The 126,089-nt window shown below is 49.9% G+C and overlaps 3 protein-coding genes across 6 annotated transcripts; all 3 read left to right on the top strand.

Annotated features, from left to right (window-relative positions):
• The first annotated feature begins 9,498 nt into the window (after positions 1–9,498).
• On the top strand, positions 9,499–44,213 carry PRX (periaxin). 2 transcript variants are annotated; one of them, XM_081200119.1, is made up of 6 exons: positions 9,499–9,603; positions 31,605–31,660; positions 32,793–32,885; positions 33,832–34,138; positions 35,104–35,297; positions 37,213–44,213. In XM_081200119.1, the coding sequence occupies exons 4-6, from the start codon at positions 33,952–33,954 to the stop codon at positions 42,193–42,195; spliced, it is 5,364 nt and encodes a 1,787-aa protein (XP_081056245.1). In that variant the 5' UTR covers positions 9,499–9,603; positions 31,605–31,660; positions 32,793–32,885; positions 33,832–33,951; the 3' UTR covers positions 42,196–44,213. The 2 variants fall into 2 exon arrangements, with proteins under 2 accessions (XP_081056245.1, XP_081056244.1); XM_081200118.1 differs by lacking the exon at positions 9,499–9,603 and adding an exon at positions 30,509–30,752.
• A 963-nt stretch (positions 44,214–45,176) lies between these two features.
• LOC308590086 (uncharacterized protein) lies at positions 45,177–91,538 on the top strand (the record flags this gene model as incomplete). Its single annotated transcript, XM_081199744.1, has 7 exons — positions 45,177–45,185; positions 45,583–46,092; positions 49,489–49,983; positions 50,869–50,950; positions 51,556–51,638; positions 51,954–52,080; positions 90,236–91,538. 7 exons carry the CDS (start codon positions 45,177–45,179, stop codon positions 91,384–91,386), a joined length of 2,457 nt encoding a protein of 818 aa, XP_081055870.1. The 3' UTR covers positions 91,387–91,538.
• An 8,213-nt stretch (positions 91,539–99,751) lies between these two features.
• LOC308591570 (GPI mannosyltransferase 4-like) lies at positions 99,752–116,770 on the top strand. 3 transcript variants are annotated; one of them, XM_081202332.1, is made up of 6 exons: positions 99,905–100,152; positions 112,888–112,992; positions 114,413–114,563; positions 114,793–115,049; positions 115,393–115,568; positions 116,593–116,770. In XM_081202332.1, the coding sequence occupies exons 1-6, from the start codon at positions 100,032–100,034 to the stop codon at positions 116,740–116,742; spliced, it is 960 nt and encodes a 319-aa protein (XP_081058458.1). In that variant the 5' UTR covers positions 99,905–100,031; the 3' UTR covers positions 116,743–116,770. The 3 variants fall into 3 exon arrangements, with proteins under 3 accessions (XP_081058456.1, XP_081058458.1, XP_081058457.1); XM_081202330.1 differs by lacking the exons at positions 112,888–112,992; positions 114,413–114,563; positions 114,793–115,049; positions 115,393–115,568; positions 116,593–116,770 and adding an exon at positions 100,805–102,773 and having other exon boundaries at positions 99,752–100,152; XM_081202331.1 differs by lacking the exons at positions 112,888–112,992; positions 114,413–114,563; positions 114,793–115,049; positions 115,393–115,568; positions 116,593–116,770 and adding an exon at positions 101,022–102,773 and having other exon boundaries at positions 100,053–100,152.
• Positions 116,771–126,089: the final 9,319 nt, after the last annotated feature.

The raw sequence follows: 126,089 nt of genomic DNA, 5'->3' as shown, positions 1-126,089 counted from the left end.
CAGTGCAGGAATTGCAGCTTGCTGTCTCCTTCATGGCTCAGGGGCAGAGGTGCTCTATCTGAGCAGTGAAGATCCGAAAGCGTTGCCTTCCTTCGTGGTCTGGCAAGAAAACTGGGAGGGTGTGTGTTCCTTGTTGGATATCATTTGAGGAGGGGGGATGGAACAGCTGATTGGAAGTTTGCTCCAGAATCACTTGCTCCAGAATTGCTTGACTATCGTGTGATTCTCGTAAGTTCCCAGAAAGGGATCTTTCAGACTGGATCATAGAATCATAGAATCCTAGAGCTGGAAGAGACCACAAGGGCCATCGAGTCCAACCCCCTGCCAAGCAGGAAACACCATCAGAGCACTCCTGACATATGGTTGTCAAGCCTCTGCTTAAAGACCTCCAAAGAAGGAGACTCCACCACACTCCTTGGCAGCTCCTTTTAGGATCTATTGCCTAAAAGCCACTGGTTGAAGGGGAGGGGTGCAACCAGCAGACGGGAAACCACAGTGGCAGGGTGCAGCTAGGTGGCATATTTCAAACCACATTGACACTGATTTAAATTTAATAATGTCAGAAAATCCCTGCTGGGTCAGACCAAGCTCAGTGCCACCCCCCCCCAATATGTCTTTTGCACCATTGCCAGCCAGCTGCCGCCAGGAAGCCCCCACTCAACCAAGGCTACAAACGCAGCATTTGCCCACAACGCCTGGCACTTGCAGGTATATCACCCCTGTATGTGGAGGCTCTGTTCAGTTGGCATGGGGGGTGAGGCAAAAGTTCGGTAAAGAAAACTTTAGCTCCTCCTCCCATCATACTAAATGTCTTTTTCCAAAAGAGCCCTGAGCGGTTTTGGGGAAGGGGCCCCTCAAAGGCTGGGCACACGCCTGGCCCATTTGTAGGCAAGACACACAACACCGTTGATTTGCATCTGTGGTCACAACAGAAAGTGCCTTGCAAGCAGAGAGAGACCACGTTGAGCACAGAAGTCCTGGTTTGTTAGACAACCACCGCAGAGGGGGAAATGCGTGATTCAGCCCAGAAAAGCCCCCTCCTTGCGCTCTCTGCTTCCAGGGAATCTCCTTATGGGGCCAAACGCAAGGCTGCTGGCCGCTCTTCACTTTGGCCTGGGCTGGTGTAATGCAGGCGGCTGGAATTCACAGTCAGCATTTTATGTTTTGTGTATCATTGTGTCTGTTGCATTTCTATCCCACTTTTTTCTCCAAGGGACTTAAGGGGGGACACATGGCTTTCCCCCTCCTCATTTAACCCCCAGAACAGCCCTGGGAGGGAGGTTTGGCTGAGACACAGCGCCTGGCCCAAGGTCACCCAGTGCGATTCAAACCCTTGTCTCCCAGGTTCTGCTACTCTGACACAATGACCATTACGCCACCCTCTTTCTTTCATCATTCCTATCCTGCATTCAAAATTGCATCCCCCCCCCCCCGTGGCTTTCATGAGCCACCAGTCTCGCATCCTGTTCTCGGCGGCTCAATACTAGTAAGAATCCAGATAGACTGTCTCTGGGCCTGGAGGTTCCATAAGAAAACATCTGAAGGCAGCCCTGTTTAGAGAAGTGTTTTAATGTTTGACGTTTTATTCTGTTTTTATTCTGTTAGGAACTGCCCAAAGTAGCTGGGGAAACCCAGCCAGATGGGTGGGGGGGTATCAGGTCAGTGGTCCACCTTGTCCAGCGTCCTGTTTTCACAGTGGCCGACCAGACTCCCATGATGGGAAACCTGCAATCAGGATTCGAACACTGGAGCAGCTCTCCTGACTCTAGCCACTGGGGTTCAGAAGTGCTGCCTCTGACCAAGGAGGCAGCGCATGGCCATGTAACCACTGATAGTGCTCTCCTCCATGAGAGCTCCTCCTTCGATAGCTGGAAATAATACCACAGCAATTAAGAACCATTATCATCAGCTATCAAAAGCCAGGGGATAAGGGAGTTTCTGAAGTCCTCCAATGGGTTTGGTGGAGGGAATCCTGTGGGGTGCAAAGAAAGGGAAAGTCTCTTTCCGCCCCAGACTTTGCTTTCTAACCATGCACTTATCCTCTGCGCCTCTGGGGGGCTCTCCCAATATATGGGGCTTCAGCTGAAGGTGGTCTCACTTTCGCATCCCGCTGGCGCTGGGAGATGGAGACCAGGGAACGAGGAAGCCTCTTTGCCCTTCCAGGGTCGGGTCCCAATTCTGTGGACTGAAAGAGGACGTGGTGGGGGTTGGGGGGGCCCATAACTGCTGTGCTGAGCAAGGGGTTTTAGCAGGGAGTCAGGTGAGCCCTGGCGTGTGGGGGGCGGACGGGGAGTGTCCACTTCTCAAGGGGTAATAATACTAATAATTTATTATTTATACCCCGGCCACTCTGGGCGGCTTCCAACAGAATATGAAATACAATAATTTATCAAATTTTAAAAGCTTCCCTAAACAGGGCTGCCTGTTTGTGAAGCTGAGGCTCAAGATTGTCTGGCAGGTGGAGACTTCAGCACTGAACGGCAAGGAGCCGTACCTGGGCCAGGTGTTTTGAAGTCTGGGGCTGGGCAGGAAGCGGAGGGAGGAAATGATGTGTCGGCTCTGCTGGCCTGACTCATGTCCCTTGGCACCTGCCCCCCCCACCCCATGGGTCCTGCCCCATTGCCCTAGATTCCGCCTGCCTTAATCGCCCGCTGGTTTGGGGGCAGGCAGGCAGGCAGAGCGTCGGGATGGAGGCGGGACCTGGAAACAAGGAAAAGGAAGGCGCCTTCATACGCCTGGCAGAGCGGGCTCAGCGGCTGCCCAACTTTTCAGACCCCCTTTCCAGTGCCCCCGCTGCTCCATCCCGCCCCCTCCTTGGGGCACCTGAAAGATGAATGTGCTCTAGGAGGCGTTCTCAAAGTGAGTGGTAGTGGCTCGGGGGGTCTTGGGGGGCGGTGGGATTCCCTGGGGGGATGCTAAGAGGCAAGGGGGGGCAGAGGGGGAGCTGGAGGTGTACATTCATTCATCATTCATCATTTTATTTGTGCACCGCCTTTTCCTAGTTAAAAGAATTCTCAAGGCGGCTTACAACCTGCCAAGATTTACATAATTACCAACATAACAAAAGTCATAAACAAGAAATAAAACACACCAAAAAGTACACAACCAAATGGAAAACAAATTCCACATAAATTATAAAATCTAAAACTCAGAATACAGCATTCATATCAATCACAATTTTAAATGACATACATAAAAAATAAAAGCAATTTGAAAACAAAAACGGAGCCCTCTCTGCCCAGCCTCTCATACTTTGCAAAGATGGCATCACCAGATCAAGACAATTCGTTTGGTGGAATTAATTAAAGTGAATAGGTTTAACTGGATTTTGAATAAATCAGTTTGTTTCGAGTATTATTCCGATGGTCTTCTTTCGTGGGTCGTGCAAACGCTTTCCTAGGGCAGTGCTATGGACCTGTTAAAAGCTCAGAGCCTCTTCCAGCAGCAAGAGGGGCCCCTGTTTCTTCCAGAGCTCCTCGGGAGTAGAGGACTGGAGGAGTAATAACAGAAGGGCAGCCAGAGAGAGACCGGAGGGATGGGATGCCAAGCTCCGGAACGGCCACGAGAGGGCAGTACTGGGTCAGGGCTGAGCCCTCCCCGGCCGCCTGCGCTCGAGATGGACTAGAAGGAGAAGGGCTTTTTTCTAAAAAAAATAAAATCTTTAGGGGTACTCTCATTTTGACTAAAAAAACACCACGCCGCCATTTGATAGTTCAAATCGGGAAACATAAATACTTTGGACAAAAATACAACGATTCACAAAATGTTTAGGGGGTTAGGGGAAAAAAGCCCTGAGAAGGAGCATCACTTCCTTCACATCTTCAGGGCGCATAAAAGAAAGTCCTTCTTCCTGCGGTGCAGAGTTAAACCCCGGAACTCACGCCACAGGAGTCGGAGGCAGCCCTGCTTCCCAGACCAGCTGCTTGGGATTGCAGCAGCTGAGAGCTGGTCCAGCTCGCTGGTTTCCCAGGGAGGTACCTGATTGGCCCCCGTGAGAGCAGGAGGCGGGACTAGCTGGGCCAGGGGCCCGATCCTGCAGGCTCTTCTTAGCTCTTCAAAGGGCGCTGCAAGTGAGCAAGGGGACATGACCCATCTCTCTCGAACACACGTCACAGTGGTGCAGAGGCCAAGTCAGATGCACAGAGTTGCTGAGCTGGAAGGGACCACGAGGCTCCCCTGGCCGAGCTCCTGCGGGCAGGAATCTGAAGGCAGCCCCCCCTTGAGGGAAGCTTGAATGTTGGATGTTCTGCTGTGTTTTCAGTGGTCTGTTGGAAGCTGCCCAGAGTGGCTGGGGAGGCCCAGCCAGATGGATGGGTATAAGTAATAAATTATTTATTATTATTATTATTATTATTATTATTAGTAGTAGTAGTAGTAGTAGTAGTATCAGTATTATTAGTATTATTAGTATTATTAGTATTATTAGTATTATTATTATCCAACATGGGGCTTGAAGTATATTAATAGTGACAGTGATATTTTAGGGGGCAGACAAGCAGGCGGGGCCCATGACTTACATCATAGGCACCTACACAACACAAAACACTCTTGCTGGATGTAGGTTTTATTTTATTTGTTTTTTATCGTATATTTTGGAAATGTACATCCAGGTTTTTTTCCTTATTTTTTGGGGGGACCCCAAGAGAGTGGGGCCCTAAGCTATAGCTTGTTTAGCTTATACATAAATCCAGCACTGCTAATAACCACCCATTGTGGGAGACGGTCATGCTTTTCCTAGATATAGGTAGGTAGCCGTGTCTGGTCTGCCGTAGTCAAAACAAAATAAAAAAATTCCTTCCAGTAGCACCTTCGAGACCAACTAAGTTTGTTATTGGTATGAGCTTTGGTGTGCATGCGCACTTCTAACAGAAAGAACCAAATGCCTCTTGGGTTTCTGAAACTGTGAAGGAGAGGCCATCGCAAGCAGAGTAAATGGATCAAAACTTCCACCCATGTGCCTGGGGGTTGTTGCCAGGATGAGGCAGGCAGGATTTGGGCCTTTTGGGACCAGAAGAGAGGAGGTTGCAAGACAGTTACTCTTTTCTGCTGCGACATGTTGGGAGAGTCTAAGTTACCCCACAAAGCCATGACTGCTGCTGCTTCCCAGCACTGAGAGCGCCTGGGATGCCCTCGCAAATGGAAATCCACGAATGCCTGAGGAGGCTGTGGTGAATGGCTTTAAAAGAGGATGGAACAAATTCATGGAGGAGGAGGAGGAGAGGGCCACTGAGAGCTTTATGTTGAATAGAAGAAGAAGAGTTTGGATTTGATATCCCGCCTTTCACTGCCCTTCAGGAGTCTCAAAGCGGCTCACATTCTCCTTTCCCTTCCTCTCCCACAACAAACACTCTGTGGGGTGAGTGGGGCTGAGAGACTTCACAGAAGTGTGACTGGCCCAAGGTCACCCAGCAGCTGCAGGTGGAGGAGCTGGGAATCGAACCCGGTTCCCCAGATTATGTGACTACCGCTCTTAACCACTACACCACACTGGCTCTCTGACACCTATTTATCTAGGAAAAAAGCACTGGCTCTGTCCTGCTTCTGCATCCTAGTGGCTGGCTCTTGCGCCCGGATCCTGCTTGCTGCAGGTCGGCCCCTGGGAGAAGAGGAGGCTGGACTGGAAGGGCCATTGGCCTGATCCAGCAGGATCCTCTTGCCTTCTCCTGCGGGGCGGGTGGGCGTGGCCCCTGGCTCTCCCCATCACCTCAAGGAAGTCCCCTCTCTGATGAGGACGTCCGGTGTTTATTCTGGATCCTCCTGGTGCCTGACCTGCTGCCATGAAAGGGGGTCAGGCGGATGCAAGGAGCGCCGGAGTCTGATTCCAAACAGGGCTCAAATATAGCTCTGGCTCCCTGTGCTATCTTGGGAACAGGCTTGCTTTTCACCCTTGGCCCGGAGAGTCCGGGGGCCTCTTCCTGCGCTCTGCTCCCAACTGCAGACACGGACTCAGCCCCCTCCAAGTCCTGGAGCTGTCCAGGGGGTGCCTTGTGCTGGAGAAATCACTGCTGTGGGGAGGCCAGGCCCAGCCCGTGGGGTGCAAGGTGGCCTGCATTCCACAGAACGTCCAACCCCTCCTTCCAGCTTACATCTTTTTCTGTGGTTGCTGCCAGTTTCCAGAATTCCCTTGCTGACTAGCTGCGATTCCTGCATTGCAAGGCCTAGATGACCCTGGGGGTCGCAGAGATTCTGTGACTAGCGTACAGTGGCCACCCCTTTCCAAATAATCCAATCTTGCACTGTGGCTAGTCCATAGTTCTACCAATGTCCATTTCTGGCAATTGAGATGGGCTGTAAAATGCTACACAAGAACAGAAACAGAGGCTGCTGGATCAGGCCGGAGGCCCCTGGAGTCCACCATCCTCTTCTCACAGCAGCCCACCAGATGCCCCAGTGGGAAGAAGCCCACAAGCAGAATCCTGCCCACCTGGGATTGCCAGCAACTGGTAGTGGAACATCACTGCAGCCTTCTCCTCCATGAGTGAATGAATGAAATGTTGCATTTATATCCCACTTTTCCTTCAAGGACAGCATACATTATTTCCCCCTCCCCATTTTATCCTCACAACACCCCTGCGAGGTAGGTCAGGCTAAGAGTGAGCGACTGGCCCAAGGTCACCCAGTGAGCTTCATGGCTGAGTGGGGATTTGAACCCAGGTCTCCCAGGACCTCATCTGACATACTCTTCTTCTTCTTCTTCTTCTTCTTCTTCTTCTTCTTCTTCTTCTTCTTCTTCTTCTTCAGTGATCCCTCACAGACGAGTAAGATTGTCTTCCATAAACACGGTTTTAACAATGAGTCCGTAAGTGACTGAGGAGGCCAGTTCTGGATCCACACGTCCTTCCACAGTGGGGACATTGGTTTCCAGATGGGAGTTGATCACGGTGTGATTTGCCTAGCGTGCCTTCCTCTTAGCACGTTTCTTCCTTGCGTCCTGAGTTCGAGTGTCTTCAAAGCCCAGGACACTTTGGGTCAAGGCTATTCTTCAACTGGAGCGCTCGCAGGCCAGTGTTTCCCAATTGTTGCTGTTTATACTACATTTTTTAAACACCACACTGACTCTCTCCTTTACTGAATACCAAAAGTTCAGTTTCTGATGCATGTTTGTGATCTCTGAATTTTTAAAGTATTAGAAGCTAATTTGCTTTTGGACAAATTCATGGAGTAATCAGGTCGTGTATCCGCAGCAGTGACCAGAGGAGGAGTGACGCTGGGAGGAGCGCAGAGAGAAGACAGGTCCTGGCGCATCTGCAGCAGCACAACCGGACGCCTTCCTCTGCCCCGGCTGCAACAAAACCCCTCTCCCCTATCGGTCTCTACAGTCACAGCAAGCGCCACAATCTCCAGTGGTTTGACTTCACCCCCAAAGGCACACTCCTCCACTGGGGGTCTCTGGTTGGCCACTGGGAGAACAGGGTGCTGAGAACACTGGCCTGGTCCACAGAATCATGGAATAGTAGAACTGGAAGGCGTCCCAAGGGTCATCTAGTCCAGGCCCCTGCAATGCAGGGATGGCCGCTCAAGCATCCCAGATCTGCTCCAGAACCTCCAAGGAAGGAGAGCCCATCACCCAGCCGGCTCTCCTGATGTTCTTGTCTCTTCGCAAAGCTCTTTGGGGTTTCTTCTTAAAGTCAAGCGATGTATACATTTCTAAATCAAATAAATAACTTGCCCAAACCTCTGGGGCTGGACTGTTGTTCCACTGGGTGGCCCAGGAGTCTGGGTCTCAGGGACTTTGCAGGGGACAAAGAGGCAGGCGCTCGGACGGCTTCCTCTGGCTCACTGCCCTCCCATCCGAGCGGCCCGTCCAGGGGCAGACGGGACATGGGGGGGCCTCCCTTTTGTCTGTGCCGGGTGTCCACTGAGTCCAACAATGCGGGGATGCTTTTCAGAGGCTGCCCAAACTGCTGATGGTGGCCTTGCACTAATCCTGCTGGCTGGCTCCCTTTTCATGCCTCGGTGTGTGTTGGGGGGCTGGGCTGGGGGGCTGGGCGGCATCTCGCTCTGCTTGGCAGCTCGGCACGGCATTGCCCCCCGCCCCAGAGCTGTGGGTGCTTCCCTGTGGGACGAAGCTTGGGGATCTGGAGAGCAGGGCAGAGATGTGCGAGTGCTTTGCCCGGGTGTTTGGGGTCTCCTGGTCCCCAGCAGCCAGTTATGGTAAGGTGGAATTGCGGGGGGGGGGGGAGGTAGCAGACTTGGAAGAAGGGAAAGTGGGGGTTGCTCCCCTGGAGTTGCCCCTGCCCGCTGCCCCCGAATGCCTCCTTCAGGCTGGGCTCAGAGGCAACAACTGGCCTGAAAGGAAGGTGAGGGGCGCTTTGTGTGTGTTGGGTGGGGCGGATTTTGGTGTCTCCTATATAACAACAACAACAACAGTTTATTATTTATACTCCACCCATCTGGCTGGGTTTCCCCAGCCACTCCTATTCAACTTATAGGAAGGATGTGTCTTGACCCACAAAGGAGCTGGGAGTTTTTTGGAGCCTGCAAAGTGGCTGTTGTAGGAAATGTATATGGGGGTGGGGCTGAAATAATAATAATTTATTACATTTATTACCAGCCCTTCACCAGTAGCTCTCAGGGTGGGTTCCAGCAATTAAAAGCAGTTAAAACAGGTTATGCTGCATAAACTATTTCCAGCTCAGCTGGTTCTAATAAGAACTGTAACTTTCAAGACTTTCCATTTTTCCTTCTCCCTCCCTGTCCCTCTTTTCTTATCTGCTATAACAACTCTTCTGTGTCGATCACAGCTTTAGCTTCCTTGTCAGGTGGGGGTGGGGGGAGGAAAATCTGCTGGAAACAGCCCTCCTTCCTGGTCTCAGGAAAGGGTGATCCCGAGGGCAGGGCGCCTGCCTGCCTCCTAGGAGGTCCCGAGTTCAGTTTCCGAAGGGCAGCGCGCAGGTGGGGCCGGCTGGAGAGATCAGTCCGTGATGGGTGTTCTCTGGCAGGGCATTAGGCACCTCCAGTCGCCAAGCCAAATGGGGGCGCAACCCCCTGCTGCTCCCAGGGCTTGAGGAGGGAGTTTGGGGCATCCTGAAGGGCAAGGGGATGGGCTCCTGCTGAAGGGCTGTTGGAAGGGGACTGGCATCAAGCCCAGGGGCCCCCGCCGTGGCGCGGGCTCTCTGCACATGCTCAGGCACCCCTCGGCCGCACGTGGAGACGGGCAAATGAGAGGGCGAAGCGGGGGAACCTTCCACGCTGAGAAGCAGCCCACTCGGGGGGAGGGGCGCCCCCTTCATAGTTCTCCACGGTGGGTGGGGGCAAAGCGCCTTCAAAGAGCAACCGGGACCCGGCCCGACGTTCCGTTTGCAGCGGCGCCCGTCCTCTGAGCGCGTGCAGAGCGCCGCGACGGCCCCTACGCCTGGCCGCGCTCTCGGGGCGGCTTCCTGCGCGGCGGCGGCCCCTCCCCGGGCGGGGCCGGGACTGCCTGGACCCTCCTCCCGCCCGACCCGGCCCAGCTGGGCGCCCACGGGCTGGAGGGCCGGCCGGAGCCGCCCCCTTCCTGCTGCCCGGCAGCGCCCCGGCCCCGCGCCCGCCCAGACCGCGCCCGCCCAGACAGGCGAGCGCAGCGCCGGAGCGGGAGCGGGAGCCGGAGCGGAGCCGGAGCGGGTAAGCAGCCGCTCTCTTGGGGAAGCCTCTCCGCCAAGCGGGCGCCCCGGAGCCCCCGCTTCCTCCAGGCTCAGCCCCGGCGCAGGATTCGAACCGGCAGCCCCAGGAGCCTGGCTGGCCGTCCGGGGAGGCCGGGGTGGGGCTGCGATGGCGGGGCTGCTGTTCCTACCATCCCACCCCTCGGAAGCCCCTCTCTTGGTGGGGGTATCCTGGGTGTCGCGCCTGCTCTGCCCCTTTCTAGCCCCCTCTTATTCCGCTCCCGCCTCTCTAAATCATCCCAAGCTGCAGGGACAGGGACACTTTTCGGTCCCCCCCCCCCCCGGCCGGGACTTAGTACCCTCTGAGCAGGAGGTCTGTCACCTCTTGGGGCGCAGTGCTCCGTGACCTGTCCCCCCCCCCCACACGCTGGTCTTGGACAGGATTGGTTTCAGGCAGTGCCTTTCTGTATGCCCAGCGGTCGGGGGGGGGGAGAGGGAGGGTCTCCTCCAAAGCAGCAGTTGCTCTCCTGGGGCAAGAGGCCAGAGCCCCTCCAAGCCCCCCAGCAAGGGCCGGTCAGAGACAGGGGCGCCGGCTTGGCCTGCCCGACCAGGAGGTGGTTTGGCTGGCTGGCTAGTACAGCCCAAAGAGGGTCCGGCGTGGGGAGCTTGTCCTGTGATGGGGCAGGGAGTTGCTTGGCCTGGTCTGACCCCCCCCCCCCGAAAGGATGGAGAGGGGTTTGGGTGTGCTTTCACCTCCATTTGAAGCCTGGCTCTTAGATTCCTATTGAAGCTCATTTAGTGTTGTTTTTTAAATAAAAACTCCTAGAAAGAAATCAGAGCAATTTACAACCATTGTACAGAAAACAATATAAACATGTTATAATCAGAGATCAGCTAGCTATTGTGGAAAACTGTGTTCCTGTTTGCCTGGTGAGATAGAACTGTTTTCAGTAGCATTACTAAATCCAAACGAAGGTGCCTTCTGAATCTCTAGTGGCGGAGTGTTCCACAGGATTGGGCTGAAAGGCCCAGTTTTTCATTGTTGTCAAATGCTCCTCACCAACTCAGGGAATAACCAATGGCGCTCCTGCAGATGATCTCAGTGATGGAGCCAGGATTGGTCCCTGAGCAATTTAGGCCTAAATTGTTCAGGGCATTATAACTTAATAGGAGGACTTTGAACTTGGTTCAGTAGGAGATGGGGAGCCAGTGCAGCTGTTTTAACAATGTCCTTGCCCAGAGGCTCACGTCAGCAATCTGGCTGCAGCATTCTGCACCGGGAGCTTCTGAACCAGTCCCCAGAGAATTGGCGATTCCTTGTAGCTGAGTAAGATTGTCTTCCATAAACACAGTTTTAACAATGAGTCCTTAAGTGACTGTGGAGGCCAGTTCTGGATCCCCACGTCCTTCCACAGTGGGGACATTGGTTTCTGGGCGAGAGTTGATCATGGTGAGGATTTGCCAAGCGTGCCTTCCTCTTAGCACGTTTCTCCCTTGCTTCCTAAGTTTGAGTGTCTTCAAAGTCCGTGACACCTTTGGTCAAGGCTGTTCTCCAACTGGAGTGCTTGCAGGCCAGTGTTTCCCAATTGTTCGTGTTTATACTACATTTTTAAAGATTTACCTTGAGACAGTCAATAATAATAATAATAATAATAATTAATAATAATAATAATAATTTATCTATATCCCGCCCTCTCCAGCCGAAGCCGGGCTCAGAGCGGCTAACCACAATAAAAGTAACACAACCGCTTTTGTTGACCACCAGCATTATGCTTTCCCTTTTTAAGTTTGGAATAGAGTAGTTGCTTTGGAAGACGCTCATCAGGCATCCGAACAACATGACCAGTCCAACGAAGTTGATGCTGAAGAATCATTGCTTTGACACTGGTGATCTTTCATACAGTAAAATTGGTAGTACAATAGCTTTGTAAACAAGCATTTTGGTTTCCCTGCAAATGTCCTGGTGCTCTATCACTCTGCACTTCAATTGGGAGAAAACTGCACTCGCAGCGCTCAGGTGATGCTGGATTTCAGAGAGGAGAGTACCCCCACGACACAGGTGCCAGGGGGCCAAGGACCCCTCACTCAGTGCTACTCTCTGGCTACGACCCTGGGGAGACAGACAGAAGTGCTGCCATATGGCCCCTCCACTGAGCTGGTCTCCCTCTCCCTGCCCCTTTCGCAACACAGGTCCTCCATCAGGGTGACCGAAGCTGTTTCAGCACGGACCCATGGTTGTGGGTCCAGATGCCCTGGTCTCAAATGCAAACAGTCTGTTGGGGTGTGGAGGCTGTGTGAATTTGTGGCTATTTGAGGTTGCTGCTTCCCGCAGCCGTCCGGGTGATTCTTTCCCAGGGAAATTTTGGAAGGAAAGGAGAGCAGGCAGCCCTTGCTCTAGTTTGGGGACTTATCCTGAGCCAGACAGCTGCTCCATGCGACTCAGTATTGGCTACTCTGACTGGCAGCTGTTCCCTGAGATTTCAGGCAGGGAAGGTTACCAGCCTTACTCCACGGCTGAGCTACGACCCTTGCTGGGTGGGGTGGACTGGATGACCCTTTCAGTCACTTCCAACACCACCATTCTAAGATTCCCAGCGCATGCCTGTGCACCCTGGGAGACTGGGCTGGGTTTGGGCGGCTGCACGCTCAGCCCCTCGGGGTTCAGCTAAGCCTTCCCTCTCAGCTTGTGGGGAAGCAGTCTTCCTTCTGGCTTGGCAGGCCTCCTGGGCCAAGGGGGGGGGGGCAGTGAGTGGGACTGGCTGCCCAGAGATCTCTCCTCCTGCACGTTGCAGTGCCTGTGCCAACCCACAAATAAAGGGGTTGGGAAATGCCAGGATGGTCCCGGGCAGGGCAGGCCCATGTCCCCATGTGGAGGCCTTGCAGAAGAGGCCTGTGTTGGGGGGGGGGGGTTGCATGTGGAGCAGGGAGTGCAGCCTCCTTGGGGGTCACAGGAGTGGGGACTTCTCTGGCGGAGTCTGGCTTGGCTCACCTTTTCTTTTTTGGTAAACTTTTTAAAAAATCATTTTATGATGTGGATAAAAACAGAGAGAGCAGATGAAAATTAAAAGATGGAGAGTGAAGCTCATTAGAAGGAGCCTTGGTCCATTTAGCCCACTGTTATCTACACTGGCTGGCAGCAACGTGCCAGGGTTTCAAACTCAGGTCCGACCTGGGGGTGGGGGTGGGGGGTGGAGCGCCTTCTGCGTGGAAAGCAGGCCCCCCCCCAGCTCTGTGGCCCTTCCCCAAATCGCTGCTGTTTTCTGCTCTGCTTTGCTTCACCTGGAGTTCTGTGGGAGAGGAGAGTTCCTCCTCTCTGTCTTTCTAAGTCTGTGCTTTGGGATTTTCTTGGAAACCAGGAGCTGCAGAGCATTTCCCCTGCATACAGCACGGAAGGAGAGCTCCCCTCCCAGCCCCGGTCTCCTCCTTCCCCGCCCCCCCCCAGCATTAAATTTAGCATCCTGGCAGTGAGTTGATGGGACAGCAAAGGAGAAGGAGCTCCGTGTCTGTGCCCTTGTCTGACCTCAGCGCAGAGTTAACTGTGGAACTCCCTCCTGCAGGAGGCTGGGGGGGCCACCAACCTGGATGGCTTTAAAAGAGGACGGGACAAATTCATGATGGAGGAGGAGGAGGAGGAGGAGGAGAGGGCTGTTGCCTAGCCAGGAAGGCCATGCTGTCCCTCCACAGTGGGAGACAGCAATGCTTCTGAAGACCATGCGCTGGAAACCACAGAGGGGAGAGTTGCTTTTGGGCTCAGGTCCTGCCTGCCGATTTCCCATGATGGGCAACTGGTCAGGCTCTGTGAGAAGAAGATGCTGGGCTAGATGGGCTCCCTTGGGCCTGATCCAGCAGCCAGGCTTTTCCTCTGTACTTAGGGAGCCTGCAGCTCCAGAAGCAGCCTAGCTAGATTCCTGGGTTCTTGGGGGTATTTGGCTGTTGTGTGAACAAGATGCCGGACTAGATGAGCTCCCTTGGGCCTGGTCTTTCTTACGTTCTTTGTATGCAAAGCAGAGAGAAAAATGGCAGAAAAGCCTAAGGAAAGGCTGGCAGGCGGGACCCCCCCCCCTTCCTCTTCTCCTTGTCCCTGGGCCAGACCAGTCAAGGGAGCCAGCAAGGCCACATGAGGGAGAGACGACTAAGGCCTTCAGGTGACCAAGGCCTCTCCTAAGACACAACAATTCATAGAATCATGGAAGTTCAGAGTTGGAAGGGACCCCAAGGGTCATTTAGTCCAGCCCCTTGCAGTGCAGGAATCTCAGCTGAAGCATCCTTGGCAGAGGGCCACTGAGAGGCCTTTGCTTCTTGTGTGTTGTGGCCAAGGTGAGGGAGGCTTTCTCTTTCAGTCTTTTAGCTCTTCTTGCCAGTAAAGTCTGCCTTCCACGCACATCCCGGGCATCACAGCCCCCCCCCACCTGCTCCCTGTGTGTGGTTGGGGCAGTGTGTAAGGTGGTGGGAAGACAAGGGCCCTACGGAGCTCTGACCCCTGGAAGGCAATGGACGGGACAGGAAAGTCTGACCTCACCCACAAAGGTGCACTCCATTATCTCCCGAGACAGACAGATGCCAACCAAACTTCTTCACATAATGCATGGCTGACCTGCGGAACTGCCTGCAGCAAGAGCCACAGGAGGGTTTTTGTTTTTAAAAAGGTGTTAGGCAAAGCCGCATAGGAGGAGAGGTCCGTCAGTGGCTCCTGGTCATGATGGCCACGTGGAACCTCCAGTTCCAAAGGCAGCCTACCCTCGAATGCCAGCTGCAGTGAATGGATGGGGCTTTGGCACTCCTAGCTGGCCAACTTTTCTGAAAGCATGTCTGGCCTGGGTGGATCCACCTGGCCAGTAGCTTTCCATTTTCTGAGGTCTTTCTGAGGCACAATTCCTCCGAAGCCAGCTTCCTGTTTCTGATGGAAGCAAACTCTCCCTGCCAACGGGACGTTTGGGTTTGAGCAGGATTTCCTGGGGTGTGAGCTGCTGTTTCCCCCTCTCCCCAAATTGCCTTGGAGGGGGGCAGAGGACGGGGAGTGTCCTCCTCTTCCTGCCCTCTGCCCAGACCTGGGTTCAACCTCACTGACCGGCACAGTTCTCTCTCCTCCACACTGGAACAGCGGAGCACAGCTTCTCCTCCAAGTCAAGTCTGCTGCTGCCACGGTGGGGAGGCCTTTGCTAGACTGCCTTTGGGCCTGGAGGCTCCACAAGAGCATAAGAAGCTCCTCCTAGATCAGGCCAGCATCCTGTTCTCACAGTGAGAGGCCTGTTATGAGGAGATCACAAGCAGGATCTGAGCCAAGAGCAATTCTCCCTTCCTGTGGTTTCCAGCAGCTGCTATGCGGAAGCCTTGCTGCTCCGGACTGTGGCTCATTGCCACCCCAGCCCTCTCCTCCACTCCACCTGGTGAGCCAGGCTGCCAAAAGTAATGTCACCCCTGCTACTGCTTTATTAAGCTACTTTTCTCCTTTTAAACCCCACATTCCTCCAGTGCGCTCAAGGGAGCCTATGGGGTCCTCCCAGCCAACCCCATTCCTATCCTCACAACAGCCCTGTGAGGTTCCATTTGTAGCCTAAAGCAGCAGGAGGGTTAGAAGGTGGATCTGATAGATCTCTGGGTGGCTTGCAGGAGGAGCTCTGTCTCTTCACTGTGGAACAGCAGCAGCAACAAAATGAGACACACACACACACAGAGATGAAGGTTTTTGGGTTAGCTGGGATTTTTGCGTGCCAGGACTGTAGGCTCCCGGACTCAGAATTCTAAAGGTGCACCTTTTGTACCAGGTTAGTGGATCCCCAAAGCCCAAATTGTGCCCACTGCCCAGTCTGAAGAGCCTGAAGGTGGACCACCCTCGAGCCTGGCCCCCAGGGCGGCTGGGTGGGTGCTGCTGAGGCATTCGACACTGTAAATCGTAATGCCCTGTGGACTGTCCTTCTGAAAACTGGTGGCCCAGATAAATTTGTGAACATCCTTCAGCTCCTCCGTGATAATATGACAGCAAAAATTGCAGATAACAATGGCTCTCAAAGTGAACCATTCACTGTGGGATCAGGTGTGAAACAGGGATGTATTATTGGCCCAAGCCTATTTATTATTTTCATTGCCATGATCCTACACATTGTTGAAGGGAAACTCCCCACCGGGGTAGAAATCGTATATTGAACAGATGGAAAGCTCTTCAGTCTGAGCAGGCTGAAAGCAAAGAGTAAGGTTACCAGAACTTCCATCATAGAGCTTCAGTATGCTGATGACAACGTAGTGTGCGCACGCTCAGAGGATGACCTCCAAACCATCCTAAATATCTTTGCAGAAGCTTAGGAAAAGCTTGACCTATCACTCAACTGTCAACATCCAAAAAACCAAAGTTGGCTGCACCAACAAGTACAAAATATCCCCTCTGCAGCGCCACAAATCCAACTCAATGGTGTAACGCTGGAAAATGTCAATCACTTCTCCTAGCTGGGCAGTTGTCTTTCCACAAGGGCCAACATTGATGCCAAAATCCAGCATCACCTGAGCTCTGTGAGTTTGGCTTTCTCCTGTTTGAAGTGCAGAGTGTTTGAGGACCGGGACATTCACAGGGAAATAAAAATGCTTGTTTACAAAGCTATTGTACTACCAACCTCACTGTATGCTTGTGAAACACGGACCACTTATAAACGCCATCCCCAACTCCTCAAAAGATTCCATCAACAGGGTCTCCAAAAAATTCTACACATCACTTGGGAAGACAGGTGAACTAATACCAGTATACTGGAAGAAGCAAAGATCACCAGTGTCAAAGCAATGATTCTTCAACATTTAGAATCATAGAATCATAGAGTTGGAAGAGACCACAAGGGCCATCGAGTCCAACCCCCTGCCAAGCAGGAAACACCATCAGAGCACTCCTGACATATGGTTGTCAAGCCTCTGCTTAAAGACCTCCAAAGAAGGAGACTCCACCACACTCCTTGGCAGCAAATTCCACTGTCGAACAGCTCTTACTGTCAGGAAGTTCTTCCTAATGTTTAGGTGGAATCTTCTTTCTTGTAGTTTGGATCCATTGCTCCGTGTCCGCTTCTCTGGAGCAGCAGAGTCCAACATTTGTTGGACTGGTCATATGGTTCAGATGCCTGATTATCGTATTCCAAAGCAACTACTCTATTCCAAACTTTAAAATGGAAAGCGTAATGCTGGTGGTCAACAAAAGAGGTTTAAAGACTCTCTCAAGGCAAATCTAAAAAAAATAAGTATAAACACCAACAACTGAGAAACACTGGTGCCTGCGAGCGCTCCAGTTGTAGAACAGCCTTGACCAAAGGTGCCATGGGTTTTGAAGACACTCGAACTCAGGACGCAAGGGAGAAATGCGCAAAGAGGAAGGCATGCTTGGCAAATCACACCATGATCAACTCCTGCCTGGAAACCAGTGTCCCACCATGGAAGGACATGTGGATACAGAATTGGCCTCCACAGTCATGGCCTCACTGTTAAGGCCGTGTTCATGGAAGACAATCTTACTCGACTACGAGGGATTGCCAAAGAAGAAGAGGCTTCTGGCTGGGGTCAGGCGGGCCGAGGTGGGATGCTGCCTGCACGAGTGCCACCTTCTTTTTGTTTCTGACTTCCTGCGTTCCTGGCAAGACCTCAGCAGAGCCCTGACTCAAAGGAAACCCAGTTCATTTCCTCAGCTAGCAGGACAGGAAGCCTGGAGCAACGCCCCCCCCCCCCTTGGCTGTCAGACCTTCTCAGTGCCCCTGTGTGCCTTGGGGGGCACCTGGCTGTGCCCAGGGGGAGGGGAAGTGAGGACTTTGGCCCTAATGGTTAGAGTGGTGGGCTCTGGCTGGCAAGATCAGAGTTCAAATCTTTCCTCAGCCATTCACCTCACCCTTCAGGCCCATTTCTCTCCCTTTCTCCTTAGCCTACCTCATTGGGGGTTGTGAGGATAAAGTGGGGGTAATTGGCATCCAGGTCAGCTGCCCTGAGCTCATGAGGAACACCTGGATGAGGCCAGGGGTTCATCCAGTCCATCCTCCTGTTCTCACGGTGGCCAAGCACTAAGAACCGGGGAATCTAAATAGACTGCCTCTGGAGCTGGAGGTTCCATAGGAGCACAAGAAGAGCCCGGCGGCTGGATCAGGCGCAAGGGGGGGGGGCAAAATTAGCCCAGCACCGTTCTCCCAGTGGCTAAGCGGATCCCCCAAGGAGAAGCCCACATTCAGCCTTCTCCCTCTGCCATGGTGGTCCAGCAACGGGTGAGGCTGCAGGGCAGATGAAAAGCCAGCCGTTCCTCCGACTGCCCTTCAGCCAAGAGCTCTGGCTCAGAGGCTGCCCGTGTTGCTGCTGCAGCAGCAGCAAACTCCCCCTGGCAGGGAGATGTCTGATTGTATGCTTAGGGCACATTGCCTGTGACTCCAGATCTCCTTTCTGGGGCGTGGCATCAAACAGCTGCATCACATCTGCTAAAAAGAGAGGTTTGGGGGCTCCGCCCTTCCTGAAAGCCATGGCCAACCTGGGATGTGGGTGTCCTTTTGGCTGGCAGTGGGACTGGGGGGAAGGCGCTCTGCGCACATGCTCAGAGGCACACTTGACATTGCATTTGCTCTGGGGTATCTGTGTCACAGCCGTGAGGGTGGCCCCAAAGGAGGCTACCCGGCCCCCTGAGAGGGAGAGCTGCTAGAGCCAGAGGAGGGACAGTCCCCGGTCTTGGCTGTTTCAGCCCCCCCCCCCAACCTGGGGGCTGAGGAGAGAGCAAGAGCGCTGGCCATCCTTTTCCTTCCCTGCGTTGTTGGCCAGAGACCATTGCGGGCTGGGACAGGCCGTCTGTCTGTCTAGCAGCCATGGTGATGATGATGATAGCTTTCTCTCACCAGCGCTCCTTCCTGCCCCTGAACTCAGCAGGATGCGGCCCACGTGGGCCAGGGGCCGGCCTCGTTCCAAGCAGAGCTGCTCCCAATTAAAGGCTGCTACCAGAAGAGCAAGCGGCTCTTTCCTGCCTTAATTGGATCAGGAGCTCTGGAGCCAAAGGGACGGCGACTGGGGCGGCCTTGTTTTCCCCCTTGCTGACTCTCCTGGCCTCGTTTGGGCAACCGCTGAGTTCTGGGCGGGAGCTGCAGAGAGGCGTTGCTTCCTGTCAGGGGAGCCGCTTGTTTCTCTGGGAGGTCCACACGGACCCCCAAGCACCCCGAGGTCCATAAGAACAGAAGAAGTCACAGTGGACCTTGGAGTCTCAAATTTCAGCAGCATCCTGTGCAGCAACAAAATTTGGTCTCCCTGCCCACCTTTTGGTCTCCATCCTAAATAATAGTTGCAGTACCCCCATGACTCTGCCTCTATAAGAAAAGCCTGGCTGCTGGATCAGGCCCTGCGGGGAACCTGCAAGCAGGACCCAAGTGCAGGCAGGATCCAAGCATGCTCTTCTGATCTTATTGGGGGGGGGGCAGATCCAGCAAGCTGTCCTTCTCATGAGAGCCGCATCCTGGGCTGCAGGATTAAGAGAAGAGGGCTATTGATGACTCCTAGCAATGCTTCTGGATCTCACCTGCTGGAAACCTCTTTTGTTGGAAACCCTTTGAGGCATCTGGTTGGCGCTTGGCCTGATCCTGCAGTTTCTTCTGATGGCTGGCCCCTGTGAGAACAGGATGCTTGGCCTGATCCAGCTGGTTCTTCTGATCTTCTTTTGTAACCTTGGAAGAGATCCCAAAGGATCGGGGAGCCCAGAGGCAGCTGAAGGAGCAGCAGCAGCAGCAGCAGCAGAAATGGGGATCACCCAGCAGGGCAGGTGGAGGAGACGAGGGAAGGGCTTGAGAAGAGGGGTGCTGAGACAAGAAGGGGCCCCTTCTCCTTCGCCAGGACCTGAGGGCTGGGTGGGAGGCTCAGGGGAGCGTCTGCTGATTTTGTCACTTGCCATCTTCTTTGGCAATGTGCATGTTGCAGTAGCACGGCTGTTACTGGCTTGACTGGGAAACCTGAAAGAAAAACTGCAATTTCGAAAGGGGTATTCTCTCTCTCTCTCTCTCTCTCTCTCTCTCTCTCTCTCTCTCTCACACACACACACACACACACACACACACACCCTTCGAGCCCGCCTTCTTGGCCCTTGGCCTGATCCAGGAGGCTGTTCTTATTTCCTTATGTTCCTGAACTCTTTAGATCATACTTTTCAGGCACAAATAACTCCTAGGCAGAAACACTCTCTTGCTTTGGCCTTGGAAGCGGCCTTGAACTTTCATGGCTTGGCCTGCAGAGTCCTGGGAATTGTAGTTTCCGTGAGGGTGGGGCTGCTGAGTAGTTCAGCCCCCCACCCCCCTTTGTGGCGTTTGCAGGGTGCCTGGTTGAGGTGCGGCTGCTGAAGCAGGATTTGCTGCAGGAAATCCTTTGGTGGAGATGTTATCTGCCTGACCCACAGGAGGGGCTTCAGAGGGGCTTTCCAGGAATACAGCCTTGGAATGGCGCCTGAAAGTACGTCACTTGCAGCCAAGGAGCAAAACTACGTTTTGCCTCTGTCAGGGGTTTAGGAGCAGAGGCACGGGCAAGGGAGGAGACAGAGAGCGAAGGGGAGGAGGCAGAAGAAAAGATGAGTGATGACGACGACCCGAGATCTCCCAGTCTTTCCAGTGAATCAGAGGATTCACAGAAAGGAGCGCCAGTGGCCAGGGCAAGGGGGGAGTCTAGGGGGGCACCCCAGGAAGATAGAGCCAGAGGGGACTCAGGGGGGAGCAGCTGGAAATCGGGACCAGCGTCACCGCCAGGAAGCAGGGAAGAGAAAGGGAGCCAGGGGGGAAGCGCTGGCAGCTCACCACAGGAGGGAGGGCATGAGTCAGGAGTGGCCACGCCTCCATCGGGGAGCGAAGAAACGGTCAAGAGGAAAGTGGAAGGTTGGGCGCGCGCGCCAAGTTCAAATGCAGAGGAAGGCGGCGCAGTAAGCAGCCCCGAAAGGGAACCAGGTCCTAAAGCCCGGCGCAAGGAGGCAGGAGGGTCCGGGTCAGCGTCAGAAGAATCCCGGAAGGAAGAAGCCCCGGGGGTAGAGTGTCCCCAGAGGCCCCACAAGCTCACTGCAGCCTCGGCAATGGTGACTGCAGCAACGCAGCAAGCAGGACCACAGCAGGGAAACGACGCAGTCTGGCTGGAGGAAGAGGCACTGGGGCCCAGCCAGACGTGTTAGTGACGCAGTCCCCAGAGATTTTACAGCCCGTGAACCCCCTCCCGCCCAAACCAGTAGTGAGGCTCACAGCATCTCTCCAGCTGCCCAATGGAATCACCATAGACGTGCCAATCACCATCGACTCAGGCAGCAATGCGGACTTTATAGGACAGGACTTTGTCGACAGGCACGCTGTGCAGTTGCTGCCGGCCACACTGCCCCTGCAGGTTGTCACGGTGGATGGCAGGGAGCTGCTCGGGGGGCAAGTGGTGAAGCAGACGCCACCAATGGTGATGCGACTTGGGAATCACAGAGAAATCATCAGCTTCAACGTCACTCAACTATCTGACACGCCCGTTGTATTGGGCATGAGTTGGCTGGACAAGCACAGCCCAACGATGGCTTGGTACCAGAGGCAGCTGACCTTCGGCTCTTCCTTTTGTGCTGAACACTGCATAGTGCCCAGGCAGGAAGGAGAGGAAGAGGAGTCACAGCTGCTGCTAGGCACGCTGCAAGCGATTCCCCACAAGTACGCTGAATTTTTGGAAGTTTTCTGCGAGAAGGAGGCAGACAGGCTACCCCCTCACAGACCATATGACTGCAAAATTGACCTGCTGCCGGGGGCGGCGCTGCCTAAAGGGAAACTGTATTCCATGTCAGAGGACGAACTGCCAGAACTCAAGGAGTTCATTGATCATAATTTGCAGCGCGGCTTCATCCGGGAGTCCAAGGCAGTGGGGGGCAGTCCCGTATTCTTTGTTAAGAAGCGGGACACGCCCCAAAAGAGACTCGTAGTGGATTACAGGATTTTGAACAGTGTGACTAGGCCATCGGACTTCCCCATGCCCCGAATTGACGACCTCCTCGCGAAGGTACGGAAGGGCAGAGTGTTCACCAAGTTGGACCTGCGGGGGGCGTACAACCTCATTCGCATGCGGGAGGGTGATGAGTGGAAGACAGCCATGTTCACGCCCCTGGGGACCTACGAATATAGAGTTATGCCTTTTGGATTGCAAAATGGCTCCCACGTTTTTCAAGCATTTATGCATCACGTGTTGGCGGGACTGCTCTACAAGACGTGCGTCTGTTTCTTAGATGACATCCTGATCTTTTCGGAGTCGCAGCAGGAGCATGACAAGCACGTCAAGGAAGTGCTGAGCAGGCTAAAGCAACATAGGCTCTACGCCAAGCTGGAGAAGTGCCAATTTGACGTGACGGAGGTGGATTTTCTGGGCTACAAGCTGTCTGACAAGGGGCTCGCCATGGACAGCGCCAAGGTTCGAGCGGTGTTGGATTGGAAGAGCCCGCGCAACCGGAAGGAGGTCCAACGGTTTGTCGGCTTTGCGAACTTCTATCGCAAGTTTATCAAGGGCTTCGCGATGCAGACGGCGGCCATCACTGACACGCTTAGCTCCAAGAAAAAGAAGTTCATTTGGACAGAGCAGGCGGAGCAGTCCTTTCAGGCACTCAAGCGTCTCTTCGCGTCGGAAGAGCAGCTGCTTCATGTCAACCCCAGCAAGCCGATGAGGGTGGAGACAGACGCTTCGGACAGAGCCGTGGGGGCGGTCCTGCTGCAGAAAGACCCGCAGGGGGTGTGGCGACCGGGAGCGTTTTACTCCAGGAAGCTCAGCAAGTCCGAGCAGAACTACACCATATGGGACAGGGAGTTGCTGGCCATTCATGCAGCGTTCAAGGCGTGGAGGCACTTTCTGATCGGCGCCAAGCACACGGTGCAGGTTTGCACGGACCACAAGAATCTAGAGCACTGGCGCACGGCACAGTTCCTGAACCAGAGGCAGATACGTTGGGCTGAGTTCTTTGCGAACTTCGACTTCCGAATAGAGTATGTCCCGGGGGACACCAACATCATGGCAGACGCTCTCTCCCGTAAGCCACAGTATCTGGAGGACGCAACACCAGCGGCCGCCATGCACATCTTCGCACCGACAGTGTGGGCGTGCGCCGCGGCGACCGTGGACCTAGAGGCGGTACGGCGAGCGTTGCAGGGGGACTCCTTCGCACAAGCAAAGATGGCAGAGGTGCAAAGGGGCAAGGCAGCGGCCGACGGTTTCCAGCTAAGAGATGGATTGCTCATCCGTAAAGGAGCCATCTACGTGCCGGGAGACGAACTTCGAGCCAAGGTGCTGCAGCAGCTGCACGACGCGCCCACGGCCGGGCACTTTGGCAAGGAGAAGACGGTGGAATTAGTAGCCAGGGATTTCTGGTGGCCTGGAATGAGAGGGGAGGTCGCAGACTACGTGGCGAGGTGTGACACCTGCCAGAGGGCCAAACCAGTGCACAAACCGCCGGCCGGACTGTTGGAGCCGCTGCAAACTCCGGTAGAACCTTGGGAAAGGGTGGCCCTGGACTTTGTCACGGATCTGCCCAGCTCAAGGGGCAAGACGGCAGTGCTGGTGGTGGTGGACCTGTTTTCCAAGATGGCGCATTTCATTCCGTGTGCTAAGGTGGCCACGGCGGAGCAAACCGCCAAACTGTTCATAGACCACGTGTTCAAGGTTCACGGTCTGCCACGGTCTATTCTGTCCGACCGCGGGCGGCAGTTCATCTCGAACTTCTGGCAGAAGCTGATGGGCTTCCTGAACGTCAAGATCAACCTGGCGTCGGCGAGACACCCGCAGACCAACGGGCAAGCGGAGCGGGTCAATGCCATCATGCAGCAGTACCTGAGATGTTATGCAAATCAACAGCCTGCGACGTGGGTGGATTACCTGCCGCTTGCAGAGTTCGCCTACAACAACACGAAGCACGTATCCACGGGGGTCACGCCGTTCTTCGCCAACAACGGGAGGCACCCCAGAACCTTCCCGGGACTGGAAAGAATGGGGGAGGGGGAGCCGCAGACAGCAGATGCGTTCGCGTCGGAGCTGCAGGAAGTCCACGATCAGCTGAGGCGCCACCTGGAGCTGGCCAAGCACGCATACAAGGTACAAGCAGACAAGCACAGAAGGGTTGGAGAAGAGCTCCACGTGGGAGACTGGGTTTGGTTAGCGGCCCACGCAGTGCCGGCCAGGTCGTTGGCCAAGAAGAAACTAGGGCATAAACAACTGGGGCCCTACCAAGTCGAAGAGCAGGTCAACCCGGTAGCTTTCAGACTGGCACTTCCGGAGGGTTCCAGAATGCATCCGGTATTCCACAGATCGGTGCTCACTCCCTACAAGGCACCGCACAGGTTCCAGGAACCCGGAACGGCGCCGAGTCCGGCCAGAGACAGAACAGGACACGCGGGAGCGGCACAGAAGGAACGCATCAACGAAGTCACGGAGATTTTGGACTCCAGATGGGGGGAAGAGGGGGTAGAATACTTTCTCGCCAAGGAGGGCACCCCGGCCAGTGCGAACAGCTGGGTGCCGGGATACGCCTTAGACGAACCTCTGCTCAAAGACGAGTTTCATGCCCTCTTCCCACATAGACCTATGCCAGCAGACTTTTTCGACGACTGGCTTTTCACACCCACGCTTTCGGCCAGCACGTTCCGGGGGTTCGACTCGGACGAGGAACCAACGCGAGACGTCCGTTCCCCGGAGGGGTCACCCTCGGGATCTGTCTCAGAACCCTCGTATTGGTGGGACGATAGACCAGAGGAGCAGTTCCGCAGAAAGTGGCTGGACTGCTCAGGACGAGCAACGCCGCCAGGAGGAAGTGAGGGAGAGACGGACATGGACATTTTCGGGGACGACCCTGGTTTCGAGCACGGCGGCACAGAGATGGAAGCGGAGGTGACCGTCGTCGACGAGAGCAGGGAGGAAGTCCCGGAAGAGTTCAGATGGAGGCCCGCCACGGGAAGCGACCGATATCCGACGTTCGTCCCTTTGCAACAGCAGCCCCCAGCTCCAGCACCGGAAGGAGGGGAGGGGGGACTGGGGGGCTTCGAGGGGGGGATGGATGTCAGGGGTTTAGGAGCAGAGGCACGGGCAAGGGAGGAGACAGAGAGCGAAGGGGAGGAGGCAGAAGAAAAGATGAGTGATGACGACGACCCGAGATCTCCCAGTCTTTCCAGTGAATCAGAGGATTCACAGAAAGGAGCGCCAGTGGCCAGGGCAAGGGGGGAGTCTAGGGGGGCACCCCAGGAAGATAGAGCCAGAGGGGACTCAGGGGGGAGCAGCTGGAAATCGGGACCAGCGTCACCGCCAGGAAGCAGGGAAGAGAAAGGGAGCCAGGGGGGAAGCGCTGGCAGCTCACCACAGGAGGGAGGGCATGAGTCAGGAGTGGCCACGCCTCCATCGGGGAGCGAAGAAACGGTCAAGAGGAAAGTGGAAGGTTGGGCGCGCGCGCCAAGTTCAAATGCAGAGGAAGGCGGCGCAGTAAGCAGCCCCGAAAGGGAACCAGGTCCTAAAGCCCGGCGCAAGGAGGCAGGAGGGTCCGGGTCAGCGTCAGAAGAATCCCGGAAGGAAGAAGCCCCGGGGGGTAGAGGGACCCAGAGGAGGACAGTCAGGCGGAAAAGGTGGAGCAAGGCTAGGATATTAAGTTGGTGCACACGGGGCGGAGACTCAGACGGAGCTTCGCCGATCTAGCTACTAGACGTAGAGTTTGCGCGCAGCAGCGTGAGAATGGAAACTGTAATTCAATAAAGACTTTTACTTAATGATCGCTGGCTAGCGTGATCCTCTGTGAGCTAGGATCTTCAAGCAGCTCTGACAGCCTCCTCCTATCAGACCCTTTTCTCAGGGATTACTGACGGCCTCGGGTTTCAGGCGGGATGTGTGTTTCCCTGCCCCAAAGTCAGGGCGACCAGAGTGACGCACTTACCTTGCAAAATAGAGGGGCACCTGCTCTCCCCCAGGAAGGAGGGGCTTTGCCTGGAGCTGGTGAGAATGGGGCATCCAGACCAGGGCCCCAAATTCTCACCCAGGCCCAGAATTGGAAGCCGGATGCTGGACAGTTTCAGGAGAGAGAAAAGAAAGTCCTTCTTCACACAGTGCCTAGTAGTGGAGTCAGTGGTGGCCCCCAACTTGGATGGCTTTAAAGAGGATGGAGCTCTCAAGGGCTGCTAGACACAAGGCTCTGCTCTGCCCTCCACAGTTGGAGGAGGAGGCAATGCTGCTGAATTTCACTTGCTGGGAACCGTGCTTGAAATTAGCCAGAGGCCAGGTGCAATTTTCACCCGGCTATCGGCCACTTGTGACCAAGTGAAGATGCCTGGGCGCTGTCAGGATGGCACCTGACATCATCACCATCTGGGGATCATTGGATCTGGACTGTTTTCACACACTAATACCCCCTCCTGTAGGATGCTATCCGTTATATTTTATTTGCACAATCAGAATGAATTTTAGGCACCAAAATGCTTTTTCTGTGCAGCCTGCGCAGGAGCAATGAATGATGTTATAGTGAATTGTTGTTGCTTGTCTTCTCCCACTGCCCTGCTCACAGTTGGGAAGAATATTCTGTGAATGGTCTGTGTCCCCATTAAGAAAAAGGAATCAGCCAATATATATGCAGGATCAAGGGACTTTTCTTCTTTGAAGTTCTCAGCTCAAGGTTGCCATTTGAACTAGCTGGATGTTTAACTGAGAATCAATCACTCCATCATTTGAAAACAAAGACTTTAGAGCTGACTTGTCCCCAAATGGCAACTTCAGCCTTGGTCCATGAAGCCACTGGGCACCTAGCTCATAGATCTGAGTTTCTGACATTCTCTGCAGGGAACTGCAGGAGGGGAGAGTTCCTCGGATCCTGCTTGTGCATTTCCAAGAGGCATCTGACTGCGCTGGACTTGGTGGGCCACTGGCCTGATCCAGCAGGCTCTTCTTTGGTTCTCGTGACAGCTGAGGTTGGGGCCAGGGGACGCCTCTGGTTTACCTCTTGCTCCAGCAGTTTTTCTGCTGCTAGATTAGGAAATTGGGCATTGCTGGTTCACAAGGTGAAGGGGCTCTGCTCCCCCACTTCACCATGGTTTGGCTGTAGCTCCTCCTCCGGACCGAGGCTCTTCCTTCCACCCGGGTCCAGAATCAGAGTCCTTCTCCTGGCCTGCCCCTCGGTCCGGAGAAGGAAAGGGCAGACATTCTTCAACCTGTGGCTGCCCATTGTTTAAAACTTAAGCCAGGCACTTTCAGGGCATGTGCTCCGTTTAGAAAGGGATGACAGGGGGAGAATGGGGGAGAGTCCCATGGGATGCCTGTGAGCCAGAGTAGGGGCAAACGCCCTTTGGCTTGTTTGTTTCTTTGTTGCACTTAGATCCCACCTTTTCCTCCAAGGAGCTCCAAGTGGCCTGGACAGAGTTCCTCCCCTTCTCACTGTATCCCCGCTGCAACCCTGCAGTGTAGGCTATGCTGAGGGGGACAGTGATTAGCCCCAAGGACACACACAGGAACTTCATGGCCATGGGGCTGGGATTTGAACCCTGCTCTCTTCCAGGTCCTAGTCCATTGCTCTAACCACTACATCACACTTGTGATGGAGGGGCAAAGTGGTGCCTGTGCTGAGGGGGGTCCTGCCCCATTTGCCCCTTCTGGATGATTGCCTCCTCCCTGCAGTGAGGGCTGCGCTGTCCCCTGACCTAGGGTCCCAGCCCCCCCCCCCAAGGTCTCTCTCAATATCTTCTTTCCTCCACCCTCTCCACCCCCCATTCTCTGTGCAACTCTGCCTACTGCCATAGAACTGCTGGAAGGGACCCCCAAGGGCCTTGCAATGAGGGAGCCATGGCTAAAAGAACTCTGACCGATGGCCACCCAACCTCCAGGGAAGGAGAGTCCACCACCCGCCAACAGTCCATTCAGTTGTCAAGTGGATCTTGCTGGTTTTGCCTTTTGCGTTCTCTCTCCCCCCCCCCACGCCTGCCCCCATAGTCTTCCTTCTGTTTCTGAAATGGGCTGGATAGCAGAGTGAGGAAGTGCATTCCAAGAAGGAGCTTCCCTCCATCCTGGGGGGGGGGCAGAGGCAGGGTGATTTCCTTCCCTGTGTGGATGGCAGAAGCACCCCCTCCTCAGGAGGAAGGGGTGCTTGGGGGGGCTGGCTCTTGGCTCTGCTTGGCCTCCTGCTATCTCTTTGAGCCTTTGCTGACACCTCTGGGACCTTAGGGTGAAGGGGGGGTAATAAATTAACACAGCTATTCCAGGGGGGGGAGTGTCTCCCCATGAGAAAAGGAGGCAGCATTTGGGCCTTTTTAATTTAGAGAAAAGTCAAGTCAGAGGCGGCATGATAGCAGTTTACAAAATTATGCCTGGCATGGAGAAAGTGGAGACGGTGAAATTTTTCTCCCTCTGTCAAACTCTCCCCCAGAAGGCAGTGATCGCCTCCAACCTGGAAGGCCTTAAAAGAGGACTGGACAAATTCCTTGAGGAATAGAATTGTAGAATTGGAAGGGGCCCCAAAGTTCCTCTAGTCCAGCCGCCTCTTGCAACGCAGGAATCTCAACTCAAGCATCCCTGAGAGACGGCCATCCGACCTCTGCTAAGAAACCTCCAAGGTTGTCAGGAGAGGACTATCACTGGCTGCCAGACACAATGGCTCTGCTCTGACCTCCACAACCCAAGGCAGCACTGCTCCTGAATTCCATTTGCTGCAAACCGGGGAGAGTGGTTCTCGCACTCAGATCATCCTGCTTGGAGATTTCAGCCACTGCTGGAATAGGAGGCTCAACTGGACGGGCCATGGACCTGACCCAGCAGTGGACGGAGGGCGGCATTTCAATGGAATAAATATAATCACGTTCTTATGTCCCTCTGCCCCACACCTTGGCCCCAAAGTACAAGCCAGCCTGCTCAGGGGTTTTTGGAGGTGGGGCTGGGGCAAAGGGTCAAGGCCCAGAGTGTGAGAAACTTTGCTCTGCTTTCATGTTCACAGAAACAGCTTGGCTCTAGCTGCTGGGTCCCGGGCTCCATTGGGGAGTTAAGTGATGTGCTTGCATGTGTGAAGCTGGCCAGGGAGGGGGCTCAAGGAGGTGGGGGGAAGAGACAGAAGGAATGGCAGAGAAGTTGACTCAAGCTTTGCACATAAGGAAGGAAGGAAGGAAGGAGTGCAGTGCCTCAAGTGGGGTTTGAAAGAGGTGTGTGAATGGGCTTCCCTCGCTTTGGCTTTGAGGTGGGCCTTCTGGAATGCCTGTCATTTGCAGGAAACCTTTTCTGCATTCCTACAGGGGACCTTCAGAGTCATCTAGTCTGACCCCTCAGGCTGGCTCAGGCTCCAGAGCAAGGAGGAGAGCTCCCTGGGACACTGGGCCCTGTCTCCTGGCTGCTTTGCAGCATTCCTGGCCCAGGCCGGGCCTGCCTCTCTCTCCCCACTGCCCCTCGCTGGCCGCAACTCTGGCTTTGCTGAGCCTACAGAATGCCTGGCATTCTCCCACGCTCTGCCACGATGCGCGGCTGGTGACGCTGCAGCGAGGGAGGTGGGAGAGAGAGAGACCTGAACAGGCCCCTCTTTGTCTTGGGCTCGGAGTGGGAGCAGATCTCTCTCCACTGAGTTTTGCATTCAGAGGCTGGAGGGAGCAGAGCAGGAAAGAGGGGGCCCCAGGGGGCCCCAGGCAGAACATCTGCTGCTTGCACCTGAACAGGTCTGGTCAGCTCACCTCAAAGGGGATATTGTGGAGTTGGAAGAGGTTTAGAAAAGGGCCACCAACGCAATCAAGGAAGTGGGAAGAAGTGAAAGAAGCATCAGAACAGAAGAAGAGCCTGCCGGATCAGGCCAGGGGGCCATCTAGTCCAGCCTCCTGTTCTCACAGTGGCCAACTAGGTTTGTGTGGAAACCAGCAAGCGGAATCTGAGCCCCAGAGCAGCCCTCTCCCCTTCTGAAATTTCCATCCTGGGTGGCGCTGTGGTCTCATCCACTCAGCCTCTTGGGCTTGCTGATCGGAAGGTCAGTGGTTTGAATCCCCACGATGGGGTGAGCTCCTGTTACTGTGTCCTAGCTCCTGTCAACCTAGCAGTTCGAAAGCACACCAGTGCAAGTAGATCAATAGGTACCGCTGCAGTGGGAAGGTAAACGTCGTTTCCGTGCACTCTGGTTTCCGTCACGGTGTCCCGTTGTGCCAGAAGCGGTTTAGTCATGTTGGCTACATGACTCGGAAAGCTGTCTGTGGACAAACGCCAGCTCCCTCGGCCTGAAAGCGAGATGAGCGCTGCAACCCCATAGTTTCCTTTGTCTGGACTTAACCGTCCAGGGGTCCTTTACCTTTTTACCTTTACCTCCATAGACTTTTCCTCCATGAATTTGTCTAATTCTCTTTGAAAGCCACCCAAATTCTTATCTTATGCTTACGAGTCCCACTTCTTCAGCCAGAAGCACACATTGTGGGGTGTGAATCCAGAGCACCCCCCCCCCCCCATTTAATACGCTGGCTGTGAGTGTGAGGACCTGCCTGGAGACTTACTCACACTAACACTCCTTTGAACTTTCCAGGCCTAGGTCTGCCCTTTAAATCTCCATGTTTGAATGTTCTTGTTCGTGCTCTGGAGTTTCCCCTGCGGAAATCCACTCTTTACTGCTGAATCGGAGCAAACGTCAGTCTGTGGGAAACCCAAATTGGTTGGGTTTGCACTTCAGCTTTAAAGAGCATTCCGAGAGGGAGATTTGAAGTGGCAACCTGTGTCTGGACAGCACAGGGCAAAAGGCCAGTGTGGAGAAGCTCAGAGTCTGCTTTCGGCCCTGGGGCTCCTGCTGCCTTGGGTTTCTCCACGGAGATGCCAGCCAGAGCATCTCCAGGGGGCAGTCGCCGAGGAGGGGGAGGTGTTTGGGAACGGCTCCAGGAATGCTAGCGATGCCCGTGAGGGGTTGGCCAAGACGCTGCGTCCCTTTGTCCTCTGGCCTGGGAATGTGCGGCATCGCGTCTTGACCTTTTGGGGAACGGCGTGGCGTGGGTCCTCGGAGTCCGGACGTGGGAATGAAATGCCACCCCTCCGTGGCAGCCTGGGATTTCACCAAGGGAGGGAGCAAGTGCCGACTGGAGTCTTCTTGGGCAGGGAAAGGAGGGCAGCAGGAAGGAACAGTGGGAGAGGAGGAGGGGGCCGTCTGTGGAAGCCTAGGGGGCCATGCCTTTTCCCTCTCCATCCCAGAGGCTGACGCCTGTGGGGTTGGTGGGCAGAAGAACCTCAGAAGAGCCTGGCTGCTGGGTCAGCATCCTGTTCTCACTGTGGTCAAATACCCCTAGGGACCCAGGGCTCTAGGTAGACTGCCTCTGGACCTGGAGGTTCCATCAACACTGAAAAAGAGCCAGGCTACTGCTTGGTGGTCCTGGATCCTCTGCTGTTGCTTGAGGCTCAGGGGGCCTCAGTGGCCCGGATTGCCTTCCATCGGCTTTGGCTGGTGGCCCAGCTGTGCCCCATCTGGACAGGGAGAGCCCAGCTACTGCTGTCTATGCTTTGGTAACCTCCAGGTTGGATTACTGCAATGCCTTCTACGTAGAGCGGTTTCTGAACTTGACAGCTAGGCTGCTCACTGGGACAAGACGGCTTGAGCATATGACACAGATCTTGGTCCAACTGCTCTGGCTACTGATTAATTTCCCGGCCCAATTCAGAGTGCTGGTTTTGACCTATGAAGCCTTAAATGGCTCAGGACCGCAATACCTCAAGGAATGCCTTTCCTTATGAACCTACCCAAACCCTGAGATCACTTCCTGAGGCCCTCCTTCGTGTGCCTCCTCCTCGAGAGGTCTGGAGGGTGGCAACACTTAGAACGGTGCCTTCTCTCCAGTGGCTCCCCGTCTGTGGAATGCTCTCCCCAGGGAGGTTCTTCTGGTGCCTTCATTATAAACCTTTAGGCACCAAGCAAAAACATTCCTCTTCTCCCCAGCCTTTGGCTGATTATCCAATACCCTTTTAAACGTCTTGTGGGAACGGGGTTATTGGTTTGTGTTTGTTTTATTATGTATTTTGTGTTATCATTTTGTATTTTTATGTTGTGAATATCCTGTGATCTTCAGTGTACAAATATAATCAATAATAACATTTCCCCCTCCACAGCTGCACAGGGCCAGGTTCCAGAGAGCCACGTGTTCAGGACAAGGCAGCAAGCAGCTGTAAGTACCTGGGCACCTCCTCCTCCTCCTCCTCCATCACCACTAGTGCAGCCCCCCCCCTCTCTGAATTCTGGGTCAGCCCAACCAGAAACCCTCTTCAAGGAAGCCTGGGAATTGCACTCCTCTCTCAAATGACGCTTGCAGTGCAGCTCTTTGGACTGCAGACACAACCCTGTGCCCATTTTCCAGATAGGTGGCAGGTGAATCGATGGCCCTGCCCCCAAGTCTATCTACCTGCCTGCAGTACCTGCCTGCCTGGCTGCCTGTCTACTGCATTTATATCCCACTTTGTTCTCCAAGGAGCTCAAGGCAACAGACGTGGTTCTCACCCTCATTTAATCCTCACAACAACCCTGTGCGGTAAGATAGGCTAAGAGGCAATGACCGGCCCAAGGCCACCCAGTGAGCTGCATGGCCCAATGGGGATTTGAACCCTGGTCCCCCAGGTCCCAGTCCGACACGCCAGCCACTGCTCCATCACTTGAACTCGGTCCTCCCAGGCCCAGGGTCCTCCCACTGGTCCTCTGGGCCTGGCGATCATCTCTCTGGACGTTTTGCAGGTCAGCACCCTCCCTGGTGGGCTCCTGCTGTTTCCCCACTCCTCCATGACTCCTGCCGGCAGATCTATAGGTGGGAGTGGGTGTCTTACAAAGCCGTTTGTGTGTGTTTAAGTTGTGATTCCTGCATTGCAGGGGGTCGGACTAGATGACTCTTGGGGGTCCCTTCCAACTCAACAGGTCTGTGGTTCTAAGTGTAACTCAGGTGTGTTTATTTCGAGAAGTGGCTGTGTTGCTCTGTCACAGTAAAAGCAGCAGATCTGCTTATAATCATGGAACTGCAGTTTGCAGGGCACCCCAAGGGTCATCGAGCCCAAGCCCCACCAGACCTCGGCTTAAAAACCCAACGAAAAAGAGTCCACTACCTTCCGAGGGAGCCTGTTCCCTAGTTGCGCCTGTGTCCCTTCAGCACCTCCGCAGCCCAGACCGATTGTGCCCCTGTTCCCACTGGCGTTGTCTACTACAGAGGCCAGCCCCCCCCCCCCGGCTGCACCCCATTCCCAGCTGGGCTCTTGGGGTCCCTGAGAGCTGGCAGAGCCGCCTCCCCCACCTCCTGCTTCTCTCCTGCCTTCCAGACAGCCGGCTCCAAAGGGAATGAGCAGCTGCAGGCCCCCCCAGGCAGCCCCCCGCACCTGCCCCCCGAGGAAGCTGGTGACGCAGACCGAGCAGTAAGTCGGGAAGAGGGTGGGGCGGCGGGGGGGACAGACAAGAAGACACGTTCTGAGGGTGGAGGAGGCAGGTAGGGCTGTGCCCCCCCCAGGAGGAGGGGGCAGGTCACACATCTGAAGATGTGGGGTGGAAGGCAGTTTGGGTGACGCCGGGTCCCTGAGCCTGTTGCCCCTCCAAGGTGTGGCCTCTGCCGCCTCTTACATCTCCATGCAGTGCCTAGTTAAACTCTGGAACTCCCTTCCACAGGTGGAGGCCATGGTGGCCCCCAACCTGGATGGCAGACTGCCTATTCCTGGGGGAGGAGAGGGCTATGGAGGCCCCCTAGTCACGAGGGCGATGCCATGCCCTCCACAGTGGGAGGCCGCCCTGCTTCTGAATGCCCATTTCTCCAACCTGCAGGAGATCCTGCTTGTGATCCTGCTTGTGATCGCCCCACGGGGGCATCTGGCTGCCCGCTGTGAGAACAGGATGCTGCTGGTCTCGATGGGCCCCGGTTGGCCTGATCCAGCAGCCAGGCTCTTTGCATGTTCTTCGGGAACCTCCCGGTCCAGTGGCCGTCTATCTGGATTCTTAGGTGAAAAGAGCAGGCTGGACTGGATGGGTTCTTGGCCTGATCCAGTAGCTGGTCTTATGCTCTTAGGTTATCTGAGATCGCCATTAGGCGGGGCAGAGAGGAGGACGCTGGCTCTGGACTGGCCAGCAGGGGAGGGGAGTTTAGGAGCCTCCGGATAGCGAGAGGAGAATTGCTGGGTGGTGTTTGGGGTGTGTTTGTGTGGATGGTTCTTCCAAGGAGGCTGGGAGGAAGAAACTCCCACTAGCGAAATAGCTCCATCGTCTTCCCAAAAGAAGCAGGAGCCCCTGGGAGGAAGCTGTGGCGGTTCAGCGAACTGGTCCCCCCCCCCCGGTCTGGTGTGCTGTGTGGACACCCTCTCGGTTCCTCCCCAGGCCCAGAAGGAGAAGCTGCATGCGGAGCTGAAGCGAGTCCTGCAGAGGAAAGGCGAGAGCCAGCGCAGCTCCGAAGAGGCTGAGGAAGAGGAGAGGGGGGAGCCCCTGGCCCCCGCCAAGATGGAGGCGCAGGTGAGCTCCATGGAGAAGACCATTGAGACCTCCGAGCTGCTGGAGATCATCGTGGAGACGGAGGCAGAAGCCGGGGTCAGCGGGATGAGCGTGGCCGGAGGGGGAAAGAGCGGCCTCTTCATCAAGGACGTCCTGAAGGACTCGCCTGCTGCTCGGGCGCTGAGCCTCCGCGAAGGTGAGCCTCCCTGTTGGTGGAGGGAAAGAGCAGCCGCCTGGCGCAAAGCCAGAGTCTGGCTCCCTCCTAGCTCACTGTTGCCTGCACAGGCTGGAAGCAGTGGCCGTTTGGGGCTTCCGCTCCCAAACCTCCCTGGAGAGTGAGTCTCTATTGCATTTATGTCCCACCTTTTCCCTCGCTCAAGGTGGCCTGTGTGGTTCTTCCCTCTTCCCTTAATGCTCACAACAGCCCTGCAATGTAGGTTAGGCCCTCCAGGTCTCAGCCAGCCAACGTCATGATTGGAACCCGGGTCTCTCCTGAATCCTGGTCCTCATCTAATGCCCACAACAACAACTCTGTCTGTGAGGGAGTTTCAACACTGGTCATTCCTAGGTCCCAGTCCAATACTCTAACCACTGCACCACACTGCCAGTGAAGGGAGGGAGGACTGAAGAACAGGGATGATTCTCTGCTCTGGCGAGGGCGCCTTGACCACCTTAAGCAACATAATAATAATTTTATCATTTATACCCCTTCCATCTGACTGGGTTGCCGCAGCCCCTCCCTTGCCCTCTATGAGATGGGGGCAGCTTCTACAGAGAGTTTCTCTCCTTGCGCACAGCTGCTAGGAGACCTGGCGGAGGGAGAGGCAAGGGAGGCAGCAGGTGCCTCTGTGCCCTGCTGGTGGACCACCCCTTCAGGACCTTGGCAGCCCTGGACGGGGCTCAAGGGTGCAGCTGCTGAACAGGGACGGGAATGGTCTCTGCATGTGAGCAGGGGCACTCTTGCCAGTTGTGTCAATAATTCCAGAGCCAAAGTTTGTGTTCCTGTAAAGTTGCCCCGGACAGCGTCTCTGGAGTTTCAGGCCTTGGCCCTGTTTTCTGGCCTGCCCCCTTCCTGCAGAATGAGCTAAGGGCAGCGGAAGGGATAACCCTGCAGGGCTGTGGCTCACCTTCCACATCTTCCCCTGTCCACCCGCCTTGTAGGCGACCAGCTCCTGAGTGCCAGAGTCTATTTCGACAACATCAAGTACGAAGACGCCTTGCAGATCCTCAAGTGTGCTGAGCCGTACAAGATCTCCTTTTGCCTGAAACGGACGGTACCCAGCGCTGACGTCTCCCGCAAGCCTGGAGCCACCACCTTTGAAGTGAGGGGCCCCAAAGCCAAGATGGCCAAACTGGTAGGTGGTCCTAGTATTGCTCTGGGGCGCTGGCCCAGTGACAGGGTGCACCCCCCTCTGTCTCCAGGGGTGAGAGGGTGCCTGGGGTGGCACCCAGAGGTTGACATAGATATTCTATGAACTGGTACTGAGAGGCAGCCCTGCCTCCAAACGGGGAATCTGAACTTGGCCATCCTGGCTAGTAGCCATTGCTAGTCCTCTCCTTCTCCGTGACTTTGTCTAATCCATAGGAGGCAAATTAAAAAAAATTACTTTAAAAGAGGAATGGGCCAATTCATGGAGGAGGAGGAGAGGGCTGTCCGTAGCTCACAGCCACAATGGCTCTGCCCTGTTTTTGAATCCCAGTTGCTGAAAACTACAGGAGTTGCTCTTGTGGTCAGATCCTGCCTGCTAGTTTTCCACAATGGGCCTCTACTGTGTGAACAGGATACTGGACTAGATCTCCTCTTATATTCTCTGTTAAAGCCATCCCAATTGGGAGTGAGTTCCACAGGGCTTCATTAACTACGAACCCCAAAATGTGGGATGGGATCCAGTTTGGGGGTGCAGGGTTTTCACTGCAGAACTTTGGCACAGGTTTGGAGGAGATCCAAAATTTGGGGGTTCGTAGTTAATAATCCTGTTCCACAGTTTATGCTGCAGGGAGAAGGAACCTCTTTCCCCTGTGCTGAATCATCACTGGATGTGCACGAGAGAGGCAGGGAAACGCCCCTGTTTCTCCTTTCTCCATTCCACGCACCACTTTATGTACGTGGCTCCTTTCCCTCACTTCTCTCTGGGCGCCTCTTGCTAAGACTCACGCAGCCCTTGTGTAGCACCCTGCTTGTGGTTAACGCTTAGCTGGAATGAAATATTCAACGCAGCAATAGAGAAATTAAAATAATAATTTATTTGTCAGACAAATAAATGAGAGACACAGTGGTATATGGTTACCAAAGCTCTGCCCACTCCAGCCCTGATGGCCAGCACTTATATTCCCTCAGCCCAGCCCCCTTGCTCCTCCTTTGGCTGCCTCTGTCCAATCAGCCTGGTTGAAATTCCTATTGGCTGTTTGCTAGAACCAATCATAAAAGATACACCCATTTCCTATTACCTTTTATGGGAGACAAAGAGCTATATTTCCTTCTATCTATAAATGGCAAACAAGTAGCCATATATCTTACATCTACCTCGACCAGGCACCTTAATTATCAGATAACCTTTGGCACCTGTTGCCTTATTCACTGCAAAACAGATGGCTAAAGCAGATGGTGCATGGTTTTTAATTTTTATCTTGAACAGAGATCTTGGGTTCACCTTCTCACACACCATCAATGAAATAAAAATCTAACATAAGAATCTAACATTTCTTACTTTCTAAATCCTTTGCATAATTACATTTAAGTCAATATATTTCATACATAACATATATAGATTTTTAGAAGAAAAGGAAAGGCCTTTTCAAAGTAAAAAGGAATTTAATAAAAGCTAAGTTCTCTGAGTTCTCCGAGTTCTCTGAAGCTTCAAAGCAGCTTCAGAGAGAAGCCTCTTTCCCTAGTCCAGCTGCTGTTTCTATTTGCCCTTTTAACCTTAGGAAATGTGGCTCAAATCTCTAATGGGAGACACATGGTATTATATTTTGTTAAACAATGAATCCTACTATTTACCAACTCTTAATTAGTGCTTTTGCAGCTTGATTGTATTCTGTAGGGTCAGTAACCTAGTAACCTTTGCTCCCAGCCTGTAATTCCCTTTTTTACAACTTTTGGCTCCTGCTATAAATAAATCAGGGGGGCCTTTGTCCAGGAAGATAAACAGCTGCCAGAGTATGGTTTCTGCCTGGCATGAGAGATACAAACATTTACAAATATATTTTTTAAGCTCATTTTAAAATGCAGATCTTGATCAGATGCCTCATTTGCACTTCTTTCCCCAGAACATCCAGAGCCTGACATCACTGAAGAAAAAGAAGAAGAAGAAGAAGAAGGCGGTGGCTGCAAAGGCCAAGGACCTGCAGGCGGCATCAGGGGCGTCCTGGAGCGGGGACTTGGCTGGTGGCAAGCTGGACGTGGCTCCCGTCGACGTGGAGTTCTCTCTGCCCAAGTTCTCCAAGCTGCGCAAGGCCAAGAGCGCAGGAGAAGTGGCCGTTTCGGAGCCCAGCCCAGACATCTCTCCTCGCCTGTCCTCCCTGGAGACCAAGCAGCGCAGGCTGAAGTTCCCCAGGCTGAAGGTTAAGGAGGCTGCGGCAGTGAGAGCCAAGGGGGCCGGGGGCTGGCTGGAGGTGGGCCTGCCCAAGGCGGCGGTGGAGGCGAAAGCAGCAGGCGGCCTCTCCCGCTTCAGCGCGCCCTTCGGCAAGGCCAAGCGGGCGGGGGCCAAGGCAGAAGGCGAGTTCCAGGCCCCGCAGGTGGAGCTCGACCTGCCACTGCCCAAAGCTGGGCCCGGCAGAGAGTCCCCCAAAAGCAGAGTCCAGGCCCCCCAGTTTGGACTGCCCAAGGTGGAGGCCGCCCTGCCCAAAGTCAGCGGGGTGGAGCTCCCAGAAGGGGGTCTCCAGGGCCGGCTGAAGCTGCCTGTGGCCGAAGTGGCAGCCCCCAAGGTGGACGTTGACCTGTCCTTCCCTGGGCTGGAGAGAGCCGCCCCAGAGATGACCCCTAAAGGGGAAGGCTTCAAGATCAGGGCCCCCAAGTTTGGGGTCTCTGCTGAGGAGGCGGAGCTGAAAGCACCCAGCGTCAAGGTCCCGGCTGTCGAAGTGGCCCTGGGCAAAACGGAAGAGCGGGAGGAGAAGCTGAAGGCGGGGGTGGCCCTGCCCCCCCTGGAGGTGGGGATCCCCTCGGTGGAGCTGGGGATCCCCCTGCCCAAGAGGAAGGCTGAAGTGGAGCTTCCGAAGGCCAGAGCAGAGGTCCCAGACGTCTCCGTCAAGGTGCCTTCGCTCAACCTGCCCAAGCTGGGCTCCAGAGCCCCCCTGGAGAAAGGGGAAGAAGAAGGCAGGCTGCCCCAGGTGGAGCTCAGCATGGGGAGGCATGAAAGCCCCAAGGCGAAAGCCAAAGGCCCCAAGATCCAGCTCCCAGGCTTCGGGATTTCCTTGACGGAACGCAAGCTAGAAAGCAAGGAGGGGGCCGTGTTCCCCGAGGTGAAGGTTCCATCTCTGGACATTGCTCTCCCCAAAGTGGGGGAGGTGCAGCTTCCCAGGCCCATGGGGGAGGTGGCAGCCCCCGCCGGGAGGCCGAAGTCAGGAGAGGTTGCTGAAGGGCCCGGGTTCAAGTTCCAGGTGCCCCAGGTGTCTCTCCCAAAGTTTGACCTCTCTGCCAAGGCAGACTCCCTGCCCCAGATGCATGCCCAGGTGCCCAGGGTGGAAGGTGAGGCCGACGTGAAGGTCAGCGTCCCCAAGGTGGACCTCTCCTTGCCGGCAATGCGGCTGCCGGACATGCAGCTGCCCACGGCCCCCGTGCCCAGGCCAGAGTTGGATATCTCCGTGGAGAAGCCGCGGGTGGAGGTGGCTGTCCCTGCCGCTCGCCTGAGCTGTCCGTCGGCGGCCGTGCCTGCACTGGACATTGACTTGCCCAAAGTTGGGCTCGAACTGGATCTGCCAAAGGTGGAGAGAGAGCTGGCGGCCTCCGAGCAGCTGCCCCGGGGCCACGAGGTCAAGCTCAGGGTGCCCTCGCCCAAGGCCGTGACCAGAGACTTGGAGGTGGAGATCAGTGTCCCCATGTGCCAGGGGGGCCTGCCAGAGGCAGAGCCAGGGGAGAGGGTCTTGGGGGGGCCTGATGTCAGCGGGGTGGGGGCCAAGATCCCCAAAGTGGACCTTTCTCTGGGGAAGGCCCTGCCGGGAGAGGAAGGAGCAGCAGAGAGCAGCCTGGCTGTGAAGGGCCAGCCTTTGCTGGAAGTGGAGGGTGCCAAAGTGAAGCTACCCTCTGTCGAAATCCCGTCCGTCAAGATCCCAGATGTGACCCTGGAGGGCGGCAAAGCCCTGGAGGCTCAGGCCAGCATCAAGGCGCCCAGGTTTACGCTCCCCAAGTTCAGCATCTCTGGCCCCAAAGCCTGGAAGGCCAGCCCAGAGGCCTCGGCCCCTGAGGCGGAGGGTGGCATGGAAGCCAAGCTGAAAGTGCCAAAGTTTGGGATTTCCTTTCCCAAATCGAAAGTGGATGTGGAAGGGACGGCACCCAAGGCACGGGCAGCTGCAGCCCTTGAGGCTCACGGGGGGGTGGAGCTGCCAGCGGTGGATGTCACAGTGCCGGCGGTGGACGTGGGCCTTGGCCTCCCCGCATGGCCCGGTGAAGAGCCTTCCGGCACCCCTTTGCCCGAGGTTGGCACCGAGGTGCCCGACATCAAGCTGAAAGTACCCAAGTTTTCGCTGCCCAAATTCCGGGGCAAAGGCAAGGAAGGGGACCTGGCATTTGAGAGCCAGCAGGGCAAGTTGAGAGGGAGCAGGGAGGCCCTGGCAGGAGACCTGGGCACAAAGGTGCCCGAAAAGGAGGCCAAAGGCTCCAAGTTCAAGATGCCCTCGTTCGGCCTCATGCGCAGGGAGACAGCGGGCATTGAAGCAGAAGCCAAGAAAGCCCCTGGCAGCCCCAGGGAGAAGCCCAAGGGGGGCCCCTTCGCCAAGATGCCCAAGCTGAAGCTCTCCTCCCCCAAGGTGGAAGCAGACCCAGGGAAGCTGGCACATCTGCAGGCCCCGCCCGAGCTGGAAGTGAAGTTTCCCCAGGTGGAGCTGCCCAGGATTGGGGCCAGGGATGAGGTGGGGCTGGCCGTGGATGCAGAGAGCCCTACCCTCAAGGTGAAGGTGCCCTCTCTGGAGATCTCCATGCCCAGCAGCAGAGGGGAAGGGGAGAAGCCGGTGGTGGACGTCTCGGAGGCCAGCCTCCGCAGATACGAGGGGGAGCTGAAGATCCCCACGGTGGGCATTTCCACCCCCAAACTAGAGCTGGAAGTGAGTTTACCCACCGCTGGGGTGGAAGAGCCCATGCTGCCAGCAGAGGCCAAGATCAAACTGCCGCAGGTGGAGCTGCCAAGGTTTGGGAGAGCGGAGGAGGGTGGGGCAGAGGTGCAGCTGCTTGGGGGGCGCAGGCTCAGCTTCGGGGAGGAAGGTGGGGAAGGGGCGGTGGACACCTCCCTCCTGGGCACCAAGATCCGCTTGCCCAGAGTGGACCTCTCCTTGCCCAAGGGGCGCCTGTCGGATACGGAGCTGCCCCTGACGGCAGAGGGGGGAGAGGGGGTCCCTGAAGGGTCAGAAGCCAAGTTCCGGATGCCTTCAGTGGGGCTGCCCAAGTTCTCTGCCCCCCGAGTGAAGGCCCCTGAGGTGGAGCTGGATGTGGGCTCGGAAGCAGGGAAGGGGACACGCGCCAAAGCTGGGGGCCCAGTCATCAGGCTGGCCAAATTTGGGGGCTCCACCTTGGACAGGGAAGCGGAAGCTGAGGCGGATTTGCCCCGAGTCCCACAGCTGGAGCTGAAGGCCCCGAAACTGAGAGGCAGCGCAGAGGCCCTGAGCCCTGAGGCCAAGGAAGCCGCCCAGATCAAGATGCCCTCTGTGCCCATTGGCTTTGGCCTTGCCAAGGGGGAAGCGGAGGCCCAGGGGTCCCCCGAGGAGGGCAAGTTCAAGATCAAGCTCCCGTCCCTGGGCCTCTCCAAAGCGGGTGCAGACACCCAGCCCCTCTGCCCCCCACCTGAAGGGGCGGACTTCTCCTTCAAGATGCCCCAGATTGCCCTGCCAGATGTGGGCTTCTCGGTGGACCAGGAGGGGAAGAGTGAGGCTGCCCGGCGGGAAGCAGGGAAGCTGCCAGGTCTGGATGTGGAAGTGGGAGGGTTCGAGGCCAGGCTGAAGGCGCCCCAGATCAAGGTGCCAGCTGTGGAGCTGCTGGGCCCCCAGGGGGGCGGCGCTCCCTCTCCAGGCGAGTTGGAGGGGAAGAGAGCGGCCTTCCAGGTGCCCGGCCTGGAGCTCTCAGCCCCCAGCCTCAAGGCGCATGCCGAGTACCAGGTGGAGGGGGCCCAGGGGGGCCGAAGCGGGGAGACCCCCGAGGCGGAGGCAGGGAAGAGGTACAAGGTGAAGATCCCCAAGTTTGGGCTGTCTCTCCCCAAAGGGGGAGCAGAAGGCGGGGAAGGAGGACCCCCTGGGCACGAGGGGGAGGCCAAGGTCAAGAGGCCCACGTTTGGGCTGGGGAGGGCCAAGGGCAGAGGGGCGGAGGGGCTCCTAGAGGGGGAGGGGGAGGAGGCAGATGGCAGCAAGGGGGTGAGGGCCAAGCTGAAGCTGAAGCCCCCCACCTTTGGGCTCTCCCTCTCACCCAAGGCCAAGGGAGGCGGAGGCGAAGTCAATGGGGAGCTGGAGGACGGCTCTCCCCTGAAGATGAAGGTGCCCAAGCTGGGCTTCTCCAAGGGCGAGGGGGGGCCCCAAGTCAATGGGGAGCAGGCGGGGGCCTCTCTGCACAATGGGGCCAAGCTGGGCAAGATCCGCCTGCCGCAGGTGGAGCTCTCCTCCCCGCCCACGATGGCAGGAGCAGACTTGGAGCTGAACCTGGAGCTGGTGCGGGCAGAGGAGGCCAAGGACGAAGCCCTGGGGGCCGGCAGGGGAGCCTTGGCGGCCCTCAAGGCAGCCAAGTTCAAGTCGCCCAAGATCTCCTTCTCGGGCTTCAGGAAGCGCACTGGGGAGGGGGCTGCTGGGGCCGTGGTCTCCTCGGCTGCCCGGCTGGAGATGTCTTCTCTGGAAGCGGCTGAGATGGGTGCCAAGGGGGAGAGGTCCCCAAAGTCCCGGTTTCCCAAGGTGGCCCTGAGCCCCAAAGCTCAAGGGGGCCTGGAGGGGGGCTCCGAGCAGGGCGAGGGGAGTTTGAGGATCAAGCTGCCCTCCGTGGGCTTCTCTGGGGAGCATGAGGGGCAGGTCTTGGAGGGCAGAGTGGCGGGGGCCAGAGGAGAGGCAGGGGAGGCAACTGTGTGAGTGGGGCAGCGGCCTAGGGCCCTCCTGCACCCCGCCCCACTTCCTGTGTAATGCTTAGCACTAACCACAAGGGGGCGCCGGCCTTGGCAAAGGTGTGGGGGAAGCAATCAGAGCCCCCCCCCCCAGTCACTGGAGGCTTCCCACCTGCTTTTGCAAGCCTGCCATGAAGGCGCCACCCTCCTTACAGCCGGGGGTGGTGGTTTCTTTTTGTAAAAAACCAATGTGAATAAATCCCCCCAGTGCCACCCCCAGGCCGGTCTTCCTGTCTTCAGAGGCTTCTCTCCCTGGGCCCCCACCCTGCCCCAATCAAAGTCCCAGCCAGCAGCTGCCCCCCAGGCCTTCCTCCGCCCATCTTGGGGCCTCAAGGCATGCAGGCAGAATTTGGTGGGGGGCCAGGCTGGGCTCGGAGGTCTGCTTTCCTCTCCTTGCACTGGGAAGCTTGTCTACTAACTAATGGATAAAGGGTTGTTTGGAAGACTAAGCCCTCTCTACCCCCCACCCTGTTTTGAAATAAAGCCAATTTAAGAATTGGGGACAAGGTGGAAGGAGAATCTGATGCATCTTTGGTTGGGAGTGTCCAGCAAGGAGATTGGAGATGGTTGCCAGTCAAAGGGTAGTTTAAGACGCAGGAAAAAATGAGTTCCTCCCCTCTTGTGAAAGGGGGGGGGGCAGCTTCACGGGAAATTTCCAGCCGTGGCATTGGGAGCCAGAAGAGGAATCCTGGAAGAGGACACTCCAGGCTCATCTAGACCAACCCCTGCAATTCAGGAACCCCAGTTCTTAGTCCCGCCAGCTCCCTTGAACTGGGCAACTCAGATGCCTGGAGCAGCGCCCCGTTGGAGAGCAGCCTTGGGTCTCCTCTGGAGCTGGCCGGACCTTTTGGACGGCTGTTTCCATCCCCCCTGCCTTCTGCTGGCAGGCCCGGTTGGGAGTTGTAGTGCAAAGCCCATTGAGGGGGGCTGGTTCTGGAGGGCCGGCTGAAGCCATTGTGCTGTGCCCCCCGGCCTGGCAAGGCCTCCTGGGCCAGCCCCCCACCCCCAATATCAGGCCTGTGTGTTTCTGTAGCTCTTCTGAGTCTGAGATCCTCGAGTTGAAGGGACCCCAAGGGTCCTCTAGGCCGCCCCCTGAAATGCAGGAAGTGCAGCTAAAATGTTCCCTTGTGAGGTCTGGACTAGGGGGCGTTTCAGGTGGTTTTCAAGTTGGAACTAACTTTTGGCACAAAGGGGGGCCCCTCTTTTCAGTGCCAGGATCCAGTGTGCTCTCTTGACCTGGAGCCCAATCCCTCTTCTTCACCCCTGTAAAATGGGGCCTTCCCCTCTTCTTCTTCTTCTTGCAGGACCCCCTTGCCTTCCTCTTTGCTCAGAGTCAGAACCAACTCTCTCTCAAGGGACCCTGGAGCCAAACTCTTCCAGAGTTTTCTCTTTCTTCCCCCACTCCTCAGCATTTCCTTCATTGGGGGGGGGGTGTTTTGCCAGCAATCCCCAACTTTACTTGAATTTGGAAGGGGTCTGAGATAGGAACAAGGGCTAAATTGCGACTTATCCCCACCCACCCACTGCCCCTCTGCCTTATTTTAAACAGCCATGAATTCGTCCCAGGCCCACAAATGTAAAGTATCTCCTGAGTTCCCCCCAAGGGGGGGCACTTTCAGGTGTGTCAGTGAGGGAGGGGGGTGGGGGTGCAGGGACCTCGTTCAGGTGTTTACATGCCAGGAAGGGGCAGGGCGGCAGTGGGGGGGGTGTCTTAGCTTCTCAAGCAAAGGGTGGGAAGGAATACTTTCTTATTGCTCTTGAGATGTACAAAAATCTGTTGTCCTAACTTTTAACAACACAGGCCTGCTGTGATGGGCTTCCTTTTTTTCCTTGCCACTAAAAAATTCCATTTAACTGCCTCTTTGCCGATTGTTATGTTTAATTACTTTTATTAAGGTAAAGATGTTACGCTGTATCTTTGAGACACTGTACTTACTGCTGCTTTTTTCTATTCTGGGTTTAAATAAAGATTAATCTGTGGACTAACGTTATTGCTTTTTGTGTGGTCTTTTCCTGTTGCTTGATATACAACGGACGCTTAGTTTGTCCATGGCATTTAGTAAAGGTAAAGGGACCCCTGACCATTAGGTCCAGTCATGACCGACTTTGGGGTTGCGGCGCTCATCTCGCTTTACTGGCCGAGGGAGCCGGCATACAGCTTCCGGGTCATGTGGCCAGCATGACTAAGCCGCTTCTGGCGAACCAGAGCAGTGCACGGAGACGCTGTTTACCTTCCCGCCGGAGCGGTACCTATTCATCTACTTGCACTTTGACGTGCTTTCGAGCTGCTCGGTTGGCAGGAGCAGGGACCGAGCAACGGGAGCTCACCCCATCGCGGGGATTCGAACCGCCAACCTTCTGATCAGCAAGTCCTAGGCTCTGTGGTTTAACCCACGCCGCCACCCGCGTCCCTGATTCCATGGCAGTTACATCCCACTGTTTTCTCCAGGTGCTATATGTATGGTTCTCCCCTTCCCCATTTAATCCCCACAACAGCCCTGTGAGGTGGGTGACACTGAGAGGCAGCTACTGGCCCCCCAAGGGGGATTTGAACTCGTCTCCCAGGTCCCCGTCCGACACTCTAACCACTGCCCCACCCTGGCGCCTGTCCCTCTGCAGTCTCCCTTCTCTCCCCCTCTCACTACCCAGACACGGCCAGGTCTGGGGCAAAGGAGATCAGGGGCGGCTGAGGGATTCAAACAAACCTCAAACATTCTGCTCTGCCTGCTGCTTCTCCATCCCATAACTCCTAAGCTCTGCAGCTCACCTTGCTTCACCTGCGGAGGAAGAGGGCCCTCTCACCTTTGCCTCTCCTACCGAGTCCCTTTCTTCTCTGAACAGCCCATGACCCCAGCCTCTCACTTCATGGCAAACTTGCCTGGTTGAAGGAGCTTTGAAGACATGCTGATTCCAGAGGATTGGAAGTGTCTAACACACAGTTTAATAAACATGGGTCTGGCAACCAGTTTTGGCAACCCAACTCTAAATCAAATGTCAACACTTATGGAATCCAGGAATTTTGGGCCATTTGGCACCCACAAACTTATAAGAATGTCCGTGTGTTCAGAACACACAATGTCACCAGAGGTGGAATAAAATGCTTCCTAGGAAAATCCCTTTGACTGCTTCTGTGTTTCCTTTCAAAGGCAACTTCACTAACAGATAAGAACATATGATATTTATTGCTGAAATATAGGAACAAAGCAACATACTGTATGCTACAATACAGAATACACAAGCAAGCGGAATACATACATTTGTATGCAATGTCTCTGAAGCATGTCTCCCCCCCTCCAGCTGCTCTTTCAGCCCCCGGGGACCCCCTCTTGCTGGGACCGGGCTCTCTGCCCTGCAGCCCCCCACCTCCCACCCCCGCAGCCCCCACCAGAGCTGCCCAGGGGTCCCCAAGAGAGCCAGGCGGGACTCGACACCCAAGGGTCCCCCGATCTGGTCCCTCCCCCGCCCGGACGCCCCTTCCCAGCCCCGGAGCCCCAGGCAGGCAGACGGGCTCCTCCTCCCGGACACGGGTTCCCCTTTCCCACGCACACGCGCCCAGTCCCGGCTTCTTCCCGGCCAGGCGCCCCTCCTCTCGGCCCTGGGGCCCCGCACCCTCCCAGGCCCCACCAAGGTCCCCCCACCCATTCCGGGGCCAGGCGGGCCCAAGCGCGGCCTCTTCCCCCGGGAGGGAGCAGCTCTGCGCCTGCGCAACGCCCGGCGCTCCTCCGCGCCCCGCTCGCCAAGGGTTAAGTGGCACCGAGGTGGCTTCCTAGAGAGGACAGGAAATGATAGCGAGGACCGCTCCCCTCTGCGTCACTTCCTGCAAGAGGGTCTCCTCCTGGAGAGCGGCCTCGCCCGCGGGCCTCTGGTGGGTCTCCTCTCTGTTCCGCCTCGGGGAGAAGGGGGAGGGGGGCATGGGGGGGGCTGCAGGGAAACCCGTGGAACTCCCTCCCCCAGGAGCCGGGGGCCCCCGAACAGGGCCGGGTTGAGCTCGGAGGAAGGTAATGGGGCCCTTTCTCGGCCCAGCTGTTCTGGGGCCACAGCAAATGGTCGCTGCTTTTTGCACTGAATATCCGCAAGATGGTAATTGACGGACCTCATCGGTATCTATGAGTGTCCAGAGGAGGGCAACCAAAATGGTCCAAGGCCTGGAAACGATGCCTTATGAGGAACGGCTAAGGGAGCTGGGCATGTTTAGCCTGGAGAAGAGGAGGTTAAGGGGTGATATGATAGCCATGTTCCAATATAGAAAAGTATGTCAGATAGAGGAGGGAGAAAGGTTGTTTTCTGCTGCTCCAGAGAAGCGGACACGGAGCAATGGATCCAAACTACAAGAAAGAAGATTCCACCTAAACATTAGGAAGAACTTCCTGACAGTAAGAGCTGTTTGACAGTGGAATTGGCTGCCAAGGAGTGTGGTGGAGTCTCCTGCTTTGGAGGTCTTTAAGCAGAGGCTTGACAACCATATGTCAGGAGTGCTCTGATGGTGTTTCCTGCTTGGCAGGGGGTTGGACTCGATGGCCCTTGGGGTCTCTTCCAACTCTAGGATTCTAGGATTCTATCTCAAGCCATTTGCACTTAGCAAAATATGTATTTTATCAAAGTCATTGTTGAACTGAAATACAATGAGGAAGTATATTAATAGTGAAATACAATGAAGAAGTATATTAATAGTGAAATCATCATTAAGCTCTAACTTAAAATGATTTTTCTTCATAATGCAAACACATTGGCATAGGGCAACAACAAAAGTTCCTTCAGAAACACAATTTACAAAGACTCATAATCAAGTCTCTAGAAACTTGTGATAACATGAAATAATAAGAGGTGTAAATATATGAGGCAAACTACTAATAATTATAAATAGCTTTATTAATATGAAATTAAGTGGTATAACCTGTACAATGCAATTGTAGTTAATACAATGTGTTTTTATATAATATCAATGCAGTATCACCATAGTAGTCCACACTGTTCATTGGGACAGCAGACTTTTGTACCCTGTTACACTTACTGAGTGTAAATGACAGTATTTCTAGTAATATATCACATTCATAAATAATACCGATACTATATATGCCTGTACATCAAAAAATTATTAAACAGGACTAATTGTATTAATGCATCTGCCCAATACCCATTCAGCTGTATAATTTTATCATGATTCATTGTATACTGTGGATTCAAACAGTACACAAACATGATCTAAATTACAGTACTTTGCTTGCTTTTGCCAAAGCAAAATCACTGATGATATCATCAAACGATAAACCTCATAGCTTGTCATTTTCTGTGCACATGATGCTGAGGTAACATAATTTATCTTGAAACTTTGTTGTTCTAAATTCATTTTTTATCCTCTTCAGCTGAGAAAAGGATCTTTCTCCATGGCAATTTGCATTCATCATTCAAATGAACATTCTCAGAATTGCTTCTTCATTAGGGAATGCTGACTGGAGCTGGTCATTAAATGCCCCAGGAATCCAAGGCAGGAGAGGCCCTCCTGGAAAGGAAGCAAGCGGAGGGTGGGCGCGAAAGAGGCAAGCCCCACCCTTGAGTGATGAGAGTTGCTAGGGGACCCGCTGACAAGGAGGATGGAGGCCATGGGCGTAGCCAGGAATTCGGGGGGGGGGGGCAGCCAAAGCATCTGCTGGCGGGTGGGGGGGGGGGAGAGAGAACCTAAATTAATTGTGTGTTTTCAAAGCTTTTCAATATTTTTTAAGGATCTAGTGGGGCAGCTGGATGGTGTCTCTTAAGAACTGTGAGCATCCTTAACAAACTACGGTTCCCAAGACTCTTTGGAGGAAGCCATCTTGCTTGGCAGATGGTTAATGTATTGGTTTGAATACAACCAAAAATGCAGGATAGAACATAGTGAGCAGAGAACAGAGAGCATTCCACATGGCAAAGCCCTTGTGGTTGTGCTTAGATTAAGAGTGAGTCATGGGCCTTTCTCCTCTTCCATTGCCAATTAAATAATATAAAGTGTTGGTCTGTTGATGAACTTAGGCCCAGAAATGAACTGGCAACCAATGCAGGTATTTTAAAACAGGAACTACATGTATGCCAAAGGATTTTCGTGGGTCTTCAGTGAGGAGGGGTAGATGCCACCTGTCAGGCTTCAGGGAATCCCATCCCTCCCCCAGTGGCCAGCCAAGAAGTCAATAACAAGAAGAGTTCCTACTGAGTCCTTTATTCAGTATTTACAGAGAGAGACTTTGAACAGCGCCTCTTCATTGCAGTAATGGCGTTTTCTGAGTAAAGTCCCACCCCTCTGTCTCTCCTCTTCTACGTCATCCCTGCGTCGGCTGATCTGTGCTTCCTGTTCTCCGACTCTCAATGCATGCTGGATCCTGGGAGAAGGAGGGTCAGGAATGCTTTCTGAAGACACACAGTCTGTCAGCTGTCTCTCCCCTGGTGCTGCTTCTTCCTCCTGCTGCTCTCCCAATATTTCCTAGCTTCTCCCCTCTGCAACCTCTGAACTATGACCTTCTGCAAACCAGTGTTGTCAATCTATACAGTGGTGCCCCGCAAGACAAAAAACTCGCTAGACAAAAGGGTTTTTCAGTTTTGCGTTGCTTCGCTAGACGAATTTCCGTATGGGCTTTCTTCGCAAGACGAAAACGTCTTGCGCTTTTTTTAAAAAGCCGCTTGAAGAGGCGCAGTTGCGACGGACCGTGCTTCGCAAGACGAAAAACATTGCAAGACGAAAAGACTCGTGGAACGAATTATTTTCGTCATGCGAGGCACCACTGTACTGTCCTCCTCTTCTCGGGAAGGTTCAGGAGGAGGGAAGGGGGTCTCCAGCATTCCTCTTGGGTCCAGTTCCTGACACCACCTGGAGCCTGTTGGAGAAAAGGTGGGATAGAAATGCCATTAGTAAAAGAGGGAACCCAGTTGAGAACCCAACCGCTGCATTTGGGGCCAGTTTCTGAGGCGTCTTCCAGGGCAGTTCCACCCAGAGGGCCTTGCAACCATCCCATTGGATCCAGAGCAGGAAGTCCCATGGCCACATCCTGTCTGTGCCAAAGGGACAGTGGCTGGAGCTAGACATGGGCCCTCCTGCTTACCAAGCCACCCAAGCAGATATGGCTGGATTGGGGTGAAGCTCTGGACTATGAAGTGGGGTTGCGATACAAATGACTCACTTGTCATTCACAGTTATGAATTCTTCCTCCTCCTCCTCTTCCCACGCTTGCTCAGGGAACATTCTTCTCTTGGCTGTGTATTGATCTGATAATAGAAGAATGTGTTTGATTCGTAGGATTTGCTGCACCTTGCACTAGAACTTGGCAGAGGACCAAGGGGCTCCTTCCGATCTCCTGGAGGTGTCCTGAGAACAGAGATGGATGAGCAAGACTCAGCTGGCCCTGAAGCAGGAAGAGGCCATGCCATGGAAACGGGGAGCAGTGGGGGATTCTGTGAAAACTCTGTGCAGAAGATCCTGGGTGAGGAGGACACCCCTTGCTCAGAGGTGCAGAGCCAGCAGCTCAGGCAGTTCTGCTACCAGGAGGCCAAAGGACCCCGAGAGGTTTGCAGCCAACTCTACCACCTTTGCCATCAATGGCTGAAGCCAGAAAGACACACGAAAGCTCAGATGTTGGACCTGGTGATCTTGGAGCAGTTCCTGGCTGTCCTTCCCCCGGAGATGGAGAGCTGGGTGAGGGAATGCGGAGCGGAGACCAGTTCCCAGGCGGTGGCCCTGGCCGAAGGATTCCTCATGAGTCAGGCAGAGGAGAGGAAGCAGGCAGAACGGCAGGTGAGATAGACTTTCCTCTGGATACTCCCAAGGGGCTCCAAAGAGGAGGGAGAGTATGCCAAATTATTTACTAATGGCCCATCCTTTTTTGGAAATCTACTACTACTGCTATTGCTGTTATTGTTGTTGTTGTTGTTGTTGTTGTTATTTTAATACCACACCCATGTGGCTGGGTTTCTTCCAGCACATAGAAAAGCATAATAAGACATCAGATGTCTTCTAAAAGTTATGCAGTTCTTTATCTCCTTATCATCTGATGGGAGAGTATTCCACAGGGTTGGTGCCTTGTTCCCTGTAATAATGATGATGGTGATGATGGTGATAATTTATTGTTTATATCCCGCCTATCTGGCTGGGTTTCCCTAACCACTCTGGGTGGCTTCCAACCAAGTATTAAAAACACAATACAGCATTAAACATTAAAAATATCCCTAAACAGGACTGCTTTCAGATGTCTTTTAAAAGTAAGGTAGTTGCTTATTGCCTAGACATCTGATGGGAGGGCATTCCACAGGGCAGGCACCACTACCGAGAAGGTCCTCCCTGGTTCCCTGTAACTTTGCTTGTTGCAGAGAGGGAACCAGCAGAAGACCCTCAGAGCTGGACCTCAGGGTCCGGGTTGAACGAAGGGGGTGGAGACGCTCCTGTGGGTATACTGGGCCTTTGAGGCCGTTTAGGTCTTTGAATTGTGCTTGGAAACATTCTGGGAGCCAGTGAAGATCCTTGAGGACCAATGTTTCATGGTCCTGGCAGCCAACCCCAGACACCAGTCTAGCAGAAGCAGGAAGCAGCTTTCACCTCTCTTCCCCGAAAGCGCTTGCCTCTGCCATTCCTTCTCTAACCCTTCTCCCCATTCTCTGTTTTGAATCCTTGTTGCTCTTTCAGAGGAAGGATCTTTTGGCAGAAATGGGTCTTGATTCTTCTGAGGCAGAGAAGACTCCGTTGGACGCCAGAGTGAGGCCTCTGGGTAAGGAGGAAGGAGTGTTTTCTCCCCTGTTTTGTCACATTCTCTTGGTTTTGAAACTAATCTGTGATTTCTTTGCATCTTTTGAGGGAAGACACCTGGAGTTCAGAGCGGGGGGAGAGATGTATTTTTGCACAACTATTATATGAAATGGGTATAAATGTACAAATGTACTCAGCAGGGGAGACGTTTACTGCAGCTGGTTCAATTCCACAGTTTATGATCTCATCTCTTCCAGCAACGCCTGTACATTAGTCCAAATTGAGCTTTAATTGACAGGAGAACCTCTGCTTCTTAATGGCAGCGAAGGAGGGTTTTCGGCAGGCGAAGGGTGTTTGCACTCAGCGCCTTCCTGCCTCTCGCAATCCATGCCAGAGCCGGAGCCTGGTACCGAGACAAACTGGGAGTGAAGCCCGTTCCCCCCTGTCCCTGGGGAAAACTTGCAAGGAGAATTACCCTCAGTCATCCTTCTTTTTCCTCTGCCAACGATCTTCCGCTGCCTCCATTAAAGCAGAGCGGAACCGGAAGCTAGTAGGGGAGACTTTGACAAGCCCCATCTGTACTTAGAGATGCACTTACAGTTTCCCACTTACCTTTGTCTCTCCCAGGTGACGGAATGATGCCACCAAGACCTGCTCCTTCATCTTTTCATGGTGGTGGAGGGGAGGCAGCAGCTGTGGACCCAGATCAGGTAGGGGGAAGGAGCCTTGTGGGGAAGGACTGCTTGGATGCAGACTGGCTGGACACGGATGCAGAGGAATGGTGGGAGGAGCCAGAGAAGAGGGAGCTGACTGGGAGGAGGAGGAGGAGGTGTCTGAAGCTGGAGAGGGAAGAGGGCTCAGGGAGCAGAGGGAGTCTGTGGCAGAGAGCAGCCCAGACTCCGAGGCAGAAGCTGCAGCAGGAGAGAGGAGGGATGAGGAAGGCAGAGAGGGGTCTGGCCTCTGTAGAAAACAACAGAGCCAAGTGAATGTTCTCTAAGAGGACAGCCTTTTTCCTTTTCTGTTAGGATACAGTTTGCTTTGAAGATGTAGCTGTCTATATCACAGATGAGGAGTGGGCGTTGCTGGATCCTGACCAGAGAGCTCTGCATCAGGAGGTCATGGAGGAGAATCGTGGGATGTGGGACTCTCTCAGTAAGGCTCCCTATTGGATCATCCTATCTGTTTTGTAATTTTATATATATATATATATATATATATATATATATATATATATATATATATGCAGGTTTTGGTGTCTTCGGGTGTCTTCCCGTGTAAGAGTTGGGGTGTCTAGGCGACGTTTCGACGAGGTCTCACTCGTCATCTTCAGGCTGGTGCTTTCGGCTTCTTATTACTGGAACAGAGCAGGATCTCAGTGTTTGAGATCCTATAAATACCGTTGAGGGGGTGTGGTGTATAGCCTCCAACGTTCTGGGCAGAGAGGAAGTTCCCAGGTTAGTGTGCCTTTTCTTCTTTTGTTCATTAATTACTTGAGGGATATCTTGAGTGATTTCTTGAGTGATATTCTGAGTACCACTTAGGAGGGTCATTAGGTGTGGATTAGTTGCTAAAGCAAAACTATCAAATCTACTCCAAGACCCTACCTACCAACCTATAAAAACAGATCCCACCACCTATCTGGAAAATACCACCAAATCCAAAATAAAAGCCTCTCCTATCAGTGAAGAAATCCAGCTAAGAATCATCCCCAGAGAAAAATCATCCAGATGCCCCAAACTCTACGGTCTCCCCAAGATACACAAAGAAGGAACACCACTCAGACCAATAGTCAGCTCCATAGGCTCACCTCTACAAAATCTCGCTAAATTTCTCGCTAAGCAACTTCAGCCCTATGCAGAATCTATCGCTTCACACGTTACAAACTCCTTCCAGTTCATAGAAACAATAAAGAAGCAAAACCTACATCCCGATGACCTACTTGTGAGCTTCGATGTTGTATCTCTCTTCACACAAGTGCCCATTAATGAAGCCTTGACAGCCATTCAAAACAAATACAATCCCCCCGAATACATCCTGGACCTGACCAACCACTGCCTAACCAACACGTACTTCATCCACAATGGACAAAGATACAAACAGATAGAAGGAGCACCTATGGGATCACCCCTCTCACCGGTCATCGCAAATCTGTACATGGAACACTTTGAAACCAATGCTTTAGACAAGTCAGAACACAAACCCAAACTTTGGCTCAGATATGTTGACGACACCTTTGTAATTTGGCCACACGGGAAGGAAAAACTAGATAGCTTCCTCACACATCTCAACAGCCTACACCCCAAAATACAATTCACTATGGAAATAGAAGCCAACAACCAACTTCCCTTCCTTGACGTCCTAATCTACAAAAAACCTGATGGCTCCCTAGGACACACTATCTACCGGAAAAAAACACACACCAACCGCTACTTACATGCACAATCACACCACCACCCTGCACAAATAAACTCCGTAGCCAAGACTCTCATCTCCAGAACCAAACGCCTGGCTGACAAAGACCACTTGACAACTGAGTTACAGAATCTCTCAAATGTGTTAATCGCCAACGGATACCAGCAAAACAGGGTTACGAAGCTAATCCAAAAAGAAACACCCCCCAAAAACCAAGACACAGAAGAAAACAATGGCATGGCCCTCCTTCCTTATATCAAGGGCACTACAGATAAAATTAGCAAAATCCTCCATAAACACAATATCAAAACAGCCTTTTGCACCAACCAAAAAATAGCCAATATCCTCAGAAACCCAAAAGATAAAATCCAGTTAGAAAACCAAGGGGTCTATGAAATACCCTGCAAAGTCTGCCCAGCCACGTACATTGGACAAACAAACAGACGAATAAATGCACGTATCGCAGAACACAAGAATGCCGTCAAAAAAGAAGAAAAAACTTCCTCTCTTTACCAACACATGAAAGAAACAGGACACGAAATTAATTTTGCAGATTCCAAATTGCTCTTTAACATGGAACATCACCACAAGAGAATAATCATGGAAGCCATCGAGATAGAGAAACACCCTCACAACATGAACAAGCGTGACGACACGTCCCGCCTGCCAGACATCTGGAAATTAGCCCTCCCCACAAAAACCGACACCAGAACCAGAGGCACACAGAACGCCATCTCCAATCAACCACACCAGACCCAAACCCAGACCCTCTCCACAGATAAATTACAGACACCATCCAGTAGCCAAACCATAGTGGCACCTCCGGATGCTGCACCCCCCTGCAATCCCTACACAGATCTGGCTGGCACAGGGCACAAAACCACAGCTCGCCCCTATACACGAAGCCAAGCCAGAGCACAACTAAGTGCAGTACAGCCATCTTCTCAGAAAAACTCTTCACAAGGTCAAGAGGTCAAGACACGAAAGCTTTAGCAACTAATCCACACCTAATGACCCTCCTAAGTGGTACTCAGAATATCACTCAAGTAATCACTCAAGATATCCCTCAAGTAATTAATGAACAAAAGAAGAAAAGGCACATTAACCTAGGAACTTCCTATCTGCCCAGAACGTTGGAGGCTATACACCACACCCCCTCAACAGTATTTATAGGAACTCAAACACTGAGATCCTGCTCTGTTCTAGTAACAAGAAGCCGAAAGCACCAGCCTGAAGATGACGAGTGAGACCTCGTCGAAACGTCGCCTTGACACCCCAACTCTTACACGGGAAGACACCCGAAGACACCAAAACCTACATTCCTGTACCCGTGAAAATCTACGAAAGCACATGTCAAAGCTGCTTCAAGATCCTAGCTCACAGAGGATCACGCTAGCCAGCGGTCATTAAGTAAAAGTCTTTATTGAATTACAGTTTCCATTCTCACGCTGCTGTCTGCAACTCTACGTCTACTAGCTAGATCGGCGAGGCTCCGTCTGAGTCTCCGCCCCGTGCGCACCAACTTAATATCCTAGCCTTGCTCCACCTTTTCCTCCTGACTGTCCTCCTCTGGGTCCCTCTACCCCCCGGGGCTTCTTCCTTCCGGGATTCTTCTGACGCTGACCCGGACCCTTCTGCCTCCTTGCGCCGGGCTTTAGGACCTGGTTCCCTTTCGGGGCTGCTCACTGCGCCGCCTTCCTCTGCATTTGAACTTGGCGCGCGCGCCCAACCTTCCACTTTCCTCTTAACCGTTTCTTCGCTCCCCGATGGAGGTGTGGCCACTCCTGACTCCTGCCCTCCCTCCTGTGGTGAGCTGCCAGCGCTTCCCCCCTGGCTCCTTTCCTCTTCCCTACTTCCTGGCGGTGACGCTGGTCCCGATTTCCAGCTGCTCCCCCCTGAGTCTCCTCTGGCTCTATCTTCCTGGGGTGCCTCTCTAGATTCCCCCCTTGCCCTGGCCACTGGTGCTCCTTTCTGTGAATCCTCTGATTCACTGGAAAGACTGGGAGATCTCGGGTCGTCGTCATCACTCATCCTTTCCTCTGTCTCCTCCCCTTCGCTCTCTGTTTCCTCCCTTGCCCGTGCCTCTGCACCTAAACCCCTGACAGCACATATATATATATATATATATATTTGCTTTCGTAGATTTTCACGGGTACAGGAATGCAGGTTTTGGTGTTTTCGGGTATCTTCCCGTGTAAGAGTTGGGGTGTCTAGGCGACGTTTCGACGAGGTCTCACTCGTCATCTTCAGGCTGGTGCTTTCGGCTTCTTGTTACTAGAACAGAGCAGGATCTCAGTGTTTGAGTTCCTATAAATACTGTTGAGGGGGTGTGGTGTATAGCCTCCAACGTTCTGGGCAGAGAGGGAGTTCCCAGGTTATTGTGCCTTTTCTTCTTTTGTTCATTAATTACTTGAGGGATATCTTGAGTGATTTCTTGAGTGATATTCTGAGTACCACTTAGGAGGGTCATTAGGTGTGGATTAGTTGCTAAAGCTTTCGTGTCTTGACCTCTTGAGCTTGTGAAGAGTTTTTCTGAGTTTTTCTGAGAAGAGTTTTTCTGAGAAGATGGCTGTACTGCACTTAGTTGTGCTCTGGCTTGGCTTCGTGTATAGGGGCGAGCTGTGGTTTTGTGCCCTGTGCCAGCCAGATCTGTGTAGGGATTGCAGGGGGGTGCAGCATCCGGAGGTGCCACTATGGTTTGGCTACTGGATGGTATCTGTAATTTATCTGTGGAGAGGGTCTGGGTTTGGGTCTGGTGTGGTTGATTGGAGATGGCGTTCTGTGTGCCTCTGGTTCTGGTGTCGGTTTTTGTGGGGAGGGCTAATTTCCAGATGTCTGGCAGGCGGGACGTGTCGTCACGCTTGTTCATGTTGTGAGGGTGTTTCTCTATCTCGATGGCTTCCAAAAAAAACAAAAAAAAACACACACCAACCGCTACTTACATGCACAATCACACCACCACCCTGCACAAATAAACTCCGTAGCCAAGACTCTCATCTCCAGAACCAAACGCCTGGCTGACGAAGACCACTTGACAACTGAGTTACAGAATCTCTCAAATGTGTTAATCGCCAACGGATACCAGCAAAACAGGGTTACGAAGCTAATCCAAAAAGAAACACCCCCCAAAAACCAAGACACAGAAGAAAACAATGGCATGGCCCTCCTTCCTTATATCAAGGGCACCACAGATAAAATTAGCAAAATCCTCCATAAACACAATATCAAAACAGCCTTTTGCACCAACCAAAAAATAGCCAATATCCTCAGAAACCCAAAAGATAAAATCCAGTTAGAAAACCAAGGGGTCTATGAAATACCCTGCAAAGTCTGCCCAGCCACGTACATTGGACAAACAAACAGACGAATAAATGCACGTATCGCAGAACACAAGAATGCCGTCAAAAAAGAAGAAAAAACTTCCTCTCTTTACCAACACATGAAAGAAACAGGACACGAAATTAATTTTGCAGATTCCAAATTGCTCTTTAACATGGAACATCACCACAAGAGAATAATCATGGAAGCCATCGAGATAGAGAAACACCCTCACAACATGAACAAGCGTGACGACACGTCCCGCCTGCCAGACATCTGGAAATTAGCCCTCCCCACAAAAACCGACACCAGAACCAGAGGCACACAGAACGCCATCTCCAATCAACCACACCAGACCCAAACCCAGACCCTCTCCACAGATAAATTACAGATACCATCCAGTAGCCAAACCATAGTGGCACCTCCGGATGCTGCACCCCCCTACAATCCCTACACAGATCTGGCTGGCACAGGGCACAAAACCACAGCTCGCCCCTATACACGAAGCCAAGCCAGAGCACAACTAAGTGCAGTACAGCCATCTTCTCAGAAAAACTCTTCTCAGAAAAACTCAGAAAAACTCTTCACAAGCTCAAGAGGTCAAGACACGAAAGCTTTAGCAACTAATCCACACCTAATGACCCTCCTAAGTGGTACTCAGAATATCACTCAAGAAATCACTCAAGATATCCCTCAAGTAATTAATGAACAAAAGAAGAAAAGGCACAATAACCTGGGAACTCCCTCTCTGCCCAGAACGTTGGAGGCTATACACCACACCCCCTCAACAGTATTTATAGGAACTCAAACACTGAGATCCTGCTCTGTTCTAGTAACAAGAAGCCGAAAGCACCAGCCTGAAGATGACGAGTGAGACCTCGTCGAAACGTCGCCTAGACACCCCAACTCTTACACGGGAAGATACCCGAAAACACCAAAACCTGCATATATATATATATATATAGTGTTAAATTTTTATTGGGTTTTCACAATTTATATAGACACACACAATACACAATACAGACATAGAAACACAAAGACAAACATATATATCATATATATAAAAATATATATATATTTCAAATCCTTAATTTCTTAACCACTTTCCCTGACTTCCCCACACCTCCCCTTCTTGCATCCCAATTCCAGTAGTTAACTCAGCAAGTTCTTGTCTTCAACTTTTACCTTATTAATATTTTACCTAATTCTTCTTAATTAACCAAATTTAACTTATAAACCTCGATTAAACCACATTACCCATCATTTACGTCCTTTTCTAAGGTCGACCCAAGTTCCCTTCCACAAATTTCCCAATTTTTTATATTAATTACAAAACATCGAAAGCAACATATAATTATACACCCTTTGGATCCAAAACTTTCGGCCCCCCCTTTCCCGGTTTCGATCCCCCAAAAATATCCATCAATCTATCAGTTCTCAGCCTGGGTCCCTCACATCCGAGGCCCTCAAATCTCTCTCAGTCCCTCTCTGCCGGTTTTGTTGGTAGTCCTTTATGTTGGACATCGAGTCTCGGAGAAGCTCTGTCCCAGTAGGGTCTATTTTTCTTCCAACCAGACCTCCATATTCAAAAGTGGAGCCCAAATTATGTTTCTTATTCCTTTTAAGTCCAAATGTCCCTAAAGCTCCAACTTTCATCTTAATCAAATTTGTAATCCATAGGTCTTCCGATCTCCCCATGGGGAGATCTCTCCAATCTTCATTCTCAAATTCAAACCAAATTCTCATCATCCAGGTCTTGTTTTCCTTGTAATCCATTTTTGCAGGCCTCTGGTCGTCCTTTTTTACCTGCGGCATTTCAGCTCCTCCTTCCCATTCCTCTGAATCAGCACATATCTCTTCTTGTTCAGCTGCAAAATCTTCTTGAGTTAAGTCCTCGGCACAATCAACAAGTTTATTTACTTTAAAATTCAAGGTTGTTACATCTGTAGCCAAAGCTTCACTCTGATCTTGTAATTTTCCCAAGAGAAAGAACATTCTATCCAACTCAGCCTGTATTTTTCCATCTGCAGCCATTGTAATGTCTCAGAACCCCCTCTAGAGGGATTCCGGTTACTTAGTATTCTTTCTCCAACAGTCAAGTTACTTTGTTTTTATTTCTTCTTTATTTTCAACAACTTGAAGTCAAATGTATCAAAATTAGCCAGCAGAAATAACAAAAGGCAAATTTTTCTAACGTTGACAGCTCGTTTGACAGCTGTCAAACTCTTTATATCTCCTCAACAGGCTCTCTCACGGATCGCTCCCGGATCCCGGGGGGTTGCACGTCAGCTCCTTAAAGTTAGTTCTTATCCTCCAGCAAAATACTTCTAATGCCAAATCGTGAAATTAATAACTTTTGTCTCACAAAGAGAAAAATGGTCTCTCGACCTTAGTTATCCAATTCTTGCTTTAAATTGTCTGCAGGACGGGGGGGCGGACTTCCTTTTAACACCTCCCCCGATCGTACCGAATTCAGGAAAAATAGATTTTTAAGTCCAATTTCCGTACTACTCGCGGGTTGTTACTTTTGTAATCCAAATGCTCAAAGGAAGAAGTCAGCGCTCTCAGGCCATGGCTTGCGGCTTCACTCCGTAGAAGAAGCGGCCTACTCTCAGCACCGCGCCACTCTCCGTCCCCTACTCCGAAGCCTTTAAAAAGGCTTCTTCGCGGGTCGGGGGGGCACAAATGGTGCCCGCCGAGTCACCAAGTCCACAGGCTTCAGCACCTGTGGTTTCTGAGGGTCCCTGCGTCGCTGCCGCGGCAGGACCCGTCTTCCGCGGAGCCAATTCCCTCCGGAGCTCGGAGGGAATCCGCCATTAACTTTTTCGCGTTAACCTGGAAGTCCCTGTAATTCAAGATATATATCTAGGTGATGAACCTCTGATATTCCGATGGGGCTCAACAGCGCCACTCACAGCACCTGGGGTGCTAACACTCCCACAGCAAACCTTGGATGGATGGCTATTGATTGTTTTCCCTGTGAATATTCTTCCTCCAGTTCTGCCTTTTAAAACCCTGACCAGGATGTCTGAACTGCCCAGGCCTTCTTAAATGTAGGCTTCAGAGTGATTTGAGGTGTTGAAGTAGCTTCAGTCAAGTTTTTTGCTTCTGTTCTTGCTTTTGTGTCTCTCATTGGTTGACCAAAGAGTCGACTGACATTGGAGATGGGACAGATTCCACAACTGGACCAAACAAACTCCATCCCAGAAAAGAGCCAGGCTTTTTGAATCTCAGGCATTGAACATCAAACATTTAAAAATTCCCCATACAGAGGTGCCTTCAGAAGTCCTCTAAGTTGCATAGTTATCTCCTTGACATCTGATGGGAGAGCGTTCCACAGGGTGGGTGCCCCTACCGAGAAGGCCCCCTGCCTCGTCCCCCGTAACTTCTTGCAGTAATGTAACATTTAAGTAAGGGCACTTGAGTAATAATAATGCTGATATGACAAGTTTCTGCTGCATGCTGTGATGTCAAGAATTTATGAAAACATCCAAATTGCTTTAAGGTGATGCACATCATAATTATATTTTTTAGCCACTGAAGAAGTTTAAATTTGGCAGCTGCTACACACATTTGTTCAATACACAAAGAGTATTTTTCAGCACACAGAAGTTCATGTTTGCCATTTTTGTTCCCCTACTCTTACATCGCCCACTACAAGGCAGCTGACTTAGACCAGGCCTGTCCAGTGTCAGTGTTCCCAAATATTTCACCAGCTCTTAAAATTTGTTTAGAATTATTACTGCATATTGAACTGCGTGAAAAGGACAGTAGTGACTTTGAAAAAGTATGGGAACCATTTACAACATTCCTACAGAAACAAAACAAAAAAAATGGACTCGGCAGTTTACAGCTTTATTGATAGAGAAAAAGAAATTTTACAATGTGTCAGGGCTGCCACTCAGTCCCAGCTCACATAGGACCACGTTAGCCAGCGTTCAGGTTAAAAGAGTCTTTATTGGATTACAGGTTCCATTTCCAAACTGCAATGTGCAGCCCTACTTCTTCTAGGTCAGACCGGCGAAGACCCGTCTGAGTCTCCGCCTCTAGCACACCAGCTTAATACCCTAGCCTTGCTCCACCTCCTGCGCCTTTCCTTCCGTCTCTGGGTCCTTCTGCCCCCCGGGGTCTCTTCTTTCCTACTCTCTTCTGACGCGGACCCCCCTGACCCTTCCGCCTCCTTGCGGCGGGCTTTGGGACCTGGCTCACTCTCTGGGCTGCTTACTGCGCCAGCTTCCGCTACATTTGAACTTGGCGCGCGCGCCCAACTCTCAACCTTCCTCTTGATCGTTTCGTCGCTCCCCGAGGTGGGCGTGACTACTCCTGACTCATGCCCTCCCTCCTTCTGAAAGCCTCCGGAACCCGATATCTGGTCCCCTTTCTCCCCGCTGCTCCCGGCTGGGTACGTGGGTCCCGATCTCCAACTGCTGCTCTCTGATCCCTCTCTGGACCCTTCTTCCTGGGGTGTCCCCCTGTTTTCCCCCCTTGCTCTGACCGCTGGCGCTCCCTTCTGGGAATCCTCGGACTCACTGGATAGGCTCGGTGATCTCGGTTCGTCATCCCCACTCATCTTTCCTTCGTATTCCTCCCCCTCGCTCTCTGTCTCCTCCCTTCTCTGCGTCTCTGCTCCTGAACCCCTGACACAATGTGACAAAATATTATTTTATACAAATAGCAGAATGTAATATATGAGGTAATAAACCAGAAATGGAAGGTGAGGGAAGTCAACAGGGTGGGGAGAAACTGGAAAATGAATGTTATTGATAGTGGATATTTGTTACGAGAAAAAGAAAACCAATAAAAATTATTTTAAAATAATTACTGCATATTGAACAACTTAGCATATTGAATATATCTTAATTTTGGACAGGGAACTTTCCAGCATTGGCCACCATTTAAATAATAATAAAAGTACATTTTATTCATGAAGATAGTACAGATCCATATTTAAATTTGAACAAAAAGATGCCACCAAGTTAAGCTAAAAATAGTTAAGAGAGAAAACATCTAATATTCAATTTGATTTGTTTATGAAAGTAGACATTTTTACAGAACAAAATGAACATTATAACATCTAACTCCCTTCAGTTCTTTCCCTGTCACAAACCTTAATGAGCATTGCTCCATAATTTTGAGCTGCACTTCTTCCCTGGACTCTAATCCGTTTGCCTCTGAGTTTCAGGTGGTGATAAATTGGAAATGAAGAACAAGGGAGAGCACAATGAATTTCACACAGTGGAGGAGCCATATCAGGATTCAGACTGTGGAGAGAGCTTCAGTCAGAGCTCCCATTCCTCTTCCCATCAAAGAAATCCCCTTGAGAAGAAGCCCTATCAGTGCTTGGAATGTGGAAAGAGCTTCACCAGGAAATTATATCTCACTTCCCATCAAAGAATTCATACAGGGGAGAAACCCTATCAGTGCTTGGAATGTGGAAAGAGCTTCACCTGGAAAATAAGTTTCACTTCCCATCAAAGAATTCATACAGAGGAGAAACCATATCAGTGCATGGAATGTGGAAAAAGCTTCAGGAGGAACTCAGATTTTACTTCCCATCAAAGAATTCATACAGGAGATAAACCCTTTAAGTGCTTGGAATGTGGAAAGAGCTTTACTTGGAAAGAAAGTCTCACTACCCATCAAAGAGTTCATGCAAGGGAGAAACCCTTTAAGTGCTTGGAATGTGGAAAGAGCTTCACCTGGAAAATAAGTTTCACTTCCCATCAAAGAATTCATACAGGGGAAAACCCCTATCAGTGCCTGGAATGTGGAAAGAGCTTCACCAGGAAAGAAAGTCTCACAGCCCATCAAAAAATCCATACAGGGGAGAAACCATATCAGTGCGTGGAATGTGGAAAGAGCTTCAACTGGAAACTGAGTTTAGCTTCCCATAAAACAATCCATACAGGGGAAAAACCGTATCAGTGTGTGGAATGTGGAAAGAGATTCATTAACAGCGCCAATCTCACTTCGCATCAAAGAATTCATACAGGGGAGAAACCCTATCAGTGCTTGGAATGTGGAAAGAGCTTCACCTGGAAAATAAGTTTCACTTCCCATCAAAGAATTCATACAGGGGAAAACCCCTATCAATGCCTGGAATGTGGAAAGAGCTTCACCAGGAAAGAAAGTCTCACAGCCCATCAAAAAATCCATACAGGGGAGAAACCCTAACAGTGCGTGGAATGTGGAAAGCGCTTCAGTCAAAGCAACAATCTCACTTCCCATCAGAGAATTCACACAGGGTAGAAACCATTTCAGTGCCAAGAGTGATTGGAGGGATTTATGAAAATCTGGTCTCATTTTTAAAGTTCTTTAAAAAACCATTTGAGCTCTTAAAAGGACTGAGAGTTGGCTAAAAAAGCTAATAGCAGGACAGGTTTGGACAAGTTTGCTTCTCTTCGAAGGAAAATATGTCTTCTACTGTGAGACAGTTAAAGAGAATTGGATTACTGCAACACAACCACTCTTCTCTGGACATCTAAATTGCTGTGTCCTCTTTGACACATTGTTTCTTTTTTCTTTCTTGTGGTTCCTCTCTTAAAGTAATTATTTGGTTAATTCGAATCTTAATTTGAGAAATTGGATTTTATGTTAAACAGCTTATGTGTTCTGGGTATCAGGCTGGATGGAAGAGAGAGGGCTGGAAAAGTACAGGAAACAGGATCTCTTAGGAAAGAGTTATTCTGTGGCCTTGAGAAACTGATAAGGGGTTGCTGGAAAAGGGAGAGTGAGATTTTGACTATGGCAGTTAAAAAACAGTTAACACCAGGCCTGAGTAGAAGATCTTCAGAGCAAGACCCAGGGGACAGGTCCCCATCTGAATTGGTGGAACTTTTTGCTGACCTAAAAAAATACCGGACTAAAGAGATGAAGGAAAAGTTGGAGAAGCTATTAGCCCGGATTGATAGAAATAGTGAAATGGTGACAAATTTGACCACTAAAGTAGAGACACTGACAAAGAAAACAGAAGCACTTGATGTCTACATGAAAGGAAGGGAGGAAAAATCTAAAAAGCTGGAAAGGGAGACCAAAAAAATGGAAATCAGAATAGGAGATGCTTAGGATAGATGTGGATTGTTTGGGTGGAAGTCAAGAGGCTTTTTTGGGCGCTTTGGCAATCCTTGAGATGAGACAGAAAGCCCAGCCTCTGAGACGGAGAGGAGGAAGGAGAGCCAGGCCTTTGAATCTTAGGCAGTGAACCCTGTAGTAACAATAATGATAATTTTGTTATTTTTACCCTGCCCATCTCCCTGGGATGCTCCAGCCACTCTGGGCAGCTTCCAAAAAATATAAAAACATAATGAAACATCAAACATTTAAAAATTCCCAATACAGAGGTGCCTTCAGAAGTCCTCTAAAAGTTGCATAGTTATCTCCTTGACATCTGATGGGAGGGCGTTCCACAGGGTGGGTGCCCCTACTGAGAAGGCCCCCTGCCTCGTCCCCTGTAACTTCTTGCAGTAATGTAACATTTAAGTAAGGACACTTGAATAATAATAATGCCAATATGACAAGTATGTCAGGAGTGCTCTGATGGTGTTTCCTGCTTGGCAGGGGGTTGGACTCGATGGCCCTTGTGGTCTCTTCCAACTCTATGATTCTAAGTTTCTGCTGCATGCTGTGATATCAAGAATTTAAGAAAACATCCAAATTGTTTTAAGGTGATGCACATCATAATTATATTTTTTAGCCACAGAAGAAGTTTAATTTGGCAGCTGCTACACACATTTGTTCAATACACAAGGTGTTTTTCAGCACACAGAAGTCCATATGCTTTCCATTTTTGTTCCCCTACTCTTACATTGCTCACTACAAGGCAGCTGACTAAGACCATGCCTGTCCAGTGTCAGTGTTCCCAAATATTTCACCAGCTCTTAAAATTTATTACTGCATATTGAACAATTGAGCATATTGAATATATCTTAATTTTGGACAGGGAACATTCCTTCATTGTCCATCATTTAAATAATAATAAAAGAACACGTTATTTATGAACGTAGTACAGATCCATATTTAAATTTGAACAAATTGATGTCACTGTTAAGCTGTGTTAATCTTTTAAAAACTTAAGTGAGAGAAAACAGCCAATACTCGATTTGTATATGAAACTAGACATTTTTACAGAACAAAATGAACATTGTAACATCTAACTCCCTTGAGTTCTTTCCCTGTCACAAGCCTTAATTAGCATTCCTCCATAATTTTGAGCTGCACTTCTTCCCAAGCCTCTAATATGTTTGCCTCTTAGTTTCAGGCATTGATGAATTGGAAATGAAGAACAAGGGAGACCACAATGAAATCCATACAGTGGAAGAGCCATATCAGTATTCAGACTATGGAGAGAGCTTCAGTCAGAGCTCCCATTCCTCTTCCCATCAAAGAAATCCCCTTGAGAAGAAACCCTATCAGTGCTTGGAGTGTGGAAAGAGCTTCACCTGGAAAAAGAGTTTTGCTTCCCATCAAAGAATTCATACAGGAGAGAAACCATATTGTTGCTTGGAATGTGGAAAGAGCTTTAGTCGAAAGGACAGTCTCACTTCCCACAAATCACATCATACAGGAGAGAAACCTTATCAGTGCTTGGAGTGTGGAAAGAGCTTCATCTGGAAACAGACTTTAGCTTCCCATCAAAGAATTCATACAGGGGAGAAACCACATTGTTGTTGGGAATGTGGAAAGAGCTTCAGTCAGAGGACCAATCTCACTTCCCATCAAAGAGTTCATACAGGGGCGAAACCCTATCAGTGCTTGGAGTGTGGAAGGAGCTTCACCTGGAAAGAAAATCTCACTTCCCATCAAAGAATTCATACAGGGGAGAAACCCTATCTGTGCTTGGAATGTGGAAAGAGCTTCACTAGGAAAGAAAATCTCACTTCCCATCAAAGAATTCATACAGGGGAGAAACCCTATCAGTGCTTGGAATGTGGAAAGGGCTTCAGTCGAAAGGATAGTTTCACTTACCATCAAAGAATTCATACAGGGGAGAAACCATTTCAGTGCTTGGAATGTGGAAAGAGCTTCACCTGGAAAGAAGGTCTCACTGCCCATCAAAGAATTCATACAGGGCAGAAACCCTATCAGTGTTTGGAATGTGGAAAGAGCTTCAGTCACAGCTACCATCTCGCTTCCCATCGAATAATTCATACAGGGGAGAAACCATTTCAGTGCCAAGAGTGTGGAAAAAGCTTCAGACATAAGAGCAGCCTCACTTCCCATCAAAAAACTCACGGTGGAGGAAGACTAGTAGTGTTTGTGTAGAGATTTAATTTTAGGAGGCATTATTATTTTTTAGATTTACATACTGCCCTTCATCACAAAATCTCAGGGTGGTTCACAAAATAAAATACAAGGTAAAAGCATGAATAAATAGCTAAAAGAAAAACAACACAGCAACACCACCTCTCCCATAAACACTTAAAACGCTGTACAGTGGGAGACTTCTGGTTTCTGCAGATGGCGGTCGGAGTGCGAGTTACTGCAGAGTGCGAGTGATCGCTCTGACACTTGAGCCCCATGGAGCAACAGGGAGAAGCACTAAGGCAGAGTGCGCAAAAACCCCTGAGAGGGTTCTCCAGGTGTGGAGGGTCCAGCAGCCCGCAAAAGCTTCTCCAGCTGCCCTCGATTCCTCTGCTGAAAGGCATGGGGAGTGGGTGTGGGGAGCAGTGACGGAGCCAGTGGTCCTGGCAGCAGCGCAACTCCGTGGGAGACAAGCCTCCACTCTAGGCTGAAGCAGAGATTTCCCAAAACTACTTACAGCCGATGGGAAGGTAAAGAAGATTTTATAAAAGATTGTATTCGACTAAATTCGGCACCAGACAGAGAAATAAAAAGGACGTTCGTCCCCATCTCCTAGGTAATAGCCACTGCATTGGGAAAGTTTGTAAGTGGGAAAGTTACCAGCTTATTTGATATAAATGGACAGCAGCTTGCTGATGGGAAAGTTGGATTAAAAGCAACCCAAACCCATTCTCATTTCTTATTGGATTTATAATTGTGAACATGACCTTGCATCCAAGAAACCTGATGTCTGCAGGAGAACACCCATTAAGTGGAGTGAGTACCTGGAAATACTTGTGAGTTTGGCAAGGCACACTTTGATCGGAGGGATTTTGGAAAGTCTGGTTTCATTTAAAAAAAAATAAAAAATTGTCCAGTAGCACCTTAGAGACCAACTAAGTTTGTTCTGGGTATATTATTTTGTGTGCATGCACACTGCTTCAGTTGGAGAATTATTAAAAATTTCTGGGAAAGGATTTATAATGAACAGAAAAAAATGTTTAAAATGACCTTTGTTTAAAAACCAGAAGCTTTCTTAATAGGTTCAATAGATGCTGAACTACCCAAAGAACAGAAGATATTCATGTATGCTACAACAGCGGCCCGGATCCTGTTAGTTCAAAGATGGAAGGAAGAAACTTTGAAGAATGGCGAATCAAACTTATGGACTATGCAGAGATGGTGAAACTAACAACAAAGCTCAGAGACTATGATAATGAGAAATTCAAAAAAGAGTGGGAAACATTTATTGTATATGTGCAAAGAACACTAAACAAGTTGAAACATTACAGCTTTGGACTAAACCCTTGCAATTACCAGAAATTTGGATAATTTAGGATATAATAATGGATTAATAGTAGATATGGATATGCAGAAGAATTTGGTGTATATAAGGAACCAGAAGTGGGAATGGGGGGAAGCTTGAAGATTTTAAGAATCTCAGTAGAGATAATGATGAAAGGATAAAGATACACATATGAAGGTGGGGGGGGGGGAGACACGTATTTTCAATGTTAATTGTGGAATCTTGTTTTGTGGAAAGTAAAATAATAATAAAAATAATGCTGTACAGTGGGGGTGTAGCTTGCTGCTGAGTCGAATTGTGGCTTGATTTCAAGTCTCCAGCACCCTCGGAAATGAAACTCCCCTGAACGACTGCAAAATCAGTCCTTGTCACCTTTCTCAGTACACCCCCTAAAAGGTAATGCTGTAATAATAATAATAATAATAATAATAATAATAATAATAATAATAATAATAATAATAATTTATACCCAGGCACTCTGGGCGGCTTCCAACAGAATATTAAAATAGAATAATCTATTAAACATTAAAAGCTTCCCTAAACAGGGCTGCCTTCAGATGTCTTGTGTGGCCCAAAAAGTAAATTAGTAAATTAGAGAGGTTTATAATTTGGACAAAAAAATTGGTTTCCAGGTGGAAAAATCAAAGTTAGAAACAGAATTGTTAGAACCTGTAGTGGTTGGGAGTTACTCGTGCGTAATCCTGCCCCGTTTGAGCATCGGATTGCCTGGTTAAACCCTCCGGACTGCACAGCCCATCTCAGCGTGGCTGCCCTTAGTCACTCGTAGAGTCTGTCTGTGGGCATTTCTTAAAGCGCTGCCAACATAAGAGTTGTTTGACGCTTAAGCGTCTCCTCCTCTCACTCCACGGGAGTCTCCTGCGCAGGGTGGGCGTGGGCAGCGGGGTGCTTGGGCTCTCCTCACTAACTTCCAACGAAGAGTCCTGGAGCCCCTGCACCTCCCTGTCCTGTTGCTCTCCTGGATCTCTGGTGTTACACTCATTCTCTTCCCCTCTTTCCCAGCTGAGTCTCCCCCTAGCGCTAGGACCTTCTGCAGAATCAGAGACCCTCTCCTTCTCCCGTGCCTCTGATGTCAGTTCCCTGACAGAACCCAATGCTAAGATACCTTCAAGAATGTATAATCTGCTGTTGAAATGGAATACTGAGGAAGAAATGGTAAAATCTGCAATGATAAAATGGGCACAAGACATAGGTCACAATATCATGTTTGCTGACTGGGAGAAGTTGTGGACCACCGGGATTAAATTTACGGCATTTAATGCCTTAAGAGAGAATATTATGAAAATGATGTACAGGTGGTACATGACTCCAGTCAAGCTTGCAAAAATATATCATTTGCCCGATAACAAATGTTGGAAATGTAAAGAGATTGAAGGTACATTCTTTCACCTTTGGTGGACATGCCCAAGGATCAAGGCCTTCTGGGAAATGATATATAATGAACTGAAAAAGGTATTTAAATATACCTTCCTGAAGAAACCAGAGGCCTTCCTCCTGGGCATAGTGGACCAACCGGTGTTAAAGAAGGATAGAACCTTTTTTATGTATGCTACAGCAGCAGCAAGAATCCTCATCGCAAAACATTGGAAGACACAAGATCTACCCACCTTGGAAGACTGGCAGATGCAACTAATAGATTACATGGAGATGGCGGAAATGACTGGCAGAATCCGAGACCAGGGAGAAGAGTTGGTGGAAGAAGATTGGAGGAAATTTAAAACTTATTTGCAGAAGTACTGTAAAATTTTTGAATGCTGATGACATTGAAATGAATTGCAGGGGCTCTAGCAACAAGGTAAAATGTAAGATTGGATTAACAATAGATAAACTAATAGGACACTGTCAGAGCCGCTTCCAGGTCCCAGCTCACAGAGGACCACGCTAGCCAGCAGTACTGTACAAAAGTCTTTATTGAGTTACAGTTTCCATTCCAAAGCCGGAGCGCGCAGCTCTATGTCTTAGAAGCTAGACCGGCGAAGCTCCGTCTGAGTCTCCGCCCCCTGTACACCAACTTAATACTCTCGCCTTGCTCCACCTCTTCCTTCTTTCCTTTCTCCTCTGGGTCCCTCTACCCCCCGTGGTCTCTTCCTTCCTGGACTCTTCTGACGCTGACCCCCCCAACTCTTCTCCCTCTTTGCGGCGGGCTTTAGGACCTGGCTCTATCCGGGCTGCTTACTGCGCCGCCTTCCTGTGCATTTGAACTTGGCGCGCGCGCGCAGCCTTCAACCTTCCTCTTGACCGTTTCCTCGCTCCCCGAGGGAGGTGTGGCCACTCCTGACTCCTGTCCTCCCTCTTGCGGAGAGCCGCCCGATCCCGATACCTGGGACTCCTCCCCCCTGCTGCGCTCTGGTGGGGACGCTGGTCCCGATTTCCAACTGCTGCTCTCTGAACCCCCTCTGGTCCCTTCTTCCTGGGGTGTTCCCCTAGGCGCCCCCCTTGCTCTGACCACTGGCGCCCCTTTCTGAGAATCTTCCGACTCACTGGAAAGACTCGGAGATCTCGGTCCGCTGTCGTCGCTCATATTACCTTCGGATTCCTCCCCCTCGCTCTCTGTTTCCTCCCTCTCCTGTGCCTCTGCTCCTGAACCCCTGACAGACACGAATTTGCTGAATTAATTATTAAAAGGGATACAAGAACGGGAGACGTGAGGAAGTCAGGAAAATAAGTTAACTAAAGATGAAATTAAGAAAGGGAATTTTTCTTTTTTTCTTTTTCTATATGTGTTTTTCTCTTTTTTTCTTTTTTCGTGTTTAAAGTGTGTATTTTGTAACTTTGTATTTTCTCTGTCTTTGTATTTTTCTGAACTTTTTTATTGTTAAAACTTAATAAAATATTGATTAAAAAAAACAAAAAAACCCAACAAAAAGTAAATTAGTAAGGCTTGTCTGTAGTATAGGCTAAGTAGGCTGAAGCCTAGGTCCTCTAAATCTAGGGGGCCTCAGCAGGCAGTCTCCCCTCTCACCAAATTGTGAACCCAAGACTTCATGTGAGGGCAGGGCAACTTGGGCCCAGCACCTACGAGACTCGGGGCCAGCCAGTGGAGCCCTATTTGAAACTCTGGGGCCCAACTTGAATTTTTTTTGTGGGGCTCTAGTTCACAGCCAGAATCTGCAGAATCTTAGAGATAAGGTCATTTTCTGTAGGTCATTTTCACAAGGTCAGCAAAGCCCTTCAGAAATCAGGCCTGTTATTGAGTTCCTGTGCAAGTTTGTACAGTTCACCTCTGGATTTTTTAAGGAAAATTAGAGATTTTGATGAGCTTGAGAAACAAGCAAAAGCCACCTTGCCAAATGTTAACTACAAAACAAGGAGACAAAGAGTGAGGGAAAGGCAAAGAAATGACAGAAGTGCACCTGATGCCTTAGGCTTAGATGCACTTTCTTAGAGAGAGAGGTTTGGGATAAAATCCTTTATTCCTATATAAGTTGCACTTAAAGCCAATTTTAAAAAGTACTGTGTACAGTGATGTACATTTTTTTTTTCATTCTTGCTATTCTGATAGTATCTAAGCAAGAAATTCAGTAAGGTGTTGAACCGTTATCAAATTCAAAGGGGGAAAAATCAGATGGCCTTTCCTAATGTGGAAACAATCTTGCAGCTATTTCTTAGCTTTATGGTCCCTAACTGCTCAGGGGAGAGGAGTTTTTCGAGACCCCAAAGAATTAAAAATGAATTAAGGGCCATGATATCTCAAGAGAGGTTGTCTGCACTGAGCATTCTGTACATTGAAAGTGACAAACTTAGATAAACAAATTTTGACGACGTTTTCTGATATCCTTTAGAGGAGAAAATGTGAACTACTGAATTTTAAAAACCCATCATCATCCTTGGCTTCATTCAATTTTGTTTATAACACTTTTCCATTTTCTACTAGTCATGAGGGTGGGTGATTGGGAGCTACTCACAAGTGGAGTAGCCGAGGGCCGCTCTTCATCTAAATCCGGCCCTGGGTAGCCACCTTCAAATATCTTAAGGGCTGCCACATGGAGGAGGAGGCATGCTAGTTTTCTTCTGCTTTGAAGGGTAGGGCTCAAAACCAGTGGCTTCAAGCTGCAAGAAAGGGAATTCTGACTAAACAGAAAAAAAAACCCTGACAATAAGCTGTTCAGCAGTGGAACAGACTCCCATGAGAGGTGGTGGACTCTCCTTGGAGGTTTTTAAGTGGGTCCCATTACTTCCATTGTAGCCTTATTGGAGTTCACCGATTGGGTCTGCGTTGCTCCGTGACAGGAGGAAGGAAGTCAAAATGACACCGAGTTGGTTCAAAGAAAGAGTTTATTCTGCTCTCCGGATAGCAGAAGGCACTTGCGTGGTGAGTCCACAGCAAGTCCAAAGAAATGACAAGTTTCATGCAGTATATATACCCTCCAGGCACCCTCTCCCTTCTTCCAACCACGTCAGCTTGTATACGTAGGTTGACATCACATATGTTCCTGCTCCGGCACTCTTAACCATAAAAGGGATTTCCTTCCTGCACTCCTGACCATAAAAGGATATTCCTGTTCCTACTCCTATCTTGGAGCAAGAGGTCACTACTTCCGAGAACATGCTCTGGCGTTAGTCCGAGACTTGGGTCTCTGCGTCATTTGTGGTCAGGACCTAAGATATGTCTGTGTCTGTTCTACTGGTAAAGTCAAGGCCAGTCTTGACGTCAAACTGATAAGGGAGAGAGCTGTGTTCTTGTTTTGCATTTGCTCAACGGCTAAAGTTTATGCATTTTAGCTAAGGAGAAATGGGGATTTTGGTGCAGTTTAAAAACTGCCTGCACAGTCAGTTTTGGGTTTGGGAAACCCATTCCTTCATTCCCTACTCTTCTTTTGGACAGCCTTTCGGCTCGTCCCAAGGTACTGGACGGTATTCTCGTGTCAGTGCTGTAATCTGGGGCCGAATCATTTGTAACATCATTTTATGCATCATATTTGCAGGCATTGCGTTAAGCAGGGTGTACAGGAGCAGAAAAGAAGCAAGATTAGTCCATTAACATCATTACAAGTCCTCTAAGCCACCCAAGGTTCAGAAGCCACTGAGTCAACCAAGACATGTCCCATCCGTTCCAGGTTGGGACAGGAACATGGGCTAGTTTCTCTCTTTCTGTTGCCAGGTGTCGAATAGCTACACCATGGTCAGAGATGTTAAAGCCACAGGCTCCTTCTGTCAAATTTAACGCAGCCCAAAATCCGGCAGAAGCCAAAATCGGGGCCATAACTGAGGACTCATTCCAAGGCACAGGGAGGAGGGGTACTCCTCCCAAAGCATCTGTAGGTCACAGAGTGCGAGAGGTCCCGGGTGCAGACCGTGCAATTGGTTCGGTTTTGCAGAATAGGCTTCCATTTCTGCGTGTTGTGGGCACCCCATTCTCTTATTAGCCTTAAGTGGTTACCTCAAGTGGTGTGGGCGCAGCGATGGCCAGAAATTAGAAGACTACCATCCTGGCTAAAACCATGTCCCCCCACAGCCCTACCTGCATCATTTGGGCACAGGGATATATCTATTTCCTAATACCTTCTTTTTCTAACACCTGGGGTACCTCCCACAAAGCTACATACAAAGCTATATATTCAAAGGGAAAGAAAAGAAAATGTCCTCTTTTAGTCCACGCTGGATTCTTCTTTTGCCGTGCGTAAGTGGCACCAGCAGGGCGGTCGTCTGGTGGGCGCCGAGCCGATGCGGTGAGGAGAAGCGTGAGGCGGCGTCTGTAGGATGAGTCGAAGGGGTTGGTGTAGATCAATCATAGCAGTCCAATCTGATACTGCCTGGGGTTTGCTTCATCCTTCAAATCAGGCCTGCTGGAATATATGCAGTCAGGTGTTGGAGGCCCATTCTCTCCCATAGGTGGCAGCGTAACCGGGTTAAGAGCCTCAGTAACTCGAAGCTGCAACTGTGGGTGCATGAGCAGTGCTTGGCAAAGGGGGATAGAAAAATAAGTTCCTTTCATGTCCAACAATGCTGGCACAGCGTGAGGAGTGACGCACATGGTTTCCAGTCCAAAGGTGAACTTGTCAGCTTTTGTAATCAGAGTGGCAGCAGTCACTGCTGTTCGCATGCAGGGAGGCAAACCTTGTTTCGTAGTGGTTAATTTTTCAGACAAATAGGCTATGGGTTGGTCATCATCAGGGTCTAACAATTACCTTGATAAAATTACCTTGATAAAAAACATATTTCGCCATGTGCAAATGGCTTTGGATACCTACTAGGTCCACAAATCACCATATAGTATATATTCAATACACACACAAAAACGACAATTTGAGCCCAACAAAGGACTGCTGGACATCCAAAGGGCCCCATTATCCCATTAATGCCTTCAGTTTCTTCAGCCAGTTCCCATCCCTGTACTCTGCTGCCCTCAGGACCAAAGGCACTACACCCACTTTATCGCTATATGATCTTATATCCTGAAGCACCCTTTTGTACTGTCCTTTTGTCCACTTCACCTCCTTTTCTTAGGTCCTTTCTAAATTCTTCAGTCCCAACATCATCATCATCATTATTTTTTCCCTTCTCATCCCCCCCCCTCTCTCTTTTTGACACTGACACAAGGATGAAGTATGTTAACAAGGTGACACAGGTGATGATCTGGCATCTGAAATCATTCATACAAACAGAAAGCTTAAAAACACACACAAAAAAAACATGTACCAGATGCTGGCTCTCTTCTCCAGGGTTAAATGTGATTGTAGCATATACACACAAATTGCAAGCAGAAATTAAATCACAAAAGAATGAGATTTTCTCGGAGGGTAGCATATTACCGTGATTATCCTACCTTTGCCTCTTAAGATATGCTTCTGTTTTAAATTCTTTCTGCAGATTCTGTTGGGCTGCATTTGAAAGTTGATTGACCTTTTGAATAAACTATAGGACAGTCCTTCCTAGTTTTCCCCAATTATTATTTTATTTTCTCTGCAAATAATTTAATCCTTGATATACATATTCACGTGCTTAATTGACTTGGGACAGTAGTTCAGTTAGAATTATGGTACAACAATAAGTTAAGTGCTACCTGCTGTATGGCTGAATTTTCTTATAAGAAGACATCTGATGACAGTCAGAAAGGGTATTCCTATTAAACAGGAGGAATAAGCAACTCATGCTGACTAAATATAAACTCATTTCTGCATCTGTATATTACACACAGAAGGAGACAGAGTGTAACTCAACTCTTTAACACCATTTTTTTTTTTTTTGGCATATCTAGTTAATTCAATCCTATGTAGAGCAGATGGGGGGGGTGAGAGAGCAGGTACCAAGCAAGACACTGTTTAGGGGAAAGGTTCCTGCTTGTTCTTTTTCATAATGTGAAACTAAATATCTGACCTAGAGCACTAGGAACATTTTAGGGAACACCACCATGTCGGAGAAGGCTACGAAAGCATATGACATCAGCAGCCCTGATAAGAAGTGCCTGATAACTTTCATATTTGAAACCACAAAGAAAGGCACAAACCACACACGAACGAATACAGACAGTGGGGCTTCTTGCTTGGTGTGTGTTATTTGCGTTATGAATTAAGGTCCCAGTTTCCCAATACACACAATTGCTATTTCACCCCAACACTCTTCCTAAATGGATTCACACATTCATGCGTTCAGTTGGGCCAGTGTTCACATCATTCTGTTTTACTTAGCATTTTGGTTTGAAAACCCAAGTTCCACTTTCTCTGCACTTCCTGCAAGATTGTATAGTTGAAGGAAAGAGCCTCTAATAGAGCTTTTGTTTGCTCTTGAAGCTGTAGACATTATTAACACACAAATATTGGATTGGATCTACCCACTAGTCCTCTAGTGGGGGGGTGGGTAATTGTATCAATAAGCATTGACGTATTTGTCTATCAACATCTTGATTCTGCTGTCACTAATGCATTTGACAACTTTGGAGGTTCAATCAACACAAAGAGCTTCAATATCTCCCTTTCTCATATAAGATGTTTGTTTTGGAACACTTTCCACAGCCTAATGTAAACAGGGAAATAAAAATTATTTTGCCTAAGACCTCTCCTGGCATGTACACTCAGAGCCATCTCAATTTTCAATTGATTTATGGATGGTTAGCTGTCCAGCCAGCCAAAAATAGGGCTGCTCCATAATATTCTTAATTCTTAATTCAGAATTCTTTAAAAGCTGGTTTTTACTCATGAAAACCTCAACCAATAATCTGAGTGCATTTTAACAGCACATGCAAGACTTTGACTAAGTGTGTCGCTGGTCACACACACAGCCTTTTTGCAATTCAGCTTTTACTATATTTAGTAAACTCTCTCAATAATAGCATCAATATATTACTTTCATTAATACTCATCAGCATAAACACTCAACCGTCTTTACAGCCCATTACCCAACTTTTCTCCTGTTCCAACATTCTCACTTCTCTCCTCTCTCTACCTCCCACCTTCTTTTCTACTTCCCTCTACCTTCTCCAGCTCTTACTACTTCAACACCTTCCCCATAATATTTGGGACACAATTGTTCATCCCTTTTACAAATAAAAATTATACGCATTTCAAAAATATATCAGAAGAAAGGTAGTGCAAAAACCAATTTTGGTATCAAATAGTGTGCTCATCCTTATTTTAAACTGAGCTGAGATCTATAATAAAATCTAACTTGCACACCCCTTTAAGTTTTAAAAGCTGCACATTATAATTAAAGCACATACTGCCCTGTGTTTCCTCCTCCACCTTGTGCTGCGTCTGAGAGGTGGCTTTTAGGTGTTAACGGGGGTCTTTGGAAACAGATTCATCATACAATCACAGTTAACAAGATGCAATCTTGAAAAGACTCGTGAGGTACGCACACAACACAGATCTGCAAATATATTCCAAATTCCCTTTGCTGCTACTTGTAAAAGTATGTCAAATTTACAGAACCGCCTCTATGATAACAAAAAGAGTTCGTATGTTTAAATGACACAGGTACTCTTGCTCATGCTCTGGGGGCTGGCATGCCATGCAATATTTAGTAATTTTGTAATTTTTACACTCAGGGTATGTGTTCTTTGGCCCCATTTTAACCTGGTTTCCAGACTCCACCAAGGGCTGCATAGCGTCTTTGTTTCTGTGTTAAACACAGACACTGCAAGGGGGATGATTTACTGCTTTGTCCCCCGTAACCCTCTCACTTCTCTTCTCATCTGTCTGAACATGGGATGGGGGGGGGGTTTAAAACCCCATCCCTTTTGACAACACTACCTTTTCCCATACATTTGTACATTTTTACTTTTGATCAACATTTAACAAGTGGTTTCTAAATCACCGAGGGTACCTATGCAACAGAGTCAATAAGAAACAAACTTTTAACAAAAATATTAAGATACCAGGTAGCTCAAAGCACAGTGAGTTGATGACACTCAAATTCTGAAACCAGTACATGATTACATGATTGTATTAGTAATTGAAACCTTCCCACCTTTAACATGAAAATATAAAATTTGACCTCATGAGCAACTCATGTCACTTTTAGTGTTAAAGACCAAATAATCCCTTTTTATACTTGTACTCTGCAAGATTCTAGGTGTTTTAAGGTCTGTTTCCCAATCCCCTAACATGCAGCACAGTGAATGTGGCAGAATTGAGAACCCCTTCATGCAGGGTTCTATTCCTGGCGCGCCTCTGCAGAGCACATATCTTTTTTTTTTTTCCCCGGACCCCACGTGTTGGCAATACAATACAAGCCAACTGGACGCACCTATGCTGGTCACTGCCAGAATACAGAAAGGAGCTTAAAGGGTTTTTTTTCAACTGTAGCTTGACATTTCCAATTGTCCAAAAAGAACAAACACTGCAAAGGGGTTGGTTTGCTGTTTGTTTTGTTTTGGGGTTGTTGTTTTTTTTCCCCCATAGCCCTGAGACACTCCGTCCACCTAGAGTTGTTTTTCACCCAGTCACCTTTCTCCTCGTCCTCTTAGTGGCCTAGACGGACTCGCGTCGCTAGGAACCGCACCTTACAAGGACCACACTTCGCTTCGTCAGTGGCTCTGAGCCCCAACGGCTCATCCACTCAAAACATTCACTGGAGTGTCCCCATACGCAAATAAATACACATACATACAAACCCCCATACACATACAAAACCCATGCACCTCCCCAATCCCCTTTACCCACAACCTTCCCAAAGCCGGTGGCACTTTTACTGCTCTTCTACCGGCAAACCAGCGGCACACTACTGCTCTCTACTGGCTAAACCCAGCGGCACTTTACTGCTCCTACTGGGCGGGGCTGATCAAACCCCTGACTCCCACAAACAAGCTGTGGAGCCTACCTTTCCCTTCCCTTGGGCGCCCTTTCCCCCGTGCAGCTGCTGTCTTTCTTCCGTCTCTGCTGCATCTCCACTCAGGTACGGGGTGGGGGGCTCCCCCTAGAAATGGTAGGGTGCGCGCTTGGAGCCACCGACGCCGACCGAGCTGTTTGCTTCGCAGTGACGCCTCGGTCCTTTGTCCTGTCCTCGGAGAACGCGGATTCCCGGCCAACGCACCAAGAAATGTAGCCTTATTGGAGTTCACCGATTGGGTCTGCGTTGCTCCGTGACAGGAGGAAGGAAGTCAAAATGACACCGAGTTGGTTCAAAGAAAGAGTTTATTCTGCTCTCCGGATAGCAGAAGGCACTTGCGTGGTGAGTCCACAGCAAGTCCAAAGAAATGACAAGTTTCATGCAGTATATATACCCTCCAGGCACCCTCTCCCTTCTTCCAACCACGTCAGCTTGTATACGTAGGTTGACATCACATATGTTCCTGCTCCGGCACTCTTAACCATAAAAGGGATTTCCTTCCTGCACTCCTGACCATAAAAGGATATTCCTGTTCCTACTCCTATCTTGGAGCAAGAGGTCACTACTTCCGAGAACATGCTCTGGCGTTAGTCCGAGACTTGGGTCTCTGCGTCATTTGTGGTCAGGACCTAAGATATGTCTGTGTCTGTTCTACTGGTAAAGTCAAGGCCAGTCTTGACGTCAAACTGATAAGGGAGAGAGCTGTGTTCTTGTTTTGCATTTGCTCAACGGCTAAAGTTTATGCATTTTAGCTAAGGAGAAATGGGGATTTTGGTGCAGTTTAAAAACTGCCTGCACAGTCAGTTTTGGGTTTGGGAAACCCATTCCTTCACCATCATAGGAGCCCACACAACATGGAACACTGTTGCTGTATGTAGGTTTTATTTTTTTTATCTTATAGTTTGGAAATTTACATCTAGTTTCCCCCCTTTAATTTTTTTTGGGGCCCCCAAGAGAGTGGGGCCCTAAACTATAGCTTGTTTTTTGTGTGTTTTTTTTTTGTTTAGTCGTGCCTGACTCTTTGTGATCCCATGGACCAGAGCACGCCAGACACTACACTGTCTGACCATCTCGTCCTCTGTCATCCCCTTCTCCTTGTGCCCTCCATCTTTCCCCACATCAGGGTCTTTTCCAGGGAGTCTTATCTTCTCATGAGGTGGCCAAAGTATTGGAGCTTCAGCTTCTGGATCTGTCCTTCCAGTGAGCACTCAGGGCTGATTTCCTTCAGAATGGATAAGTAACCTGCTCCTCACTTCCACTGTGTATTCATAAGGGATTTGGTTTAGATTGTATCTTACTGGCTCAGTGGTTTTCCCTACTTTCTTCAGTTTAGGTTTGAATATTGCTATAAGATGCTGATGATCTGAGCCACAGTCAGCTCCGGATCTAGTTTTTGCCGAGTGTAAAGAGCTTCTCCATCTTTGGCTGCAGAGAATAGCTTGTTTAGCTTATAGTAAATCTAGCACTGCCAGCTGAGGGACAGGCTTTCGCCCGATCCAGGCTCTCTTGCTGTTCCCACGTGCAAAGGAAGGGGAGTCCTTCCAGCTTTGGCCTTTCTGCGGGATTTGCGGGGAGGCGTTTGGGGAGGAGTCGGGAGCCCCTCGCTTCTCCTGCTTGGCTAGCCGAGCGCCTTCCTCGGACCTAGAAGGGGGGTAGAGCCGGTGAGTGGCGGGGGGGGCGTGACGGGGAGAAGGAGGCGGGCGGGATGCCCACCTGGGAGGGATGCTTCCGATGAGATGCCTGCCTTGCAAGGGGCTGGGCTAGATGACCGTGGGGGTTCCTCCCAGCTCCACTTCTGTGATTCTAGGGTGGGCTTTCCTGCTCCGTCCAGAGCCTTTTGCACGGCAAGCTGTTCCCCCGTTTCTGGCCAAGGGAGGAAGCAGCCCAGGCGGCAGCTCAGAGGGTCCCCCCAAGAAGACATCGCCGGGGGAGGGCGATGCATGCGGCTCCTGAGAGGCTGGCGAGCTGCGCCTTGCAAGCGTTAAAGGAGCTGAGCTGCATTCCCAGAGAGGACAGAAATCCTTCCTGTCTCTGCAGAGGTGGCCGGGCGATGCCTTCTGGGCTCTGGTGAGTCTCCTCTCTCTTCCCCATGGGGCGCGAGATGGGGGGGTGCATGGGGGCTGCTCAGCTCATGCAGGGGGGACCCCAGCCAGGGAGAGGATCTTCTGCCCCTTCCTCTCTGCAAAGCCAGGCAGGGGGCGAGTTTGGGGAGGGAGGTCCTTTGGGGGGGGCGTCTTTGCGTTAGGAAAAAATGGGAATGCAAATGAGCCCCATTTAGATCGCGGAGTTAGTCACATTCATTAACGCAGCTCTGACACAGCGATTCACAGAGGTCATAGCCAGATGGCAACCTTTGGACGTAGAAATAATACTTGGCCTATGGGATAAGCGAATAAAAATGCTGGACAGGTAGAAGAAAGTCCTTTCATCACGCAGGGCGTAGTTAAACCGTTGGCACTCCCTCCCACAGGAAGCAGGGGTGGTCACCAACCTAGGCGGCCAATTCTTTTTGTTTTATTTAAAAATCCTTTTATCCAGCTTAAATCTCTCTGCCAGCTGTAATTGAGAAAACCACTGGAACATTCAACATTGCATAGCCAACATTCAAGAGCCCTTGTGGTTGTCCTTAGATTAATGGTCATTTTTCCTCTTCTATTGCCTATGAAACAATATAAAGTTTTGATGAAGGGGGGGGGGTGTTTCCAAAGCAAGATGGTTCTATATATACCTGGGGGCTTATGTGACTCCCTCATGTGAGCACCTTGTATTGGTCACAGAAACAGGGACGCGGACTTATAAAAAATATTGGGGGGGCCCGGGAAAGCTCATGAATAATAAATAAGCTCATGAATATGCAGATAAAGTGGCGCCGCCTCCTCGTGAGCGAATAGGGGAGAGCGTGCTGCGCCTATTAATCAGCTCCGGAGCGGAAATTGGGTGGAGCTTTTGCTCGGGAGGGAGGGCAGGAGGCATGCAGCCCGACCCTGTGCATTTTGGGCTGGGGGAGGGGCGGCGATGGCGCTCTGCTGGAGGGGCGCCGGAGATTATTGGGGGGGCGGAGCCCCCCAAACGAATTTTTGAGGGGGCTCGGGCCCCCTCAAGCCCCATGGAGTCGGCGCCTATGCACAGAAATGAAATAGTAACCAATGCAGGTGTTTATATGATTTAAATGGGTTAAATAAGGAGGGATAGACCCATCAATGCCACCTGAAGATCTTTGGAGAAAAAGGTGGGATAGAAACATTATTTTAAAAATAGAAGGAATCCAGTTTATTATTTGGCCACTGCATTTTGGACCAGAATCTGAGTTGTCTTCCAGGGCAGTTCCACCTAGAGGGTGAACAGGGTAGAGTTGGTCTCACCCAGCTGTGCCCATCTGGGTACTCAGTGCTGCATCAGGCCAGATTCGAGGGTCGGGGAGGGGGAGCTGCTGTGGTCTATAGAGATTCTCTATCTTCAGGCTCTCTGTCCAGTGGGGGTGGGGGGGTGTGTCTCTAGAGTGTGTGTTCCTGATGTTGGGCAATTGGGACAGATTAGGGATTCTGCTAGTTTACCACCCACCTTGCTACCCAGCAGTCTCCCTGCCTGAGCTGACAGAATTGGTCTTGGAGGCAGTGTTTAGGTCTCCCAGACTGCTGGTTCTGGGAGACTTCAACATCCACGCCGAGGCAGCTGGCTCTGGGGCGACTTCGTGGTCGCCATGACAACCATGGGGTTGTCCCAACATGTCACTGGCCCCGTGCACATGGCAGGCCACAGTGGACCTTGTTTTCTCAACTGGGCAGGAAGAGGATGATTTGAAAGTGGGGGACATTGACATCAGTACCTTGTCATGGTTGGATCACTTCCTGTTCAGATTTAGGCAGGGGACCTATTAGAAAGGTCCGCCCTCGGAGGCTGATGGATCCAGTGGGATTCCCAACGGCTCTGGGGGATTGACTGGTGCCCCTCTCTAAGCCCTGGCCAACCTCTGGAACACGAATGGCTTCAGCTATTGACATGATCACCCCTGAGTGCCCTCTCCCACTTCGTGGAGCCTGTTTGGCTCCCTGGTATACGCCAGAGCTTAGGGCAAGAAAACAAGCTGGGAGATGAATGAAGTGGAGGAAAGACCTGACTGAATGCAACCAAACACCAGTAAGGGCTCATTATCGAGCCTACCTAGTGGCAGTGAAGGCAGCAAAGAAGGCATACTTGGCTGCCTCCTTTGCATCCTCATTATGTCGTCTGGCAGAGTTTTCCGGGTTGTATGGGGCCTTTTACAGGCTAGCTCAAAGGAGGTAATAGAACCAATGGTAGCTCGCTGTGACTTGTTCGCAAGGTATTTTGAGGATAAAATCGCATGCATCCACCAAGACCTTGACTCTGCTGTTATAGCAGATGAATCTCATGGGGTGCACAGAGCACAGTCTAGTCCTGTTGTGTTGAATGAGTTTCAGCTGGTAAGGCTCAAGAATGTGAACAAGGTGCTCAGATCAGTCAGGGAGACCGGTTGCACTCTAGACCCTTGCCCTTCTTGGCTGACAAAAACTAGCAGGGAGGGATCAGCTGGCTGGGCCAGGGAGGTGATCAGTGCCTCTTTACGAGAGGGGGTGGTCTCTGTCTGTTTGAAGGAGGCAATGGTAAAACCAAACTTTAATAAACCTCCCCTGGATTTGGAAAACCTAAGTACTGGCCAGTTGCTAATCTCCCTTTCCTGAGCAAGGTTCTGGAGTGAGTGGTTGCAAACCAGATCCAGGCGCTTTTGGGAGAAACTGATTTACTGGATCAATTTCAATCGCGGTTTACGCCTGGTTTTGGCACATAAACTGCTTTGATCACCCTGTATGATGACCTCTGTTGAGAGAGAAACAAGGGAAACATGTCTTGTTAATTCTCCTTGACCTCTCAGCAGCTTTCGGTACCATTGACCATGGTATCCTTTTGGAGCGACTGTTCTGAACTAGGGGTGGGTCAGGAGCGTCCTCTGCACGGGTGGGAACCTGGGAGAGACACATGCCCGGCTGGCATGTTCTCTCCCTCCTGGTCGGTCGGGAGACTCAAAGTCTTTCTCCAGCCTGAACATCACAGCGACTGATGCCAAGAGGCATCAGCACACTTTAGGATCAACAGAGTGTTGGCAGTTCATGTGGCAGACTCAGTAGCACAACTTTTTGGCTAAACTACGTTTATTTACATATATACAGTGGTACCTCGCAAGACGAATGCCTCGATAGACGAAAAACTCGCAAGATGAAAGAGTTTTTCGTTTTTTGAGTTGCTTCGCAAGACGAATTTCCCTATGGGCTTGCTTCGCAAGACGAAAACGTCTTGCAAGTTTGTTTTCTTTTTCTTAAACCCGCTTGAAGAGGTGAAGTTGCGACTTGACCGTGCTTCGCAAGACGAAAAATTCGCAAGACGAAAAAACTCGCAGAACGACTTAATTTCGTCTTGCGAGGCACCACTGTACGCTGGGAGCATTCTGAGTCAGCTCCTTCCTCTTTCTCATCAGACATCAAAGAGAGAGAGAACAAAGGATATAGTCCCACATTACAGTAACACAGTACACAGAGCACAGTAATATAAACATCCTGTCTCCATCACTTCCCACTATGTGGAATGAAAACATACACCATCATGTGATAAAATAATCCCATGACTGCAACACGGGGCAAGAATCCTAACAGAGAATCCTCTGGTAAGCTCAAGGTTAGATTACTGCAATGCGTTATATGTGTGGCTGCCTCTGAAGGCGGTTCGGAAACTTCAGCTAGTGCAGAATTCAGCAGCAAGGTTGCTCACTGGGACAAGACGGTTTGAGCATATTACACCAATCCTGGTCCAACTGCACTGGCTGCCAATTAGCTTCCAGGCAGTGGCGGAGCTTCAGCTCTGGCGGGGGGTGGGGTGCAGGGCAGGCGGGGCATGGCTGGCACGCGTCCCAGGGACGTGGCTGGCGCATGTCCTGGAGGCATGGTGTGTGTCCCGGGGCGTGCGTGCATCCTGGGGGCGTGGTGCACCGTCTGTGGGGGCGTGGCACCCAGTGCGGGGGGGGGATGCTGCAAGGCACCCTGCTGGAATCATGCTGCTGGGGGTGGTGCACTCCCCCCCCCCAACCCCTCTTCCTCCGCCAGTGCTTCTAGGCACAATTCGAAGTGCAGGTTTTGACCTATAAAGCAGCCCTGTTTAGGGAAGCTTTTAATGTTTAATAGATTTTTGTATTTTAGTGTTTTGTTGGAAGCCGCCCAGAGTGGCTGGGGAAACCCAGCCAGATGGGCGGGGTATAAATAATAAATTTATTATTATTATTATAAATGGCTCAGGACTGTAATACCTCAAGGACTGCCCCTCCCCATTTGATCCTACCCAGACCCTGAGATCACCTTCTAAGGCTCTCCTTCAGGTGCCTTCTCCTTGAGAGATCCAGAGAGTGGCAACACCAGAACGGGGCCTTCTCTGCCATGGCTTCCAGTCCATGGAATGTTCTCCCCAGCACCTTCCCTGGGGAAGGTCTCCTGGTGCCTTCATTATACACCTTTAGGCGCCAGGCAAAAAAGTTCCTTTTTAACCAGGCCTTTGGTTGATTTGATTGGCAACCTATGCCCTTTTTTTAAAAAATGGGGGGGGGGTATTATTTGGTTGTTTTTATTTTGACTATGTTGTGGTTTTATTTTTTTATTTTATTCTGTAAATCGCCTTGAGACCTGTGGGTATAGGGCGGTATATAAATTCAATGAAGAAGAAGAATATTGCCTTGGGTCCAAATTTTTTAAAAGGTAAAGGGACTCCTGACTGTTAGGTCCAGTCACGAACAACTCTGGGGTTGTGGCGCTCATCTCGTTTTACTGGCCAAGGGAGCCAACTTTTGTCCGCAGACAGTTTTCCCGGGTCATGTGTCCAGCATGACTAAGCCGCTTCTGGCAAAACCAGAGCAGCACACAGAAACACCGTTTACCTGCCCGCCGGTACCTATTTATCTACTTACCCTTTGATGTGCTTTCGAACTGCTAGGTTGGCAGGAGGTGGAACCAAACAATGGGAGCTCACCCCGTTGCAGGGATTCGAACCGCCAACCTTCCGATTGGCAAGCCCAGAGACTCAGTGGGTTACCCCACAGTGCCACCCACGTCCTGGGTCCAAATTATACCTATTACAAATATTTCACTCGTCAATCACCATTCTGATTTCATTCCTTCTAACTATTTTCAAAAGAATCTGGGCTGTGATTCCTAGCAAGACTCATCCATGCTTGCCCATGGAACATTTTTCCTCTCCTGGTTGTGTATCAGTTTTATAACAGAACAATGCATTTGTTTTGTAGGATTTTCTAGCACCTCTCATTAGGAAAGACCAAGGGGTTTCTTCCAATCTCTTAGAGGTGACGTGATAACATAGATGGATAAGCAATATTCAGCTGGCCCTGAAGCAGGAATAGGCCTTGCCATCAAAACTGGGAGCAATGGTGGATTCTGGGGAAGCTATTTGCAGAAGATCCTGGGTGAGGAGAACACCCTCTACTCAGAGGTGCAGAGCCAGCAACTCAGACAGGAGGCCAAAGGACCCCGAGAGGTTTGCAGCCAACTCTACCATCTTGACCATCAGTGGCTGGAGCCAGAAAGGCACACGAAAGCTGAGATGCTGGACCTGGTGATCTTGGAGCAGTTCCTGGCTGTCCTTCCTCCGGAGATGGAGAGCTGGGTGAGGGAATGCGGAGCGGAGACCAGTTCCCAGGCGGTGGCCCTGGCCGAAGGTTTCCTCCTGAGTCAGGCAGAGGAGAGGAAGCAGGCAGAGCAGCAGGTGAGAGAGACTTTCCTCTGGATATTCCAAAGGGGCTCCAAAGAGGAGGGAGAGTATTTCCAAATGCTCTACTACAGAGGTTTTCACCTTTTCTGAGTCCATGGTTCCCTTGATCAAGTACATCCTTTCTGCATGGGGAAATGCTCTTTGAGCCTTCGAAATCCAGTTATGTCACCCTGTGCCTGCTGCCTCACTCCTTTGTGGAATGTTCCCTCAGCCTCCTCTCCCCTCTCCTTGGGAGTCCTCCCGGTAGGGATGGGCGATATCTGGTTTTCAAGCAGTTAAGTATCACGATATCTCCGTATATCATGATATATATCTGCCGCGGTGGAGGGCCTTGCTGGGCCTCCCCATGGGAGCAGAGGGTCCCACTGTACCTCCTCACAGTGGCAGAGGGTGTGCTGCCTTTCCCGCAGCAGATGAGGGCCTTGACGAGGTTCCCTGCGGCAGTGGAGGGCCTTCAAATGTAAGGAAGTAGTAGATTTAATAAAAATACTAAATAAACTTTTCTACTCCTTCTCCCCATTCTCTGTTTTGAATCCATGTTTCTCTTTCAGGGGAAGAATCTTTTGTCACAAATGGGTCTTGATTCTTCTGAGGCAGAGAAGACTCCGCTGGACGCCAGAGTGAGGCCTCTGGGTAAGGAGGAAGGAGTGTTTTCTCCCCCGTTTTGTCACATTCTCTTGGTTTTGAAACTAATCTGTGAGTTCTTTACATCTTTTAGGTGAAGACACTTGGAGTCCAGAGCTCAGGGGTGGGGGGAGATGTATTTTTGCACAACTAATATATGAAATGGGTACAAATGTCTAAATGTACTCAGCAGGGGAGACTTTTACAATAGTAAATTTTTATTTTTCATTTTTTAAAATTAATTTTCCACATTTATAACAAAAATAGCATACAAAACACACAAAAGAAAACACATTACAGTACTAAAGAAAACAATAAAAAAACAAATAAAATCACTTATTAGTTCTATCCTAATTTAACTTTCATTGTTAACTGACTTCAAATCCCCCTAACTGAATTTCATTGTATCACCTTGTAACAATTCTCCAAAATCATATTTCTAATAAAATTAACTCCTTCTATTTACTATCCTCTCTCTTTTATTGATATTCTTATCATTAATTCTTTACAATTCATTCTTAATCTAAACCTATTTGATACTTCCAAGTAACTTCTAATCATCTTATGTTACAATATTTGGCTAAATATTCTTTAAATTTCTTCTGGTCTTCTTGATACGCCTCTTCTTTCTGGTCACGGATTCTTCTAGTCAGGTTGGCCAGCTCCAAAAAGTCCAACATCTTCATCTGCCATTCTTCTATTGTTGGTATTTCTTGAGATTTCCAATTTTTAGCTAATAGTAGTCTTGCCGCTGTAGTGGCATACAAAAACAATCTAACATCTTTTTTGGGCAATTCCAATCCTATTATTCCAAGTACAAAGGCTTCTGGTTTCTTAGTAAATGTATTTTTCAACATTTTTTTCAACTCATTATAAATCTTTTCCCAGAAGTCTTTCACCTTGGGACACATCCACCACATATGATAAAAGGTGCCTTCTTTTTCTTTGCATTTCCAACATAAATTGTCATTCGTGTGGTAAATCTTTGCTAGCGTTACCGGGGTTAAGTACCATCTATACATCATTTTCATAATGTTTTCTTTGAATACAGTACATTCAGTAACCTTAACTCCTTTCTTCCACAACCTTTCCCAATCTTCCATCATTATAATGTGCCCACAATAGTAATATTTATTAGTTTTCAATTACAGTCCTATAATAGCCTCATTATAACAATGCCAAATTACAATACAATTACTAATACTAACCCAAATTATATAATTTAGGTGGCCCCTCCACGATGGTTTGATGATTTTCTTTATTTCTGCATTCCAAAATCTTATTAATTTCAATTACACTCCAGTCAAGATAACAATCATTTATACAACAACTGCAATATTAATGACTTCCATTCATTTTGACACATTAAATAATATATAAAACTACAAGTGAGGCACTCCAGCGATATCCTTATTCTTCCCATGTGTGTGGCAATCTTTCTGTTCTTGATGTTTCTTCCTGTCCTTGTAAAATGTTCTGTCTATCTTTTCCTGGTTGTTGCTGTTCTCCATCATTTCTTGGGCAGAGCTAATATCCCATTGTGGTTTCAGAAATTCTCCATTGCTCCGTCCCATGCTTCGTTGTTTGGCAACTTTAACAGCAGCTGCAAAAATCACACGGTCCCAATAAATAAGCTGTTTTTGCCACTTTTCTTCTCCGCTTGGGAAGGAGAGGGATCTGTCGAACTGCAAATGATTCAGTAATGAATTTTATCAGCTCCTTCACAACTTGCAGATTGCTTACATCCCTCTATCTGGCCAAATATAAATGCACAGTTATCCAATTAAATTAAATTCCAAGTCCTTTTAGCATTATTCAGTTCAGTCAATAAATAATAAAGGATAGGGAAGAGTCAGCTCTAATTTTCCATCGTAAACATTTTGTAAAATAGAGCTTCCCTCCCTTTTTCCTTTTTTTTACACACAAAGTTTCATTTGATGTTATATTCCATATCTGCAATACAGTTTCATCCCTGCACACCTGTACATATATAATTTGAACTAGCATTCAATGGTGGGTTGCCAAATCATAAATGTAGAGAAGAAAACTTTATATAAAGAAGCTGTAGGCTTCCCTCTCCCCCCCCCCATCTTTTGCACCAAATGAAGTCTTCTCTCAAATTCAACCCTTAAAGACCTTGCAGCTGTTTCGGTCCCACAGTTTATGATCTCATCCCTTCCAGCAACATCTGTACATTAGTCCAAATTGAGCTCTAATTGACAGGAAAACCTTTGCTCCTTAATGTCTATGAAGGAGGGTTTTCAGCAGGCGGAGGGCTTTCGCACTCAGCGCCTCCCTGCCTCCCACAACCCATGCCGGAGCGAGAGCCAGGTACTGAGACGAACTGGGAGTGAAGCCCGTTCCCCCTGTCCCTGGGGGAACTTGTGAGGAGAATTACCCTCAGTCATCCTTGTTTTTCCTTTGCCAACGATCTCCCGCTGCCTCCATTAAGGCAGAGCGGAACCGGAAGCTAGCAGGGGAGACTTGGACGAAGCCCCATCTGTACTGAGAGATGCACTGTTTCACCTCTGAGAGAAGCAGGCGCTCACGGTTTCCACTTACCTTGGTCTCTCCCAGGTGACGGAATGATGCCACCAAGACCTGCTCCTTCATCTTTTCATGGTGGTGGAGGGGAGGCAGCAGCTGTGGACCCAGATCAGGTAGGGGGAAGGAGCCTTGTGGGGAAGGACTGCTTGCATGCAGACTGGCTGGACACAGTTGGATGCAGAGGAATGGTGGGAGGAGCCAGAGAAGAGGGAGCCGACTGGGAGGAGGAGGAGGAGGAGGGGTCTGAAGCTGGAGAGGGAAGAGGGCTCAGGGAGCAGAGGGAGTCTGTGGCAGAGAGCAGCCCAGACTCCGAGGCAGAAGCTGCAGCAGGAGAGAGGGATGAGGAAGGCAGAGAGGGGTCTGGCCGCTGTAGACAACAACAGAGCCAAGTGAATGTTCTCTAAGAGGACAGCCTTTTTCATGTTCTGTTAGGGTCCGGTGTGCTTTGAAGATGTGGCTGTCCATTTCACAGACGAGGAGTGGGCGTTGCTGGATCCTGACCAGAGAGCTCTCCATAAGGAAGTCATGGAGGAGAATCGTGGGATCTTGGACTCTTTCGGTAAGGCTCCCTATTGGATCATCCTATCTGTTTTGTAATTCAAGACATCTCTCTATGTGACGAACCTATTTCGACGACGATATTTTGATGGGGCTCAACAGCGCCACCCACAGCACCTGGGATGTTAACACTCCCACAGCAAACCTTGGATGGATGGCTATTGATTTTTTTCCCCTGTGAATATTCTGCCTTTTAAAACCCTGACCAGGATGTCTGAACTGCCCAGGCCTTCTTAAATGTAGGCTTCAGAGTGATTTGAGATGTTGAAGTAGCTTCAGTCTTGCTTCTGTCTCTCTTTGGTTGACCAAAGAGTCGACTGACATTGGAGATGGCAAAGATTCCACAACTGGACCAAACAAACTCCATCCCAGAAAAGAGCCAGGCTTTTTGAATCTCAGGCATTGAACATCAAACATTTAAAAATTCCCCATACAGAGGTGCCTTCAGAAGTCCTCTAAGTTGCATAGTTATCTCCTTGACATCTGATGGGAGGGCGTTCCACAGGGTGGGTGCCCCTACCGAGAAGGCCCCCTGCCTCGTCCCCCGTAACTTCTTGCAGTAATGTAACATTTAAGTAAGGGCACTTGAGTAATAATAATGCTGATATAACAAGTTTCTGCTGCATGCTGTGATGTCAAGAATTTATGAAAACATCCAAATTGCTTTAAGGTGATGCACATCATAATTATATTTTTTTGCCACTGAAGAAGTTTAAATTTGGCAGCTGCTACACACATTTGTTGAACGTACAAAAAGTGTTTTTCAGCACACAGAAGTTCACGTTTGCCATTTTCATTCCCCTACTGTTACATCGCCTACCACAAGGCCACTGTTAGTGTTCCCAAATATTTCACCAGCTCTTAAAATTTGTTTAGATATATTATTGCATATCAACAACTTAGCATATTGAATATATCTTAATTTTGAACCGGGAACTTTCCTGCATTGGCCAGCATTTAAATAATAATAAAAGCACACACCAAGTTAAGCTGTACAGTTATCTTTTAAAAATTTAATTGAGAGAAAATTCAACTTGATTTGTATATGAAGCTAGACATTTTTAAAGAAAAAAAGGAATATTATAACATCTAATTCCCTTGAGTTCTCTCCCTGTGATAAGCATTAACTAGCATCACTCCATAATTTGGGGCTGCACTTCTTCCCGAGGTTCTAATCCATTTGTCTCTTAGTTTCAGCTGGTGATGAATTGGAAATGAAGAACAAGGGAGACCACAAAGAATTCCACACAGTGGAGGAGCCATATCAGGATTCAGACTATGGAGAGAGCTTCAGTCAGAGCTCCCATTCCTCTTCCCATCAAAGAAATCCCCTTGAGAAGAAGCCCTATCAGTGCTTGGAATGTGGAAAGAGCTTCAGTCGAAAAGAGTGCTTCACTTCCCATCAAAGAATTCATACATGTGAGAAACCATATCAATGTTTGGAATGTGGAGAGAGCTTCAACAGGAAAGAAAATCTCACTTCCCATCAAAAAATTCATACAGGGGAGAAACCCTATCAGTGCTTGGAATGTGGAAAGAGCTTCACCTGGAAAATAAGTTTCACTTCCCATCAAAGAATTCATACAGAGGAGAAACCATATCAGTGCATGGAATGTGGAAAAAGCTTCAGGAGGAACTCAGATTTTACTTCCCATCAAAGAATTCATACAGGAGATAAACCCTTTAAGTGCTTGGAATGTGGAAAGAGCTTTACTTGGAAAGAAAGTCTCACTTCCCATCAAAGAGTTCATGCAAGGGAGAAACCCTTTAAGTGCTTGGAATGTGGAAAGAGCTTCACCTGGAAAATAAGTTTCACTTCCCATCAAAGAATTCATACAGGGGAAAACCCCTATCAGTGCCTGGAATGTGGAAAGAGCTTCACCAGGAAAGAAAGTCTCACAGCCCATCAAAAAATCCATACAGGGGAGAAACCATATCAGTGCGTGGAATGTGGAAAGAGCTTCAACTGGAAACTGAGTTTAGCTTCCCATAAAACAATCCATACAGGGGAAAAACCGTATCAGTGTGTGGAATGTGGAAAGAGATTCATTAACAGCGCCAATCTCACTTCGCATCAAAGAATTCATACAGGGGAGAAACCCTATCAGTGCTTGGAATGTGGAAAGAGCTTCACCTGGAAAATAAGTTTCACTTCCCATCAAAGAATTCATACAGGGGAAAACCCCTATCAGTGCCTGGAATGTGGAAAGAGCTTCACCAGGAAAGAAAGTCTCACAGCCCATCAAAAAATCCATACAGGGGAGAAACCATATCAATGCGTGGAATGTGGAAAGCGCTTCAGTCAAAGCAACAATCTCACTTCCCATCAGAGAATTCACACAGGGTAGAAAGGGAGGAAGACCTTTCATTGCCTACAGACAGCCACCCAATCTTAAAAAACTCCTAACCCACAATAATACTACAACCAGAATTAACACGGACACTGGCACCAGAGCCTGCAATAAACCCAGATGCCAACTTTGCTGCCACATACACCCGGACAACACCATTACTGGCCCCAACAACATCTCGGGCCTATTTAATTGCTCATCGTCTAACATTGTGTATGCCATCAAATGCCAACAGTATCCTTCAGCTCTCTATATTGGACAAACAGGCCAAACCTTACGCCAAAGAATAAACGGACATAAATCTGACATCAAGAATCACAGAACAGAGAAACCAATAGGAGAACACTTCAATCTCCCAGGACATTCTATACAAGATCTCAAAGTAGCTGTTTTACTACAAAGGAATTTCAGAAATAGACTGGAAAGAAGCTGCTGAATTGCAACTCATTACCAAACTTAAAACCATGGAGAGACCTGGTCTGAACAAAGACATTGGATTCTTATCTCATTATACATGTGTCAGGGGTTCAGGGACAGAGGCACAGGGGAGGCAGGAGATGGAGAGCGATGGGGAAGAATCCCAGGACAGTGAGGAAGAGGATGACAATGACTCAAGGGATTCCATGAGTCTTTCCAGCGAATCAGAAGATTCCCAGAAGGGGGTGCCTGTGGTCAAGGCAAGGGGAGCCCCAGGGGGGACGCGTCAGGAGCAGGGGGCCAGCAGGGAATCCCAAAGTGGCAGTTGGGAGTCAGGACCAGCTTCCCCGCCAGAGCGCAGCGAAGGGGGTGGAGGTTCCAGTGTATCAGGGGAAACAGCTCCGGCAGCAGAGAAGGAGGGGAGGTCGGAGCAAGCCATCCTCCCGGAAGGGGAGGGGAGTAGTGAAGGGAGTAGCGTAACTGTCAAAAGGAAGGTTAGAGGTTGGGGGCGCGCGCCAAGTTCAAATGTGGAGGCGCGCGGAAGAACAGGGAGCCCAGAGGAGGAGCCAGGTCCCAAAGCCCGCAGGAGGGGGGAAGAGCAGGCTGGGGATTCAGCGTCAGGGGAATCCAGGAGGGGCGAAACCCCAGCGGGCAGGAAGACCCTGCGGAAAAGGAAAGAAGGGAAGAGGTGGAGCAGCGCAAGCCTCTTAAACTGGTGCAGGGGAGGGACTGACTCAGAGGGGACTTCAGTGGTCTAAGCGTAACGGACGTGGGGCTGCGCGCCTCAGTTGTGGAGCGGAAAATGAACTGCAATAAACATCTTTGTATATAAGAAGAACTTGGCGTTGGTCTTTTGTGAGCTGAGACCTGAGGCAGCCCTGACAGTAAGTCCCCTCTCAAAAACCGCAAATTTTTTTTTTGCAAAGCTCACAAAGTTCGGCAGACATGAATACGGAGGAGCAGATAACAGCCCTGCGAAACGCAGTCTCTGAGCTTTCCACTGCGGTGGTGGTCTCCCAGCGGAAAGGTGAAGAAGCAGAAGCGCGATGCCAGGATCTGCAAGCCAGGTGGGATCATACATGCAAAGTGGGGTTCCCGGGGTCCAGATCAGAGGGAATCGGACTCGGACGGCGGGGGGGGGGCAGTTTAGTAGCCCACTTTGATGGGAACCTGAAGCATTATCCCAGTTTCAGAGCAGACGTCGTATATGCGCTGCATTTGCTTCGGAAAGACTTTAAAGATGAGGAGGAGAAAGTAGGCTTCATTGTGTCCCACTTGCATGGGGAAGCTAGAGCCTGGCTACTCAATTTGTGGCGCGAAGATGGTCCTGCCCACAGGGATTCTGACGAATTTATCAAAGCCATGGACGCTTGCTTCCAATCTACCGTGGACGTTGATGTGGTGCGACGGGAGATGCATGGATTGCGGCAGGGCAAGGCTACAGTACGTCAGTACCATTCTCACTTTTTTGCATTAATGAATGTGCTGGGCTGGGAAAAAGACTCCCTGGCAGTGAGAGATTTGTTCTGGGAGGGGCTCAATGGCTCCGTAAAGGATGAGTTGGCCAGGGGGGACAGACCTCAAACCCTAGCAAACGTCGTGCAGAGGGCACTCACGATAGGAGTGCGCCACGAAGAACGCCCTTGGCACAGTGAGGAGGGTCGCCAGGTGCGTGCACCAGCTAGAGCGCCTCCTTTTATTCCCAGGGACCTGGGACGTACACATCCCTCGCCTCTGCTGAGGGAGGGGGAGGAACCAATGGAGCTTGGTGGTGCAAAGGCTCAGACAGCTGCCGGAGCCCCAGCGTCCGGAGCAGTCAAGGCGAAGCCTCCTAGAGGGAGCAGGAAGTGTTACATCTGTGACAGTGCAGCACACATGGCCAAAGAGTGTCCCCAGAGGCTCCAGAAGCACACTGCAGCCTTAGCAACAGTAACAGAAACAGCGCTCCACGGAGAGCAGTTTCAGGGAAACGACAATGCCTGGCTGGAAGCAGAGATGCTGGGGCTCAGCCAGGCGAGTCAGTAAAGCAGTCCCCAGCGCTTTTGCAGCCTACAGATCCCTTACCACCCAAGCCAGTGGTGCAGCTCACTGCAACTCTCCAGCTACCTAATGGACTCACCCTGGAAGTCCCCATTACAATTGACTCTGGGAGCAACGCAGACTTCGTGGGGGTGCAGTTCATCAAGCAGCATCGCATAGCGCTTCTACCAGCCACGCTGCCCCTGAACGTCGTCACGGTAGATGGCAGGAAGTTGCTGGGCGGGCAAGTGGTACAGCAGACGCCACCCATGGTGATGCAGATTGGGAATCATCGCGAGGTCATCAGTTTCAACGTCACCCGCCTGTCAGACATGCCTATAGTGTTAGGCATGAGTTGGCTGGATAGACACAGCCCATCATTAGCGTGGTACCAGCGGCAGCTCACCTTTGGCTCATCCTACTGCGCACAACATTGCATCCAGACCGGCCAGGAGGAGGAGGGCCAGGAGGAAGGGCAGCAGTTGCATCTCGGCATGGTGCAGGCAGTGCCCCACAAGTACAAGGGGTTTTTGGAGGTCTTCTGTGAAAAGGAAGCTGACCAGTTGCCACCCCACCGGCCCTACGACTGTGCAATTGACCTCTTACCAGGGGCGACGCTGCTGACTGCGAAGCTGTATTCCATGTCTGAGGATGAGATGCAAGAACTCAGGGAGTTCATAGATCACAATTTGAAGCGGGGATTCATCCAAGAATCCAAGGCAGTGGGGGGCAGTCCTGTGTTTTTCGTGAAGAAGAAGGACACGCCCCAAAAGAGACTCATTGTGGACTATAGGGCCATAAACTCGATGACAAAGCCCAAGGCCTTCCCCATGCCCAAGATTGACGACCTGCTCGCGACGGTGAGGAAGGGGAGGATATTCACCAAGTTGGATCTACGCGGAGCATACAATCTCATACGCATGCGGGAGGGTGATGAGTGGAAGACGGCCATGTTCACGCCGTTGGGCACCTATGAATACAGAGTTATGCCGTTTGGTCTCCAAAATGGCTCCCACTGTTTCCAAGCATTCATGCACCACGTGCTAGCGGGACTCCTCTACAAGAAGTGCGTATGCTTCCTCGACGACATTCTGATCTTCTCGGAATCGCAGGAGGCCTGCAGAGGCTGCGGGAGCACAGACTCTACGCCAAACTGGAGAAGTGCCAGTTCGACGTGACGGAGGTGGATTTCCTGGGCTACAGGCTGTCCGACAAGGGACTAGCCATGGACAGCGCCAAGGTCTGCGCGGTGTTGGACTGGAAGAGCCCGCGCAATTGGAAGGAGGTCCAGAGGTTCGTCGGCTTCGCCAACTTTTACCGCAAGTTCATCAGGGGTTTCGCGAAAGAGACGGCAGCTATCACGGACACCCTCAGTTCCAAGAAGAAGAAGTTGACCTGGACGGACCAGGCGGAGCAGTCCTTACGGAGACTTAAGAGCCTCTTCGCATCCGAAGAACAGCTGCTACACGTGAATCCCGGCAGGCCCATGAGGGTTGAGACTGACGCATCTGACAGAGCGGTGGGGGCCGTCCTCTTACAGGAAGACCCGCAGGGGAACTGGAGGCCCTGCGCTTTCTACTCCCGGAAGCTCAGCAAGTCGGAACAGAACTACACCATCTGGGACAGGGAGTTGTTGGCCATTCACGCGGCTTTCAAGGCGTGGAGGCACTTCCTCATCGGAGCCAAGCACACCGTGCAGGTCCGCACGGACCACAAGAACCTAGAGTATTGGCGCACGGCGAAGCTCCAGAGCCAGAGGCACATACGCTGGGCGGAGTTCTTTGCGGATTTCGACTTCAAGATAGAGCACATCCCAGGAGACAACAATGTTATAGCAGATGCGCTCTCCAGGAAACCGCAGTATCTCGAGGAAGCGGCACCAGTGGCAGCCAAGCACATTTTCGCACCGCAGGCGTGGGCGTGCGCTTTAGCCGCCGTGGACCTGGAGGCGGTGCGTCGCGCGCTGCAGACGGATCCGTTCGCACAATCCAAGATGGAGGAGGTGCGAAGAGGCACAGCGAAGGACGACGAGTTCCAGATACGCGACGGCCTGCTAACCCGTAAAGGTGCTCTCTACGTTCCGGGGGACGATCTCCGCACGAAGGTTCTGCAGCAGTTGCACGACGCACCCAGCGCGGGTCACTTCGGCAAGGAGAAGACGGCGGACTTAGTAGCCAGGGACTTTTGGTGGCCCCAGATGCGAGGAGAGGTCGCAGATTACGTCGCCAGGTGTGACACTTGTCAGAGGTCCAAGCCAGTGCACAAGAAGCCAGCGGGAATGCTGGAACCGCTGGAGACGACACTACAGCCGTGGGAGAGGGTGGCGCTGGACTTTGTTACTGATCTGCCCAGTTCACGAGGCAAGACGGCGGTACTTGTGGTTGTAGACCTGTTCACCAAGATGGCGCATTTCATTCCTTGCGCGAAGGTGGCGACAGCGGAGCAGACCGCCAAGCTGTTCATAGACCACGTGTTCAGAGTGCACGGCTTGCCACGGTCCATCCTGTCCGACCGGGGTCGCCAATTCATTTCCAGTTTCTGGCAGAAGCTCCTGGGTATCCTGAACGTCAAGATCAACTTAGCGTCGGCGAGACACCCGCAGACCAACGGCCAAGCGGAGAGGGTCAACGCCATCATGCAGCAGTACCTGCGATTTTACGCCAATCAACAGCTTCGACTTGGGTGGACTACTTACCGATGGCCGAGTTTGCCTACAACAACACGAAGCACGCGTCAACGGGGGTGACACCGTTCTTCGCCAACAATGGGCAACATCCCAGAACCTTTCTGGGGTTGGAGACGACGGCGCAGGGGGAGCCGCAGGGAGCTGAGCATTTGGCGGCAGAATTGCAGGAGGTCCACGAGGAACTCCGACGGCACTTAGAGCTAGCTAAACATGCCTACAAAGTGCAGGCAGACAGGCACAGGAGGGCAGGAGAAGACATACAGGTGGGGGACTGGGTATGGTTAGCAGCCCAGGCGGTGCCGGCTAAGTCATTAGCTAGAACACAAACAGCTGGGGCCATACCAAGTTGAGGCCAAAATCAATCCCGTAGCTTTTCGGTTGACCCTCCCAGAAGGTTCCAGAATGCACCCGGTCTTTCATAGGTCGGTGCTTACGCCCTACAAAGCCCCACACAGGTTTCAGGAGCCAGGGACGGCACCAGACCCACGCAGAAAGTCACCAGAAGGGGGGAAGTCACCGAGGGCCACGACACTCAACGAGGTCACGGAAATTCTGGACTCGAGATGGGGGGAGGAGGGAGTAGAATACCTCCTCTCCAGAGAAGGTACCCCAGCCAGCGCCAACAGTTGGGTGCCGGACTATGCTCTGGAGGAACCCCTTCTTAAAGACGAGTTCCATGCACTCTTCCCACACAGGCCCATGCCAGCGGATTATTTCGACGACTGGCTTTTTACGCCCACACTTTCAGCCAGCACGTTCCAGGGGTTCTCCTCCGCAGAGGAGACGACGCCAGAATCGAGCCCTCCAAGGGGATCATGCTCGGGGGTGGACACGGACCGCTCTTACTGGTGGAACGATCAGCCAGAAGTGGAGTGGCGCAGGAGGTGGCTAAGGGGGCCTTGGCAATCAGCATCGCCCGAAGTAACAGGGGGAGGGGAGGACATGGATGTGTTGGGGGAGGAGCCCGGGTTCGAGCACACATACACTGAACTGGAAGCAGAGGAGATCGACGTAGACGAACTGTGTCCAGCATCTACCCCCGCAACAACGGAGCTCCCGGAACCTGCGCCCGAGCAGCGGGAGGGGGGAAGGGGGGGCTTTGAGGGGGGGATGGGCGTCAGGGGTTCAGGGACAGAGGCACAGGGGAGGCAGGAGATGGAGAGCAATGGGGAAGAATCCCAGGACAGCGAGGAAGAGGATGACAATGACTCAAGGGATTCCATGAGTCTTTCCAGCGAATCAGAGGATTCCCAGAAGGGGGTGCCTGTGGTCAAGGCAAGGGAAGCCCCAGGGGGGACGCGTCAGGAGCAGGGGGCCAGCAGGGAATCCCAAAGTGGCAGTTGGGAGTCAGGACCAGCTTCCCCGCCAGAGCGCAGTGAAGGGGGTGGAGGTTCCAGTGTATCAGGGGAAGCAGCTCCGGCAGCAGAGAAGGAGGGGAGGTCGGAGCAAGCCATCCTCCCGGAAGGGGAGGGGAGTAGTGAAGGGAGTAGCCTAACTGTCAAAAGGAAGGTTAGAGGTTGGGCGCGCGCGCTAAGTTCAAATGTGGAGGCGCGCGGAAGAACAGGGAGCCCAGAGGAGGAGCCAGGTCCCAAAGCCCGCAGGAGGGGGGAAGAGCAGGCTGGGGATTCAGCGTCAGGGGAATCCAGGAGGGGCGAAACCCCAGCGGGCAGGAAGACCCTGCGGAAAAGGAAAGAAGGGAAGAGGTGGAGCAGCGCAAGCCTCTTAAACTGGTGCAGGGGAGGGACTGACTCAGAGGGGACTTCAGCGGTCTAAGCGTAACAGACGTGGGGCTGCGCGCCTCGGTTGTGGAGCGGAAAATGAACTGCAATAAACATCTTTGTATATAAGAAGAACTTGGCATTGGTCTTTTGTGAGCTGAGACCTGAGGCAGCCCTGACAACATGATTAAGCCATTTCTCACCTTCTCACCCCTTGCCTTTTCCTGGAAGACCTATTAGAGTCGTTAAGAGTCGTCAACAGGCTCATCTCAGCTATCTGCCAATCTCCCATTCCCACCACCCTTCTGAGTAATACCCCTCCCCACCTTCTCACTATATAGAAGGATCTGGCAACTTCTGTTTCATTGTATCTGAAGAAGTGTGCATGCACACGAAAGCTCATACCAAGAACTAACTTACTTGGTCTTTAAGGTGCTACAGGAAGGATTTTTTTTATTTTGACTTCCCATCAAATAATTCATACAGGGGAGAAAGCATATTGTTGTTTGGAATGTGGCATGAGCTTCACCTGGAAAGAAAGTCTCACTTCCCATAGAATAATTCATACAGGGGAGAAACCCTATCAGTGCTTGGAATGTGGAAAGAGCTTCAGTCACAGCATCAGTCTCACTTCCCATCAAAGAATTCATACAGGGGGAAAACCATATCAGTGCTTGGAATGTGGAAAGAGCTTCACTTGGAAAATAAGTTTCACTTCTGTCAGGGGTACAGGGACAGAGGCACAGGGAAGGCAGGAAATGGAGAGCGATGGAGAGGAATCCCAGGACAGCGAGGAAGAGGATAGCAATGACGCAAGGGATTCCATGAGTCTCTCCAGCGAATCAGAGGATTCCCAGAAGGGGGCGCCTGTGGTAAGGGCAAGGGGAGCCCCAGGGGGAAAGTGTCAGGAGCGGGGGGCCAGCAGGGGACCCCCAAGCGGCAGCTGGGAATCAGGGCCAGCCTCCCCACCAGAGCGCAGCGACTTCCATGAGTCTCTCCAGCGAATCAGAGGATTCCCAGAAGGGGGCGCCTGTGGTCAGGGCAAGGGTAGCCCCAGGGGGAAAGTGTCAGGAGCGGGGGGCCAGCAGGGAATCAGGGCCAGCCTCCCCACCAGAGCGCAGCGACTTCCATGAGTCTCTCCAGCGAATCAGAGGATTCCCAGAAGGGGGCGCCTGTGGTCAGGGCAAGGGGAGCCCCAGGGGGAAAGTGTCAGGAGCGGGGGGCCAGCAGGGGACCCCAAAGCGGCAGCTGGGAATCAGGGCCTAGACAGAAAACAAACTAACAGAACAATAAAACTATAAAAACAAAAAACAAAGTTACAAACACAACATAATTAAATTAAACAAATTCTCACACCCAACTAAACACCCACCCCACACACCCGAGGCCTCCCTGGAGCCCCATAGGCAGCGGAGGTGAGTATGGGGCCCGCCTCCAGGCCCAAAGTGGAAAAAAGGGCTTCCAGGGGGAGCGGTCCTCCCCAAGACTCACTGGCAAAGCGGCAGCAGCAATTTTAAAGGATTTACAGTTATAACTTGCTTTTTTCTTCTTTGCTCTTGAGAGGGGAGGGAAGAGGAAAGACTGTAAATTATTGTTGGACCTTTACTTTTTATCTTAAGGGGTCAGGCTTGAAAAAGGTGTCAATATTTGTCTAACTAGGAATTATTTCTGTCACCAACAATGCTCAATCGGGTTTTGTGCTTTAAGTATTTTGTCCTTTTCAGGGCTGGCTTTTGACAACGAGGACTGCTGCTGTTTCCAGTGGACAACCTTCCAATCCAGGCAGGTCTGGTGAAACTGTGATGGCTTCACCCAAAACCTTTTGGAGAGTTCTCTGCATGCTTAGAGTGGGCTGGTGTCTTCTTCCTCAGACTGGCTACCTGCACCCAGATGAGTTTTTCCAGTCTCCAGAGGTCATGGCAGGTAAAGCTGACATCTTATGTATGTGGTATGAAAAGGTTTTGTGTTTTTACAAAACCTAGTCTTTGTGGACAGTCCTTTGTACCTGGTTTCAAAAAGGTCTTGGGGGGGGGGGGTCGGTGATGAGTTAAATTCTAGGGCCCCCACCACATGGCAGGTGAGCTGCTTTCCATTTCCTCCATTGTTCCAAACAGGCCACATATAAAAAAATTCCTTCCAGTAGCACCTTAAAGACCAACTAAGTTAGTTCTTGGTATGAGCTTTCGTGTGCATGCACACTTCTTCAGATACATGCACATGAAAGTTCATACCAAGAACTAACTTAGTTGGTCTTTAAGGTGCTACTGAAAGGAATTTTTTTATTTTGACTATGGCAGACCAACACGGCTACCTATCTGTAACTGAGGCCACATATAGGCAGCCTGGTTTATAAAGAGCAACAAGAGCAATTCTGAGTCTGCTGAATTATTGATCTTCTGCAGTTGGTTCTGCTTTTAATTAGATTCTTTCTTTGTTTTTATTTTAGTGAGTCAAAGACTTCAATTATTTTTAACTTTTCTAATCTTATGTTGCAGGTCACTGGGGCGGGGGGCAGGTTTCTAGCTGACAGGGCTCCAGCTACTAACTGTGTTAACCTTTCCCCACTCCTCCTCAGGCAGCATATTGGACTTAAAGGTTTACCACCCCTGGGAATTCCTCCCCAAGTCTCCTTGCAGGACTGTAGTGTTTCCCTTGATCACATCTGGAGCTGCTTTCTGGGCCATCAAAGCCCTTCAGCACCTGGGCCTCTCGACCAGCTGCATCACCAGCTACACCCTCCTCGTCTCACCCCGCCTCCTTACCACCATCTTTTCATTCATCCTTGACTACAGTGTTTACCAGCTGGCTCCTCTGTGGGGAGCGGATCCGTGGAACTCACTGGCTCTGCTTGCTGGCTCCTACGTCACACTTGTGTTTTACACGAGGACTTTTGCTAACACTGTGGAAGGACTTCTCTTTGCCTTGCTGCTTCTACTAGTGTCTTCAAAAGCAGCCAGCAAGACCTCGGCCTCAGCCTATCGGTGGCAGAATCCTCTAAATCACAGACTTATTGGGATGATCATAGTTGCTGGATTTTTTAACAGGCCAACGTTTCTGGCATTTGCTTTGGTGCCGCTGTTGCACTGGGTATGTGCAGGTGCTACGTGCCAGCAAAGCGTTAGAAGAACAATACACCATGTTCTCTGTCTTGCCCCAAGTGCCGCCTTCACTGCTGTTTTCTTCATAGCTGCTGACACCTGGTATTTCACTTCTCCCCTGTCAGGACTTAGCCTGCATAGCTTTTACGAGGCCAGCCCACTGAGCATCCTTGCCAGGCTGCGCCAGAGTGTCGTTGTGACCCCCTTGAACTTCCTCACCTATAACCTCAACCCTGATAACCTTGCACAACACGGGACTCACCCGCATCTTACACATTTTGCTGTTAACGGGGTCCTACTTTTTGGGATCCTTCATGTAGAAGCTGTTAGCAATGGCATCAAACTCCTGAAAGTGCACATCAGCCAATTTATGTGGTTGAAGGCCTTGAAGAGGAGCTCACATTCAGCCATCACATGCCCGGAAGGCAGGCTGGCACTGCTGGCTTTCTATTTTATCCCTCTGGCACTTCTTTCTTTATTCAGCCACCAAGAACCTCGCTTCTTCATCCCTCTCATCTTGCCTCTGGTCCTTTTGGTCACGCAGCATAGACAGGCCCAGCAGTGGAAATCCATCAACCTTGTGTTCAATCTCTGTGGTGCCCTTTTCTTTGGCTGCTTCCACCAGGGAGGCATAGTCCCTTGCCTCTTCCACTTGGAGCAGCTCACCCGTTCCCCAGAGTCCCTGAGCCATCGCACACACTACACACTACTCTTTGCTCGGACCTACATGCCTCCCAGGTTTCTGCTAAATGTTAACAAGAGCAACACGCTGGTGGAGCTTGTCGACATGGCTGGGGCCGAGAAAAGCTTCCTTTGCCAGATTCTGGGATCCATAATGAATGGTCCTGCCTGTGTCAATAGAGAGCTGGGCAAGGAAATGACTTGCCAGGTGCTGGTTATCATCCCAGGCACCGTCAGAACCATAATAGAGCAATGTCCGTTGCTGGTCAAGAAGGAGACAGTAATATTTCCACATCTGACGATGGAAGACCCACCACAAATGTCCTTTCTCCTTAGTGAAAAGTGGAGAAGCCAGTTAGGACTGCATATCCTGTATCTGGAGAGAAATAAAAAGAGCATCTAGCATCAAGGTGAGCTAAGCAAAGAAGCTAAAGAACATTTGGCGCACAAACATGCAGTCCACAAAAACCCTAGTTATTCTCAGAAATCTCCCAATACACAGTCCTGTGTCACCCCAAGCAACCCATTTCCTTTCTTCAACTTCCAAGTGCCCCAAATGCCATCCATCCCAGTTCCTGCTTCTCAGTTTCCAGCATCTTCTGTTCTGTTCCAGCCAAAAATCTAGCCATCTTGTCTCATAGCTGTGTGTCCTAGGGCCTCCGCCTGCCTCTGCCTTCTAGGGACCCCAATACGCCACTGACCACAGGCACTTTGGCTATATGTGTGACTTTTCTCTGAAATGCTACCAGGGCCATGTACAGGGCCAGCTAGAAATAATAATAATAATTATTATTATTATTATTATTATTATTATTATTATTATTATTATTAATACCCCGCCCATCTGGCTGGGCTTCCCCAGCCACTCTGGGCGGCTTCCAAAAGAATATTAAAATACTATAATACATCAAACATTAAAACATTAAAAGAAAGACACATCTGTGGAGCTTCAATGCGTGGGTGAGACATGGGTGTGGAGAGGAAAGGTCTGGATTAACTCTAGGCACCAGGGAACATTTTGGGACAAGCGGGGTGGGCTTCACTTGAACCAGTGTGGAACCAGACTGCTGGCACTTAAAAAGTGGCAGAGCAATTTTTTGCAGGGAAAGCCAAAAGAAACTAAGGAGGATTCTGGTTCGGAACATATCTCCCCCTCTCCTGTAATAAGGACGAAGGCGAGAAAAGATCCATGGTGATTTAAATAGGGGAGGGGTAGAATGAGGCATTTAGAGTGCAGGGACACTGATCGCAATTCAGAGAGGCCAAAGCTCCTTGGGCTAAAATGCTCGCGCCCGAGACATTTGGAGACGGGCCTGGAAATAGGTGTTTATATGCTAATGTGAGACACCTCCAAGCCAAGATGGGCCAGCTGACATGTTTACAAACAGCCTGGTGTAATGGCAAGAACGAGCTAGACCTGGTGGATTGCTCTAGAATTGGCATCGAGACAAAAACTGCTACCAAGATGAGCAGCAGCATCCACCAACACACACTCTGTTTCTGGGCATGATTCAAGAAACAGATTTTGTTTGGGGCTTTAAAAGTCTGAGGTGTATCAGAGGATCTTGAAGGGCTGCCGACCCCTCTAGGAAGCTGCCAGTTCATTGATATCACCTTCAGAAACTCTGTTGCCACTTGAACCCAATACCTCTACCAGAGCCAACTGAGTGGGTGGCATCCGGGGACAAGGCCTTTCTTGGAGAGAAACCAGACTGTGGGACACTCTCGTCAGGAATATTTGCCTGGCACCTGTTCTTCTGACCTGAGTTTCATGAGCATCATCATTTTCAAAAGCACCTCAATCGGTCATTATTGTTGTTTGCTTGTTTCTTTTGAAGAAATTGTTTTATAGTGTTATTTATAAAAATGTGTTCTAAAATTGATTCTAAGCTGCCTTGAGAAAACTTTGTGCAAAGACCGGATAATAATTATAAATAATAATAAAAATTAAGCTCAGTTTAAGAAAACTTTGACCAGGGCACTTGTGGCAACTGCCTTTGAAAGGTGCTTTTTGCGTTTGGAAGCCAGAAAGAGGCCCTTGCAAAAGGTTTGCTTTATGCACCGCAGTTGTCACTGCCAAACTCCTCCTTTGTTAGTAAGGGACCAAAGGGCACATGATTGCATCAGTATTGATGGCATGGAACATTATCTGCTAGAAAATGAAAGTGTCCAAAATCAAGATATGCCTAAGACTGTACTGAGCTGCTATTTAGCACCCTCAAATCCTCCAGATGAAATGCCTTGGGTCAGTCTCTGCCACAGCAACCCTCGTGGCTTCCTTCTGGAGCAACACTGCCACTCCCCCTGCAACAATGTGCAAACACTTCTGGCATCCTTTCTACCCATAACCCAGATGGCAATGTGAATTCTCCACTAGAAGACGTAGAGATGGGCTGCCTCTACTGGCAGAAGCCACAAGAGCAGCAAATCCAGCCTCCAAGGAATGCACTGCCCGCTGCTGTGCTGGCAGTGACAGCTGCAGAGTGCTTTAGATCTGCCCCCCCCCCCCCGGCAGCCTCTTGGGGAACAGAAAGCGCTTCCCTTATCCCTGACATAAAACTCTTCTCAGGTGTGGGGGAATTTTATGGTTTGCCTCAGGTGACAAAATGTATTGGGCCAGCCCTGGCAGTGGCTTTCCCTTGGTTTCTGGACATAATTTTAAATGCTGGGTCTGACCATCGCAAAGGTTTGAGCACCCTGGCGTAAGCCTCCCCTGGTCCGAAGCCCTTCATAGGTAAGCGGTCCTCTGAGGTTAGATTAGATACAAGTGGTTGTTCCCCTATTGTGGAATCTGTATTGGGAATTTTGATAGCTGTGTATATCTGTGTATTGCAAGGGGTTGGACTAGATAATCCTTGTGGGTCCTTTCCAAGCCTACGATTCTGTCATTCTGCTGTTATGATACTGTTGCCCGTTGTTGTGATTTAGGATAGTTTTGGTTTAATAATAATTTTAAATGCTGGTTTTTTAAAAAATGTAATTGCTGTTTTTTTTGTTTTGTAAACTACCCTGAAGGTGTTTTAGGACACGTGGTGGAATACAATAAATGAACAAGTACTTAGTCTATTCTTCCTAAAAACAAGCTCTACATACATTTACCATAGCCTTTGACACCTGCACTTTCAGAGCCCACCCTATTCCTGTGATTGTAACTGTCCTCAGTTTTGAGGTTTAGTGCTGTAGCCCACTGGTAAAGGATGGGTAATAAAATTAATAATAATAAATAATATCCTCACAAAGCATGCCCCTGGCTCTACTGCCTTTACCAGCTGTGTAGCAGGCAGAAATTCAACAGGTCTTCCTTTTGCAGAATAGAAATACAATTATGGGGAAAGCTTCATCTATTCACATTCTGTCTGTTTTACTACTTGTGTCACCACCAATTTATTTTTGGGTCCTCCACACCACCTGCAAGAAATCACATAATTTTGCATGACACAAAGCATTTGCAATTATTATGCAAATCAGTGTCCTCTATTGCAAGTGGATCAGAGGGCCCAATCCGTCTAGTGTACTGGCCCCAGAAAAACCCTATTGGTGCCCCAGCAGTAGCCCATGTGGAGCTGTCCTCCTGACCATTGTTGCTGCAGCTTCCCTGGATGGGCTGGCAGGGGGAAGGGCGGCAGTGAGGCTGGACCTGTGAAAGTGTTTTACATTTCTTTTTGCTTTTAACTTGTTGCTATTTTATTGTTGGGTTTTGTGTGTTTATGTTGTAAAGCGCTGTGATACATTTTTATGATACACACACACACATGTATATATATAATAAAATCAATGCCCCGTAGCCTGCCCCCAATTTGCTCCATTGGTGGCCCCCCACAGGTTCATGCCAGTCCTATCCAGGTAGTAGGAGTGACACTGGTGTTCGGAGAGCAGCACTGCCCCCTCCAGGCTGCTGCTGCTATATGCAAGGCTTCAGGAGGGAAGAAGTGGGGGAAAGAACATATCCTTCCCTTCCTCAGAGCAATAGAGAGCCAGTGTGGTGTAGTGGTTAAGAGTGATTGACTCATAATCTGGGGAACTGGGTTCGTGTCTCCGCTCCTCCACCTGCAGCTGCTGGGTGACCTTGGACCAGTCACACTTCTCTGAAGTCTCTCAGCCCCACTCACCTCACAGAGTGTTTGTTGTGGGGGAGGAAGGGAAAGGAGAATGTTAGCCGCTTTGAGATTCCTTAGGGTAGTGATAAAGCGGGATATCAAATCCAAACTCTTCAATAAAGTATATTGGATTGGACTGGTTTTTAAAACTGAACTGTAATGATAAATATAAATAACATTAATAACAACAACCATAATAATAGGTGGAGGAATCACAGTTTATTGGTAGAGCACATGGTTTGTATGCTGTAAACAAAGAAACTTCCAGGATAAAATCTCCACCTTAGAGAACTGGTGTCAGTCAGAATAGGTAATGGTCTTGCCTGACCTGGTACAAAGTAGCTTTCTATTATGTTCAAAGTACTTCAGGTTGGAACTGGCAGTCAGCCCTCAACTGAAGCCTTTTAGGCTACATATATAGCCAAGCTTGTGAAGATTTCAAGAAGGTAAGGTTTTTTGTTGTTTTAAGAAAACTGCTTTTTCTTTTCCTTGTTCCAGGATGGCTGGAACAGCCCATAACAAAAGCATCCCTGGTGCCAATTGCAGCATTTTGTTTCAAGGCCCCCTATCCCACTGCAAAACATGGTGACTTTGGCCTGATCATTAAAAGTCTGGATGGATGCACCTACTGAGAGCTCCACTAGCTCTTATTCCATTTCCAGGCACAAGTCAAAGTCCTCCTGGTCTGTCTGCTCCTTCGATTATGCAGGGGAGGTTTTCCTCGCAGGGCTAAATAGGCAAAGGCAGTTCCAAACAGTACAACTTCCAAATCACAAGAAGAAAACAACCCATCTAGAAACAGGTTTGGCCTCTCCTGGATAGGTCCATAGCCTCAGAGCTGTTTCTGGATTTGGATGCCAAAGTGGCACCACACAGTTAGGGGGCTGGTGTGCCAACTGTGCCACAAACGGGGGAATGCAGAGCTGGCTATTACATTGGGACAGCAGATGCAGTTTGCCCAAAATTTACAGCTTAAGATGCTGACAAAAACCAGGCATTGGGAGGGAACATGTTACTCCAGAGCAAAAGCAACTGCACTGACTTCCTCATTCTTTGAGCCCAATTCAAGATGCTGCATTTTACATTAAAGACCAGACTTTAGCAATGACCTACATTTCTTTTTTACGGGTGTTTTTAAACACAGCATTGCCGCTGTCTTAACTGCTTTTATTTCTTGCTCTGCAATTCTGTTTAGTTTTGCAATTGTTTTATTGTATTTTATGTCTTTTAAGTTGTGAGCCATCTCAAACTTTTCTAAGGAAACACAGCACTGTTGTGTGGAGCCGTCTTTGGGTTGGGTTCAGAAGCACCAGCTGATGGGAGAACGCTGCGACCGGACTGCGGTGGTGGCGGGGGGCATCTGGCCATTGTTCAAACAGCTGCACTGGCTGCCCACTTACTGCCGAGTCAGGTTCAAGGTCCTTGCATTGCTTGACAAACAACTTGGGTCCAGGACACCCCATCATACCCCAGTTCAATCACAGAGGTCATCTGCAGAACCATCGTTGGCCATTCCCCGAGTTGGTGAGGCTCGTCTGACAAGAGGGAGTCGCGCCTTTGGTGTCACTGGCCCGGTCCTGTGGAACTCCCTGCTACGGGAAGGCGAAGCGGCTGCTGGACCAGAGGGCGGGGCCTGCTTCTGCCGCCAAGCAGAGCCCCAGGAGAATCTCGGGGGGGGGGCTCAACTGCGGAGGCGGCTCCAGGTCCCCCTGCGAGGAGGCTGTCCGGGGAGGGAGCGGGGCGTGCTGCGTCTCGGGGGGGCCCGGCCTGGGACTCCAGCTCAGCGCGGGAACCTCGCCAGCCTCAGTTTCCACAGCCGTGCAATGGGCTCGGGGCCCAGCCTCCTCCCTCCCGCCTCCCTCCCTCCCCCCCCCCCCGCACGCAGGAAGGCGGGGCAAAGCGGGCCGCCCCTTTTATTGGCCGCTTGCTCCTCCAGGGGGCGCTGGCAGCCTCGCCCATTGGCCGGCAGGAGATGCGGCGGGCCCGAGTCCGCTATTGGCCGCCCTCAGCGTCCGTCTTGGGCCTTCCTCAGGGATCCCGCCCCTTGTCCTTTCCGCGCCCCTCATTGGACCAGCCGCTGGCCTTGGCCTCCTCCTTCAGCTCGCGCAGGAAAGTGTCGCGCAGGCGCAGTCCGTGAGGCGCGCCGCCGCCCGGATAGGCCTCGCCTCCGCCAGCCGCTCCAGGAGCCGGTGGTCGTTCAGCAGGGCGAGCAGCAGCCGGCGCAGGACCATCCTCGCCGCGAAAGACCGAAGACTCCGCCGGGCGGGAGAAGGAGCCGCGTCGCGAGCGGCGAGGGGGCGGAGCAGGCGCCGGGCAGGTCACGTGCTGGCCTGGCGTCGGGATTGGCCGGGGGAGCTGAAGGCCGCGCGTGCGCCCTGACGGGCGTGACTTGGTCCGCCTGACCATAGAGTAGCGGGTCCTGGGGGCGGAAGTGAGCGCAGCTTCCGGGCCTTTGGCTAAAGGCATCACCTGCCACCGTCTAGTCAAAGCTCTGGTTTCCCCGCTCGTGATGCGTGGAAGTGAGAGCTGGACCGCAAGAAGGCTGATCGCCGAAGAAGGGATGCTTTTGAATTCTGGGGCTGGAGGAGACTCTAGTCCAACTCTATGATTCTTTGATGGTATCTTCTTGATACATTCGCCTCTGCCATGTCTTTACCCTCTGAAGATTGTGGATTCTCCTTCATTGGAGGTTTCTTAAGCAGAGGTTGGACGGCCATCTGTCATGGGGATTCATTTAGTTGAGATTCCTGCATTCTTGTAATTTTGAAGAAAAATGTAGCCAATCCACCTCACTTTTTTTTTAAAAAAAATTAATATTTATTAACGTTTCAAAGGTGGCAGAAAGAAAAAGCAAAAAACACATTTTTAAACAAAAACAATACAACACATAACAATAAAGAAAAAACAAGAATAAGAAAAAACAAGAAAAAATAAAATCCATTAAAAAAGCGAAAAAGAAAAATACAACACATCTTCCCATAACTTGCCTTTCATTAGCTTATTTCCTTGACCTCCTCACACCTCCCTTTTTTGTTTTTTATATAATTTTTATTGGTTTTACAAGAATTTTTTATAAACAGATACAAACAGATAAAGAAACAAACAAACATGTATAATTTAATATCCTTTTTTTCATAAACCTTACTTCGTCGACTTCCCTAAGCCTCCCCTTTCTGCATCCCAATTTCCAAAATTATTTCAGCAAATCCTAAGACTTAATTTCATCAGATTTATTCCTTATTCTTTTCTTTTACTTAATCTTTTTCAGCTGTAAACCCCTTCCCCCCCCTCAAATCTCGACATTTTAACACTCATTAATTTTGCAATATTTCTTAAGGTACACTTTAAATTTTTTCCACTCTTCTTCCGCCGTCTCTTTCCCCTGATCACGGATTCTGCCAGTCATTTCGGCCAGTCCCATATAGTCCATCACCTTCGTCTGCCATTCTTCCAGAGTGGGTAGATCTTGCGTCTTCCAATGCTTGGCGATGAGTATTCTTGCTGCTGTAGTAGCATACATAAAAAAAATTCTATCTTTCTTTGACACCAACTGGCCGACAATGCCCAAGAGAAAGGCCTCTGGTTTCTTGGGAAAAGTGCATTTAAGCACCTTTTTCATTTCATTATATATCATTTCCCAGAAAGCCTTAATCTTCGGGCACGTCCACCAAAGGTGATAGAAAGTACCTTCAGTTTCTTTGCATTTCCAACACTTATTGTCAGGCAAATGATAGATTTTTGCTAGCTTGACTGGGGTCATGTACCACCTGTAAATGATTTTCATAATATTTTCTCTTAAGGCATGACATGCCGTAAATTTTATACCGGTGGTCCACAACTGCTCCCAGTCAGCAAACATAATATTATGACCAATGTCCTGTGCCCACTTAATCATGGCTGATTTAACAGTTTCATCTTGTGTATTCCATTTCAGCAACAAGTTGTACATTCTAGACAAATTCTTATCATTGGGTTCTAACAGTTCTGTTTCTAATTTCGATTTCTCCACCTGGAAGCCAATTTTCCTGTCTTGTTTGTAAACCTCCATTATTTGATAATAATGGAGCCAGTCTCGTACTTTAGTCTTCAGTTTCTCATGGCTCTGTAGTTTCAATTTGTCACCCTCTTGTTCCAGAATTTCCCAATACTTTGGCCAATTGGCCTCCATATTGAGTTTTTTCACAGCTTTGGCCTCCAATGGCGACAACCATCTAGGAGTTTTGTTTTCCAGCAAATCTTTATATCTGATCCAGACATTATATAATGCTTTTCTAACAATGTGGTTTTTGAAAGCTTTATGCACTTTAACCTTGTCATACCATAGATATGCATGCCATCCAAATACATTATTAAAACCTTCTAAGTCCAAGATATCTGTATTCTCGAGGAGCATCCATTCTTTCATCCAGCAGAATGCTGCTGATTCATAGTACACACCTCCCTTTTTTGTATTCTAGTTCGATTATCTGTTTCAGCAAATCCTTTCCAGCTTTTCAAATTTTTGTCCTGTAATTTATCTTAATATAATGTAATTTTACCATTTTTAGCTGTCATATTAATCCCAAGGTATTTCACTTTCTTAACCACTGTTAAACCTGTCTCATACTAAAACCTTTCTCTTTCAATCGCTGTTAAATTTTTCTCTAAAACCTTTGTTTTTAACTTGTTCAGTTTAAATCCTGCAACTTGACCAAATTCTTGAACCTAGCAGTTCAAAAGCACGTCAAAGTGCAAGTAGATAAATAGGTACCGCTCCGGCAGGAAGGTAAACGGCATTTTCGTGCGCTGCTTTGGTTCACCAGAAGTGGCTTAGTCATGCTGGTCTGGAAGCTGTACGCCGGCTCCCTCAGCCAATAAAGTGAGATTAGTGCCGCAACCCCAGAGTCGGTCACAACTGGACCTAATGGTCAGGGGTCCCTTTACCTTTACGTAAGGAGCCTCAAAGTGGCGTACAATCTCCTTTCCCTCCCCCCCCCACAGCAAATTTTCTGCGAGGTGAGTGGGGCTGAGAGACTTCAGAGAAGTGTGACTAGCCCAAGGTCACCCAGCAGCTGCATGTGGAGGAGCGGGGAAGCGAACCTGGTTCACCAGATTACGAGTCCACCACTCTCAACCACTACACCACACTGGCTCTCAGTCTTTTATATGGAAGATGCCTGATGCATATGGGGGCCTGGAAAACTTTGCCTGTAGCATTCCCTAATGCCAGCTTAATAACTGAGAGAGGAAAGTCCCTGAAACATACCAGAACTGCTTTGTTATCTTTCCACAAAATAAATACATCTATATAACACCTGTTGGTTGGATGCCACCCACAATCTCTGCTGAGGTTTGGCAAGATTCCAGGGGAGTCCCAGGCACTTACCCAGGGTCTGTGTTCCCTTGAGAATGAAGGCATGGAGGAGGCTGTTGTAGCTTTAAGAAATATGATATATTGACATATCTACACCTGAATTTGGATGGAAGGAGTCCAGATCTAACAATGTGGTCATCCAAGAGGGGTTTGTTCCCCACAGCAGTGCAGCAGTGGAGTCCAAGGCATCTCTCCCAGCCTCCCTTCAGCCATCCTGCCAAAATGGTTCTCTCCTTTGCTCTCAGCCCCCAACTCTACATATGACATCATGCTCTGCTACCCCGGTAACCTTCCAAATCTCCTGTCTCTGTACATCTGGGCAGGGGGGAAGGACAGTTCTCTTGCATTACCAATGGCCCTCAGTGACCCCACATCACTTCTTAGTAGCCCTAGCGTAGCCAGGTTGTTTTGCATAAGCTTGCCCATAATTCCTCTGCAGTTTGTATTTTCCCTTCATATTCCAAATGGATGCTTTATTTGAGATTCCTGCATTGCAAGGGGTTGGACAATGACCCTATGAATCAAAACCCTATCATTTATTACTTTCTTGGGGTTGGGGGGGGGGTTCCCCTCTCAAATTCATAGAACACCTATATTGCCGCTAGAAGAAGTTGTTCAAGCACATGTCAGCAGGATTGCTGCTCTGGAGGGACAGGCTCATTGGACTTCCTTGAGTGGGAATTGACCTCCTGAGGGTGACATGAACATGTTCCTCATCAACAGCCTCTGGAAGAGCTACCCAAAGGTAGATGTTGGTCTATGTCCCACCGTCTCCGCCCTGGCCCACCACCTAAGGATACCAGCTGCTGCAGCATCTGGCTAGGCTGGCTAAGCAATGGACATTATGTTTATTTCAATGAACTGAATAGAGTGAAAGATTATGAGTCATGGGGGCATGGAGAGTGTGTGTATTAACAGTACTTGGCTTATTTTTTTAGTTGCTAATACTGTTTTATAGATTATAAATGCTTTGTTAATCATATAATATGACTTTTGCTGTAATTGTAATGTTTAGCATATTTTTGTCGCCGCTTTGTTAATACACTGGTACCTCAGGTTACAAACACTTTGTACTCCACTAACCTGGAAGTAGTACCTTGGGTTGAGAACTTAGCCCCAGGATGAGAACGGAAATCGCGCAACAGCGGGAAAGCGCGCCTCAGGTACCACTGTTGTGTTTTCTAGGCTGTAATTGTTTTTACTGATGATTTGTTAGGCTGAAAGAGCTGCTCAATGCCCCAGTGCTGGGTCTGAATACAAAACACTCTGAAAACTTGGGGAACCTACAGCCCAGACCTCCTACAAACCCAAAGGAGCAGCAATCTTATCTTCTTCAGAAATGTTACTAAAAATAGCCTAACTGCATGGACAAGAGTCAATGTGAAAGCTGTGCAAACATTCTTCTCTTCTCTCCATTCTGGGAGATTAGACGACTTCCAGGTGCACACAGGACTCCGCATTCTCAGTGAGGCCAGTTTGAGAGAAGAGAACATGCTGTGGCTGGGTTGCAGTTTGCTGCTGGCGGCTCTTGCAGGTACAACCCCCCCCCCCAAAAAAAAAATCTGGACAGTTTATCTGCTCAAGAATAGTCATGAAATGTTGGGTGAGGATGAACAAAACTGCAGTACAGAAGCTGGAATGCAAATCCACGGCCATCAATCCAGAAGAGGGCTAAGATTTCAGTGTGCAAGTAGAGGTGTCCTGGCAACAGAGGAAGGGAAGGAGAACCAGGCAGTTAAGCCAGGAAACAGAAATGCAGGAGGCCTATCACCATTGTCAGTCATACTCAGATTTAACCCACTGATATTAATGGGCATGCCTAACTTAAGTCCACTGATTTCAGTGGGACTACTCTGAGTATTACTTAGTTGGATACAACCCAAAAACCCACTCTCTACACTGACCATTCAGACTATTCACCCAGCCCCACTTTATTAACTGAATTTGTTCTGAAACAGTGTGTGAAACTGACATATCCCTAAGCAACTTGGTCCCAACGTACCATGAGACCCCAAAGTACTTACTTTCCAACTTGACCACCCAGATCTGTTGATGGGGCACTTCTGTTGGTCTCCTCACCCCAATGAACCCTGAGATTTAGCTGGACGCCATTAGGGATTGAGCCTTTGGTGTGGCAGCCGCTGCCCTGTGGAACTCCCTGCCACCAAGAGCCACCCCTCCCTTCAGACATCTTTTGAAAACTTTAATGTTTAGAGAAGCCTTTGTAACATGTATCTTATTTCATAGTATTGTAGAGTTGGAAGGGACCCCTAGGGTCATCTAGTTCAATCCCCTGCCATGCAGGAATCTCAACTCTGTTAACTAATTAGTATTTATTGGCATTTTAATGATGTTTTCATGCTGATTTTATTCTCATATATAATAATACACATATACAGTACATATATATGGTGGTAAGAAAATAAATTAACAGCTCATATCAGAATAATCAAAAGCAGTCAGTTATTTGGGCTGATTGTACAAAGAGGAAATGTCACTGTTACATGGGGCAAACCAGCAGTGTACTATATAGTTACTTGTTATAGTTACTGTTTTGGAATAGTCTACAATAATACATTATGATCTTTCCTGTGGTTTAAAACCGTGGCTTTTATTTTAGCAGTATGAGTGATGGTATGTAGAACTCTGGCAGAAATTAATCAGGAACAGTTGCCAGCCACACTTACTTGCAATATGAGACCAGTAATTCAAAGGATTCCTATGCAGGGAGATGGAGGTGGAAAGCAGGATATGGTGGCAAAAAGTTGAGCCTTTGTTTACTAGCAGGAAGAGATTGCATGCAGCACCCTCATCTAGCTACCGTAGTCTGGCTGACAGATGTCATGGGATAGGCTGGATACCATTTCCTGAGTTCACGAGGCCACATTGCATTTTAGCATGTTCCTAACCATTGAAGAAGTCTTGATTTTTTCCTCTACCAATTATATATTGAGCTGTTGCAGCTGCTGAGAAGTTGGTTGGTAGTGCCAAGTGCCAACAAGATTCTGTGCCGTGGCAAGTCTCCCTCCAGTCAGTGCACCATGTCTGCAGTGGGGCCCTCATCAGCCAAGAATGGGTGTTGTCCTCAGCTCAGTGCAGCAGGAGGTGGGTATAAGCCTGCTTCACACCCTTTGCACACAATCTGTCTCCCACAGGGAATAAAGTCCATTCTCTGCTGTTGGCTGCTCTGTTCTCATTTGAAATAGGAGGGCAACTTGTGCATTTGCCTGCCTGCCTACAAGAATCCTTGAGGGTGAGCAAGGAATCTTTCAACCCAGGCTGAGGCAGAAAAACGCTAGGGAGAACACTATTGACCCACCTGCTCTTCTTCCAGCAGCCCAGATCACATGGAGGTCTGGCTTGGCCTACAAGTCCCTGAGACTCTTCCTAAGGAGAAGCAACAGGCCATTGCTGCTGCCAAGCTGGTGCCTCATAAGCAGTTCAACAACTACACACTGGACTATGACATCATGCTCATCAAGCTTGCACAACCAGCTGTCCTGGGTGAGCTAGTGCAGCTCATCAGTTTGCCCAGCCAATGTGCCATAGCTGGGACCCAGTGCCTGGCTTCAGAATGGATCAGCAGCAACTGTGAGTACAGAGAGGGTGGTGCTGAGAGACTAACCAGGACCAGCAACAACTGTGACAGACTGGAGCAGGGGGCTGCTGGGAGATGCCCCTCTTCGTGGCCGTGGGGGATTATGGTGGGGGACATGCAAGGGGGCACTGAAGTTCCTTAGTGATGCATGGGATAAATGACACCATGCAAAAAAGGGAAGGGTAGATGAACGGCAAATGGTGGGAGGGAGGCACCAACAATTCATTGTACTATGATAGATTCATGGCAGGTGGCAGTGCCCCCTTGAAGCAGAAAGAGCTCAAGGAGAGAGGGGTGAGGCCTGAGCATAAGAGTCTCCCTCCTGCCTCGCCCCAGGCAGCTGCTCAGGATCAACATATTTTGGGCTTACAGCTGATGGAACAGACAACCTTCTGCAGTGCTCCTACCTTCCAGTCACATCTGATGCCACTTGCAACAATGTCTACCCAGGACGGTTCACTGACAGGATGCTTTGTGCTGGACAGCTGGACAGCAGCCAAGATGCCTGCAAGGTGAGGCTCTTCTCCTTTTACTGGCAAGTCCAGTGATTGGGGGGTGGGGGGTGGGGAGCAAACAAGCAGAGGCATACCTTGACTCCCTTGTGATCTTGGCCAGAAGCTGTATCAGTACATCTGAAGCTGGGAGAGACCATGGACCAGAAACTTCAAAAGTTTGCTTTTTGTCACCTTTTATGCTCTGCCTGTGATTTCCTCCATGACCACCAGGACTGCTCTTCTTCCTCTCTCCCTCCCTCTCTTCCTGCAACTCTCACCTGCTGTCTCTATCTTTCTTCTATCCAAGCGCCACTTGGCGCTCCACTCACAGTTCCAATAGCACCACTGGCCAACCTGGGAGATGGTCCTGCGGGGCTGATGAGATGGGTGCCTAGAGGAGCCTGCATGCCTTGCCTGGCCTCCCAGATGGGCATGTGTGCTCCTAGCCACTCCAAGCCATGGGTGAGAGGTGTGGTTTTGGTGGCCCCCGGAGCCTGCACTTTTTGGTGGGAGGTAAGGTTGTATAGGTGTCCCTGACTTTGAGTTCAGTAACATGGTCTAATTATGTGCATCCACACACACCATATAGATGAATGCTTCCCTTCAGACTAGAGCTGTCTCCAACCAAATCACTCACAAGCATTCTCCATAGGCAGGCTAGTAGCTACTGGCCGAACATTAACCAGAACTAAACAACAAAGCATAATATATTTGAAAAGTACAATAAAAAGCCATGTGCCAAATCCTCCCCATATCAAAGTTAAATAGCATTTATGTCATTCCCACATTCTTGAGAGGGCCAGAGGGGCTGTAAGCGCAAGTGCACACCCACCCCAACGGGAAGGGAAATTCTCCAGCTGCAAGAGCCAACCTCTTGGGACCACTCAGGGGGTACTTGTGGCTGGGGAAAGCCTCACACAGCTCCCTCTCTCCTGCTGCAGGCAGTGCTTCAGGGCCTGAGAGTTCAAATAACGACAGTGAGAAATTGCCATGATTTGCTCCTGTCCCCTGGAGAGTCCCAAAGCTGTTGTCTATGTCTTAGGGAGATGTGGGCAGCCCCTTGGTGTGTGAAGAAGCCCTCCAAGGACTGCTGTCCTGGAAGAAAAGCTGCAGTGAAGAGAACCGGCTGGGGCTGTACACCAAGGTCTGCATCTTTGAAGACTGGATCCACTACACAATTGCCAGCAACTGAAGAGCAATAAAGCCAGATTGAGCTCTGACCTGGTATCTCGCTGCTCTGAGAAAGACCCTGTGATCTGGCACCACCAGCAATGCAATGACTATATAGGCCTGGCTACTGTGGAAGAGAAGGCTTCTAGGAAGTCTACCCCCCAGTCTGCCCACCACCAGAGGGGTCATGGCTGAGGCAAGGGAGCAGAATCGAATGATTTGCTCCCTCACTCCTCAGCTTCCAGCACACCTCCTGGAATGGCTTGATTTCACATTATGGTAGATGTTGGTTAGGGTTTACCATGTAGGTGAGGGAATATGTTAACTATATTTTATTCCTCCACAAACCTGACCAACAGACAAAACATCAGCTTATTGCTTGTGTTTAGAAGCACAGTGCCAAGCATCTTTAACAGTAAAAACAAAAGCCTTTAGGCTGATCTCCCCTTCTGTTACCCTGTTTATTATAGAAACAGGCCACCGACTGAAAAGTATGGTTAAAGCATATAGTTTACTCACAGTCAAGCACCTGTCCTTAGCAGCAACAGCAGTAAAAATAAATGCAGGTAAAATACTTGTATTTACAGTGAAAGCAGCCTCAGGCATGAGCCTGATGCTGGAGCAAGCAGATACAAGTCTTCTCCCATCGGCTGGTTGGAGAGAGAGAGAGAGAGAGAGAGAAGGAACAGAAAATACTTTTCTTCTTCTTCCCTACCAAGAGAGGAGGGGAAATGAAATAACACAGAGCCTTCTCTACCAATTGCATTGATCTGAGTCCACCTAACAGCAATACTGCTCTGTGATTTTAATCCCCACACTTGCTGACTAGTAAGAATATGCATTTTTAGATTTGATTTCTAAACTCTCACAATATTTACTCCATGGAGCAGTTTCGTTAGCATCCCAGCCTTCCACGGCCTTCCAAGGCCTAACGCAGTCAAAGCTCCATGAAAGAACCTACCACACCAGCACCCACCTAGAGCTGGCTCTGAAGTCTGCCTGTTTGTGAAGTGAGGCCCTTGGGGTGCTCAGAGGCCCGACCCCTCCAACGGATGTAAGTTGCAGAGCTGCTGATTTCCATACCCCCTAAGGTACCCATTTCACACACCCCTCGGTGACGTCACTGTTTCTGCCAAGAAAGTGCCTGGTAGGTTGAGGCACAACCTCTTCAGTTCTTTGCTCTTCATCAAAACTGGCTATCAGTTGTACTTAAGGAAACCATCCAACAGTCCCTTGCCTGAGCTAAGCCAAGCCCCCTTGCCCACCTCACCAGCTTCTTACAGACATCTCAGTTCTGTTTTCCCATCATTGCCAACCACAGAGATGCCAACTGAGAGTGCCCACAAATGGCAAGTTTAGTTGAGTGTGCTCATACGCTATGTCACTGCACTGAATGGTGCCCAAAGCAGCCTGAAACAAAGACCAACTGATGATCAAAACACAGCATCCTTGGAGGTTGCTAGTGCTGCTGAAAGCTCTTAACTCTGCCCCTTGATAAAAACAGGGTTATGACAGGAGGGATGCATTCCATTATCTCTGCAGGCAAGGGCAGAGGAAGGGGGTGCGGTGGGTGTGTGCCACCCTGGGCGTCACCACTGAGGAGGGTGACAAAATGCTGGGAGGCACTCACCACGGGGCCTGCAGCATGCCCAAGCCACCAGTGGTCAGGACCTCATTAGCAGGACCAGTGGTCAGGGATGATGGGCCTTGTACTCCCACAACAAGGTGGAGAAAGGCTGCTCTGCACTGACTGGCAACCACTCTCTTTCTCACACAGGGCAGAGATACCTGGGTGCATTGGGTTCGCTGATGTGTTTGGTGCAGAAGTTTCCCCTATGCAGGTCGCTCTCTGTGGTCTTTGTGGTCTTTAAGAACAGGCAAATCCACTGCCAGTCCTTTGGCAAACACACAGGGCAGAAGTGAAACCAAGTGAATCATCTGAAGCAAACTTAACAATACAAGGCTATGGTTATATGCACACTAACTTGAAATGAATTTTGTTGAGATCAATGTGACATTTTGGAACCTAGGTGAAACTATCCTGAAATGGGCAAGTCAGCATAGAGGTCTCTCTCTCTCTTTTTTTGGTCTTTTCTCTTTACATGGAATGGCTGCAGGTCTGTCCTGCACATTTTTCTGGAAGCAAGTCCCAAATTTATGGGTTCAGGGAAAGGCCCAAATCTATGCCAATCTAGGCTATTTGCCACAGAAAGGCCTTCATTTGGCACCAACACCCAAGCTAAACACTCTCAGTTTGCCTCAGATTCTAGAGAATTGTAGGCTTCAGAGATCCCCAAGGGTCATCCAGCCCACCCCCTGCAATGCAGGAAGTACACTTTGATTGCAACTGACACTCACTCACCGTTGCTCATGAGCACCAGAAGCAGGTGTTGTCCCTTTCCAACGAAAACCCAATCTGTTTTTGGAGATTTCCTGATCTGCACACACCTCCTCAGGTTGGGCAGGTGGCCATGTTTCCATTTCACTATTTCATGAAAAGTATGTGTTGTTTGATTGTGGAACAAAAAACCTCAAAGCAGTTTACAAAACCAGCAAAAGCACAGGCAAGCGCAGCACAACTGTATGGTGCGAGGCAGGTTAGGCTGGGAGGAAATAACTGGCTGCGGAGATTCTCAAGCCCAGAAGGAAGCTAGGCTGATCATGCTGATCATAACCAATTTTTTCCAGCACATACTTCACCCCTTCATAGTTCTCCTTCAGTGTACTCGAGTGAGCCAGGGGTTTTGATCCCCCAACTTTATGCTTTGCCACACCAATTTATGGAAGATTTCGAGGTTTTATGGCTTCAAACTGATCCCTTTTCGACATAATCACCCAGAACTATCGAACCTGAATACTTCTTGTCATTAAAATAATCATTTCCAATCAAAACAATTATTCGACATGGCAAGATGAGCTTGAGCTCTTGGTACAGCAAACTAAATATGACATAATAGGCATCACTGAAACCTGGTGGGATAAGTCCCACAATTGGAATGTAATAATGGGGGGATACAATCTATTTCGGAGAAACAGACCAGACAAGAAAGGAGAAGGAGTGGTGTTATATGTCAGGGATGTGTATACCTGTGAAGAGATCCAAGATTTAGAACCTCAAAACCAAAGTGAGAGCATTTGGGTCAAAATTAAGGGAGAGAAGAATAACAGAGACCTCATTGTGGGAGTTTACTATAGATCCCCAAGCCAAACGGAGGACATAGATGATGCCTTCCTGGAACAGATGGCCAAGCATGCAAAAGGAAGGGAGATAGTAGTAATGGGGGACTTCAATTACCCGGATATTTGTTGGACGTCAAACTCAGCCAAGAGCATAAGGTCAAACAGATTCCTCACTGGCCTTGCAGACGACTTCATTGTCCAGAAAGTGGGAGAAGCAACAAGAGGATCAGCCATTTTAGATCTGGTTCTAACCAATGTTGATGACCTGGTTAGTGGGGTAGAAGTGGAAGGATCATTAGGCGCGAGTGATCATGCTCTTCTGAAGTTTACTATACAGCGGAAAGGAGCAGCCAAGCATACTAGGACTCAATTTCTTGACTTTAAGAAAGCCGACTTCATAAAACTTAGGGAAGTGCTGGGTGAGATCCCATGGACAGTAATACTAAAAGGAAAGGGAGTTCATGATGGCTGGGAGTTTGTTAAGAGGGAGATAGTAAAAGCACAACGTCAGGCAATACCAATGAGACGGAAACATGGAAGGTGCCTAAAGAAGCCAGGGTGGCTATCTAAAGAACTTTTAACTGAGTTAAGATTTAAAAAGGATGTGTACAAAAAATGGAAAAGGGGGGTGTCAAGGGGAATTGGGGTTGCTTGTGTGTAAACCTCCAGCTGTTCCAAACTGCTTATGGGGTGGTTGTGTCTTCCCCTGACTGAGCAGCCCTTGGCGCTGCTGCTCAGTCGCTAGCAGAATCCATGAGTGGGCGTCTCCTAAATTTCCTCCAGCATAAGAATTCCTTAACGGACAACCTCCGCCTCGCCTCTCTGCGCGGAAGCCTTCTGCGCAGAGTGGGTGTGCCGAGTGGTGGTCCTCCACCCTCCTCACCGACTTCACTGGAAGAGTCTCGGAGCCTCAACACCGAGATGCTCTCTCCCTCTCCCTTCTTCCTGGTGCCACCTGGACTTCCTTCCCCAGATGACGTTCTCTCTCTTCCCTTACTCGTTCCCTCTCCTGCAGAATCTGGGCGCCTCGCCTCTCCCCTCTGCTCTGATGTCAGTTCCCTGACAGGGGGAAACCACCAAAGAGGAATTCAAACAAATAGCCAGCACATGTAGACACAAAGTCAGAAAAGCTAAAGCACAGAATGAACTCAGGCTTGCTAGAGAGGTTAAAAGCAACAAAAAAGGCTTTTATGGGTATGTCCATAGCAAAAGGAAGAACAAAGAAACAGTGGGGTCACTCAGAGGAGATGGTGAAATGCAAACAGGGGACACAGAAAGGGCTGAACTCCTCAATGCCTTCTTTGCCTCAGTCTTCTCCGATAAAGAAAACAATGCCCGACCTGAAGAATTTGGAGCAAATGATTCAGCAGAGGAAACATAGCCCAGAATAACTAAGGAGATAGTACAAGAATACTTGGCTAGTTTAGATGTATTCAAGTCTCCAGGGCCAGATGAACTGCATCCAAGAGTATTAAAAGAACTGGCAGATGTGATCCCAGAACCACTGGCAGTCATCTTTGAGAATTCCTGGAGAACAGGCGAAGTCCCGGCAGACTGGAGGAGGGCAAATGTTGTCCCTATTTTCAAAAAGGGGAAAAGAGAGGACCCAAATAATTACCGCCCAGTCAGTCTGACATCAATACCAGGGAAGATTCTGGAGCAGATCATTAAGCAAACAGTCTGTGAGCACCTAGAAAGGAATGCTGTGATCACCAATAGTCAGCATGGATTTCTGAAAAATAAGTCATGTCAGACTAACCTGATCTGGTTTTTTGACAGAATTACAAGCCTGGTAGATGAAGGGAACGCAGTGGATGTAGCCTACCTTGATTTCAGCAAGGCATTTGACAAGGTGCCCCATGATATTCTTGTAAAGAAGCTGGTAAAATGCGGTCTTGACTATGCTACCACTCAGTGGATTTGTAACTGGCTGACTGACCGAACCCAAAGGGTGCTCATCAATGGTTCCTCTTCATCCTGGAGAAGAGTGACTAGTGGGGTGCCACAGGGTTCTGTCTTGGGCCCGGTCTTATTCAACATCTTTATCAACGACTTGGATGATGGACTCAAGGGCATCCTGATCAAATTTGCAGATGACACCAAACTGGGAGCGGTGGCTAACACCCCAGAGGACAGGATCACACTTCAAAACGACCTTGACAGATTAGAGAACTGGGCAAAAACAAACAAGATGAATTTTAACAGAGAGAAATGTAAAGTATTGCACTTGTGCAGTACTTGAGAGCAGTACACGTGAAAAGGATCTAGGAGTCTTGGTTGACCACAAACTTGACATGAGCCAACAGTGTGACGCGGCAGCTAAAAAAGCCAATGCAATTCTGGGCTGCATCAATAGGAGTATAGCATCTAGTTCAAGGGAAGTAATAGTGCCACTGTATTCTGCTCTGGTCAGACCTCACCTGGAGTACTGTGTCCAGTTCTGGGCACCACAATTCAAGAGGGACACTGACAAACTGGAACGTGTCCAGAGGAGGGCAACCAAAATGGTCAAAGGCCTGGAAACGATGCGTTATGAAGAACGGCTAAGGGAGCTGGGCATGTTTAGCCTGGAGAAGAGGAGGTTAAGGGGTGATATGATAGCCATGTTCAAATATATAAAAGGATGTCACATAGAGGAGGGAGAAAGGTTGTTTTCTGCTGCTCCAGAGAAGCAGACACGGAGCAATGGATCCAAACTACAAGAAAGAAGATTCCACCTAAACATTAGGAAGAACTTCCTGACAGTAAGAGCTGTTCGACAGTGGAATTTGCTGCCAAGGAGTGTGGTGGAGTCTCCAACTTTGGAGGTCTTTAAGCAGAGCCTTGACAACCATATGTCAGGAGAGCTCTGATGGTGTTTCCTGCTTGGCAGGGGGTTGGACTCGATGGCCCTTGTGGTCTATTCCAACTCTATGATTCTATGATTCTATGGTGGGCAAACCTGTAAGACAATTAAATTGCAAGTGATAAGGAGGAGGAGCCGGGACGAATGTGACTTTTGTAGGCTGTTGAGCGCCAGCATCCCAGTGTTTTGATGTGTGCAGGGTCCCAACCCTGTATTGCTGCTGAAGTGGTGTGATAGGAATTTTATGGTTTTAGATATATAGTAATGTTCATAACTGCACATACATAGATCAGCACAGGAACCATTTTGATTCCTAAACTGACCAAATCCTTTCTCTGCAAGGTTAAAAATGGAAAAGCCTCCCCATTGTCTCTTCCTTTAATCTGTGTTTGAATAAGGTGTGAGCCTGTGACCTGGCCCAGGAAATAAGTATTTTAGCACTACAAAAGAATGGCCAGGCTCCCCAGAAAATCCAATCAAGTAACCTGCTAGACAGGAGATAAACAAGGACAAGAGAAAAACAACATTTAAATTTCTGTGATGTAGGTGGGATGTATCTGAGGGGTGGTCTTAGGTTACACCCCTTCTGTAATGTATGCATAATGTTTCTGGGGGTGGTCCTGATCTAGAGAAGGGGAATTTCAAAAGTCTTTATAAGGCCTTGCAGGCTATTGTTCTGGGTCCTCTTCCTCTCCTGCGTGTGAGGGGAGTACCCTGTTGCAACAGATCAATAAAGATCAAGCTTACTAGCTGCTTTGCTTCTCAATATTCTCTGGTTGGCCTCTGTTATTTTCTCCTACCAATAGGGAACCTATGTAAGGACTCTATATGGGCTCTTGGATACCCCATAAGGGAAAAGGGCATATTTTTATTTACAACAGATGGCGACCACGCACGAAGGGACTTTTGGTTACCCGGATTCTGGAAACGAGGAAGGACTGGTTATCCAGCGCGCACCAGGCAGTTTGCCAGGAGGAATAACCAGTCTTCCATCGGTCCCAGGGTCTGGCAATAACTTGGAGTTTCAGCGGGGCTAACCAGAGGAAGCAAATCTTGATCAGGCCGGCCTTAAACAACCAGTCAAGAGATCCCGGGATCACCAGGACAGCGCTTGCGAAGTGAGTATGAGTAGGAAAAATGGGTAGTGGGGTGGGATTCTGCAAACCACAGCAAACCTATACTTCTCAAATCCTTACTTCTTTCCTCACTTTAACTCTTGAAAAAATTGCCTTCTACTCCTTTCTGTCCCCTCGATCTCAACACCAGCCTTAGCCCTTCGGAGTATGCCCAGGCAAAGGTTGTGTGTGATTTCTTCCACTTAATTCTTTATGCCAACCTATTCCTTCGGAGTTTTGCCCAGAAAGGTTGTGCAATTTCTTCTGCACTGAAAACTAACTTCCAGCGCAGCCGCACCTCTGCCATGGCGATCTTTGTTAGAAATGACCTGTGAACAGAGAACGCAAGGGCGCTGAATTCCTTTCCATCTTTCATATTCCAGAGTCTCAATCTGGCATTGCAAGTGTGCAAGTGTTCAGTAGGGACTCTGAGTTAGATTGTAAAAGGCAGGGAGGTTGCTGTGGGTTCCAGAACAGATATTGAGTGAGAGAGGTTTCCCCTCGGAGTTTTGTCCAGGTATCCCCAGGTTTTTCCCCTCGGAGATTTGTCCAGGTATCCCCAGGTTTTTCCCCTCGGAGATTTGTCCAGGTATCCCCAGGTTTTTCCCCTCGGAGATTTGTCCAGGTATCCCCAGGTTTTTTCCCTTGGAGATTTGTCCAGGTATCCCCAAGTTTTCCCCTCGGAGATTTGTCCAGGTATCCCCAGGTTTTTCCACTCGGAGATTTGTCCAGGTATCCCCAGGTTTTTCCCATCGGAGATTTGTCCAGGTATCCCCAAGTTTTTTTGTCCAGGTTTCTCCTTTTCCGGACCCTTCGGAGTTTTGCCCAGGTCCAAAACCCTTTTAATTGAAAATGGGTGCACCTCAGTCAAAAGAAAAATAGTCCCCAGACCCCTGGCGTGAAAGAAGCCCAGTTGGTGCTTACTTCCCGCCTGGACTCTGACAGTCCCCTTCAATTTGTGTTTAAGAAACGTTTTTCCTGTGTTTAAATTGTACTTAGGTAACATCCAGCAGCTGCTTATCTTAAATGTGCCATCTAAAATAAAAATGCAAGCTTGTTTCAAATTCTAAATCTAAGGAAGCCATGTTGAACCTTATCAGTCTTAAAAACAAGACAAAATGGAGAATGAAGTGTGCAAATGTTTGTTATTTGAGAGAGGCTCTAAAAGAGAGTTTTTCTCCCAAGTGGTAAAATCCTGTATACGTGCTACTTGTGTTCTGAAAGGAGGATTACCCCACCTCCTTTCTCTAGTTTCAGTGGGGAGGGTGATTTTAAGTCTAATGGTAAATGATGTTGTGTTGTAACTTTTGAGTTTGTGAGTACACCTGTGTTCCAGTGTAAGTTAACCTAATGTTTCTGCTGCAAAAGCCTAGTTGAGCCAACTGCTCTCTCAAGCTAAAATGCAGTGTATGTATTTCATTAAGCATATGCCTATGAAAGTATGGTGTTCCTTCTAAGAAAAATATATGAGTCCAGTTTTAACTTTGATCTGGTTGGACAGAAGAGTTATTGTAAGGCTCCTGATATCAGTCTCTATAAGACGTCCTGGCCTCTTTTCTTAGAAAATGTCCCCCCTTGTTTCATTCTGTCTCTTTCAGTTTTTTTCCCCCTTCTCCTTCTTATTCTGTGCCAGGTAAATTTACTCCCGAGTAAGCTTCCTTTAAAGGAAACTGCAAAGGGGGGGGCATAGATTAGGCTTACTATTCCTCTGCAAGTTCAGGAAAAATTGTCACTTTTGTATTCCTTTTAAATCAAATCTATGGCTGTTTTAACTATGCTTTATAAGAGATCCTCTCCCTATCTTAGGAAAAATGTTCACTTCAGTCTTTAAAGATAATTTATCTAGGAACTTTCACTCTTTAGTCTAAGGAAGTAAACACTCACTCAAACTAGCTTCAAGATCTGCTAAAAGGGTTGGGTACTTTTATTTTCCTCTTCCTTAGTACATGATAGGCGCATGGCTTGTGGTCTCTTCCCCAGTTGTGTCTGTGTACATAAGTATGTGTGTGTCTCTCTGGTAGTACAAATCTTCCTATGAATCCTGTATTTTAGGGTTGGACTAGATGACCCCAGGTCCCTTTCAACTTTCCCAATTTGTGGCTGATGAGTTGAAATCCAGCCCAGATTTGCTCTTTGTTTTTAAAGGTGAGAGGTGAATGTGTGTGTTTCTGGTAGTACAAATCTTGCTATGAACCCTGTATTTTAGGGTTGGACCAGATGACCCCTGGT

This window comes from Podarcis bocagei (genome assembly GCF_964188305.1).
Source record: "Podarcis bocagei genome assembly, chromosome: 7".
NCBI lineage: Eukaryota > Metazoa > Chordata > Lepidosauria > Squamata > Lacertidae > Podarcis > Podarcis bocagei.
Note: the sequence above shows the minus strand (reverse complement) of the source record. Positions and strands in the feature narration are given on the sequence as shown.

Coding starts and splice junctions, on each gene's coding strand:
- PRX (XM_081200118.1), top strand. CDS start 30,524: ATGAAATGCCACCCCTCCGTGGCAGCCTGGGATTTCACCAAGGGAGGG. Junction 34,139..35,103: donor GGCGCTGAGCCTCCGCGAAG/GTGAGCCTCCCT, acceptor CCCGCCTTGTAG/GCGACCAGCTCCTGAGTGCC. Junction 35,298..37,212: donor AAGCCAAGATGGCCAAACTG/GTAGGTGGTCCT, acceptor TTCTTTCCCCAG/AACATCCAGAGCCTGACATC.
- LOC308591570 (XM_081202330.1), top strand. CDS start 100,032: ATGGCTTCACCCAAAACCTTTTGGAGAGTTCTCTGCATGCTTAGAGTG. Junction 100,153..100,804: donor GTCTCCAGAGGTCATGGCAG/GTAAAGCTGACA, acceptor ACTCCTCCTCAG/GCAGCATATTGGACTTAAAG.